Raw genomic sequence first — 144,179 nt, forward strand, 5'->3', positions numbered from 1 at the left:
AATTTATTTTGCCCAATGCAATTTTAAAGAAATTATGTATAATTTAGTACAATTCAAATATGGGACCCATTTTAAACAATTTTTTAAGGGCATTCTGTACTGTACTATCTAATAGAGTAGCCACTGTCCACATGTGGCTACTTACATTCGAATTGGTTAAAATAAGATAAAATTTGAAAATAAAAAAAGCCTTAAAAATTAGTAAGATAAAATTTGCAATTTAGTTCCTCTATCTAATTAGCCAAGTGTTGAAAAGCCACATGAAAAGACTACCATATGGGGCAATATACGAAACATCACCATCATAATGGAGAGTTCTATTGGACAGGGTTGTTCTGATACCTTATATAAGCAACTACCATTATAAAGTTAACCATATAAATCTTGGGGAAAAATGTGTAAATAAAGTTTTTGATTTTGCAACTTTGCTTCTAATATGAGAAATATTTCAGATGCCACAAAATACAAGTCAAATTTGAAATCTGCATATACAATTTGAAATTTAATCTTGCCTAGGATACAGTTTTACTTTTCCAAATTAGTTCTATTACCAGTAGTTTGTACAATGTGTGAAATTTAATGGTAAAGCCAAAGATTATCTTAGATGAATTCCTCTGGTCAAAACTCTTTTGCCATCTATGAAAGATGTTTTTGGCTTCAATTATCTACTTTTTAAGGCCATTGTAGGTATCACCTAACTATATGAAGATCTATGTAGAAATACTAAAGTTTTATTAAGCTAAAGGCAACTAACAGCAATTTATTTAGAGAACAGACTGAAAAACTAAATCTTATGTCCTATCTTTATAAAACTAATTATACTTTCACCAAAATATTAAAAAAGGTGAATTTAATTTTCAAAATTTGTGTCATATGAAAATATTCTAAAAATTAGTCATATGAAACCATTTTAAATTCTCACAAGTCACAAAAATAATAAGAACTTGTCCACTTTCACACAAATTAATTGTTTGCCTAACCTACTTTGTTGAATTTCCTCTTTGCCTTTAGTTAAGGCCATTTGCTGTGACATAGAGCTGGCCTTGTCTTAGATAACTGATGTTATTTAAACAATAACTTTTTGAATAATAACAAAATTTTATAGCATTTTGAAGGTAATTGAGAACACTTCAATAGGCTAAAAGCTTAAAGACTATGTTATATTATAACTGACAAACTGTTTTCTAAACAAAATTGATCAAATAAAATTATATAGTATTTTCTATATCTGAAATAATCAAGGCTTTCTTTAAAACAAAGTGCTTAAAAATAAAAAAAAATATATTTTCTATAGCTGAAACACTTAAGAACTTTCTTTAAAGCAAAGTACTTAAAAATATATTTTCTATAGCTGAAACATTCAAGAACTTTCTTTAAAACAAAGTGCTTAAAAATAGAATTTAAATTTAAGTGCTTATATTTAAAATAAAATCCAATCCATGAGCAAACTGGAATTATTTTTTAGTTTTCCAATAATCCTGCCTATATCCTTTAAAATTACTTTTTTTCCTAATTGAATTTCAGTATTATTTTCATTAAGCACTGTAAGACTTAAATTAGTATGCATTTCAATAGCAGAACCGGTCAGAAAGACACAGTAAATGTATAAAAATTTTCACCCAAATGTTTCAGAAACAAAAAAAAAAAGTTACCATCTGAATCTAGTCAGATTCTTTTAAATTATAGTGTATTCTTAGTTGAAATACTTGAAGGGACTCAAAAGTCCCCTGGTAAGATCCTTCTATGTTGACTCTTAGCAAACTTCTGTGGTGGAGTATTATCAGGAGGTGATTTAAAGAATGTTATTCTCATCAGGAGTAAGTCAGAAAGACATAGGTCTTATCTCTGAAAAGCTTATGTCAACTAATGTGATTGTCAATCTTATAAACCCTCTACTGATGGATGACAACAGGTGTTGTGGTTATATGTGAACCTCCTTCCCTTCTGAGTCACCAGGGTTTAGGCCTTAGCCCTGCGGGGATAGTTCACTTGACGAATACTAAAAGTCTACTCCCTGATGTGCGCATGCTCAGCAATATGGTTTTCCTTTCAACTATGGTTCTCTACCTACTACCTAGATTGTTTCAGTGCCACTCAGCTTTCATCTATTGCTAAGAGTTAAATGTGCTATTCTCATTCTACACTAAAACAGCTAAGAAAACAACTCTGAATCTTCTACCATTCCTTTAATCAGAAGTTCCTATCAGAATACTACCCACCACCTCGCTAATGAGTAAAACGTTACATGTCTTCCTAATGCAATTCTGCCTCCACTCTGGACAGAAAAGGAACATTGGGTATTTCTTCAAGCATGAATGCAAAACTACACTACAGCAGGCTAATTTTGGAATTATAACGGTTATTTTTGGAATTATAACTTGAGAAACTTACAGGAAAATGTAACAGATACAAAAACAAAAGTTGGATGGCTGGCATTCAGATGCTTCTGTCAGCGGAGTCATCATCTCTTGGCTTGGGCTCTGTTGAAGAGGCCGTTGCTGGAACTGGCTGTGATTTGGACATGGATCTCCTGAAGGCGTATCTCAGGCTACGGAGGCAGCTATTGATAGCAGTCACACACACCTTCCAATCACATCCACCTTCTGAGAGATCGCAAGTTGGATAGACGTCTTGCAGAAATTCTGGTGGGAAAGTTCCAACACATACTAGTTACTTAGAAATCACTCAGAATCATGAATTTATTCACCCGTAGTTCTACTTCGTGTCTATGAAAGGGTCATCAAGACTTCAGCTAATTAAAACACATGGACTATTACTATTATCAAAATAGCTGAATAGACCTTTTAGTCTAAATGGATAATAATATGAAATAGTACCATTCTTAAACACCTTATTTGATTACAAAAATTAATCTTAACATAAGGTAAGAATTGGATTTTGGTTTTTTGCCTCATAGGTTAGCTCATAATGTTCAAACTGCAAATTTTCACCTATCGTTAAGTCACAAAATCAGGACAGCAGCACTTTAAAAATGTAATAGAATAGAAAACATTGAAATGTAAGTTTCATAAAAAGTATTGTTTGTGAAACGTGCTTCAATTGTTAAAAAATTCACATACACATGTACTGAGTCACAATGTAAAGTGTATTTCTTACTGTGGGTTGCAGTAAGAGAGTCTGAAAATAATTGGACTAGATGGTAGCAAATGCTAAGTCCAATTTCCTTAGTCTAGTCTGAAACAGTGAATTCTAGTTTGTGTGATGTGAAGGTAGCAACAAAAAATCAGGCTGGGTCTGAGACCCAAGTCTTTGCTGATACCAGTGACATGAGTAAGAATACTCTTGCTTTCTCCAGATAGAAGATTTCTCAGAATTGCTTTTGGAAGCTTTATTATTTCATTTAAATATGTCACAGATAAAGACTACACTACATGTCCATGTTAACCTGCTGTGTTATTTTTAACAGTTTTGCAAATTGACAAAGCCCTGCAACCTCCACCTAGCTGCTCAGCACGGGAAGGTGTCTGCATTTCCTCAGGCCCGGCAGTCCACACCAGGAGCCGCAGTCAAAAATGCCTTCCCACTATAATAATGCCATTCAAGTCAGAGTAATTAGCCCCGAAAGCCTAAATGCAAACAGCAACAATTCATGAAGCTGCTCCTTGTTATACCCTAATGAGGGAATTAGTAAGCGCTCCATCTCTCTTCCGAGCGCGCGCGCACGCACGCACACACACACACACACACACACACACACACAATGGGTTTTTCTTCCTGCCTTTCTTGAACATGATTTGCTTTTATTTACTCTCACATACTTGATGTATAACAAACCTCGGAGAGCGCTGATCCTGTTGGAGTTAAGGGCACACATGCCATGCTCCAGGTTGCCATAGACGTTACTTTTTATCAGGACATCCTCCGGGAACAGCTTGCGAATAAGGTATCTGGCTGACAGCTCTGGGCGAGATTTCCCTCTCGCAATTTTCAGGACTGAACGTGGCAACTGTATATTTCTAAATCTCCTTCCTAAATAATCTAGAAGAAAAAGAGAAAGATGTCGATTTTTGTGGCAGATGTTAGACTCAGATTTTTAAAAGGCGGTGACAGCAAGGTTGATTTTTCTGAGTTGTTAGGCTCAAGAATTTAAGAGGTTAAAAAAATGAAAGTCTTAAGTTTTTAGTGTATCAGGGAGACAGCCTGAGAAATGAGACAGTAATCACTGCTGATGTGGTTACGCATGCTCTGATTGCCCAAGAGGCCCATTCAGTGTTCTGCTACTCTCAGGATACAATCAGTTTTAGCACTGCATTTCGTAACGAATTCTAAGTAACTTAATGTACTGTTTTCCTACTTCTAAAAAACATTTATTCAAAAAGAAACACTGATTCTTACTGAAACGTTTGTAATTTTTAAAATGTAGGCTCTCTTTTTGGTATTAAAGTTCATTGTTAAAAAATCAAATTCAGGGCCTCCCCGGTGGCGCAGCGGTTGAGCACTGGGTTGCGAAGCTGCCCGCAGCCTCTGCAGCACTGGTTCAATCCCCGGCTGCTCCCCGGCCACCGGAGGAGGGTCCCACATGGCGCGCGGACCTCTCCTGCCGCCCGCTGCTCCCCTCAGCAGTGTACTTCGGTCCTTCTGCCTGCTCTGCTCCCTGCTCTGGCTCTGGTGAATTCTCTCACCTTCGCGCGCTTCTGACTGTACCCAGTGCTTGTATAAATAAATAAACAAACTAATTAATTAATTTTAAAAAAAGCTATTTAAAAAAAATCAAATTCATCTTAGACATCCTATCTTAGATAGCTTTTTGAATTGAAAAATAAATTTTAACCCTATTTGCCTTTCTCAACTCTGCAGCCTCATCATCATCTCTCTCTAAGCCATAATGACTCAAATGAACCACACTTGAAAATAACAATTATTTGCTGAAGAAAATAGATCAGAGAAATACATGATTCTTTTTAGTCAATAAGAGTATTTTTTAGGGCCTCCCCAGTGGCGCAGCGGATTGAGTGCTGCGCTGTGAAGCTGTCCGTAGCCTCTGCAGTGCAGGTTCGATTCCCGGCCAGCCAGGGAGAGCCCCACATGGCACCCCAGACCTCTCCTGTCTTGCCCGCTGCTCCCCTCAGCAGTGTTTTCAGTCCATCTGCCTGTTCTGCTCCCCGCTCTGCCTCTGGTGAATCCTCTCACCCTCCCGCACCTCTGTCCTGTATGCCAGCTCTTATATAAATAAAAAGATCTTTAAAAAAAAGTATATTTTTTATCTCAGAACATCCATCATTTCATTGGTAGCAATATGAATTGCTGAATCCCCCAGGTTAGCTAAGGAGATTAGCTAAGGAGATTAGATTATTTAAAAATTCACTCAATGGGTCCAAAGACTAAACAGGGGAAGATTTAACCTAACAATACTTGCCAAGAGCCAGAAAAAGTTAATACTCTTTAACCTGCTAATTTAAATTCTGAGACTCTAACTTCAGAATGGAAAATATGTAAAAAGCTATAGAGAAGATGGGGTGGGAGTATGATTTATAATCCCTTTCAAAGACCCTCAAACTAAACAAGATACAAAGAGGTAGGTAGCTAAATAAATGAAGGTACACTTATTCAATGGAATAAAACTGTTAAAAACAACGATTATGAAGATTGTGGCTTCTTACAGAAACACACATACATAGTACGCTTCCTTTAAAAAGGAAGAGTCACTTTAGGCACACCATCATGTTTTGAAATGTTCATAAGAAAAAAAAACTAGAAGAAAATTAAAACGTCCGCAATGTTTTTTTTTTTTTTTTGTGATTGATGAAGGAAACTTTTTCTACCTCTTAAGTATTTCCCAATTTATAAAATAAAATAGTATATAAACTATATATACTATAGTATAGTATATATACTATAAATAGTATATATATACACTCAAACTGGAGGCAGGGAGCTGCTGCCTGTCTCACAGTTGGCTTAGTTGCCTTGCCGCCTAGTTTTAGCTGAGTCACTTGTCACCCAAGCTCCCCAAGTCAGATTCGTTCTCCTGAGGATCTCAACAGTGACAAGAGGAAACCAGTCTAAAGATCAGAGAAGCTGCAGGTACAGAGCCCCTGAGGCCTTGATAGCCTCTGATGCTACTCCTGCCTGCAGCTTGGTTTGTCCTTTGCTTCTTTAAAGGTACGAGCTCAGTACCCAGTGCTTTTTGTTGTAGTGGTTTCATCTCGCTAGTCTATTTCTATGGGGTACAGCCTGAAAAAATACAGCAATGATATTTTATATTGGAAAAAATACTATGAAGATATAATTTAATAATCATTTAAACCACTTCATTTGGACAAGTTCACAGGTAACATTCTACTTAGAGTTGACTTAGGGACAGGAGAGAGACAGAAAATAGTTACCTCGAGGGCCACTAAACCCCAGCCACCTGGGGAGGAGGCACGGGAAGCCTGAGTGGCGGGTGGCAGGGGCACCTATGGAACTCACTGTCCCTTTGTTACAGGGCAAACCCCGATACAAAATGGGGTTGCCTGACTGTGGGTCCTCACCCACGCACTAAAAGGGGGCTTATGAATGCTAAATTGCAGACACACAAAAGTTGATAAAAGGTTTATTTACAAGGGAAGGGGGAATGGGGAAATGAATAACTCAGGGAGAGAAAGATAAGCTCATAAATGCATCCTACCCGTTCCACTGACCTGGAATCCCAATGACCCGCCGAGCTGGCGAAAAACCCAGCACGCCACGTGGCCAAGCCCCCCCAACCGCCAGCCACATGGCCAGTTAAATACCCAAACCAAGAGCCTAGTTGCTTAACTCCGCCCTCAGGTCCTCACAACCCTCCCTTTGGGGATCATGGGCATTGTAGTGTCATGGGGGTGGCGTCCACAAAGCCTGTGTGGAGTTTGCTCAGGACAGCCTTTCCCCCTAACAATTCCTCCCTTTCACTTTTTGCCACTATTTTCATGGTGATGAAGATCAAATATATGGATGCTGGGATACAGTCTCAGATGAAAATTTTTCAGGGTTCCAGTGTGAAAGAAAACCAATCTCTCCAGGTATTGTCCATTGTGGAAAGCAAAAGTCCTCCATTCCTGGAAAAAAAGTTCAGCAGTCCAAGCTAAAAAAAAATAAAAACAAAAACAAAAATCTGGAGGCATTAGCCCAAACAAGATAGCAAATATATCAAAATCACAGGGAAAAAAAATCTTAAAATTGGTTGAACTTACGTAAAAAAAAAAAAAAAAAAAAAAATGTTCTCTCAACCTTGATCCCAAGAACCTGCTGCTTTGTTCGTGGGTTCCAAAGATCTTCAAAGAAGGTAAGGAAGCTGCCTCCATTGGCAGGACTGGACAACCCAGAAAACGAAAAGGCCCTGGTACCCTTGAAAAGAGGAAGCCCAGGTGGAGTCTGGTGAGACCAACTTTGTTCTTGAAGCCTATGTGGACCGGATATCAGGAGTTTGCTCTGATCCTATATGGAGTATTCCAACAGAGCCAGCTAAAATTGCTGTTTAGTTATTCCGCCCTGTGACTTTATGCCAAAATGGGTAATATGGTTTGAAAGTAGATTTAGTTTGCAAACTTTTGCTATCCTGTTGAAACAATTTGGGATCAAGGTTGAGAGAACTCATTTTTTACATAAGTTGAACCAATTTTAAGATTTTTTTCCTGTGATTTTGATATATTTGCTGTCTTGTTTTGGCTAATGTCTCCAGATGTTTTTTTTTTTTTCTTTTGGCTTGGATAATGGACTATATTCCAGTAATGGAAAACTGTCATACTGGACATTCATGGACAATGCTGCTGCTAATTGTTGCTTCTCTTACATACATTGTAACCCTGAAAAAAGACTGTCTCCTAAGACTACTCCCTGAGTTCTGTGCCACCATAGATATGGTGGAATAAAAATTAAAAGGGGGGATTATAACAGGGTGGTCCCCAGGAAAGGGAGAGGTTCCAGGTTTCCTGCCCTACCTAAAAGGAAGGTGGAGCTGAGCAGGAAGAGAAGCTACAGAGGAGACTGAGGAAGGAAGGAAGCAGGATGGAGAGCCAGAAGGAGACCTGGAGGAGGCACGTGGAACAGAGAGACATGTGAAGAAACTGCACTTGCCTTTTGGTCATGGACTGGTTGACACAGATGTGGGTGAGACCCGTGGGGAGGTGACGATGGCAGTTTTTGTCTTGCTTTTGATTTTGTTCTTTTCCTCTGAGACTTGTCCAGTTGTTTCTGATCCTTTTCTGTGGGTCCCCACTGGAAGATGCTTTAGACTTGGGCAGGCTTTGGGGCCTTGGTCTGGGCCAATCCTGCTTGGGTGGACTTTTACCCACCAGGGGACGGGTAACTTTGGGTGCTTAATTTAGAAACTATAGTCTTTGCCTTCTTGTATTGTTTACTAATTGTATTAAAATTCCTTCCCATTAAAGTCTCATATGTTTTGTGTCGATGTGGCAGATGGCAGAACCTATTTAAAGCAGGCAGCTTTGGGGGGTCTGGGGTGCCCCTCTCCTGCCCTGTAACACCTTGACACCAGTGAAGCAGAACCCACCTCCATCAGACATAGCAGCGGGGGTAGGGGGTGGTACGATGTTCTGAGCCATGGAATTCATGCAAAACTCTTTAGGGAGCCCCTGCAATGTGTCCTGCATACAGAGAGCAACACTCCTGAATTGCTTCTGGCTCAATGGGTGTTGCTCCCTCCCCTTGACCTGCAGAGTAAGGTGTGTGACCTGAGAGCTCACACCCATCAAAGGAGTGGGCTGAGAGCTGCTTTCCGAGGGGAAATAACAGATTTAACTTAACATTCAGAACCCAGTCTGCGAACTGAGCTACCTTTCATTCACTCATTAATCTAAGAGATGAAGTTGTTTAGATTTCTTATTATGAACATTTTCTTTTTTTTTAAGATTTATTTATTTATACAAGCACTGGGTACAGTCAGAAGCGCCGGAGGGTGAGAGAATTCACCAGAGCCAGAGCAGGGAGCAGAACAGGCAGAAGGGCGGAGGTACACTGCTGAGGGGAGCAGCGGGGGCAGAAGGGGTCTGCGCGCCATGTGGGACCTTCACCCCGTGGCTGGGGATCGAACCGGCGCTGCAGAGGCTGCGGGCAGCTTCGCAACCCAGCGCTCAACCGCTGCGCCACCGGGAGGCCCTATGATCATTTTCAAACATACATCGAGAGACTAGTACGACGAGCCCCATAAATGCAACACCCAGATTCAACATGTGTCATCAACTATAGGGTAGGTAAAAGGTATCAGGCTTTTCTGCCCTCCCCCCATTAGGATAGATGAGGGAACCCTGTGGTCCTGAAGGCATGCCTGATGGCGGGTACCTGAAGTGGGTACACCTGGGTTAAGACTGAGCTTTTATGGGCGGCGTCATGAGGACGCCAGTAGAAGCCGAAAGAGAAGCCGAGAAAGAAGCAGCAGAAGCTGAGAGAGAAGCAGAGAACGCCGGAGAGCCCTGAAAGACTGAAGACCTGCTGGGAGCTGGGAGGCCTGCCAGCCTCCCGGCCCCCCAGTACCCTTGCCTGCTGTGTACCTGGTAATCCCAACAAAAACCTGCTCAGTGGTCCTTCCTGCCCCTTTACATCAACAAAACTTATTTTAAAACTCACCCAGTGGATCAAAATCTTCTTGTGAATTGTCAATGGAAGTTTCCTCAGTTCCTTCAGGGAAAGCACTGCTATGTGGCTGAAAATTCCCATTGTCTCTCATTCCTGAGGCAGCTGACAGTTGAGGACACTGGGAACTGCTTGCCCCATCATCTCTTTTATCATTCAAATCTGAAGACATTGGTTCGGTAGGGCCTTTATTGTCCTCAGCAGTTTTCACCTGAAACACAAAATGGTCTCTCTAAATAAAGTCTCATAGTGAGAAAATACTGGCAGCTCCATCACCCATCAGGCGCCCCCACCCCGGGTTGGTGGGGAAGCAACCGTGTCTAGTGAGGTGGCTGAAGCCCAGGAAGGTGGTGTGCCATGATAGGAAAAAAAGCACAGGTGTGGATTCTCCCTCAAGATGCCGTGACTTGCTGCCTCTTGGGTAGCTGGTAGTTTTATCTAAAATCAACCAAACCATAATTGCTGACACAAAATAAGTGTTTAATAAATAATTCATAAATAAATGAGTATATGCGTTTCTTGAAGATGACAATTTTGGGTTTGTTTTTTATGGTTTGGTTTGTTTTTGCTTTCCCCAGTGGCTTGAAAATCTGACTGCGGATTTGAACATTTGAATTACATTAGGGATCTTTAAAAAAACAAACAAACAAAAAAACCTGTGCTTGGGTTGGCAAATTCAATCAGAACCTGGTGGAGGAAGAGGAGGGGGGTGTTCAGGCATCAATTACATTTTATAACTTGCCTCCCATAATTCTAATACGTACCCAAGGTTAACAACCACTACACGAAGTCGGGGACTCCCAAATTTCAGTGTGCCCACAAATCACCTGGGAGTCTTGCTAAAATGCAAATTCTGCCTCTGTGAGGCAGGAACTGAGGGCTGCGTTTCTCACAAGTTCTGCTGGTCCGCGGACCCACTTTGAGTGGTGAGGACCTATCCTGCTTCTAGTCAAGTACCCAGCAGGCACTTGGCAGATGCTGCCTCTCTTCTTGACGCCTAAGCAAATATGCAAATTACCATTTTCCAGGCTGCATCTTAATTTTACATTCAAATGTTTAGGGTGCAGTTTTTGTAGGATATAAAAGGGAATGTGAAAAATAAGCAGATTTGGTTTCAGACAGATGGTGCTTGAGCTATCACAGAAATCAAGCCGTTCACCAGGAAAACATAAGCTCAGCTACAAATATTCTTGGCAAATAGTTTCCATAAACTTACTCTAGAGACACAGGAGTGACTAGACATAGCGAGAATAAAACGGGGCTTTTAGAGAGGTGGATGGAAATTCGCAATTGTCATTAAGTTAAATGCTTCATCAGAAGGCAATAGACTTGACACTCTTCCCTACTGGCCCATTCCTGTTCAAAAATCTCTGATGTTCTTTGAAAATGGAATGGATGAGACAAAAACCAGATTCCGATTTAGCATGTAACTATACAGAGAATGTAAAATATCTGTTATAGCTTAACCTCATGACATGCATTATTTTAACCAGGTTCTGCCATCACTGAAAGTGAGGTAAGAAATGAAGTGTCTTCATTTTCTCCCGTGCCACGCTAACTACCACTAGAACAGCTAGGCAGCAGTACAGTCAGCTTTTTTGTGTTACTCAGTGGGACACTGAAAAAGATTTGCCAAATATCTTTGTAGATTAAACTTTTTCCTTGGCTTCAAATATACTAATTATAATGGTATATTTGATTTATTTTATCTTTAAGTTGTCTTTATGGAGCATAAACATCAAAGAGTGAACTTAACAGGCAGTATGCTTTTGAGAGAACATACCCTGTCTCTAAATTAAATAAACAAGATGAGCGCAGAGAGCCTGAAGACCCTGCACGGTGCTATCAGTTCTGGAGTTGTATACAGTATGCTCTTACACAGCAGGGGCCATATTCAGATGAAAAGGAACTTACTAGCATTCTTTTGGCGTCAGAACATGAAGAGTGGATCAGAGCATTGATATCAGAAACACAGGCTTTCCAGTCTTTTCCACATTCTCCCAAATCATGTTTGGGAAAAACTGTTGTCAGATATTCTGCAAATAGTAGAAAGTATTCATGAAACTTGGGGGGGGGGGATTAACAAAGACAATGGCAGGAAGATTTTTATGTTTTGCTGAATATCTCATTTCTTCTAGAGTGTGAGTCTCTAAAACCTGACTTATGAAGCTGATAATGAGGCTTTGGTGCTTTCATAAAAAGTACAACAAAAAGTCAAGCATTTTAGGGTGCCAATGGCATTTCCAAACCTATGGATAGGCTAGAACTAAAAATAAAAGGAAACCTGTAAAGAGAAAGTTGCATTACTGCAAATATTATTACATCATGGCCTATCATATATTTGTGCACATTACATGTCTATCTTCCCCGTAAGCTACTTCCTCTACTTTTTTTTAGCTTTTTCTTTTATTTTTTAGTATCACGTTCTAGTCCTGAAGAATTGACTTAGTACTAAATTACTAACCATATGCAATGATAATCAATAAAGCTTGTCTTTTTCTTCTAGTCTATAGACAAGTTTTATTTTTTAAAAGTGGTTACCCATTGCATACAGTGAAATTATAAAACCTAAGTCAACAGGTGTTTGGGTCTAGGGGTGGGCCACCATGGTGATGGCCACTGACTGAGCTGCACATCAGGACTTCCTTGGAGAACAAAACACAAGCCAAATAGCAGGCTGCCAGTTTAGGTCTGGCCTTCCTTTGTGCAATCATCAGATGAGTGTCAAGTATCCTGATATTTATTCTTGGATCTCCAAGATAAACTATAGAAGAACAGGGGAAAAGTACAGTCCTGCTGTTTTTATGCAAGACTATCATGAAATGCCCAAGGAACTAAAATGAATGATATGGAATTCACAAATTTCTCCTTAGGTGAATTTTTTTCTATACTTTTCTTTGCCTAGTCTTGAACTAGTAGAGGTGAAACTTGAACTAATTTGTTCATTGTCGTGAATAAATTTGAATTGTTAGGCCACAAATACATATATAAACATCTTGAACTGAGAACCCACTGCTCCCTTTTAAACTCTAAATGTACACTCAGATCGCTAATACTGAGTGAGTTTATGTTCTCTGAAGACAATTTGAAAAGTATGGGGGGGTATATTTAAGAAAAATATTAAAATAGCTAGCATGAGTATCTACTATACATTGGGGCTATGCTAAATACTTTACTTCTATAAGTTCAGTTTCATCACCCTAGCAACTGTTCCCACCTAGTAGATGAGGAACTGAGGCCCAGAGGAGGTGAGTTATTTGAACAAGGTCCCACTACTCATTATACAGCCAATTTAAAAATCTAAATTTGTTTATAAGCCAAGTGCTCTGAACCATTAATCTGGAAATGTCTTCCATCCTTTTTTCTATTTTTTTTAAACACAAAGCTGAAATCATACTTAACATATACTTTGAATTCTGATTTTTCAGTTAAGATTATATTTTGATCATTTCTTCATTTTCCTTTTTTTTTTCCAACTCTGCATCCCTGTCATCATGATTTTCTGACAGGTGACATTTAATTTGTACTTAAGTCTCGGGCATTGTGTTAAGAACTTTAAATGAGCTATCCCACTTGATCCTGCCAATTCCATGAAGTAGGTACTATCATTTTCACCACTTCAAGGATGAAGAAACTAATATTTAGGTTAGAGAAGCAGCTGAAAGTCATATGTGTAGTAAGACATGGTGTTGAGATTTGAAGCCAGTCTGGCCTAGGAGCCCATGCTCTTAACCACTATGCTTTCCTATATGCTATACCACAGATAGACAAGAAATAACTAATTCCCTATGCTTGATCATTTGGTTCTTTCTAAATTTTCCATGATTCTGTAAAAGCATCCTTGTATCAAAATTTTAATATGAAAATTTTTTAAGTATGGCTTTGGATGTAAGTGAGATTACAAACTCAACTGACATAAAAACCTTGTGGATATTTACACAAATTACCTTTCAGAAAGTTTTCACCTATATATACTTTTAACAACAGTATATCAGAGTGCCAGTTTAGCACAATGAGCACAATTTTTGAAGTTTCTTTTAGTGTGCAGAACAAAATAATTTTAAGGAAAAGTCTTTCCTCGAGGACAAGAATCAAACACTGTAATATACCACATCAACAAAAGGAAAGATAAAAATCACATGGTTACTGTCATTTTCCAATACAGTTGAGTAATTCACTGTTTCAGAATGATTTTCCATGTTGTTTTCTGCATTTACCACTATTTCTAGAGGCAAAAATGCTAAAAGAAAATAATTCTTAAGTCTAAGTACTATATCCAGCAAATTAACCTTCCAATATGAAGAGGAAAAGAAATTCTCAGCTAAAAGAAAATTAAAAGTATTTGTCGCTAGCAGACCTCATCTTAAACAATGGCTAAAAAAAGATCTTCAGACAGAAAGGTCATGATGATAGGAGGAAACTTCAAGCATCAGGAAGGAAGAAAAAAACAATAGAAAGAGCAGAAGTATACATTCAGAGAAACTCAATCATTAATACATTGCTGGGGGAGATGTTAACAGTCACACTGAAAAAGTTTGACAGATTCTTTTAAAACAAAACCTGTAATTACCACATGACACAGCAATCTGACTCTTGGCAATTTATCCCAGAGAAACAGAAGCTCATGATGACACAAAAACCTGTATGTGAATGTTCTTAGCAGGTTTATTCATGATAGCCAAAAACTGTAAACACTCATATGTCCTTCAACAAGTGAATGGTTAAACAACCTGTGGTAAATCCAATATCATAGGATATTATCCAACAATAAAAAACAATCAAGATAAGAATGTCCATTAGCACTACTCTCATTCAACAGCCACTGGAAGTTAAACCATTGCAATAATGCAAGAATGAGGAATCAAAGGCATACAGATTGGCCAGGAAGAAATAAAATGGTCCCTATTTGTAGATGGCATAATATCAAAAAGATGGCAGTGTAGAAAATTCCAAAGAATTTTTTTAAAAAGACTCCTTAAACTAATAAGTGAGTTCAGTAATGTCACAGGACACGGATACAAGAGAAAGATCATTAAGAATGTTGATTAATCTAGGTTAATTAATCCAGGTTACTCTTTACTCTTTAATAAGACTATGTATTATTTCCAACTTACCCAAATTGGGATTGAAGAAGACAGACTGTAAATCAGCATCTTGGTCACTGTTACCTTCCATCACAGTTGTCTCAGAATTCATTTCTGGTCTGGATTCTGTTTAAACAACATTTTAGTAAGTAAAACATTTTCAAGGGCTGAAAAACAAGAAACCTCAACGGTGACCTTTGTATCAGATGAAATTCTCCTTCAGGAATGAAGGAGAATTAAACCATCCTTACACAAGGGAAAACTTAAAAAAAATTGTCACTAGCTAACTCACCCTTAAAAAATGGCTAAAGAAAGATCTTCAGTATGGGGAATATAAAAAATAAAATTTAAATAAAAAAAGAAAGATCTTCAAAGCAAAAAGAAAATGGTGAAGGAAAGAATCTTTGAGCATGAGGAAAGAAGAAAGAAATAAAAAAAGCAGAGAAAATATATCATTCATACATTACTGGTGGGAAGTGTAAAATGGTACATCAACACTGGAAAATAATTTGTCAGCATTTTAAAAAACTCACCTTACCATTACCATAGGCCCAAGTTTCTGTGCTCTTGGGCATTACCCCAGAGCAATGAAAGCTGATGTTCCCACAGAAAACCTGTACACAAATATTCGTAGCAACTGGAATACCATGGAATACACAACCATGGAATAATATACAACAATAAAAAAGAAGGAACAACTGATATACTGATTCCAATGAATCGCCAGGTACTTATGCTGAGGGCAAGGAGAGGCACCCTATGGTGATAGGAATGTTCTATGTCTTGATGATGGTGCTGGACAGCAAACATACTCATGTGATAAAATCAAGAATTAAACACATGCCCACAAATCAATACAAATAAATTGGGAAAATCTCAATAAAATCTATGGGTGGCATTGATATCCATCTCCTGGTTGTGATACTCTATTAAAGTTTTGCAAGATGATTTTGGAAGGAATGGGTAAAGCATAAGTGGAATCTGTGTATAATTTCTTACAACTACATGTATACCTTAACCTACCACAAAATTGAAAGTTTAATTTAAAAAAAGAGCTACCGCTAATTTACCTTAAGGATGTTAATGGATCCAGATCAAACAGTGCTATTTGAAATATGCAGCATTTCAAACTCACCAAAATTGGGAGGAGTGCAGTGAGAATGAGAAGAAGAGGCAGTATCTGGGCCACTGCCATTTACAGACACATTTGGGTAATGCATTGTCTGAGAGTTGTTTTCCAGACTGGTTTCTGCTTTTTCTGGCGTTTCTATAACTAGAACTTTTTCAAGAGCTGAAAGACAAGAATTCTCAACTGTGAATTCTATATTGGGTGAGATTATCTTTCAGGAAAGAAGGGGAAATAAAGACATTCTAAGACAAAGGGGGAAAAACTTTACATTGTCTCTAGCAAAATTACCCTTAAAAAAAGCTAAAGGAGAACCTCCATCAGAAGGAATCTTAATGCACCAGGAAAAAAGAAATAACAATAGAAAGATCAGAAATATGGATGTGGAGAAACTGGATCACCCATATGTTGCTGTGGGGAATGTAAAATGGTACAGCCTCTCTGGAAAATTGTTTTGCAATTTCTCATAAAACTAAACATGTTATTATCATAAGACCCAACAACTGCACTCTCAGCACTCATGATAAAAAATGAACTTATATTTATATGAAAACCAGTACATGAATGTTCATAGCAGCTTTGCTTATAGTATCCAAAAACTTGGAAAGAAAAAAGCAGATGTCCCTCAAGTGATGAATGGTTTCTTAAAAACCATTGCATATCTGTATTGTAGAAAACGCTGATATCGATAGAAAGGAACCATTGAGAAAGTGAAACTAAAATTTATACCAAAATGTGTGTGTATATGAATACTTATAGCTGCTTTATTGCCAATAGTCCAAAACTGGAAAAAATTCAGATGTCCTTCAGTGGGTGACTGGTTAAACAAAATGTAGTACATCCATAGCATGGAATACTGCTCGGCAATACCAGGAATAAAGTATTAATACATGCAACAAATTGGATGCAATTCCAGGGAATGAATGGAAAAAAAACAATCGCAAAGGGTTACGCTGCATATGATTCCACTTATGTATTAGTCTGAAGAGACAAAATTAAAGAATAAGAGCTCAATGGTAGCCAAGTATTGGGGATGGTTCCTGGAGAAGGGAAGGTGTGTGTGGTTGTAAAAGGGCAATACAAGGGATCCTTGAGTGATGGAAATGATGCTGACTTTGACTGTGGATGTGCAAGCCTACTCATATGAAAAGCTGCACGTGCTAAATATACACATGAATACACACACACAGATACAAGTAAAACTGGGGCATCTCAGTAACACTGTGGATTGTATCAGCCAATATTCAGGTTGTGACACTGTGCTATCTTATAGTTTTGCAAGATGTTATCATTGGAGAAGATAAACAAAAAGCATAAACAGAATCCCTTTGTATTATTTCTTACACCTGCATGTGAGTTTGAAATGAAAACAAAATTAAAAGTTAAATTTAAAAAAGAACTGCATCTGGCTTGTATTAAGGATGTTGGTGGGCCTAGATTAAACAGTGATACTTGAAATATGTCTCATTGCAAACTCACCAAAATTGGGTGGAATGGAGAGCGATGAAATGTCAGTATTTGGTCCACTGATATTTCCCAACAAAGCTGGGAAATGCATTGTCTGAGAGTTGTTTTCCACATTTCCCGGTATTTCGATAAGTATTAATTTTTCAACCACTGAAAGAAAAGAATTCTTAACTGTGAATTTTATATAAGGTGAAACTACCCTTCAGGTAATAGGTAAAATCAACATCCTCTACCTCTAAATCACAATGTTGTAAACTAGTATTATCTCAATAAAATAAATAAACATCCTGAAGCAAAGGAAAACTTAAAGAACCTGGCCTAGCAGACTTACCCACATGTTGTAAAAAGGCAAAAAGGAAAATCTTCACACAGAAAGGATATGATCAATGAAGCAAATTTTGGAAGACCAGGAAGGAAGAACAATAAGAAGAGAAACATGGATGTGGAGAAACTGGATTGCCCATTCATTGCTGGGGAGAATATAAAATGGTACAGCCTCTCTGGAAAATTGTTAGGCAGTTTCTTATAAAACAAAACATGCTACTATCCTAAGACCCAACAACTGCACTCCTGGTGTTCATGACAGAAACAAAAACTTGTATTTATACCAAAATCAGTACATGAATGTTCATGGGGAAAGAAAAAACCTAATGTCCTTCATGGGTGGATGGTTGAAAACAATATTACATATCAAAACCAGGGGAAACTACCCATCAATAAAAGGGGAGGCAGGGCGGATACATACAACAACCTCAATGAATTTTTAGGGAATTATGCTAAGTGGGGGGAATAAAAACAAAGCCAAGCCTCAAAGGTTAGGGATCAGAAGGTACCCTTTATATAACACTCTTGAAATCACAAAATTATAGAGAACAGAGTTTGCCAGAGGTGGGGGAACAGGAGGTGGGGAAAGAAAGGGCAACGTGGGAGAGAAGTGTGAGGTTTTGAAAGAACTAGATGAGGTGTGCTGTGGCGGTGACAGAATGTTCTGTATCTTGACTGTGGTGTGGAGATCAAACCTACTCATGTGATAAAATTAGATAAACATAAACACACAAATGACAACACTGGGGTAGCTCAATAAAATCTGTGTTTTGTATCGATGTCAGTACCCTGGCTGTGATATTTTACTATCATTTCGCAAGGTATATCACTCAGAGAAAAAGGTAAAAGGTAAAGGGGCTCTCATATCATACTACTTCCAAATACATGCAAATCTAAAATTATTCCCAAATTAAAAGTTTAATTTCAAATATAAGCTACTACCAGCTTGTATTAAGAATGTTGATGAATTCAGATTAAATAGTGCCACTTGAAATATGTATCATTTAGGGCTTCCCCTGGTGGCACAGTGGTTGAGCGCTGGGCCGATCCCCGGCTACCAGTGAGGGTCCCACATGTTATGCAGACCTCTCCTGCTGCCCGCCTCTCCCCTCAGCAGTGTACTGCCTGTTCTGTTCCCCGCTCTGGCTCTGGTGAATTCTCTCACACTCCCGCGCTTATGACTGTACCAGCTGCTTGTATAAATAAATAAATAAATCTTTAAAAAAAAAAAAAAAGAAATATGTATCATTTAAAACTCACCAAAATTGGGTGGAAGGCAGACAGGTGAAGAAGAGGCATGTTGGTCACTCTCGTTTCCTGGTACATTTGGATAAATCATTATCCTGGGGTTGTCTTCTAGGTTGCTTTCTGCTGCTCCTGGCACATGTACAGGAAGAACATTTTTTATATGCTTAAGAAAAGAACTCTTGACCATTAATTCTATACACAGTGAAACTAGCCTTCATTCATGTACGGAAAATAGGCTTTTTCATAAAGGAAAACTAAATGAACATGTCCCTCATAGACTCACCCTTCAAGAAAGGCTAAAGGAAACATCAAGGTTATGATGGAAGAAACAGTCTTTGATTATCAGGAAAGATGAAAGAACGATGGGAAGAGAAGAAATATGCAAGCAGGAAAACTATCACTTATATACTCCTGGTGGAAGGTACAATGGCATGGCCCCTCTCAAAAAATTGTTAGCACTTTCTTATAAAAGGAACGTGGAATTAGCACATGACTTAGAACTGTCCACTCAGGTATTCATCTCAAAGAAACAAAAACTTATGTTTACACAAAAACTAGTACATGACTGTTCATAGAGCTTAAGTTGTAATAGACGAAAATTGGAAATATCCCAGAGATCTTTTAGTGCATAAATAGCTGTGCATCCATACCACGGAACAGTACTCAACAATAAAAGAGGAGCTATTGATACATGCGGTAATCGTACAAATCCCCAGGAAATTAAGTAAGTAAAAAACACCCCAAAGACCATGCCCAGAAGGTCACATAGTATTTTATTACAAAATAACAATATTGCACTGACAAAATTATTGGAATGGAGGTCAGTTCAATGTTTGCTAGGGATGAGGACAGGGCATGATGGGATGCAGGATGACCAAAGTGGGTAGTTGTGGTTATAAAAGGGTTCTTGGAGTGAGGATGGAAGAAGTATTCTGAATCACAACTGTGGTGGCAGACAGATACATTGCTTAAAATGGGGAATAAAATGACATAGATTGAGCACACACACACAGACACACACACACAACATATGTGGACTTAATCAATGTCAGGGTCCTGGTTGTGATATTTTGCCATAGGTTTGCAAGGTATTATGGTTAGGAAAATGGGTGAACATAAATGAAATCTCTGTATAATTAATTAATCTGTATAGTTCCTGTAAATCTAAAATTGCCTCAAAATAAAAAGCTTAATTAGAAGAAGGGTTTCTGCTGACTTGCATTGAAGATATGGAAGAATCTAGATTAAACAGTGATACTTGCAATATTCATCTTTCAAACTCACCAAAATTGGGCAGGAGAAAGACAGGAAAAGAAGCAATGTCTTGACCACAGTTGTTTGCCATCACAGTCGGATAATATATTGCCTTAATGTTGTTTTCAAGGCTGGTTTCTGGATTTCTTGGTGTTTCTATAAATAAAAAATTTTGAAGGTTATAAAATAAGAACTCTCATCTACAAATTCTATGCTGGGCGAACGTATACTTCGGGAAAAAAGGAAAAGTAAACACATTCTCACACCAAGGAAAACTAGGAGAAAACTAGGAGAAACGTGTTCCTGGCGGACATACTCTCAAAGAAAGCTGAAGGAAAATCTTCTGTTGAAAGGATATGATGAAAGAAGGAACTGCAAAGCATCAGAAGGAAGACCCACGGAAAGAGCAGAGAGATGGATATGGAGAAACTGGATCACTCATACATTGCTGGCAGGAACGTAAATGGTATAACTCCAGTAGAAAACAGGTAGTTTCTCATCAAACTGAACATGCAATGAACATATAACCAGAAATTGCACTCTTGGGTATTCATGTCAAAGAAATGAAAACTTCTATTTACACAAACCCCCGTACATGAATATTCATATTCATTTCACTCCTAGCAGTGAAAAACTGGAAAAAGAAAAACAAAATTTTCTTGGACAGATGGCACATTTACACCATGGAGTAGCGCTCAGTAATAAAAGGAAGTAACTAGTGATAAACACAACTCGGTTTCACTTCTAGGGACTTACGCTGAGTGGCAAAAAACCATTATGAAAAGGTTACAGCCTACATGTATCCAACCACATGACAATATTGAACTGACAAAATTCTAGCGATGGAGAATAAATCAATGTGGCCAGAGTTTGGGACAGGGAATGGGGTGGGCAAGTCCAGCAACGTGTGATGGGGATGGTATGAAAAAGCAACACAAGAGATCCTTAGCATGTAGAAATGTTCTACACATTGACTATGGGAGCACACACACAAACCTTCTCACGTGATAAAATTTCATAGAACGAAATTCCCAGACATACAAGTTACACTAGGGACAGCTGAATGAGATCTGTAGATTACATCCACGTCAATATGCAGCCTGTGGGCCTCCCTGGTGGCGCAGCGGTTGAGCGCTGGGTTGTGAAGCTGCCCGCAGCCTCTGCAGCACTGGTTTGATCCCCGGCTGCTCCCGGTCACCGGGCGAGGGTCCCACATGGCGCGCAGACCTCTCCTGCCGCCCGCTGCTCCCCTCAGCAGTGTACTTTGGTCCTTCTGCCTGCTCTGCTCCCCGCTCTGGCTCTGGTGAATTCTCTCACCCTCCCGTGCTTCTGACTGTACCCAGTGCTTGTATAAATAAATAAAAATAAATCTTTAAAAAAAATGCAGCCTGTGAGATTTTCCTGTGGTTTCACAGGATGTCATCACTAGGGGATATGGGAAAGGATATCATTATTTCTTGCAACTACTTGTGACTCTACAATTACCTCCATATAAAACTGAATTTTACAAAATAGCTATCACTTGCTTGCATTAAGGATGCTTTTTAACTGAGATCAAAGGGCGCTATTTATAATATGTGCCATTCAAACTCACCAAAGTTGGAAAGGATGAAGTGAGATGAGGAGCCAGTGTCTGGGTTCATGCTGTTATTTTCCAGGAGTTCTGAGCAATTCATCATTTCAGGGGTGCTTGCCAAGCTGGGTTCTTCTTGCGACGCAAGTGCAGTAGACATGACTACAGAAGCTTGTGCAGACGAGATGGCACTGCTGCTATTTTCAGCACCTTCATTGAAAAAGCAAGGCAGAGAACCCAGACCAGGAAGTGGGTCTGGGAGACACGGCTCTAGGGAATGCGTGGCGACAACCCTGGGAAGTGGTGGGCTCTCCCTGAGCATGGGCTGCTGCAGCTCGGGGGGCGCCAGGGGCTGAAGTGCTCCCATAGGATTGATGCAGTTGTAGGTCTCCTGTCTTTCCACCGGGAGAGGTGGGGTACAAGCTCTCTGTCCAGGGGAAGAGAACAGAATGGGTTAGGGTTTTTTCCTTGGGTCCTGATCTTTCATTTCTGCATGAGGTATACAGTCAAAACTTTTTTATGTAAATCCAGGTGATTTGTAAAATGCCACAAACCCAGCATAAATCAACTGTGTTAGAATAAGAATTACAAAGTTGGTAGAAATCCCCGGCCAGGGAGCAACCCATATGGCGCAGCAGACCTCTCCTGAGTCACCCGCTGCTCCCCTCAGCAGTGTATTTCATCAGTCTGCCTGTTCTGTTCCCAGCTCTGTCTCTGGTGAATCCTCTCAGCGCCCCCCCCCACCCCACACCTCTGGCTTGTACCCCAGCTTTTGCTATGCATAAATAAATCTTAAAAAAATAATAAAATAATAAAAAAACAAAGTTGGTAGAAGCGTTGATAGCTATGTTCATTGCCACATCACTTTCTACATTTAAGGATGAAATGAATTTTCAGTATATGGTTCTGCTCTTTAACCCACGTTGTGACTGCATCTCAGACATTGTGGTCACAAACATTTTTATGTATAGCCATTATTGTAATTTTTCAAACCTAAACTTTATAGCACTCATCCAATGGTTTTAGACAGCCTTGCTAATCTCACACATTACTAGTTTTCTCTCATTTCTAACTGACTGGTCTCTTTAGGAACAAGAGGGTTATCAAAGTAATAAAAATGTTTTTCCAACACTTACACGATTCAGTGACAATGTTCTCTCATTCCAGCAACGTTGCATATTTGAAATAATTCCACAAAGGTGGTTAATCTGCCAACTCATGTTTTTAATAAGTTCTTGCAAACCCTATTATAATAAATATTTAAATATTAAATAATAATAATAAATACATTTAGCATTTCCTATTTCAAAAGAAAATTAACAAATAAGAAAATATTAAGCTAAATGTTTACTGCTAGAAACAAAGAAAGTTCTCAAGAAATTGCTTGTTTCCCACATAATGCCTGGTTCATGGTGACAGAGAACAGCGGCTCAGAAGAGGAGCCCCAAGCTCCTACTTGGCCGCTCCATGTCACACAGCATCTGAGAAGCCCTCGTCTTGGAGAGCAGACACGCCACAGTTTCCTGAGCTCTCCTGCTTATGCAGTCACTTTACATCAAGGAAGGTGCTATTTTAGGAAAGAAATTTTCAAATCTGCTAAAAGGTCAGAGTCTGTTTCCATAGAATGACGGTGTGAACTAATAGGCAGTGAGTGTTTCACTCTGCAGAGTTTAAAGATACTTAATGAGGTAAAGAAAATTTTAACCCAATGCTTTAGAACTCTACATTTAAGAGACAGAACTTTGATGGAGTGGTGTTCCATAAGTTGGTTTTGATGATTTTATCATAGAAAATTTCAAATACATTACTCTCCGATTAATATTATAAAAGTAATACAATATACTTAATACAACTAGGAGTCAAATTAAGTACTAGAAAAATAAGTCTATATATTTATCTTTCTTTTTCACCTATGTTTCAAAAGAATTACAGTCTTCTAACATAAAGCAGAGTCAAAGTAAAATAAATTCTGCATTTATATGAGAATGAGAAAGAGCTGATTTTAAAAGGGAGTAAGGAAAGAAGTTAGAAGAGCCCAGCCTTAAGCAAGGCTACTGAATATCAGTATGAACAAAGTCTATAGTGGATATATATAGACAGATGTGGAAATTTACAGATGTATGTGTATGCATGGACTAGAATACTTACATTTATTTCCTAGTCCTGTCTATTGAGAGGACCTAAGATATGACCCAAGAGCAGCACTGTATACACCTGGGGTCCGGATTTTGGTTTCCAAATACCATCTACAATAAATGTAGCCAGGGTTCCTTGGAGAAAGGAGAATTTCAGAGCTGGGGCAGGGAAAGTACAAATAAGCCTTGGGGGCCTCCTTGGTGGTGCAAGGGGTTAAGTACAGCACTATGAAGCAGTCTACAGCCACTGCAACACGAGTTAGATCCCTGGCCAGGGAGCTGACCCACATGGCGCAGCAGATCCCTCCTGTCTCACCTGCTGCTCCCCTCAGCAGTGTATTTCAGTCAGTCTACCTGTTCTGTTCCCCCCTCTGTCTCTGGTGAATCCTCTCACACCCCCCCCACACCTCTGGCCTGTACCCCAGCTCTTGTATGTATAAATAAATAAATCTTTAAAAAAAAATGAAATGAGCCTTGAACATCTTGTGATGTCATAAAATAAGAAAGTATTTCCCCCACAAGTGGGGTATGTCAAAAGGCCACAGGAACCAACTGGAAGGTGCGCCCAATAGCCAAAACTGGAGCATATGATCAATGAAATAAATAATGATAACACTGGATTGTAATTTATATAATACAATAAATGTCCATGAGCCCATATTAGTAATAATATATATAACTGAATAAATGAGTGGGGGAGGGAGAACAGGTCATCCTTACAAATGAATTCCAATGAATTAATACAAAAAAGTCAGGGAAACAGTCACCATTAGGCAAACACCATAGTGGTAGCCGCTGCAGGTAAAACCCATGTATTAACTCAGTGGGCAAACACTGAGGAGAAACAGGACTTAGTATAGTCTCCAAGTACCCCACCCCCTCAAGATATTAATTACTAAAGGAAAAACAGTACATTACAGTGGAGAAATGCAGAAAACAACATGTTCACCAAGTGATCAAACGATGCCGAGATCACCAGTAAAATGATACATGGGTATGGCGTACTCCAGGTATGACTGAACCAAGAGAGAATAGTGTGTGTGGTGTTCTTGTCAAAAGGCATAACCTCGACCTACTCAAGAGATAATATCAGACATATCCACACTGAGACATTTTACAAAATAACTGATTAGCACTCATCAAAAATGTCAAAGCCATGAAAGGCAAGGGAAAGAATGAAGAACTGTCCCAAATTGGGAAGAAGCAAAGAGACACAGCTAAGTTCAATGTGGGATACTGGATTGGATCCTGGAACAGAAAAGGACATGGGGGAGGAGCCATGGTGAAATTCAAGCGAGACTGCAGCTCAGTTAGCAGTACTGTGCCATTGTTAATATCCTGGTTTTGAAAACTGTACTGTGGTTATACAATGAGCATAATTTTAAGTTAGATGGTAAGTTAACATTAAGGGAAACTGTGTGAGGTATATACATGAGAACACTTGGTAATATTTTTGAAACGTTTTCTATAATACTAAAATTATTGCAAAAATTACAAAAGCTACTGAGATGGAGTACAAAACTGCTGTGGATTTCCTGTTAGGTAAGGAAAAGAGGGAAACAAAATAGTGACAAATCCATGAGAAATATTTTCTTGAGCATGAGCTAAGGAGGAACTCCACGGTACATGAAGGCTGGAAAAGAATTGAAATCATTTCCTTTATAAGAGTGTGAACCTATCTGGCAACTAGCAATTAATATTACATAAATATTCAGTGAGATCCACATTCACTAATGACACGACTGCCTTCTTCACAATCAAGTATTCATATTCTCGCCTATGGAAGATTTATTAACAGACCAAAAAGAAATAGGAAAGAAAGAACTATAGGAGAAATTCAGCACGTCCATTTTGCTTTCAAGGAGTGCCAAAAGCCTAAAGGATTCTGCCCAGTGCCAGACTACAATAACATGAAAAGATGTGTTCGCAGACCCGCTTTCTTATTAACCCAGTTACACTTAAGACACCATTCCCTATCAGGCTGAAGTCCTTCATACTTCAGGGTAGAAAGACTAATCTTCTGGTAATCTAGCACCAGAACTGCTTTAAAGGAAAATATTTCTAACCACAAACAAAGAACCAAAAGCTAGAGAGGGCTTTTGATTTTCAAATAATTCAACAGTGACACTCTGTGGACAAAAAAGGAAATACTGAAGTACCTATTTTTCCCAGTAAATGAATCTCTAAGTTTCCTTTTGGAGTCAAAGATGGCATAAATAAGCAATTAGAAAATAACAAGCATTACATTTAGCTATAAAGACTATTCTAATGAGGTAGTATGGACTAGAAGAATAATTCTAATGAAAACATACCAAGTAGTGATCAATGTTTTTGTTTTAAAAATTATCTGCGTTAGCCCTGCATTACAAATTTATTAGACAGCAAAAATTATATGGAATTGTAACATGAATTAGTGATTATCTGAACTATATATTGCCAGCTTGACGCTTTTCAAAGTACTTTCACATAGTTATATCAGAAACCGTGATTCTTGGGAGGCAATTAACATTATCCCCAGAGATGAAAATACTGGGACTGATAGAAATTAAAGAGAACTGTTTATACTAATTAGGAGGTATGACTATCCTCATCCTTATGCAAATTTAAAAATCATTTTGCTAAACTAAATTATATATAATTTAATAATCTATTTTATTCAGCTTCAGCAATCAAGAAACACAGCTGAAGATGACAGAAATGTAATACAGTGCAACCACTTCAGAAAACTGGTGGTTTCTTATAAACTTTTATCTACTCTGTGACTCAGCATTTCTACTCAAGTATTATCAATTAAACATTAACATATGTTCACAAAGAGATTCCATAATAATGTTCATAGCCACTTCACTCATAATTGCCAACAACTGGAAACAATTCAAAATGCTCACCAAAAGGAGAACATATTTAAAAATTGTACATATTCATAGAATAAAATATTTCTCAATAATAAACAAGAATTAAATCTTGCTACAACCTGATGAATCTCCAAAGCATTATTCTAAGAAAAGAGTGCTTACTGAATGACACCATTTACATGACGCTTTAGAACAGGCAAAACTAATCTATGGTGGAAAAAACATCAGAATGGTATTTCCCCAAGGTTAGGGACTTACTAGGAAGAGACACAAGGCAACTTTCTGGGACAATGGATATGTTCTTTATCTTAATGGGTATACATATTTGTCAAAATTCATCAAACTGCACCTTTAAGAACTGTGCATTTCTTAAATTATAAGACCAACTAGTGGTTACTAAAAGGGAAGGGGAAGGGGAGATAAATTGAGTAAAAGGGGAAAATTGTACAGTGAAGGACAGAATTGGGCTTTTAGTGGTGTACTTGATGTATTACATACACATGTTGATTTTTAGCAACGTACACATCAAACTGATATAGTGTTGGAATGCAATGTTACTTCAATAAAAGAAGAAAAAGAATTACATTTTATTGCATGAAATTAAGCTCAGTTTTTGGAAAAAAATAAAGTAGAATGAAAAGAACAAAGAAAAATTTTCGCTTTAATATACAAACCATATAATTCTCCCTGGGACTAGATGATCGTCCTCTTTTGTAAGATGGGGCAAAATCCACTTCCCCTGAGATGGGGCTGAATCTTTTTAAATTTTCTAGATGGTTCATCTGTTTATCCAGCACGGATAAACCTGCAGCTCCTGAAAAAAAACACAAAAAGCATTACTTCACATACTCACTACCTCATAAAGTTAACACGGATATGTTTTTAGAATGCCAACTCCAATGGAATTGGAGTCTTGACGGGAGGTTAGAGAATGACAAAACAAGAAATTTTCTGCCAGTCATTTAGAATAGACCCTTAAAAATCGAAGGGCCACATCACCCATGCCCAGGAACAAGAATCAAGATCAAACTCAACCCCAAATTGTCAAGTGAATGCTTCACAGCTGAGAGGCTGCAGAGTAAGCGCTGGAGACAAAAAAAAAAAAACAAGAGAACATTCCTAACTGCTTTTGTCAAGGCGCCCCAAAGGGCTTTTTACTTAGGGGACAGCAGGTCACCAAATGCGAGCTGGGAGTCCACAGCAGTTTGCCTCCCCGCCACCCATGCGTGCACTGGACAGACCACTGAAGACACAGCCTCCTCACCTGCCAGGTGAGACCGGTTGGGATGATCGCTACGGTCACTTCAGCTCTAAGATCATGACTGCCCTGATTTATACTAAACCCAAACAAATGTATGTGACCTATAAGGCAAAGCATCTAGAATTATGTAAGCTCGGTTATACTTCTGAGTCATTTAACTCTGACACAAGCTGTTTTTCCTTGTAAGTTCAGTTTTTGCTTTGTCACCAAGTAGTTATATTTATAGTCACCATGTTTAAATAATTTTTCAGAGACAGAAAATAAATTCTCCCCAGGAAACATTCTCCCCAATGCTTTCTGAGACTACCTTCCTCACTCCCCAGAGAATGAAAAGGGGAAAGAAGACATGACAAAGCTTAAAGGAAGGGAAAATGCAAGCACAAACTGTAATATTACCATGAAGTTTGGCCTTCTGATAATGAGCAATTAATTCAAAAGTTATAGGAATATTTAAGCAATTTAGTAGAAATGGGAATAAGGAAGCAAAATTTCACACAGGATGTTTAACACAATTACCATATATTTGTGTTGATCGAGCACAGTCATCATATTCACCTTGAAAATCTGGTTCTATGGCCAGTATGTCATCATTGGAAGTCTCGTCCTCATCCCCGTCCTCGTCCCCGTCCTCATCCTCGTCCTCGTCGTCATAGTCCTCTTCTTCCTCAGAATCTTCTATTATATCGTCATCATCATCATCACCCTCCTCCTCCTCATTGTCACTGTCTTCAATAGTTACAATAATATAATCTAAGAATGAGCAAAGAGAAAGATTAGATCGGACACCACATTAAACAGCATCTAGAAGAAACCACCTTATACAGTGTGGAATATTTAAAAAATATATTATATTATATTATATTATATTATATTATATATTATATTATATTATAATATTATATTATAGGTGGAAAAATTAAATACTTTCATATCTCTAAACATTGCAAGTTAGGTAAGAAATCACTTGTTTAGTATGAAGTTCTGAGACATATATTTGTATGTATGTATATGCAAATAGTATTATTTCTAGTACAGCCAATTTTACAGAGCAATAAATTTCTTCTCACTTAAGAAAGGTGACCACCTGGCCCATGCTACCATGTATTCACTGATATGCTTTTAACATTTAAAATGATGCAACTGATAATGGATAGCCACACTTTATGGTGACCATGAATTTCTAAACTTGTTCTCTAAATATTAATATTAATCCTTATAACAATAAACACAGAAAAAAGAACAAAAGTAAATCTTGTTATTAAAACAAATTAAATTCAAATTGAATGTCACAAAATGTGAAATAGATATTCACATAGAATCTAGATGTGAAATATGAGCCTCAGTAAAGCATCTTAATGAATATGTAAGATAGCACATCACACAAATGTATGCTCTATAAATGGGCTTTCTTAATTCTTAAAATTGACCTGAAAAATAAGAACATGTTTAAGCTTTAAATGCTAATTTGCAGATCTTGCTTGCATTGCATCAGAAACTCAAATTCCATACATTTATTTGAAGTAGCATTTAAATAAAATTAGCTATTATGAGTGGGTAGGGTGGTGTGAAAATGGTTCTCAGTTAGAGATTGTGTGATGTAGGCTCCAATTCAAGCTCTGTAGTTATCCAGAGGTATGATCTTTGGGCCAGATACATCTACTCTTTTACCTCTGTATTCTCATCCATACACATGGAATTGAGTTTGGAGAGTCCATCTGAATTCTACTTAATAGATGCCCATGGGGAAAAGTAACAGAAAATTAGAAACTACCTAGTTATCCCAAGAAAAGGGAATTGGTTAAGTAAATTATGGCACGTGCATATGACAGAATGGTGTATATAGTCAATGAGATGGAAATTCTCAAAGAATTTCCAAACTTATTGATATCAATCAATAAGTAGAACACTTATTGATATTAGAAATGCTGGTGGAAAAAAAAGAAAAGGATTCAAAAAAAAAAACATATAATTCTAACTTTGAGAGCAGAAGGAAATAGCGATCATTATATTTAAGTCACTCTCTCTGGGTGACAAGATTATCTTCATTAGACTTCTCTAAGATTCTCTACATTAAACTTTAGACTTCATAATCAGAAAGAAATAACAAGGGTAACTGAAATATTACTTTACATATCAACAGATTTTTCAAACTGGAACTGGGAAAACTAATGACAGCTCCACTAAAATCACTCAGTGATTTTGTAAACTTCCAATTAATTCTTTTAGGTATATTCATAACCTCCGTAAGCAATTTTTAAAACATGTAACATTTAGAAGTGTCACTTTTTTTTGAAGATTATGCTTTCAAAGTGCTAGGAACTCAGTTGCCATGACTTATCAGATAAGATACAGTTCACAATGGTGAAACCGCCCTCTCACATGATGACTAGTGGAGGAAATATCCAGCAAAATGGGGCAGATTTACAATGGCTACGAGACCCTGACTCTCAAAGCAAAACATCAAACCTTTTCTTTAAAAAAAACTGTGTCAATGCATTTAACAATCATTTTCTAAATCTGTAAGGAATCTCAAAAACAGTTCTTCCACGGTCCTTAGCCAACTTTAGAGGCTACACAGTCTGCCAACTTTGGGACAATACCTCCCAGTTTATCCCATGGCCCAGCACTGGCAGCAGGCAAGCTTGCAACTGAATCGAGCCCAGGGCCAGCTTTATAAAAGGTTGCTTGCAAAATCACAATTCATAAACACTAATCCCCTTTACCACTTCATTTTATAAAATTCTAAGAGTCCAAATTGGGCAAAGCCAGGATGACAATGGAGGGCGGCGATCCCACAAATTTAGAGCTGTTCTATCAAAGGACAGTACTCAACCTTACTGCAGGTGGGATGCACCCTCGTGCAAAGGGCGCTCCTTCTTTAGAGGGGTCCTCACATTTGCAGCATTCTTAAGTCCTGCATCTGCCTTCTAGAAACGAAGAACAGGTTCTACAAAGGGCCTACATCTTAATTTTCTTTTTCGTGGTTTACACACTTAATAAAACAGCAAAGCTGGGCCTCCCCTGGTGGCGCAGCGATTGAGCACTGGGCTGCGAAGCTGCCCACAGCCTCTGCAGCGCCAGTTCGATCCCTGGCTGCTCCCCGGCCACCAGAGGAGGGTCCCACATAGCGCACAGACCTCTCCTGCCGCCCGCTGCTCCCCTCAGCAGTGTACTTCGGTCCTTCTGCCTGCTCTGCTCCCCGCTCTGGCTCTGGCGAATTCTCTCACCCTCCCACGCTTCTGATTGTACCCAGGGCTTGTATAAATAAATGTTTTTTAAAAATTTTTAAAAATTAAAAAAATAAATAAAACAGCAAAGCTGCAGTGCTTGTTTCCGGGCAAACGCGGTTACCACCAAATGCTCAAAATTAACATCTCACTCTCAAAAGATGTTATGATGGATCCGCTAGCTCATTTGTCAGTTCTTTAAACTCAAAATTCTATATAGTCTGAGAGTCTTGGTCCTTCTGTGACCGCTACCTCCCCCAAAGAGAAAGAATAAAGGTTCTACTTGTCCCAGAAAGTCAGCTCCAGGTATTCAATAAATAGCCAAATCTCAAACGCTCACAAGCTTGCATGCCAGGAGAGGCTGTGGGAAGCACCCCATCCACCCTACTGCAGCGTTGCTGAAATGTGAGGCTGCAAAGTTCAGACTTAATCTTCCAGCAAGTTCTCTCCTCCCAGGAATGCCCTGGCAGCTAACCTCAATCGTTTTTCTGCAGCCTTAAGGCACCCTACTCAGTAACGGCTTGAGGCGCTTGCACAAGAGGCAAAAAAAAAAATGTTCAAGGAAAAGGCGCGCCTTTCGCACTGAGCTTGCGTCTCCACCCTCAGGCAGGCAGGAAGAAACTTGCTGCGGGGCGAAACCTGCGAGGAGCAGCTTCCCCTAGAGGCAACAGCCCGGATGGGTTTACTGCCGCTAGAGGGAGGGCCTGGAAAGAGCGGCCGGCCCTCAAACCAGGCACAGCCTCTCCGCATGGTGGCGCACTGATCCGCAGTGTCCTCGCGAGAGCCAGGAATGCCAAGAACTTCTGGGCGCCCAGCGAGTCCCAGGAGCGCAGCAGGCCCTGGGAACATCATGAGCTGGTGGGCAGGAAGGCACCAAGAGCCCCACTATCACCTTGAGCTGCTGGAATACCAGGAGCCCTGGGGGACCCCACAACCTCCATAATCACCTTCGCGAAAAGCCATAAGCCCCAGGATTACTTTGAGCCCCGAACACCACGAGCCTGGGGGGTGAGGGGGGCAGCACAAGCTTCACTACCCCCTTGAGCCCCTGCAATATCACAAGCCCTGGGGGGAAGGGGGGCATGATCACTTCCTGCAAAGCCATGAGGCTTAGCAGCACTACTAACTCCAGGATCATATGAAGCCCTGGAACACCACAGGTGTGCGAGTGGGGGTGAGGCATCATGCACCTCGAGCTCCTGGAACAGCATGCGCTCCAGGGGGCACCACAAGCCCCATAAATCACCTCAAGCCCCTGCAACACCGGGAGCTGAAGCGGGGGAGGGGATGCCGCTAACCCCAAGTTCACATCCAGCTCCTGGAACACCATGAACCAGGGGGAGGGGAGACCACTAATCCCAAGACCACCGCCAGCTCCTGGAACACCATGAGCCCTTGGGGGCACCATAAGCCCCTGGATCACCTCAGGCCCCTGGACACCATGTGCTTGGAGGGCGCCACTAACTCCAGGGTCACACAGAGCCCACGGAACACCATGACCTTTGGGGGGATGTAACGAACCCCCGGATTACCTCAAGCGCCTAGACAGCATGAGCCTCAGGGGGGCGCCACTAACTCCAGGATCATCTCAAGTGCCTGTAATACCACAAGCCCCCCCGGGGCAGCGCCACTAAGTCCGCAGGCGCCTCAGCCCTAGAACACCATGAGCCCGTGGGGGCGGCGCCACGAGCCCAACGATCACCTCAAGCTTCTGGAACGCCATGAGCCAGAGATGCCGGCAGTCTCACAATCACCTTGAGCCCCTAAGACACAACAAACCCCGGGACTCCAGGAGTCCCCAAATTGCCTCAAGCCCTAGGTCACCATGAACCCTGGAGACACGGGGAGCCCCATGATCATCTCAAGACTGGGACACTATGAGCCCTTCAGACACCACAAACCCGGTGACTCCCAGAGTCCCATCACCTCAGCCTTGGGACACCATGAAAAACCCGGGGACGCCATAAGCCCCGTGATTACCTCAAGCCCCTAAGACACCAGAAACTCAGGGACTCCCAGAGTCCCACAATCACCTCAAGCCCTGGCACGTCATGAAACCCGAAAACATCGAAAGCTCCACCATCACCTCAAATCCTTGGATACCATGAAGCCTAGAGACAGCACAAGCCTCTGGAACTGCTAGAGCCCTTCAGGAGCCATGAACCCCAGGACACCGCAAGTCCCACAATCACCTCAAGCCTCTGGGATAAAATGGACCCCGTGGATGGTTTAAGCTCCAAAGACGGCCAGGCCCTGCGCCAGACGCAGTGCGTGATGCCCAGGTTCCTATGCCCGCTGGTGAATCGTGGGCAGTGACCAATGCCCAGGAGCCACCACCACACCCACCTTGGCTGACACCCAGCCAATCCCACCATCCTCCCGCTCAACCCCTTAAGTGGGCTGGATACGAATTCTGTCAAGAATCTCGCTCTGCGGTGGGGACAGAAAAGAAGCATAAGTAGTGGGGCAGCTGCAGGGAGGGCACCTTACCCTGCTCCTCAGACATCTCAGACATCGTGAGGCTACGAGCTCGACTCAGAGCTCGGCTCTGAGCACCTCAGTCTTGGCGTCTGCTCTGAGGCACTGCGATCGCGACTGTGCACACGAGGCGCCTGCGGTACACTGCGGCACCAAACGGAAAGCAAGTGAAACTCACTACTGGGGGTGGTTTCTGCGGCTGCGCACTAGTGCCTGGCGTGCGCACTCCACTAGCGGGACTGGAAGGGGGCGCGAGGGTGACGCCAAGATTATGCATGCATAAAGTACGCTTTAAAAATTATGTGTGCGGGGCCTCCCTAGTGGCGCAAGGGGTTAAATACTTCACTATGAAACAATCCGCAGACTCTGTAACACCAGTTCGATCCCCTGCAGGCCACGGAGCAACCCATATGGCACGGCAGACCTCTCCTGTCTCCCCGCTGCTCCCCTCAGCAGTGTATTTCAGTCAGTCTGCCTCTTCTGCTCCCCACTCTGTCTCTGGTGAATCCTCTCACCCCACCACCACCACATCTCTGGCCTGTACCCCAATTCCTGTATGTATAAATAAATGTTTAAAAAATATATAAAATAAAAATTATGTGTGTATACATATATAATTTTAAGTATACTTTGAAAACAATGCAAAAGTAGCCACCAGTGTAATTCTGCCCTTCTCCAAATGCTCTTTACACATATCATAAGGATATAAGCATACTAGCAAATGTTGTGAGGAAATATTACAGAATGTAAGAAATTTGGGTTCAGACTTGAAAGTTTTTCTGGGTTGTGTTCTCATGTCTACTACTTGCTATGGGAAAAAAATCTGAAAATAATACAAATTTTAAAATGTGCCCCCTAACATTACCCACTAAATCCCTCCATGCCACCCTTTCCTTCCCTTTAATTGTCATTTTCCAAACAGCCATGGGCTTCATTCCATAAAGTAATAATAACTACAACTGGCCTTTTTACTAGTGTTCATCACAAGCCAGCCATTTAATATGTGCAACTTTATCTGGGCCTCATCACAGTAAGTAATTGGTTTTATTCTCCTACTTTAAGCTTAATTAACTTGTGCAAAGCTACAAAGCTAGTGCCAGAGTTATGATCTGAATATGGGGATCACTCCTGCATAGTGCATGCTCATAACTCCTATGTTATTTTATCTCTGGCTCAACTGCTTCTAGAAATTTTTCTAATCTTTCAAAGCCTGTTCCAGTAGGACATCTGTTCTAATACATGCACCAAGACACTTTCCTGACGCCCCCTGATAAGACTGAGTCACTCCTGTAGGATTCCACAGTAAGTCACTTTCACCTCCTTTCAGCACTTAAATCACTCTTTCTGAAATTAGAAATATTTGTCAATATGCTTCTTTCCTTCTAAGTTCCTGGAGATCAACACCAAGTCTTATTTATATTTAAATAGCACTACCCTCACAAGGTTCTAAAAGGCTATTCACTGGTGAATTCTACCAAACATGCAAAGAAGAACTAATACTAATCCTTCTCAAACTCTTCCAAATATATAGAAAGAAGGTGCACTTTTAAATACATTTTACAAAGCCAACATTATCCTGATACTAAAACCAGACAGGCAGACCAGAAAAAAAAATTATAGGCCACTATCCCTAATGAATGTAGATGCAAAAATCCTAGCAAACCAAATTCAACAATACATTAAAAGGACCATGCATCATGATCAAGTGGGATTTACTCCAGAGATGAAAGGATAGTTCGACATCTCCAAAACAAACAACATGATACACAACAAAATGAAGGATAAAAATCATATATGATCATCTGAATAGATGCAGAGAAAGTGTTTGCAAAATTCAACATCCATTATGATTTTCAAAAAGCTCTCAACAAAATAGGAAGAGGAAATGTATTTCAACATCATAAAGACCACAAATGACAAACTTAAAACTAACATCATAATCAATGGTGAAAAGCTTTCCTTCTAAGATCAGGAACAAGACAAAATATCCATTCTTGCTGCTTTTATTCGCTATAGTAATGGAAATCCTTGCCACCGCAATTAAGCAAGAAAAAGAAATAAAATTCACCACCCAAGCTGGAAATGAAGAAGTAAATCCATCACTATTTGCAGATGACATGATACTGTATAGAAAACCTTAAAGACTCAAAAACTCTGTTAGAACTTATCAATGATATCAGTTAAATTGCAGGATATAAAATCAATATACAAAAATCTGTTGCATTTCTATACATTAATAACAGAAAGAAGAATTAAGAAAACAATACTGTTTATAATTACATCAAAAGGAATAAAACAGGCGGCGGAGCAACATGGCGGCGAGGAGACGCTGCGAGTAAGATCTCCCATTAAAAAAAAGTTAATAGGGAAGAAAAGCGGCAGGTCCCAGTGAGAACTGGGACATGGAAGATAAACGGACGACTCCAGCAAACTACCCGAAGAAGAAAGTGGCCATAAAAGAGGACTAGAAGGGAAGAAAGCGCAGAACCCTGCTCCCCTCCCCCGCCCACAGAGTCAGCACTCTCTGACCAGCAGAGAGGAGGAAAACAACAAACTAAAATGACCAACAAGAACAAACTACGCAGCAAGCGGGACTGGGAGTGGAAAGGAACTATTGCAGCCACCACACCCCGTGAACAGGAGCTGTGGAGAACCCTGCAGGATTCGCCGCAGCGGTGAGCGAACGGCTCCCGGCGCCATTAGAGAACAAAGAGACTCTGGAGGAGACCTGCACTCAGCCCCGGGCCAGCCGGTAAGCTTGTGCGGGAAAGCGGCACGCTTGGCGCACTTGAAAAGCAAACGCGGATCGGGATCGCGGCTGCCCAGGTCCCCGCGCCGGCGACCTAGGCTTGCGGGGAGTCGCGCGGAGGCCCTCACTGAGGTGAAAGTCCCTCACTGAGTAAGCAGGAACCAGGCGCCCAGGCACGGGAGCGGGGTGCAAAAGGCGCCCTTCCCGCGCCACTGAACTGGACCTGAGGGCTTTGGAACTGAGGGCTTTGGAACTGACCTGAGGGCTTTGGAACTGAGACCCGGGGCACGAAGTTCGGGGTGTGGGTTCTCCACGACAGTGGGGCACAAGGCAGACACAGCACCCCAAAGCCGTTGAGGTTTACCCTACCATTCCCGCTCTGTTCCCTGTCCCACGGGGTGGGGGGGGCGAAAAACAGCCCCCCAAGGACAATAGGAGAGCTCTCTGGCGCCACCTAGCGACCAGAAAAAAAAGTCACTAACACCCCATAGAACAGGGAAATTTCTTAAGACTGCTTGAAAAGGGCAGAAGGCTCCTGGAGGAGACAGTGGCCAGCTGGGAAGTTAGCCCACGCCAGGCCCCTTCCGACCAGCAGTCTGAGCCCACAGAGGGAACAGGCACCCACGGCCGGGGCAGACCGGGTGCGCAGAAGAGTGTGCCTGAGACCGGATGCTCAGGGACTGAGTCCCGCGTTGCCATTTTAGAACAGGGACATCTCTTCAGTAAAGACTTCCTGAAACCAGCAGAAAGCTCCCTCAGAAGCCAGAGATGGCTCCTGGAGGAGCCAGAGGGGAGCGGAGAAGTTCACCCAAGATGCCGGCCAGTCCGAGCAACACAGTGTCCCAATGCATATGACAAATTAGAAAACAGACAGTAGGGAGTAGAAGAACCACACGCAACCTAACAACTCCTCAGGAAAAAAGCACACCACAAAAAGAAAACCACCCCCCAGATTGCAACGACAGTAACTTGGAAGAACTTCTGAGCCTTCCAGAAAGAGAATTTAAAATTGCCGTGATTAAAAAAATGACAGAACTCATAAAGGAAAACAATGATCAGAAGAAGGAAATTGAGTCCCTAAAGAGGGAAGCAAAAGAAACACAGGAGATCAAAGAATTAATGGAGGAACTAAAGAACTCTGGGAAAAGCAATGAAAGCAGAATAGATGAAATGGAAGAACAAATAAGTACTCTTGAAGACACAGAAATAAAAAGAACCAAAACAGAAAAGGAAAGAGAAGTACGAAGGAAAAAGAACGAAGAAAGACTTCGGGAACTATCTGACTCCATGAGGAAAGGAAATATAAGAGTTATAGGAATTCCAGAAGGAGAGGAGAGAGATGTAGGAACAGAGAAAATATTCCAGGAGATAATTGAAGAGAACTTCCCAAACGTGAAGAAGGAGCTGAAAATTGATATACAAGAAGCAAGAAGAACACCAAACTTCCACGATGAAAGGAAAAATACAGCAAGACACATAATAGTAAAGCTCCCAAGAATCCAGGACAAGGAAAAAATAATGAAGCTGACAAGAGGAAAGAAACAGATAACATTCAAAGGAAAACCAATCAGGCTGACATCAGACTTCTCTGAAGAAACACTACGGGCAAGGAGAGAGTGGAGGGACATAGTCAACAGACTCCAAGAAAACAGATGCCAACCAAGAATACTCTATCCCGCAAAGCTCTCCTTCCTCTATGAAGAAAGAATAAGGACCTTCCCAGACAAAGAGAAACTCTGGAATTTCATTACGACTAAACCCCCACTCCAAAAAATACTACAAGGAATCCTAAAGCCAGAACCTCAGAGGGACAAATAACAACGAAAGAAGGCCAAAAAAAAAAAAGTTATTAAAAGAATAAATAAATAAAATCAAAGGAAAGACAAACACAATGGCAAATACAAATGCTAACATATCAATATTAACTCTAAATGTAAATGGACTAAACTCTTAAATAAAAAGACGCAGAGTTGCAGCCTGGATTAAGAAACAAAACCCAACCTTTTGCTGTCTCCAGGAAACACATTTAGCTACAAAAGATAAAAATAGGCTCAAAGTTAAAGGATGGAAAACAATCCTACAAGCAAATGGACCAAAAAAGAAAGCAGGAACAGCTATACTTATATCAGATAAAACAGACTTCAAACTCAAAAAAATAAAAAGAGACCCCAATGGTCACTACATTATGATCAAGGGGACAATACTTCAAGAAGAAATAACACTCATTAACATATACTCACCTAACGAAGGAGCACCAAAATATATCAGACAACTGTTGTCCTCTCTGAAAACAGACATCAGAGAAAACACATACGTAGTGGGAGACTTCAACACACCACTATCAACAATGGATAGATTAAAAGACAAAAAATAAGTAAAGAAACTAAAGCTCTAAATAAGGACCTAGAGCATTTGGGCTTAACAGACATCTATAGAACACTAAACCCCAAAAAAACAGAGTACACATTTTTCTCAAGCTCACACGGATCATTCTCCAGGATCGATCACATACTGGGGCACAAGACAAACATCAACAGATACACCAAGATTGAAATCATATCAACCATCTTTTCTGACCATGAAGGCATCAAACTAGAAATAAACCATAAAAAGAAGGCAAGGAACTTTCCTACCTCATGGAGATTAAAAACCACACTACTGGAAGACCACTGGACTAATGAGATCAAAGAAGATATTAAAAAATTCTTTGAATTGAACGACAAGGAGGACACCAATATCCTAAATGTATGGGATGCAGCAAAAGCAGTAATAAGAGGAAAATATATAGCAATAGAAGCTCACATCAAGAAACAAGAAAGAACTCAAAGAAACAACCTAATCTCGAAGCTCAAAGATCTAGAAAAAGAACAACAAAAAAAACCCAAAACTAGTAGAAGAAAAGAAATAATAAAAACCAAAGCAGAAATAAATGAAACTGAAACTAAAAAAACAATCCAAAAGATCAATGAAACCAAGAGCTGGTTCTTTGAAAAAATAAATAAAATAGACAAACCCCTAGCCAGGCTCACAAAGGAAAAAAGGGAGAAAGCACAAATAAACAGGATCACAAATGAAAGAGGAGAAATCACAACAGACACAGCAGAAATCAAAAGAATAATCAGTAACTACTATAAACAGTTGGATGGAAACAAGTTCAACAATCTAGAGGAGATGGACAAATTCCTACAACTCTACAATCACCCAAAGCTAGATAAATAAGAAATAGAACACCTAAACAGACCAATTACAATTAGCGAAATTGAAATGGTAATCAAAAACCTCCCCAAAAACAAAAGCCCAGGACCTGATGGATTTCCAAATGAATTCTACCAAACATTCAGAGATGAATTAGTGCCTATCCTTCAGAAACTCTTTCAAAAAATTGAGAAGGAAGGGACAATACCAAACACGTTCTATGAAGCCAACATTACACTAATACCAAAACCGAACAAGGACAATGCAAAAAAGGAAAACTACAGGCCAATCTCCCTAATGAACACTGATGCAAAAATCCTCAATAAAATTTTAGCTATCAGAATCCAACAATGTATCCATAAGATAATTCACCACGACCAAGTAGGATTCATTCCAGGGACACAAGGATGGTTCAACATCCGAAAATCAATCAACGTTATCCAACACATCAACAAAACGCAATATAAAAACCATATGATAATATCAGTAGATGCTGAGAAAGCTTTCGACAAAGTGCAACACGCATTCATGATAAAAGCCCTTGAAATTCTTGGGATACAAGGAACATACCTCAACATCATAAAGGCCATCTATGACAAGCCAACAGCCAGTATCATTCTCAATGGTGAAAAGCTGAAAGCAATTCCATTACGATCTGGAACAAGACAAGGATGTCCACTCTCACCACTGCTCTTCAATTTAATACTGGAAGTCCTAGCCAGAGCAATAAGACAAGAGAAAGACATCCAAGGAATCCAAATAGGAAAAGAAGAAGTCAAACTATCACTATTTGCAGATGATATGATAATATACATAGAGAACCCCAAAAACTCCACAGAAAAACTAATTCAACTCATCAATCAGTTCAGTAAAGTAGCAGGGTACAAAATCAACACGCAAAAGTCAGTAGCCTTCCTATACACAAACAATAAATCTGAAGAAGAAGAAATCAAAAAAACCATCCCTTTTATTATTGAAACAAAAAAAATCAAATATTTGGGAATAAATCTAACAAAAGAGGTAAAGGACCTATACAAAGAAAACTATAAAACACTGTTAAAAGAAATAGAAGAAGACACAAAGAAATGGAAAGACATCCCTTGCTCATGGATTGGAAGAATAAACATTATTAAAATGGCCATCATACCAAAAGCATTATACAGATTCAATGCTATTCTAATCAAAATTTCAATGTCATTCTTCAAAGAAATAGAACAATTATTGATGAAATTCATATGGAATCACAAAAAACCCCGAATAGCCAAAGCTCTCCTGAAAAAAAGAGAAGGGAATGGAGGCATCACACTCCCAGACTTCAAACTCTACTACAAAGCCATAATCATCAAAACTGCATGGTACTGGAACAAGAACAGACATACAGACCAATGGAATCGAATAGAAAATCCAGAAATAAACCCACAGATTTATGGTCAACTAATCTTTGACAAAGGAGCAAAGACTATGCATTGGAGCAAAGAAAGTTTGTTCAATAAATGGTGCTGGGAAAACTGGGTTGCTACATGCAAAAGAATGAAGCTTGACCACTACCTCACACCATACACAAAAATCAACTCAAAATGGATTAAAGAACTAGACATAAGACCTGAAACCATAAAATATATAGAAGGAAATATAGGCGAAACACTACGTGATTTGCACATCGAAGACATCTTTACAGACACATCACCCAAAGCAGTGACAGTGAAGGCAAAGATAAACAGCTGGGACTACATCAAATTAAAGAGCTTTTGCACAGCAAAAGAGACAATAACAAAAACAAAGAGAAACCCCACCAACTGGGAGAACATTTTTGCACCCAACACTAATGATAAAGGACTGATCACAAAAATCTGCAAAGAGCTGATGAGACTCAGCAACAACAAAAAAAATAACCCAGTCAAAAAATGGGCAGAAGAGCTAAAAAGAAACTTCTCTGAAGAGGAAATGCAAATGGCCAACAGGCATATGAAAAAATGTTCAACATCACTTGTCATCAGGGAAATGCAAATCAAAACTACCATGAGATACCATCTCACACCAGTGAGAATGGCACATATTAAAAAAACTAGCAACAACAAATGTTGGCGAGGGTGTGGAGAAAAAGGAACACTTCTGCACTGCTGGTGGGAGTGCAAACTGGTCCAACCACTATGGAGAGCTGTGTGGAGATTTCTGGACCTACTAAACATAGAGCTTCCATATGATCCAGCAATTCCACTCCTAGGTCTTTACCCAAAGGACACAGAAACATCAATTCCAAAGAACACCTGCACCCCTATGTTTATAGCAGCACTATTTACAATAGCTAAGCTTTGGAAACAGCCCAAATGCCCAAAAATAGATGACTGGATCAAGAAGATGTGGTCCATATATACCATGGAATATTACTCAGCATTCAAAAAAGATAAACACATGCAATTTGCAGCAACATGGATGGCGCTGGAAGGGATCATGCTCAGCGAAATAAGCCAAAAAGAAAAAGAAAAATACCGGATGGTCTCACTCATAGCAGGAATCTAGAAAACTTAAATAAGGGACCAGGAAAATGAATAACTATAAGAAAATGAAAATCAAAATCAACAAAAAACTATGAACCAGAGACACTTTTTGGGGGGTGAGGGGCGGGAGGGGAGGGATTGGGGTCAGAATGGGGGGGCTGCAATTGTATGGGGAATATAAAAATAAAATTTATTATTTAAAAAAAAAGGAATAAAACACCTATGAACAAATTTACCAAGGGAGTGAAAAACCTTTATGAAAGCTATTTAAAAATTGATGGAAAAAATCAAAGAATACAGAGAAATAGGTATTCAATGCTCATGGTTGAAGAATGAACGTTATTAAAATGGCCATACTACCCAAAACAACCTACAGGTTCAATATTACCCTGTTAGAATTCCAATGGCATTTTTCACAGAAATAAAATAAACAATCCTAAAATTTATATGTCACCACAAACAACTTAAATAGCACAGCAATCTTAAGAAAGCAAAGCTGTAATTATCACACTATGATTTCAAACTACATTACAGAATTATAATAATCAAAGTAGTATAGAATTGGTATAAATAAAGCCATAAATCAATGGGGCAGAATAGTGAGCTCAAAAATAAACCCACACATGCATGGTCAATTAATTTATGACAAAAGAGCCAAGAATATACAATAGTGAATGGACAGTTTCTTCAATAAATGCTGTTGGGAAAAGTGGAGAGTCATATGTAAAAGAAACTGGATCACTATCTTACACCATACACAAAAATTAAAATAAAATGAAGAAGAGACTTGCATGTAAGACCTGAAACCTTAAAACTCCTAGAAGAAAACACAAATGAGAAGTTCCTTAACAATGGGGGGTGGGAGTTGGGCAAAATGGGCTAAGGATGGCACAAATTTCCAGTTACATAATAAGTCATGGGGATATAATGTACAGCAGGGTGACTAGACTTAATAGTATTAAATATTGTAATGCATATTTAAAAGTTACTAAGAGAGTAGATCTTAAAAGTCTGCATGACAAGAAAAAATTGTAATTTTATATGGGGTTGGATGTTATCCAGATTTCTGTGATCACTTCACAATATATACAAATACTGTACATAACCTCTAAGTGATATATAGCTATATATCAATTAGACCTCAATAAAAAATAAATGAGAAATCAAACACAATTTTCCAGAAAGGCAGAGATGAGAGTATTTGTGGAGGAAAAAAGTGATAGAGAATGAACCAACAGTTAACCACATGGATTGAAGCTCAGTCTCTATTATCCTGGAAGTTAGCACTACTAGGTATCTGGCTTAAGCAAACAAAAATTCTGTCTGGTGATGATCACATGAAGCTATTTCTACCAGCAATATTTATATAGAATATCCAACAGGGAGACAATTATAGCAGGGTATAGGAGATAAGACAGCTGTGAAGCAGCAATGGAAACTTCGGGAGTGGGGGGGCGGGGGCAAGCTGTCTGCTGCTCCCTCCTTCCCCGCCCCCCCCCCCCGCCCCAAATCAGGATGGTCATTTAGCTATCGACCTTGGTCCACTGCAGGAAGCTGGCCTGTGGGCCCCTTAGGACATCCCTGGGAAGGCTCCAGACAGAACATCCTGAGGGCCTCCTCCCCCTCGGGAATGGCAAACTGCCCCGGCCAGGCCTGGGAGAGGCTGGCTCTGCCCGGCCTTTCCCGCTCCCTTGGCAGCAGAAGGGGAGGGGGCGGCGGCTGCAAAGTGTAAGGAGCTGAACGCAGGAGCTGAACCTTTGTGCGGACAGAAAAAGGCGAGCCGGGGAGGGCGCTGAGGGGTGGGACTGCCCGGGAGGCAGTGCGGGGCCGGAGAAGGAGGGCGGCGGGCTGGGGACGCGAGGCCCAGACGCAGGACACTGGCCCGCCGGGGCTCAGCTGCGGAAGCGCGGCCCCGCCTCGCTCTGCCGATGCCTGTCCTTGCCCTGCCCGTGCCTGGCAACCCCAGGGGAGCTGGAGACCCCCAGCGCGCGAGCCTGCCCCCAGAGCTTCCCAGGGGTCGGGCGGGGGGTGCCGCGCAGTGGGGGGGAAAAGCGCAGGGGGATGCCCCTGGGTGTCAGGCGGAGGTGGGGTCCGGAGCCCACGCGGCGTGGGTCGCAGGCTTGCCCCTCCCGTCCTCGCCTCCCCCGCAGGTGGGGGCCACAGCCTGGCATCTGAGCAGGCGGCCAGAAGCCCCGCGGGGGCAGGGAGAAAGGGGCGCCTCCCGCTGCCGCAGCTACCCCTGCCCGCCAGACTCCAACTGCGGGGGCGTGACGTGCCCTGGGGGCCCTCTAGGGGTGCTGTGCACCCTCTTCATTTACATTCTACTCCATTCAGCTCCTGCAGGGGATGGCCCTCAGGGTCGCTGGCCACGTGGCAAAGGCCACAGAGTCCAGGCAGGGGGGTGAACCCCACACTTGGCTGAGCCCGGTACCCGCTGCCCACCCTGAAGTGCCCCCCAAGTGGTCTTGGTGGCTTTAAGTGTCTTAATAATCCTCTCAGGCCGGGGAGGGTTGGGGGAAAGAGGAGGGGAGGGGAGGGGACAGAGAGACAGAAAGAACCTTGGGCAGAGAGGGAATAAGCTCACACCTCCACATTGTGTGACACACAAACAGCTGGGGGGGGGCAGGAAAGGCTGAGTGACAGGAGGTCATTCTGAGTCTGGCAGAGACCCCTGATGGGAGGCTCCAGGAGCAGCATGGTGACCTGAGTGCCCCATCGCTGATGCCACCCCCCCCAGCTGAGCAGCCCCTCTAACTTCACCCCCTGCTGACCCCCATCTCACTGACCTCCCCCCAGAGGGCACCCCTGGCTGACCCCTCCCCAGCTGAGCACACCCCTACACGGTTGACACCCCTCCACCCTTGATATCTCATTTTGTGGGTGCGGCGACCACCAGACTCAGAACTCCGGAGCCCAGTCACTTGTCTTTTGCAAGGAGGGGCAGGGAGGAGGAACTTGAGTCCCCATGGTCCCTGGCTCCTTCGCCTCTTTGGGGGCCACTGATTTGGAAGGAGCCCTCCATATCCGCTCACCTGCTCCCAGGCCTTGATGGTGGTGCCACGCCTCTACACGCCCAGAACATTCTGCTGCTTAGCACTGAGAGCCATGTGACTGGGGTGTGCAGCCGCCACTCCAGATCGCCAGTCTCCAGGCTTCTGCAGGGTGCCTGCATTCTTCCCGGACCTTTCAGTGCTGAGAGGGCCCATGAGAGAGATGACACAAACCTCAGCCCAGAAAGTTCCAGGAAGACCTGACAAAGGCTGGGAGCTCTGTTATTTGAAAGGAGGCTGTGCGGGGGACTGTTAGCAACCAGAATGAACGCAACAGAAAGGGGCAACCCCCCCACCAAGCCATCCCTCCTCTGAGAAGAGCCCGGAAGTAGTAGAGTGAAATAGTTGGGATCCCAAGGAAGTACCTGGATGGAAGGACATGGAGGGCACCATGCACTGGCCACCGTTCTGCTGGCTGAGTTCTCCTTTCTACCCTCCACACTGCCAGAATGATCTGTCCAGAAAGTCTGGATGTGTGACTCCCTCCCCATTTATAATTCTTTGGTTGCTTCCCACAGTCCTTGGGACCCCATCCAAAGCTGACCCGAGGGCCTCCTGTCGCAGACTTTGCTCAGCTCTCCAAGTTCACAATGACTCCCCGAGACCACTCTGTGTTTCAGTCACTTCAGAGTGAGCCTGACAGCGACCTGGAATGCAGGGAATCCGTTGTCCTTTGAATGTGGCCCAAGTGCTCCAGGGGCCAGCTGAGCCTGGGGTGGTGCCACGATGAAGCATTTGAACCTGAACCCAGGTGGACTGAGAATGCTCACAGGCAGAAGCAAGAATCTTCTTAAAAACTGGGGTTGGCTCTACCACACAAAGACCCCAAGATCAAGGGCCAAAGTCAAGATCTTAGGCCTTCAGCACATAGGTTTAGGCCTGCAAGCACATTTTGTTTAGCCTGTTTTCACATACTTAAGCTCACATTAAAATTTAGAGACTTCACATTAAAACCTGCATTTCTGCTTACTTTTGAAAAATTGTAAGATCTGTAACACAAGCCTCAAAATCTTGCATGGCAGCAACTGCAAGGAAACTGCCTTCCTTCGGAGAACAGGGGGCCTCCTGTCAGATACAGTGCCCCCAGTCCAGGCACCTGTGCACACCTATCCACCAGGCCCAGCCAGCTTCTCAGTTAGGCCACGGGCCTGGCCAGCCCCCAAGCACATCTGCAATCCCTTAAGCCTGAACAAATGTTCAAAACCTTGTGGTAGAAACAAGCCTATGTGTCAGCAGATCTCTCCTGTTCTCGTCCACTTCTGGGAAAAGCACTCTTCCCAGCACTCTTGCACCTACATGGGGTCTCACCACCTGTCCCACCAGTGGGCTCTGAGCGAAAGTGCTGCGAGTCACCTCTGGGTTGAGGAAACAAGACACTTGGAAGCCACATGTTACATGCTACCGGAAAGGAAAAGGCCAGGGTGAGGAAGTTTCCAGAGACCCAGGGGTATAAGGACTGGAGAGACGCTCCCTGGTTTCAGCATCCTGCTTGACTAAGTGGGTGAATCTCAGCATGACATTCAGACTGCTAGCCAAACCCACATCTGCCATCTGCTCATGCCCAAAGGCCGTCCCGAGAAGGCACCAGAGAACAATTGCTTATCCTCACCATCCTCCTTCCAAGATCACCAGAGTGCCTCTCATGCTAGAATTTACCCCATCCTATCGGGCAGGGAGTGTGGGAAATGCCTCTTCTAGGCTCTATGCTTCAAAGCACAGAGAACTTAGAAGTGTAGGTAGGTGGGAGCGACTGTCAACACCACCCAGCACTTCAGAACGCTACACATTAGTCAAGCCCAACGACAGATGTAAAAGCGTGGTGTTGCTCTCATCTTATAGAAATCTAGAAGGAACATGTGATAGACTTGTCCTGATCCTGATGGATTGACTTCTGTGCCTTGTGGAGTACGTGCCCCCCACCCCTGGCAACGAGGACTGAGCAGCCCAGGCCAGCCAAAGGCAGGTAGAGCCATGAGGGCAAAGGGGAGCAGGGCTTGTGGAGACCATGACCCTCCCTTGGCTGTCCCCTTGCCCTTGGGGATCTGAATCCTTCATTCAATGCTCTGGTTGGCTTGCTCGGGTATTACCGCAGCACTCCCAGCTGCTGGGAGCTAACTCCCAACTGGCTCATGAGAGGGGCTAGAGCCTCTCCTTTCCTTGAGTGTGGGTCACCTCCATCATGTTCTAGGCAACTCAAGGAGAGGAATTAGGCCCCTGATTTCCCAAGTACCCCAAAAGTCAGAGGTGATCCCCTAACCCCAGAGTTGCTCTAGCAGAGCAGGGAGAATGGGCAAGCTCGACCTGAGTCTGCGCTCACGAGAGAGCTGCTTTCCAGGCCGTGTCCTCAACCTGCTGGACAAGATGGGGGAAGCGTGGGGAGCTAGGGGAGGCCAGCTCCGCCATGTGTTCCAAAGGCAGGCCCTGGTTTGCACCCCTACTCCACAGTCCCTGGATCAGCCTCTGTGGACTTAGAAATACAGGCAAGTCCTAGCACCCCACTGAAGAAACAGCCCCAGAAATTCAGACTTTCTTCACTCACTCAGCTGGAAGTAAAAGCCCTCTGTGGCTTGAACAAGCAGCCCTGCTCCTGCCAATTACACTGCCGCTAGTCACGACGTTGAATTTTTCACTTCTAGTGTTACAGAAAGGCCTGGCTCTTCCACATGTATCGAGGGGCCCGAGTTTTAAACTCTGGGAAATCCTACTTTGGAACTCGTGCTGGAAGACTTTCCAAAGACTGCAAGTCACAGAGAGGAAAGTAAATGCTCCCTGTGCCCAGAGCGCTTCAGTGCTCGAGTCGGAGGATTCTGCTGGCCATGGAAGGCCAAGGATGGACTGAGAGGCAACACTGGAGGAAGAGCCGTTGAAAACCCTGAGCGCTCACAGGGGGCTAACCCGGCATGACTATTCTCTAAAAGTTTACAGAGCAGACAGTGGAAAACAAGTGGTGCTGAATCGCCGAAGCCTTAGCAGGTCGACACCCCATCCCAGCCGGTTACGACTCATCCCCAAACCTCGGCCAGGGCCTCGTCTCCAGTGTTGCTGCGAAGCAACAGCGGGAAGTTCCTGACTCCAAAGCACTGAGCAGAAGCTCCTGGGGCCCTGGTGGGGTGAGAGGTCTGAGCATGAAGGCCATTCAGCTACACCCAAGCCTTGCCGGGCGGTCCCCCCTGTAAGTTAGGGAGCTGACAGCAGAGAGGCACCATGGCTTCCGGCTCCCGACGTAAGAGCAGCCAGGCTACCAAGCAGCTTGACATATGAACTCGAGGGGGTGAGACAGCTGGGGGCCCTGGCATTTTCTAGCACACCGGCATCATCAGTAACATTGTGAATTCTGAAGTTCTGAGCAGATCAAGATCAATGGTTTAACTTCTTACTGCACCCCTGGAGCCTCATTTAAAATCCCTACAAGCAATCAACCTTTTGCTCCCAGGAATCTACCTGCAGATAGAGGTAGAGGTCAAGTGCTCAATCAAGCATTTGGACATATAAAACCACAAACTTACTAGACACTGCTTCCTTTTCAACTATAACAAAACTCACATTAATGCAATGCAGTGAAAGCAAGTAAAATCAAATCTGAGGCTTGACATTAACTGTTGTAGTTATTTAACTTTATTATATTTTAAAATCTGAAAACTGTAGAACAATATTAATACAAACACCTGAGGACTGTTCAGCTGGGCACAGCATCTTCATACAAACAATTTGAAGGAAGGCCAAGTTTAAATTAGAATTTTGTCTTATAACACAAAAGGAACAACATAGATGAAATTACTCTTTAAATAGTTGCATTATTGTATAAAGTACATTTGGTTTCCTAAAAGAGAAAATGTACATTCTTGCCCCTGGTGTATATTTTACGGGCATTTACAACAAATGGCTATTACTTTTTAGCAGATTCTCATAGCTTATAAACATTACACCAAAAGTTATACAAAGTAATAATAAACATATAGCACCATTTCCCCTTAAAAGTTCTAACTTTAAATATAAAGCCCAAAATGGTTAAGTCAGAACTAATACATCTTTCAAAATTTAGCAGAATAACTGGCTCAGAACTAAGCAAACTAACAACATTGCATAGGACAGAGAACTTCCCTGTATGGAAACCAATCTACAGACTGTTTCTTAACCCCTGAAGACTGAGCTGAGAGGTATTAGTGATAGCAAATGATACACGTTTTTCAGAGAATATAACATCTAACTATATACACAGTTTATCATCACCTCTGTGGCAGTGCAAAGTGCCATATTAAATTCAAAAAAAAAATACAGATTTGTAGAATAACATATAAATATGGTATAGTTTCATATGAGGAATAAACCACAAACAATAAAATATATATATTTTTAAAATTTGGGCACAGGTGTATATTCATATATATGTGAGAAATGAATGTTTAGTTAAATGTCTTATCATAGTGAAAATACGTAAAGTTTTAAAAGAATAGATATATTATTGAAAAAATGTATTCGGACTTCTCCAAATACCCCCCTTGTAGTAGGTCTCTTGCATAAAACAACTATTGTATTTATCCTATAATTGTTCAAAATGTATCAAAAACTGGTAAGAACACTTTATGAAAGTTTATAACCTTGCTTTTTTTCTTTAAATATGAACAGATAAAACATACAGAGAAACAATAATGAAAGGAAAATAATTTATATGGCTATTTCCTTTCTAGACACTGGTAGAGCACAAGGTAGCAGTAACAGACATCAAACATCTGAGAAAGAGATGATATGTATAGTGCATCCTTACATTCTTTCCTAAGGAAAATTTCTCATGAATTCCAATAGAAAACTTGTCAGTTACTGGTACATTCCCCCTTTGGGATTTAGCTGTTTTGGTTCTCTATATAAATATTGACCAAAATCGAAGGTGTTTGTTTCCTGCATGAAGTACATTTGTAAATAAAAATAATAAAAAGACATAAAAAAACTAATGTCCAATTTGAATATTCTAATATACTAATACTAACATGTTAAATGGTTTCTAAAGACGTAGATTGGACCGTAACGTAGTTCTGCGATTCTGGATATATTTTTAGAGGAACCGGCTACTTAACAAAAACTAAGAGAATAAAATACCCTTTAAATTAAGAAGTTATCCATATCACTGAGAATTATGTCCAATCTAAACTTACACATTTTTTTTCAATTGTATTTTCCTTCTTTAAGTTTTTCAATGTAGTAACATAACTTTAGTGCTGGCCCCAGCTTCAGTCCCATATACTTCATCATCATGTCACTCTTGAGTAGTAGCAAAGCCTTTCCATCAATCTCCTACAGAGAGAAAATATAATAATGAATAATGCTTTCCATATTTTATCACAAACAGTTATATATAAGAACATGTAAAACAGAGCAGCCGTATGTTGATATACATTCTCTGAATATGATTTATTTCTTGAAAACTATTAAAAATATAATTTATACAGTGAAGCATTTCATAAATCACTTCAAATTTTAAGAAAAAGCTAATTTAACCCAGTATTTTTTGAAAAAAGACCAAAGCACCAAAATATCTAATTTTAAATAATAGTGTGTTGAATAAAATACAACTAAATACCAATGGCAAAAGGCACAAACTGAACTGTAGAAAGGAAATTCAGGCGGTCATTAATTTTCTTAGGAAGGCTGGAAATAGAGTATGTTAGCATCAATGCAAACTGTAAATGTACTATACAGAGTTGTCCTTAAGTTGAAAACCTACCCAGTTGTCTCAAGTTAATTAGATGCTAACAGTAATTACTGATTTTCTTACAATATTGAAAATGTATATCAAATATTTGGTCACCCATCCTGATTTGACAGAAAAAGACTACGAACGTAGTTTTAAGACACAAGGCATCCTCCTAAAATTCTTTATTTTCTTAAAATTAACAAATATATGACATGGAAGCATGTTATTTTGTATTCATAAGTTCCTATTTAAAATAAAGCTGCACTTAATCTCATACAGCTGCTGGATTCATGAGGCATCACAACAAGGAGGATACCCTGTCATGGCTCTGATAACTCCCTCCTACTCATGGTCCTGGAGCTGAGCAGGGAGCAGGTGGGAGGAGGATCCTTGCAGCTATCCTTACAAAGGAGAAGACACATGAGAGTGGCCTTGCTGAATCATCTTCTCTTGAGAACTTGAAGACTTGTAGTATTTTAGGTACGTGGGTACCCATTTAAAGCACAGATCCAGCCTTAACCATTTGAGGATCTAACTTTGGGCAACACAACCTTTCTCACATATGGAAAATCAGTTGATAGGGTTCCCCCACCATCCACACTAATCAGTATCCAACTGAAGGGTCTGCACAGAGGTCATTCAAAGGCATTACGGCAGGAAAACCAGATCAAAAGATACATTACATGTTGCCTGAAGAGGTCGGCGAGGGGGCCTGATATTTGAGCATCTTTATGTTTCATAAACTGTATCACTTCATCCACAGACCAGGTTGAAGGGTCCTTAGAGAAGCCTTGTTTCAGGACACTGGGGTCAGGTACAGCTATATAACTTGGAGCTTCAATGGGGGAAAAAAAAAACAAATCATACTTGACCTGATGATTATCCTGAAAGAAGAGATGTTAGGTAGGGAATAATGGTCTCATTCCTGGAACCTTCTGCTAAGTACCCCAGCAAGGACCCAGGACTCCAAGTATAAAATCCAACGAAAGCCTAAATAAAATGATTTGAGGATGGCTACACAAGAGAGTCCCATCTGACCTCCCCTCCAAAACAATAAAAGCAACTTCAGAAGTTACCTTATAGTTGCAAAGATCATTAAAACAGACTGAGCAACCCAAGGCCTCTTTGGCCACAGGAAAATACAGCAGAAGATCTGTTACCAGGGTGAAATCAGGTTAGTCTAAGTTAATCTATTACTATTTAAGTATTTCAATGAATTTCTCTCAACCTCTCTCCTCTTGCTCTGTCTACCTTGTTTATTTTACTAGCTGATACAATGGAAATTCCCCCAAATTTTAGTTGTACAATTGCCTAAATTTATTCAATGAATTTCAATAACCCTCATTATCTTGGAGAACCAAAATACTTGTTTTATCAAATCTCCCCCATGTACTTAATCAATATGTATATTTTTAGCACTGCCTTACTACTTAAATTTCTATTTTTAAGCGTGAATGCTTTTCTCAATTTTGAAGAAAACAGACTGTTTTCTGTTTAGCTGGGTCAGAAGTTAACTAACATTATATTGAATACCTCTTTCAAGGTTAATGGCATGGAAATATTTTGTCTGAAGAGCTGTCTGTTTAAAGAAGAAATAACTGAGACATGAAATAAAGTGTTCATACCTCAACTTTAGCTGTGCTGTTCACTAACTTGTGCTGAAATGTCTTTACATCCAAACAAGTACTCATTTATTATACTACCAGAAAGCTTAGTATGTGATAACAGAAGTATAGGTTTTGTAATTTGCTAGGAAGATTTGTTTTTTTAACCAAGGACCACCAATACAAATTTGTTCTTTTTGGGTGTTAATTAGCCAAAGGATACCTTTTCTTTCCTACCATCTAGGCACTGGCTTCTTTTTTTCTTTTAGATTTTTGTTTATTTATGCATACAAGAACTAGGGTATAGGTCAGAGGTATGGAGGGGGGGGTGAGAGGAATCACCAGAGACAGAGTGGGGAACAGAACAGGTGGATCTACTGAAATACACTGCTGAGGGGAGCATTGGGAGAGACAGGAGAGGTCTGCTGTGCCACGTGGGTCAGCTCCCTGGCCAAGGATTGAACTCATGCCTCAGTGGTTGGCAATTGCTTGATAGCACTGAGACTTGAACCCTGCACACCAGGGGGGCCCCTAGGCACTGGCTTCTTTAGAAGCATTCTGAATATCTACCCAAGGAAAGGGCAAAGAAAAACAGAAGAAAAAAGAATACACAATGGTCAACTTTTGTGTGTAGCTGAAAATTTTATTTATTTTTTTCAATACTGAAACTTTGATGTAAAATATATTCTTCTTTCCACTTGTCAGGAAAGTGGATAAAAATGTTGGTGGATATAAAAATGTTGGTCTTATCTACCAAGAAATACTGTTAGGCTATATCAACCCAAGTAAAAATGGTGATGGTGTACATACGCTATACCTTAAGGCATTCTAACAATTTAGACAGAAAAGTCATGTTTAACTCAAGAGAGACTCAATTCATTTAAAAAAAATTAGTGTTATTGACAACACTAATCATACTTCTAAACTGATTTATGCCTTTGAGGGATGATTCTGTCTTCAGAATCTGGTATAGTTATGTTTTGAAAAACATTTAACAAGTTTTACAGATCACTACAGATAAAATACATGTAAAGATATTTTGGTTTCATGTTAAAATAAAGCTATAAGATCATCTATTTTTAATCTATTATGGAAAAATAATTTGATCAGACCCATACCTTTAAAACAATCAGAGAAGGTTGCAAACATTATACACAGCTTTGTCTTATATACACTAGTGTTATTAGTAAATATTTGTGAAATTAGTAAAATGAAAATGATTTGATTTTATCCCAAACTATGTTTTTGATTTCTTTCCTATAGTAAAAACCAACAAATTCTTTCATTCAAATAATGGGGCAGAGCAGGAGTTTTGTGTGACCATCACCAGCAAACAGGGGTACACTCAGTTTTAAGGAACAGATCCAATACCATAACAAAAATAATAGTACCATCACCTCTAGATAGTTTCCAAGTGAAAACCTCTTCTCTAGAAATTCCTTTTTTTAGAAATGTGGGCAACACAGCAGTTAAGAGCACAGTCCTGGAGACAGAATACCTGGGGTTCAAGGACTGGCCCAACCTCATTCTAGTTGGGGCACCTTAGAAAAAACTTGTCAGATTTCTCACCTGATGCTTACCAGCACCTATATCTCAAGGAAATGTAAAGATGAAATGCATAACGCTACATAAAATATTATGTGCCTGGCAAGTACTGTCAGATATTAATGAAGAGAATGAAGATTTCTATTACTATTAGGTAAATAACTAGTAGGCAATGTTATTAATATAAGTCTTTCTGCTCCTCGGAAACCCACGAGCTAGCTTTCTCAAGCCCAATACAGGCTACTTTGGCATGGCAGTGTTAGGCACGTGGAAGTGAGATGTTCAACATTAGAGATAACTTTTTAGATCCTTTTACTGAGAAAGCCTGCCTTCAAAAGCTCATGTTTTGTGAAAATACTAAAAATTCAGGATAGACTATGCTTTCATGGAATAGACATCCTTCTTCAGACTCCGCAAATAACATAACCCTAAAAGCAGAGACACTCTTCACAGGGACTAGGAGATGGGAGTGACGTGCATGTGCACTCCAGCATGTACACAGTACAGCTGCCCATAGGTAGCACCCATTATAAAAGGCAAGGGAGGTAACTTGCTTCCTGTTTCCTTTACTCCCCAACCTTGCCTAGATGCCTATCTGAAAAAAAGCTATTCCTACCCTTACCTGCCACTCACCCATAAATCTTTAAAAGGGGACAAAGGTAGTAGCTATATTTGCACATGGAACGCTTCTCTGGCTCCTCTAAATGGCAACAGGACTGTCCTGTTTACATATTTCATGTCTTTCTGGTAGGTCGGAAAGAAAGACTAAGGGTATGGAGAATGAGGCAATGGATGCAGGAGTGGGGTACTAGAGCCCAGGTCTGGGAGCCACACATAGGTTGGGGCCAGGAAAGTCTCAAGAGAGATGAGAGAGCATACGTCAGAAAGGAGAGGGAGTGTATCTTCCCAGGTCTCAGAGTCATGGAATACTTTGAATCCAGACAACACCCAAGGAAATGATTAATTCCAAGTGATCAACAACCACTGATCTGAGACATCTCTCTCTCTCTCATGGTTCGTGATCCAGATTCCCCAAGAAATCAGTGATGCCATGAAGACTGGCATATCCAGTGGCTTGTCCCTGACAGTGATGTGAAGGGAAGGACTTGACCTCTTTAATTCTGGTACTTTCTCCAATGTGATACACTCTCAGGGGATGTTATTTGTATTGAAACCTTAAGGGGAAAGACAAACACACTGATTGAGAATCACTATTTTTAAATATACCTTCACTTTTCCTCTGCACTTGGAATTTAACTTCATGGTAACTACTCTTGGTGGATGATGTGGTCCCCAATAGTGCTGAACTTGAGGTGCCTGGCATACTTAGAGAAAAATTCTTCGAGACTGCAGTAGGTATGCTTATAGGATTTCTGCACACAGGATTCAAACTTGTTGGATTTAGTGGTGGATTCTTGGAATCGTCAGAAAGCTTCTCCTCTTTGGGCATGCTACTGCCCTCAGAAGACAATGGTTCCTCTACAAGAAAAAAGATAAATGTGGTTATCTTTAACAGAATGACAGCTCAAATACTAATAAAAGATAAAACATCTCCTAATCTCCAACAGTTCACTTAAGCAGTGCTATAGAGGAACCACAAACACCTAAAACAAAGTACATGGTCATTCCCTTCTTGGTGTTTATAGTAATGAACAATGCTCTACACCAAATCAATTCCATGATATCTCCTATATTTCTCATGGCAACAGGCCCTTGCCAGCCTTGCCACCAAGGCTGTGAACATCTTAGTAAAGCATTGATTTTGAGGAAAGCAGATCCTTACAACTATTTGTTATAATGTGATCACATATCTGATTTATAACATTTGCTAACAACTTCAGTACTTAAAACTTTCACTGGAGAGAGGCACTAAGTTTTTCTATTCTTCTTTTTATCAGCTTTTAACAATACAAAGCTGAATAGAAAATGTTGCTAGAATTCATTTTTTTAAATCTAAGGATAAATGACAACTGAGCAGTTCTGAAGAAAATGAAGGGCTTGACAAAACTGCCAAAGCAGCAGCCTAATTTCCAAACTGATATGGGCAAATGCACTCCCAACAAGACCACCTATGAGTATACTTAAGTGGTACAAGGGAAACTTTTCTTCCCAATCCTAATGTGAAAATACTATTTACCTTTAGTGGCTTGCACTGCTGTTTTGGGCAGCTTAGGAGAGAGCGGAACAACATAAGGTAGAGGTTGCTCAGAAGGTCGTTTGATGCCTTTGTTTTCTATGTCTTCTTTTACTGTTTTCAAAACAAAGGTGTCTGTTACAACTAAATAAACTAAAGCATTTTCATATCAGCATGAAACACTTCTTTCTAAACCCTCTGCCTATTATAACTTCATCAACTATTAATTATGTTTATAAACAACAAGTTCATTTCATCTGATTAAATACTACAACGACATCATATTCAAGAATTAATAGAATTTCTAGAGGGGTACATATAGGTTTCATTTATTCTGGAGTTATCACTTTTCTCTAAATATCTCAAGAAGCAATGAGGCAACCAGTTATAAAATGTCTAAAAAGGCCTAGGAAAATTGTTCCCAGAGCAAGAAAAACTAAGAATTTCAGAGAAGACCTATAAAACAACACCCCATTTTATAAAAAACAATCCTGGTCTAAGGCTATACCCTTACAACAATTCTAGTGTTTATTTATTTAAACAAATGCATTTCCACCTAAAGGACCACTCTTTAAGGCATGATCCTACAAGTAAAGACATCTCAAATTATCAATTACTCCTTAAATCAGCCAGTATCTTGGTTAAACCTCCAACTAAAAGGAAGGCTAAAGCATAATAGAAATCTAAAATGTCTGATAACAGATTTCTAGGAAAAAGATTGCAATGAAAAAATACCAAAGTCAAACTTCATCTGGCTCAAAGTGACTAGGGAGCAGGCATGCATCTCAAAACCATCTGATTTGCAACTGCTAGCCATCCAGTTACTGACTGAAGACTAATGAGTCTAAGAGAGCTCTTACCACTTCATTTTATTTTTAATCATGGACTACAAAATCAAATGGCAAAAAAATTTAAGCAAATAACTATTTCTATAATTATGACATTTAAATTCCAAGGAAAGAAATCATTTTTTCATCCTTATTTAATGATACAGAAAATTCAAATACTAAATCATAATTTTCTATAGGTTACTTACTCAGAATCTTAGCAAGTTCAGAAAAAGCCTTATCTTTTACTTGTTCTATTCTAGTGCTTTTATTAAAAGTTTATAAACCTGGTGTACTATCTGGGAATAACACGAACATAAAACTGGTTCTTGACTTCTGCGTATGGGTATTATAGTAAATTAGATATGAAACTGTTTCTGCAGAGATAACTAGAAAATGCCAGATAATTTACAAAGTATTTTAAAAGTCATCACAGAGAAGTATTTCCAGGATAACTGAAAAAGAGACCTCTGATAATCTACTCCTTCATAAAGATAATAAAAACACTGGTAAAATTAACTTAATCAAAACTCTGGGCATTTAGTTAAAGGCTTACAACAATCAAAGTATTTATTACAAAAAATGGCAGAATCTCAGAACAGCAAATTTGCAGCATGTTAGCTTCTCTAATCCTTTTCACCACAGTTTTGAAGCAGTCTTGCAAACCAGCAGCTTTACTACTTCAGTAGCTATGAAAACTAGCATCCCAGAAATCACCGGAGCAGGCACACTGGGTTTAGAGGTCTCCATAAGCCCCATCCCTACAGAACAGCCACTATTTGACCAAGCTCTTAAAATATCCAATCTCAGATCTTGTTTTATTTGACCTAAGTCACAGCCCACTCTGCATGAAGACCTATCTCCAAGGTACTGGAGATACTATCTGAAGTAGCATTACCTGTTAGGGTTGGCAAAATGCTTACCAAAAAGCTTAAAAGAAAAGATGGATGAAGATCAAGAGATATAAGTTTGCCAGTCATGGGTATGCAATATACAGCATGGAGTCTGTAGGCATTAATACTGTATTATAATTTTGAAAATTGGTAAGAGAATAGATGAGAAATAGATTGAGAGTGATGGTCATTTCACAATGTATTCAAATGTGGAATCATTATGCTGTACACCTGAAGCTAATATAGTGTTGTAAGTCAAGTATACCTCAATAAAAAATAAATAAATGGAAGCTATCTTAGAGAGAAAAGTGAACTTGCTACATTTAAAAAAAAAAAAAAAAAGACATGTCCACTATGGGCCTTTGAAAGCACTGAGATACTTCTGGGAATAAAGAAGGTAACATTCATGTGAAGGGTTGGATATAGGCTCTGGAAAGACCTGAGAAGGCCCTAATCTTTCATTTCTTGCTGACACTGAGCCTCTGCACAAAGCAGACTTCTAAAATGCCTACTGGAGTGTTCAAAACAACCACTAAGTTAACTCAGCAAACTTCGGTACACACATTGACAAAAATTAGTCCGGGAAAAGTCATTCAAACACACAAACAGCACAACCAACAACAACAAACTCTAGCAAAGGAAAGGGAATTTGATTTTCAGAGTTGCTGCATTATACTATTTTTTAAAGATTTATTTATTTATGCATACAAGAGATGAGGTACAGGCCAGAGGTGTGGGGGGTGAGAGGATTTACCAGAGACAAAGTACAGAACAGGCAGATTGACAAAAGTACACTGCTGAGGGGAGCAGTGGGCGAGTCAGGAGAGGTGTGCTGCGCCATGTGGGTTGCTCCCTGGCTGACCGGGAATCGAATTTGTACTGCAGCGGCTGCAGATAACTTCATAGGTTGCATCTTAACCCTTGCGCAACCAGGGAGGCCCCAGCATTATACTATTTTAAAGTGTCCAGTTTTAAATTAAGAAATTAGGAGACAGGCCAAAAAACAGATGAGTCTGGCCCATACACAGAAAAAAAAAATCAGTCTATAGGAACTGCCTTTAGGACACCCAAACACTGGACTTACTACAGAAAGACTTTAAATTACCTATTATACATTTGTTTAAAGAACTTTTTAAAAAGTTACATCTAAAGAACTACAGTATGAGAACAATGTCTTACCAAATACAGACTATCAAGAGAGAGAAAATTTCTAAGAAAGATCCAATAGAAATTCAGGACTTGACAATAAATGCAATGAAAAATTCACCAGAGGGGTTCAACAGCAGATTTGAACTAGCAGAAGTAAAAACCAGAAAATTTAAAGAAAAGTCAACTGAGATTACACAGTCTGAGGGACAGGAAAAAATGAGGGAAAATGAACAGACCCCAGAGCCTATAGGACATCTTCAAATATACCAAAATGTACATAAATGGGAGTTTCAGATGCAAAGAGAAAAGAGAAAGGGGGAGGGAGAGAAAGGGAGAAAGGGAGAGAGGGAGAAAAGGAGAGAAAGAGAGAGAGAGTGAGATAGGGAGGGAGGGGAGAGAGGAAAAGGGATAAAAAGAATATTTGATGAAATAATGGCTAAAGTTTCCTAATATTGATTGATTCCTAATAATTGAGCTTTCCAAAAAGTTCAACTATCTCCAAGTAGGATAAACTCAAAGATATTTACACCAAAGAAAAAAAATAGTTAAGCTCCCAAAGCAAAAGAAAATTTTGAAATCAGCAAGAGAAAAGCAAATCATCACATAGAAGAGATCCTCAACAATGTTAGCAACTGACTTATCAGAAACTAGAGACGAGAAAAGTATGGTTATCACACTCAAAATGCTGAAACAAAAATACTGTCAATAAAGAATTAGATATTTTAAAAGAATTCTTTACTAGCAGAGCTATCCTACAAAAAATACTAACAGGACTCCTTCAAGTTGAAATGAAAGGACACTAGACAATAAATCCAATCCACAAAAAAAAAGTGTACCAGTAAATATATGTGTTCATCACCCTTTTCTTCATCTTTCTCCTTTAAAAGACAACTACATAAAGCAGAAACTTATAAAACTGTATCCTGGAGCTTATAATGTGTAAAGTATAAACTATATAATCACTATACAAAGAAGGGTATAGGGAACAGAGCTATAGTGGGAACAAAGTTCTTACATAATATTAAGTTGGCACTACCAAACTAGATTGTTTTAAATTTAATTGTTAATTGTAATCCCTAAGAAAATAACACAAAAAATAGAGTAAAAGAAATTAGGTAATTAAATGGTATATTAGAAAACATCTATTTAACATGAAAGAAGGTAGTAATGAAGGAAACAAAATGATAGATGTAAACCATACCTTATCAGTAAATATATTAAATATACATGAAATAAATGTTTACACCAGTAAAATATCAGGTGGGCAGAATGGATTTTTTTTAATGTTCCAGCTGATTACAAGAAACAAACTATAAATACACAAATAGGTTGGAAATAAAGGTTAGAAAAAAATATAACACACAAACAGTACTTAAAAGAGAACTGTACTGGCTATGCTAATAACAGATAAAATAGACTTTAAGAAAATCTTAAGGAATTCAGAGACATACAACCCCCCCCAACACAAACAACTTCAGCAAAATTATGAAATGCAAGATTAATATACAAAACTCAATTATATTTCTAGATATTTAAAATGATAATCCAAAAATTAAATTAAGAAAACAATCCCATTTACAATAGCATGAAAAAGAATAAAATGCTTAGGTTCAATTTATCAAAAGAAGTGCCAGGGGCCTCCCCGGTGTCGCAGCGGTTGAACGCTGGGTTGCGAAGCTGCCCACAGCCTCTGCAGCGCTGGTTCGATCCCCGGCTACTCCCTGGCCACCGGAGGAGGGTCCCACATGGCGCGCAGACCTCTCCTGCCACCCGCTGCTCCCCTCAGCAGTGTCCTTCGGTCCTTCTGCCTGCTCCGCTCCCTGTTCTGACTCTGGTGAATTTCACCCTCCCACGCTTCTGACTGCACCCAGTGCTTGTATAAATAAATAAATCTTTAAAAAAAAAAAAAAAAGAAGTGCCAGGTATGCACTCTGAAAGATATTGCTGAACTAAATTAAAGTAGATCTAAGCAAGTGGAAAGATATCCCATGTTCATGGACTGGTGGACTCAATATTGTTAAGAAACCCCATATTGATAGATTCAACACAATCCCAATTGAAATCCCAGCTGGCAGAAATTAACAAGCTGATCCTAAAATTCATACAAATGTAGGGCACCCAGAATAGCCAAAACAAATCTTAAAAAAAAGGAAGACAAAGTTGGAAAACTCAAATTCAATTTCAAAACTTACCACAAAAAGCTACAGTAATCAAGATAGCATGGTACTGCCACAAGGAAAGACATATATATATAGTTCAATGAAACAGAATCAAAGTCCAGAAATAACCCTATATATTTACAGTCAAGTGACTTCTGACAAAGTTGCCAAGTCAACAAAGTGGCCTTTTCAATAAATGGTATTGAAACAACAGCATATTCACACATGAAAGAATGAAATTAGACCCCTATCTCACAACATAAAGAAAAATTAATTCAATCAAAATAGATCAATGATCTAAATATAAGAGCTGAAACTACAAAATTCTTAGGAGAAAACACAGGAATCATTGTGAATTTATATTAAGCAATGTTTTCTAAGAAATGACACCAAAAGTACAAGAAACAAAAAAAATAGACAAAGTGGACTTAAAAACTTTCATTTTCAAAGGATACCATCAAGAAAGTAAAAAAGACAACCTACAGAATGGGAAAAACTTTACATGAAGTATATATCTGATATGAAACTTGTATCCAGAATATATAAAGAACTCTATATATAATTTAAGATTTATTTATTTATATAAGAACTGGGGTACAGTCAGAGGCATGGGAGGGTGAGAGAACCCACCAGAGACAGAGCAGGGAACAGAACAGGCAGACAGACAGAGAATCGAACCCGCACTGCAGAGGCTGTGGACAGCCTCACAGCACGGCACTCAACTCGTTACACCACCAGGGAGGCCCAAGAATGCTATAAATTATAGATATATAACAAATATAAATATCTTATAATAGATTATGTATAAATACAAATATATATAACTAAAATATGTAATTTTTCTATATAATAAAAAGACAAAGTACAATTAAAAATGGACAAAGGATTTAAACAGACATGTCTCCAAAGATGATACACAGTCCCCAACTAACAATGGATGACCTGACTTACAATTTTTCAACTTGACAATTTTGTAAAAACCATATGCATTCAGTAGAAACTGGACTTAGAACTTTGAGTTTTGATCAATTCCTGGGCTAGTGATATGCAGTATGAGCCTCCCAATGCTGGGCAGCAGCAGTGAGCAGCAACTGCCAGCCAGCCACAAGATCATGAGGATAAACAATGCAATCATGGGTTATGCTGTTTAGTAGGTTAGGTGTATTAAATGCAGCTTTGGCTTATGGAGGGTTTATCAGGACACAGCCCCATTCTAAGTTAAGGAAGATCTGTACAAATAGCCAATAAGCTACATGAAAAGATGCTCAATAACATCAGCCACTACGGAAATGAAAATCAAACCACAATGAGATACCTTTCCAGTTTTCATTCTAAAATTCATTATAAATACAAGAAATTAATTTCCCACCTTTTTTTAAAAGATTATTCATACAAGAACTAGGGTACAGGTCAGAGGTGTGGATGGTGAGAGGATTCACCAGAGACAGAGTAAGGAGCAGAATGGGCAGAATGAGTGAAATACACTGCTGAGGGGAGCAGCAGGTGAGCCAGGAGAGGTCTGCTGTGCCATGTGGGTTGTTCCCTGGCCGGGGATCAAACTCGTGCTCCAGTGGCTGCAGATAGCTTCATAGGTTGCGTCTTAAACCCTTGTGTCACCAGGGAGGCCCAATTTCCCACTTTGAATGAACAAAACAATTATGTATGAGTCTAACTAGTCCACTGTGGCTAAAATGCTTACTTTGAGGAGGACAACGGAATAAGAAAACCCGAAATGCACGAGATTTTCAAGTTAATTATAAAAGGTTCATCTTAATTTAGCACAGTATAAAAAATATTTTCTCATACCTGATTTATTTTTATCATGTTCTCCAGGGCTATGGGTATTACCTCTGTAAGAGCTAAAAGGCTGGCTACTCAAAAGATTATCACACTGCAGGTTGTGGCACAAGGTCTCAAGAAAACGAAGCGCAAATGACGCACTATTCACTGGAGGGAGCTGGATGGAACGAGTTTCCCCATCAAAGGTGGCTATTAGGCAGCATAGGGAGAAGGATGTCAGAATTATATTACAGAAAGATGAAAACTACAACATCAACCAAAAAACCATCAATTTATGAAATATATTTAAGTTTGATTTGTCATTTTTGTAATTTATGAAGAAATAATCTTAAATTATAAAAGCTCCTCTCATTCAAACACAATAGCCTGTATTAGTAACAGCATTCTCACTTAAAAAATTTCACAAAGTAAACAACAGAAATCCACTGATGTATAACATTTCCTGCTATTACAAACATTTATGGGTACAAATGTAGTATCTCATCACACAAACATGAAAATTAGTTGTATGTTATCTCTCAATTACTTCTGAGTACATCTTTATCTAGAGCCTTTTGCAGATCAGTCTGCTTTTTAAATTAATCATAAAATATTATCAAGATAGGTACTTTGCCTATAGTGAGAGTAACAAAGTAACAATCTATACATATCTTTACTTCAATTTATAGTACATCTCTGACATTGTCAAAATATTTTTAAACTTTCCAAACAAGAGTTAAAAGCCTATAAAGATGTAATTAGTATGACTATTCTACTATATCAATATAATAAATATTTCAGTATTATAGTTAAGAGAATACAAATATTATAAAAAAATATAAATACTGTAAAATCCCTGCCTTCTCAAAACCTAAAATCAAATTTGGGAAAAAAGCTGAATAAAAGATTAGATGAACATACCAGTTATCACTTCTCCTCCACGATGATCTGGCTTAAGGAATCCAAAAACAGTCTTACTTTGAAAGGCACAATCCACACAGGCCTGCACGGTCCGCCGAAGAACCACATTAACCGGGCCCGGGCCAAAGTGGTCAGGCAGTTGCTGGATTTTCTTCTGATCCAAGTGAGGGCCACAGTCTCCATTTTTATTTATATAGACACAGACTTGAGGAAAAATGTGTATACAGATACAACAAGCAATGAATTGGTTAAAAAGGAACATAAACATTATATAATTACTATATCCCACTACCCATACTTCACTCAAAGAGAAGCTACTTATAGATGGTTTCTGCTACCTAAAAATATGTATGTAAATATATTTTTCACATTTTGTAAAGATATTAACATGAAAAGAAATGATCCTGTTCATTCCATTTTCTAGAATTTTGCCCAAATTGGTAATAAAAACTATAGAAATTTTAGTGGCATCATTAAACAATTCTTCACATATTCCCCACATTACACAAAATGGTAAAAAAAAAATTAAGCTATTATTTTTTACCGTCTAACTGTATACACAGTATAAGAATTTTCTTTTAAAACTGGTCATGTCAGTAAACTGTTTGGACTAAATTTATTTTAAATCACCAATATGGCACCTTCATTATATTCTCTAAAGTAGCCAAATAATTTAAGATATATGCTATCGAAAGCTTTAATGACCGAAAGAAATTGTTCTCATTAATTTTAATATATATATTTTATATACATGCAGAGGTTCACTCAAGAAAATTTAAGAATAAATGTTCTTCTTAGAATAAAAAAAAGCATATTAGGAAGCAGGAGAACCATCTAGGAAAGGAAAGGAAGCAAGAGAACATGCTTTAAAATATAGGAAAGGAATAAGGAAATGTGCAGAAGATGATAAATAAAAGACATTGACAGGCAAGGGTCTGCTAGGATCTTAAGAGGCATTTAAAAGATTGGGGGTAGGGGGCTTTAAAAATACTGTAAGTCAAAAGACAGCTTATGAAATAAGATAAAGGGAAATAAGAATAGAACTGACAATGATGTAGAAATTTTACAGATCTTACTAAGATGGAAAAAATTAAGGATACTGAATCTTCAAGTGAGTTGAATATTTAAGCACACTGTTTTTACTTAATAGCAAATGCACAACTAGCATTTCATAAAACATTAATATGAAACATGCTAAAAGAAATATTTATTATATTTTTCCCTCTTCTTTATTTCCAGGACTTCAAAGACATTAAGAATAACATGGAATGTAAGCTTAGTAATTTTATACTCTTTCAAAAATACCATCTTACCTGTGGACATCACTATTTTAGACATCCCAGAATAGACATTCTTATCATATGAAAAGCCACGTTCTCTGGCTAGTACACTTATAGAAGCTGAAGAGGTGGAACAAAAAGCAGGAAAAAGCCTTTCCTATTAAAAACAAACAAAAAAGAGCAGAAATATATAAATTACCCTTTAAATTCCTAGAAAAGCTGGTCTGAAAATTTCTGGCATCACTGACTCATGATCAGAGCAGAGTTTTTATTTAGAAAGCAGTCATTCATCTGGTAAAGATCAGGTGTATATAACCTGCATTTCTCCATATTACATATCATAACTGTCACAAAATTACAAGTGGCTTTCTAGAATCCAACACAAAATTATGCCTATTGCATGTAAGAACCAAATGACTTCTGGGTATTGTCAAACATCACCAGTGTTTTAGATCAACTCTTGGGGTTTTCTTGGAGTAACCTTTTATGGCTTTCCAATGTCAGAGAAATGGCTCTTGCGCCTAGAAAAGGTAAAAGAAAATATTTAAAAAGCAGGGACAAAGGAGGAAAAATAGGATTAACATTCAGTTTTGCTGGGTTTTTCTTTATGCATTTAAATTGACTGTACAAAAACTTTAGAAACATCATTGCGGATTCATCTCCAAGCAAGGAAAACAAAGGGGAATATAAACAACTGGGACTACATCAAACTGAAAAGCTGCTATACAGTGAAAGAGACAGTAGCCAAAGTGAAGACACACTACCGAATGGAAGAAAATATTTGCATACCATCCATCTGACAAGACTGATTAGTCTGAATTGATACTGAAGATCTGCTTATGGGTCCACAGACAGGATTGAGATCTTCATATCCGGTTTGAGAGGCACAGACAGCCCAGGATCCTAGCTAGGCAGCCTTGTTCCCTGATTGTGGTTGGTCGACCGCAGGAAGCTAAATTAATGTACTCATGTTTTCTAATACCTATTACCTAATAAGACTAAGTTATAATCCTCAATTTATAAAAATCATCTATATTTCTTTCTATCATCTATCTATCTATCTATCTATCTATCTATCTATCTATCTATCTATCTATCTATCTATCATCTATCTGGCATCTAATTTGGCTTTTTTAAGGGAACAGAAACTATGTGCCAAGCTAAGCACAAGAATTGATTGCTCTAAAGAATGGAACATAGAGAAACCGAACAAAGGGTAAGACAAAGACAAACTTTGAAACAAACCCTTGAAAGCTGACCATGAATCTGAGGCATCCAGGAGGGGAGAAGGAAGGTTGAAAATGGGTCAGAAAACACAATGGACAATAGTGGAGGACTATGGGAGTGCTTTGGTGGTGGGAGAGCTATAGTGGCCACACCTGAGGGGAGAAATCCTATACTGTGAACAAATCAATGAGGATGTAACATAATGGTACTTCATTTAAAAAAAAAAAAAAAGAATCCTAGTTAAGGAAGGCTATTAAAGTTCTAAAAAATCCTCTTTTCAAAATTGTTAGCATAACTGTTGAATAATTCCATGTCACAGAATTGTGAGGATTAAAAATAGATGTTGGCTCTAATTTTTATTAATTTTTTTTCTAGTTGGGTAAAAAATCAATTAATTAATGACTGTCATTTGGGTTCACAGTATTCTAGTAAATCATGTTTTTTTAAGTATTGAATTACAATTGTTGTGTTGGTATATTATGGTTCTTTCAATATTTTACTACTCTAAAATCCAAATCCTTTCATTTAAGATTTAACAAGATAACAATAGTATATTTGCATTAATACGACAAAGTGAATAAAGGTAGATTTATTTGGAAAATGTGCTGCTATACCTGTAGTATCCTTCAGGTGGAGAAGTGAGTGTTGACAAAGGAAAGGCTGTATTGCAAAATGAATCCTTCCACTAGCTAGTTCAAAGACTTTCTAAATAACCAAACCGTGAACGTGGCAGTACTGAAACAGGAATGTGGGGAACTGCATGAGAATCTTCATCTTTTTATGATGAAATAACGAAGCTAGAGAAAGAGAACTGAAATGCTACCTTTGAAACAAATAGTTTATACCAAGAAAGTATAGTTATCTGCCCCCTCTCCCACCACCATATAAACATATTCAAAAAGGCCTCTTCAGAACTGTGAAACTAGCATTGAAATTATTTGAAAATAATAGAGTTAAAACAAACTATCTGGGATTATATCTTCATCACTATATCAACTAATCACAAAGACTTTCAGCAGCTAGAAAATATGCATTAAAATATGCATTAATGATCTTGATATATTTTAATTTATAAATGGATTTAAAATATTATTTCCCTTTAAATTTCATTAACTCTTCATATTGTTTAATTAATTTATTTTTTTGAGATTTATTTATTTATGCATGCAAGAACTGGGGTACAGGCCAGAGGTGTGAGGGGTGAGAGGATTCACCAGAGACAGAGTGAGGAGCAGAACAGGCAGACTGACTGAAATACACTGCTGAGGGGAGCAGTGGGCGAGTCAGAAGTCTGCTGCACCATGTGGGTAGCTCCCTGGCCAGGGACTGAACTCGTGCTTCAGTGGCTGTGGACAGCTTCATAGGTTGAAGTCTTAACCCCTTGCACCACCACGGAGGCCCTGTTTAATTTAGCTTTAATTGAAAAAATTTCATTTGCTAATGATTTACATTAGCACAGTCTGTTTATTTGATTTTTTCACTTTATGATTTTATATTTGAAATATATTCAGTTCTATCAACTTATGATTTGTATTTTATAAATTCTGAATGCTTTCTGAAATAAAAATACTAGTATTAATAAGTGTTTTAAGATTAGAATGATATTCATTTTGTTCCACACTGCAAACATTAGTTGAATCAAAGCAGAACTGTTATATACACTGACATCAGATGGCTGAACTCAGAAATATTTAAGGTAATACTGTTAAAGGAATTCAGTTCTAATAGATCTAGGAAGATTCCATACCTTTATTTATACGTTGAATGTATCTCTAGACAGTGTACATTTAAATCTTCTTAAAAATCCATATCTGTCTTCCAACTGGATAGTTTAGTTCACTGATTTTTAAAGTAATTATTAATATATTTGGGTCTGGGTCATTATTTTTTCTATTTATCTTCTGTGTTTTATTCCTGTTTCTCCTTTCTGGTATTTTTTTTTTCTTGATTACTTGAATAGTCCTTAGAATTTAATTTTAATTTCCCTATTGGCTTTTTAGCTGTACTTTTTGCATTCCTGTTTTTATAACATGTCCTGGGGATTACAACATACAATATATATAAAATTAATACTGTACCACTTTACATAAAATGCTGAAGCCTTCAATGTTACAGATCTTTATTTTCTACCAAGCCGTTATACTATGATGATTTTATGTACTACATCTCTATAAATCCCACAAGACTACATTATAATTATTGTTTTAAATAGTCACATTATAAAGAAATTAAGAAGAAAAAACAAAAATGAAAATTTGTCACTTACCCAGATAGACTTCCTTTATCATTTCTTATAGGGCTTGTCTTGGCAGTGAGTGAAGAATTCTCTTAGTATGCTTATATCTAAAAATGTCTTTAGTTCACCTTCATTCCTGGGGAGTACTTTTGCCAAATACAGATTTCTGTATAATACTCCTCCTGTATGTAACCCCTCCCCACACCAGATTCTCTCTGCTTCCATTCATTCTCCAGTCTCTTCAAGTAACGGCCTTTTCTATTATTTCCAGGCTTTAAGAGTTCTTTTATTTGGGAGAATCAGTTAGGTAGAACGTGACCCTAGTTTCACTGAATTTATCACACTGATTCCTCCCTTCCCTGTCCTGGATTATTGAGGTATAAATCACGTAAAGTTTATTTCACATAGTTTTTAACACATACTGAGTTTAAAACAAACTGTCTGAACATTAAGTACATGTACATAAGTACTTTGCATGTGATTTTAAAGAAGGTGGATACACTATTCAAAGTTTTGTCAACCCAATAACAGAAATACCAAATCTCAATGGCTATATGCCATAAAGAGACTATAATCTTAACATGTTTCTAAAGGGCCTCACCACACTCTTACTAGTAAATTCCCATATGTTACAATTCATAAGGCACTACAGAGATCAATAATAAAAATTAATAGGAGATACACTCACCTTTCTTCCTGAGGTTGTACCTTTTTTCCTTGGTATGGGATTTTTAACAGAAGTTCTCTTCTTGGGGATTGATGGTTTAGCCCGACCTGATTTCTTGATCTGCTGTGTTGGTAATATTATAGCAGTTTTCTGTGAAGTCTGCATTGAACGCTGGGTTGGTTTGGCTATATTCTTGGTAATGGAAACTGAGGGGAAAAAACACACAAAAATAAAATTAAAGTAAATTATATAATTAAAGTACTATCTTCCTATGACTCGAAAGAAGTTTAAATCATCCCTAAAAATCCATCCTTAAAAATATGCCCAGAGGTTATTCACTAAAAGTACCATTTAAAATGAGTTTAAGGTATGGAAGATTTCAGATTACTACAGAACAATCAAATTCTCCAGAAAAAATAAAGATATTTATTTATATTGAATTAGTAACTGTAAACATAGCACAGTGAACTTTTCTTTTTTCAGCTTCTCATATTTTTAGTCCTTAGCATAGCATAGAAATCTTTTCTTCAGATAATACTAATTGTGCTATATGTAGGAATCATTTTGCCCATCAATATAGAAAACATAACAAGCAGCTACCAATCCCTCCTACTTCATCTTTCAGAGGCTAGGGGACGTCCCTGCATTTGATTTTTTTAATGGCTAAAGTACATATACATCTAATAAAAAAGCTTCAATATAGAGTTTACATTAATGTTGTCATAAAAGAACTACTATCAGCCAAATTATTGGTATCTACTGGTTACTTGGTAACCAAATACAGTTTTAATATTTCAAATGAAAGTTACCTGCCAAATTATTTTTGTCTTTGTTCATGGTTAAGTAAAAGGATATTTTTTAGTATTCACCCCTTAATAATTTTATTATTTCAAAAATGCATTTTTACATAGTAACAAGTACTAATATAAAAAAATCTTTAGAGGAAGAAATTTCTACATCTATACAAAAATCAACTACTTTTATTTTGAGGGCTTCATCTTACATTTGAAGCCCATCTACCACTTTGATTCTACCATCTTCAAATATTATGTGTAAATCTGACCTTTCATAGAGCAGCCTTTTTATCTACCTTCTATCACTTACAAGCCATAAGAGAAAAGGGGAAGCAGAGTCAGGTGTAAACCCCCTAAGTGTATTTCATATACTCCTGTTGCCATGCCACACTACAGCACTGGCTTCTTTAACTGATATTTTTAGACACTGGCCCATTTCTTCTTTCCCCTCCTCCTGACCTGTATCAGAGGAACCACCCATCCCACCCCAGAAGCCTAACTTGCTTTAGAAATTAAATGATTCTAACAGCCAGAGTCTGGCTTTTCTCTGAAATCAGCCTTTTATATACCCGAGTACTGTTACTGTCGCATAAAAGTGACTTTATCTTTCCATAAAGGTCACATAAAAGTGACTTTACCTTTTTAATTGAGGTAACACTGGTTTACACCATTGTTTTGTGTAAAAGAAATACAGAACCTCCCCCTTAGGTTTGTTATTTCCTTATCTTCTTCACCAATGAAAAAATATTTTTAGGTTTTTAGAAAACCTCATATAAGCTAAGGAAAACTCCTGAAGGAAACTACAAGGGGTAATTACTAGAAACCTTGTAGGATAGGGAAATAACCAAGTATGTTCCTATGCTTACCACCAGCAGACAATTGGAAGCCAGAAGTCGGCTGAGGATTTTTATTTTTCTTGGAAGATACAAAGATCAGATGAACATAGGACTGCTACCAACTATTCCTTACATCTATTCCCAACCCTGCTTCTTCTTCTCTAACCCAAGGATACTGGCTCCAGATTAATAAGGTTCAAATTCAGCTTTGTCTCATAAAGGCTATGAGACCTTGAGCAAATTATTTAAAGTCTGCATTGTGGCACAAGGTATATACTCAATTAACATTGGCTGTTACAGCATAACCACCATCACCAGCCCTGTCTCTATTCACACCCTCCCTTCCCAGGTCCTGAGGGTGATCCTTGGTCTCTGTGAAACAACCGATTGACTATTGGGGTAACCTTGATGTCAATGCCTAACAAATGGAAGAAAAAGATGTCCTTCAAAGAAGGAACTCCTACTTATCTACATTCTCTCCTTCCTTTTTATGACCAAACTTCTTGAAAGACCAGCTCATGTTCACTGTCATTATTTTCTCATTTTCAACCCTAGATGCAAAGGTGCTGAAATTATTTGACTTCCAGCACTAAACACTTCTGATGATGTCTCTTTTTAAAAAATTCTTTCCTGGGTTTCACACTATTCTCCCTCCTGGTTTTCCTCCTACCTCTGTCACTTTTCCCATGGTGGCCCCCAGGATTAGCCACTTTCTCCCTACTCCTACATCTCAATTGTGAATGCTTTGGTCCACTCCCATGATTTCTGCTACTGCCCACATGTAATGATTTCTAAATTGAGCTCATGTTTTCTTACTAGGTCAAGCATTCAAGTGCCCACTCACCCCCATAAAGGACTGTCTCAAGTTCCAGAGCTGTTTTCAATAGCCAACTAGTTAATCTAAATAGGCATCTCAAACTCAACAGGTTCAAAAGCAGAATTCATTGTGTTTATCCTATATGCTTTTTTTTTTTTTTTTTTTTTTTGTGGGACCCTCGGCGGCAGCTGGGGAATGAACCGGCGCTGCACAGGCTGCAGGCAGCTTCGCAGCCCAGCGCTCAACCGCTGCGCCACCAGGAGAGGCCCCCTATATGCTTTCTTGATGAATGACATTAACCTTTTTTACCCATTAGAAGCCTGAAATCCTGAAGTCATCTTTGTACTCTTCCTCCCTCTACATGTCTAACAAAGCCTATCCTCGAAGTATTTCCCAGTTGTGTTCTTTGTGCCTGTCAATAACTTGGTTTAAGACCTTGTGACTTACATAAGCTACAACTCTATTCTTTTTTCTTCTCCTATCTCTTCATCATTTTTTTTCCTATTTGTATAGGAACAGACCTTTATTTTTCTTTATACATTTTTTACATCCCTTTTCATTTTTGCACAACGTATGCATTTTCATCTTATAGTCCCCATACAATTCCTATCCCCCTTGTTTTTTTTTCACCTTTTTTTGGTCCAGTACAAAATTTTATTTTTTTAAAATAAATTTTATTTTTATATTCCCCATACAATTGCAACCCCCCCATTCTGACCCAATCCCTCCCCTTCTGCCCCCCACCCCCCAAAAAGTGTCTCTGGTTCAGTTTTTTGTTGATTTTGATTTTCACTTTCTTATCCTCCTTCCTGTAGTGTCTCTAGTTTATAGTTGTTTTTTTTTTGTTTGTTTGTTTTTGTTTTTTGTGGGACCCTCACCGGCGGCCAGGGAACGAACCGGCGCTGCAGAGGCTGCAGGCAGCCTCGCAGCCCAGCGCTCAACCGCTGCGCCACCAGGGGAGGCCCCTATAGTTGCTTGTTGATTTTGATTTTTACTGTACTATAATTAGGTTTTTTCCTGGTCCCTTATTTAGGTTTTCTAAATTCCTGCTATGAGTGAGACCATCCGGTATTTTTCTTTTTCTTTCTGGCTTATTTCGCTGAGCATGATCCCTTCCAGCTCCATCCATGTTGCTGCGAATTGCATGAGTTTATCTTTTTATTGCTGAGTAACATTCCATGGTGTATATGTGCCACATCTTCTTGATCCAGTCATCTATTTTTGGGCATTTGGGTTGTTTCCATAGCTTAGCTATTGTAAACAGTGCTGCTATAAACATAGGGATGCAGGTGCCTTTCTGAATTAATGATTCTGTGTCCTTTGGGTAAATACCTAGGAGTGGAATTGTTGGATCATATGGAAGCTCCATCTTTAGCAGACTGAGGAATCTCCACACAGCCTTCGATAGTGGTTGGACCAGTCTGTACTCCCACCAGCAGTGCAGGAGACTTCCTTTTCCTCCACATCCTCGCCAATATTTGTACAAGTCTATCCTCTTAATTGGCATTCCTGGATGCTCTTTCCAATCCGTACTCCATAGCATTTAAGTATTATCGTTATAAAATACAAGTTGTTTGTCACTTGTCTACTTAAGAATACTCAATGTCACATTACCCATATGCTAAAATCTGAATTCCTTGGTGTGGTGTCAAAGACCCTCTACATATATCTTTACCGCCTCAACTTCTCTCTTCCCTAGCTGTCATTATGGATTATCAGCCATAATCATCGCTTCAGGTCTTCAAAATTCTGACTCTTACTGTCTTTGTAGAGTTTTATCCAGCAAAGGTCTTCCCTCCCTTGTCAATGGTTAAACTAGCTGGGGATAGAGGGGATCTAATGGAACATGGAGGAGGATTACTAGGGCTTTGGGGGTGGGAATGATGTAAAACCATGTAATTGTAGAGTTTGAACCTTTAATCCCTAAAACAAATACATAGTGTTGTGAACCAACATTGCGTCAATAAACTTAATTGGAAAATAAATCTGTTTTAAAAGTTGCGGGAGAAAATGACTGAATTACCACATATTATTTGAAACTTGGTTCAACTACCAGCTCTGTAAAGTTCCAGCACTAAGCTTCCACACAAACTATAGGACCTTAATGCTCATACACCACATGTACTGTTTTTATCTCTACTAGCACAGATCTTGCAGCATCTTTTCTTCACTTATGTATCTACCTACCCTACCACAATATGAGTTACTGTAGGCAAAGGAACTATTTAAGTTCCACTATTTGTCTAGGGTCTGCCATATATCAGGCCCCCAATGTATGTTTGTAAAATGAATAAATGTTTAATATTCGTGTTTTGTCTCTGACCTTCTATTTCCACAGAAAGAATTCAGGTAGCTTAGGCATTAAATAGATTACCAGGGCTTGATTACAACATTTTATGATTTCTTTGAAAAACATGCCTCAAATACTAATCATCCAATTTAAAAATCAGCTTCTAGAATATACTCCATTCAAAAAGGAATGGAATAGCTGCCATTTAAAACCAAAATGAGGTACCACTTCATACCCACTAAGATGCTATAATAAAAAAAGGGGGGCCTCCCCGGTGGCGCAGCGGTTGAGCGCTGGGTTGCGAAGCTGCCTGCAGCCTCTGCAGCACCGGCTCGATCCCCGGCTGCTCCCCGGCCACTGGAGGAGGGTCCCACATGGCGCGCAGACCTCTCCTGCCACCCGCTGCTCCCCTCAGCAGTGTACCTAGGTCCTTCTGCCTGCTCTGCTCCCCGCTCTGGCTCTGGTGAATTCTCTCACCCTCCCATGCTTCTGACTGTACCCACTGCTTGTATAAATAAATAAAAATAAATCTAATAAATAAATCTTTAAAAAAAAAAGTATACCTTCTATTTAAAAAAAAATTTAAAAAAAAATAAAAAGGGGGGAAATAATGAGCATTGGCAAAGATGTGAAAAAATTATAATGCTCACTCGTTATTGGTGGGAAAGTAAAGTGGTGCAGCTGCTGTGCAAAAGTTCGCCAGTTCCTGGAAAAGTTCAACAAAAAATTAACGTATGAACTGACAATTCCACTCTTAAGTATATACCCCAAAGAAATGAAAACACGGACTCAAGCAAGTACTTGCATGAACATGTTCACAGCAGCACTATGAACAAGAGCCAAAATGTGGAAACAGTTTAAATGTCCATTAATGGATAAACAGATGGTTACTATATATGCAATGAAATATTATTCAGCCATCAAAAAGAATAAAATACTGATATATGCTACACATGGATACACATTGAAGACACCATGACAAGTAAAAGAATCAAACACAAAAATCACATATTGGGCCTCCCCAGTGGCGCAGTGGTTGAGCTCTGGGTTGCGAAGCTGCCCGCAGCCTCTGCAGCACCGGTTCTATCCCCGGCCACGGGGCAAGGGTCCCACATGGTGCGCAGATCTCTCCTTCCGCCCGCTGCTCCCCTCAGCAGTGTACTTCGTCAGTCTGCCTGCTCTGCCTTCCCCTCTGGCTCTGGTGAATTCTCTCACCCTCCCACGCTTCTGACTGTACCCAGTGCTTATATAAACAAATAAATAAATAAATCTTTAAAAAAAAAAAATCACATATTACAGGATTCCATTTACATGAGCTACGCAGAACAGGTAAACCCACAGAAGCAGAACGCAGACTGGTAGTCGCCTGGGGCAAGGGGGAGAAGGGAAGGGTGACTCCCTGGTTCATGGACATGGGCTTCCCTTTAGCGTGATGGCATATTTTGGAACTAGATAGAAATGTTAGTTGCAAAATACTGTGATGTACTAAGTACCCATGAATTGTGCATTTTAAAATAGTTCATTTTATTACATCACTTTCACCTCAAAAAAAAAAAAATGAGAAAAGAAGGAACCCTATATACATCAACTGTGCCAAAGACTTTGCATATATTATTAAATTTGCCCTCAAAGTTTTGTAAAGCTAGAACATTCATTATAATTATATTATCAAACAGAGACTCAGTGTGATATGCAATATGCATCCCAGTATCACATATCTAGCCCAGTAGTAGTAGAACTGGGATTCAAATTCAGGATACCTATCAACCTTTGCTTAAACTGGGTACTCTTTTTAATTAGTGAGGAAAAATATTAAAAGACTTGACTTTCTAATTAAAGTATTTTCTTCTATAAACTTAACAAACAAAATACAGAATTAAATAGTTTGCTTAAACATTTTATCAGGTTCAAATTTGAGGGAGCTTACATATAACCCACAAAGAAAAGCATTTAAAGTAACACTGAAAACCAACTGTCAACATGCCTTTAATAATCCAGAAGGCAATTTCATTTTATCCATTCTCTTGGCTAAATATATCCCCAGGGGGGAAAAAAAAAGAATTGCATCCAATATTGGAGTAACTTGTGATAGTCATGCTTTACTCTTTAAATTTTCTTAGAGATTTTCTCCAATTTGAGCATTTAAAATCGGAACACATATCTATTAATTACTAGAATAGCAGAATAAGAATACTTAAGGGGATGGGACCAAACCAGTACAACTCTGTGTACACAGAACAAAACACAACATAATCAGTTGGTCTCAATAACTATTGGCAATTAACATTTCTTATTTTTTAATTAAAATATCTTAAGGTTTATATACCAAAATATTTGCAATGATTATATCCGGATGAGAGGAATACAAGCACATTTTAGATTTCCTCTTACCATTTATCCTTGTTTTCTAAATGTTCTACAATACCAATTTTGTCATAAAATATAAAATTCCCCAATAAACAATCTAATCACTATTGTGAAAAACAAGAGAAACAGTCATTCTAACTATTTAGATTTCTCTAAAGAAAACAATGATTCCAAATAAATATTGTAATATTCTATTTTGGTTAAAAAGTCATACAACTCACAGTGACATACATGAATCCATTAAAAATAACATTAGAAATACCCATGTAGGCTACTGCATACTGGCAGTCACCTTTTGAGTCCACACAAATAAAACACAATAATCAGTCTCCAGCAATTTCAGAATTAAAGAGTATACTGTCAGTACCATGCAAAAATATCTCTACCACCCAATTAACAATCAGAGAAACATGGTGTCCACTTCCATCCACAGCAGTAGTGGCACTCTCTGTCCTGCCTGCCTCAATCTTGCCTCCCATAGGTCTCTGCTTCTCACTGTTCCTTTCATCATCACCTAAAAATTTCTCTATGACACAGCCTTTTTACTCTCTCACTTTCCTAATGTGCCCCAAAAAAGCATAAAAGTCCTTTCTAAGTTCCCCACCACCCCTCTCATTTCAGAAGCTTTATTTGTTCTACAGCTAATCACAAAAAGAAAAAAGAAGAGCAAACAATAGAGAAGTTACAAAGAAAATCAAGTTCTCTAATTTTAATGGCAGCTACCCTGTTTTGTTTTGTTTTTTATAGAAATGAGAGTTGTTTTACACATGTTAACCTTTGTTGGACCTTGCACCAAGTTCTAACCTGAGCACTCTGCCCATTTCCCTGCTCATTTACCAAGCAGAGCTATTTTGGTTGGCATGGCTGGAGTCAACAGTGTGAACAAGTCCAGCCCTGCTGCCTTAGATCCTCAATCCTTGCTTAGTTTCCTTCATAACCCATCATCGGTTTCCCTGTCAACACCAAGAATCAGTTTTAAAGTATTAACAATACCTTAAACACATAATAAAAGGTAACTTCACACAAAAAGAAATCATTCACTCAGAAAAGTAAAGATTTTTGTCTTAAAAAAACTTGCTTTTGGGGTCTAACAGATTATCCCCACTTGGATAGTGCTTGCTATGTCTTTCCTAGAAGCTTTTAAAAATTACGCCTGGGGCCTCCCTTGGTGGTGCAGCAGTTGGCGCACAGACCTCTCCTGTCGCGCCCACTGCTCCCCTCAGCAGTGTATTTCGTCAGTCTGCCTGTTCTGTTCCCCACTCTGGCTCTGGTGAACTCTCTTGCCCTCCTACGCTTCTGACTGTACCCAGTGCTTGTATAAATAAATAAATAAATCTTTTTAAAAATTTAAAAAAAAATTATGCCTGGACAACTAGAACAAAACCAGATATAATGAAAGGACCTGTAGCTTTGATTTGCTCTCCTGTCCCCCATTTCAAAACAGGGTATGGAGATCTAAGATAAACAGATTAAAGAAGAGAGAAAAAACTCTAAATACACCATATAAAACATACCCTTTGCACAGTATAGTCTATCTTAGGTTATTGGAAACTAGAAAAATGTTACTGGGAAAAATTTCCCAAATACAACTGAAAGGTTAAATCACAGCTCTCTAAAGTAAATAAATAATGAATGAATAAATACATAACAAAATAAAAGATAGCTCTCTAACTTAAACAAAATATGAAGGTCCAGTTAAAGTTGCTTATCTCCGTAACTAAATGACAGAACTTTTTTTCATGGCATACATGCTAAATTAAAATAAGAAAACACAACTAGTAAAATTTACATGTTTTCTTACCCTGTTATATATAATTAAAGCTCATAAGTATTCAGTCTAGACTGGAAATCATTAAAATGCAATAACAAGTTAAAAATCACAATTAAAATTCATTAAGGTTTTATCAATTATACTACAATTAAAAAAATAATTTAGAAGGGCTTTAAGAGTCCTGATTTAAAAATACATTTGTTTTCTACTTACATATCACAGATGCTTTGTAAACTACTCCTTTCAGCGTCATGGGGGGTACTTCCCATGAAGACTTTTATTTCAAAATCTATATTCATATCTGCTCATTTCTAAAGAACATAAGATTTCTGTGACAATTACATTATTAAAGAAGATAATTTCCATAGCCTATAATATTTTCAGAAAATGTCACATGAAAAAAAGCAACTTCAGTTGTTTTAGGTCAACCCATAATTCATCTAACAATACTGAGCTTTTAAAAGCCACTCAATTTTTAAACCATAGCATCCCTTTTCTTATTGACTGCCTTCTAAAAAAATGACTTCCATTACGCTGTTCAAAAAAAGTTGCAATCGCGGATACAATTTCCCCAAAACACATTAAATGTACTGATACAATATTTAATTATTAAAATATTATCCACATTTCTGCATCATAAAAATACTTTCAGTAAGTTTCACATAATACCAATAAAAAAATCACATCATTTTCAAAACGATACAAAAAAATTTTGCAACTTTTCATTACAAATTGGAGATTTAAATAGGGTTATTCCTCTTTTATTTTAAGCCACTTCTATGGTAGAAATAACCAAAGATTGACTTTTCTTTGCACCATAAAACAATTATTAGAACTGACTAATCAAATAACAGTGCCAACAATTTCAGTAAGTAATATCTATAACAAAATAAAGAATTTTTTGAGATAACGAATTGCTGGGATATTCAGTATAAGAAAGCTAACAAAGCAGACAATGAATTTCTGTTTAACCACACTCCAACTACAACATCAAGAAACTTTTGGGGTAAATCCTACCTTTAGGAATATTCCAGAGAGACAGTACTTGATGTATTTACTATTAAGGAGATTTAGTCTTTCTCCTTTACCAGAAATAAAACTGCTTTTCTGCAGAAAGCGAGTCAACAACAAAGCCCATGTTGCTGGAGCAAGTCTGAATTTCTAGCAAATGGGGATGAAGCTATTTGCATTTGTTGGTTTAAGGGGGGAGAAGGGGGAGAAGAGGATGAGTGGGAGGAGGGGACGAAGAGGACTGCTAAAGTAATTCGCATATTGTCTGTGTCCCGCATAGACAGTGATCATCAGTCACCTGCTCAAACTTCCTTCACTCCTGCCTTTAGAGAAGAACCAAAGGTTACCCTGGGTCAGAGAATCTGGAAAGAAATGAGAAGACAGGCAAAATCTAACTGCCAGTCCATTATGTCTGTAGACAAACTTATCCCCACTGGACCACATGTCCTAAAAACCAAGGCATTTCAATAGTCTCCAGAGAACTTGTTAAAATATATCACAGAAACAGAAACAAGAAAGAACCTCCAGGTTCTGCTTACAATTATTGCACTTATTTAGCTGAAATACTTAAAACAGAGAAAGGATATTTGTTTGTTTGCTTTTCAAGATAATTCTTTGCATCATAATTCATCTCATTTGCAAAAGCAAAACATTTGTTCCAAGCTGCTCATATGAAAAAGAAAATATCAGCTATTTTAAATTTCATGGCTTTTGAGAAAGTAATATGCTTGACAGCATTTCCAACTATTTCATTTATACCATAACAAAAGTACTAAAAAAGCAAGTGGGGGAGGGGAAAGAACAGGGAGGGAGGGAGGGAGGCATAATGGTTACTGGTGGCAGAGTATGGGTGAGTTGGTGGTAGATGCACTATGGTGGTAATACCTGATGGGGCTACCCCATTGTTACTTCAGTTGTAGGTAGGTAGGTAGGTAGGTAGGTCGGTAAGACAGACAGATAAAAAAAAAAGTACCTTACTCCATATTTTATTAATAGCTAACATTAAGGACAAAAATCTAAACAAATACTTGAGTGTTTATTCAGAAGATCTCTGATGGGACAACACATCTTGAACTTTTAACATTCTTAATTATGTGACCCTATGTTACTTTTGATCCACAACAATAAAGAGAAAGGAAAAGTGCAGCTTTCTGTAATTTTTACTAAATATACACAGCTGCATAAAATGAGGAGTAAGTTGGTAAAGATATGTCCTAAAAACTGTAAAATTTTAATTTTAAAATTAAGAGAGGTGAGGCACAAGTTACAGAAACCACATAATCCTCTGCGCATCTCTGAAGAAAGAGCAAAAGCAGCCATAATTTCTGGTTCTGGTTTTTTTGTTGTTGTTTTTTTAATGAGAATGGGTGGGGGCGGGGAGTATTTCTTGTTAGCTCAATGGAAGCTTTGGAATACTTTTCACAAGACTAACTTTCACACAGTTCAAAAGGAAAATATTACATAGGAAGGGCTTTACAAAGCCTTTATATAAGACTAATATATAACAGCCATATATAATACATAATGGCCAGTTACATTTTTAAAAAAGATCAAAAGTTTAGATATTAAAACCTACTTCTTTAAAATTTTAATATAGAAAAATTAAAACACACATGCGCCACATACATGAACTCACATTTATAAAACAAACCAGCATTCAAAATGCAAGATAATTGCATTTAAAATCTATTTGAATTTTTAAATTTTATTTTTAAGCAGACATAAAATTTAGGTCTGAATTAGCAACAAAGAAAACCTAATATGCCAGTTTTATCAAATATTCATTATCAGAAATGTTTTACAATGTTGTGAAGGATGTGCATATTACCACTGAATTATACTTGGAAATTAAAGCAGTTTCCATGAGAGTATGTGGGAGGCGCAGGGGTTGGTGATACACAACTGAAGGATTTTATCAAGGAAAGAGAAGAGATGATGGCCACGAGACAGTAAAGCTTGGCTAGACACCTTCCTGATTCTAGGTTTTCACCGCCTCCACAGTTCCCTTTGGACCAAAGGAATTCCGTTATACCCTTGGGATTCTGCAACTTTATACTCAAAGCATCTGGAAGTTTGCTACCCTCCTTTCCGGTCTGTATGATCACAAATGCTTAAAGAATTAGGCTACAAGACGAAAGTCTGCATCAATGTGGATTATTAATTACAACTGATGCATAAAACTGAAGCTAAGTTAAAACTAACTCATTAATGATTTAGAAATTACCTAAGTTCAAAATATAATTTCTCGACTAAAAATTTACATTTATTGTATTCATAAATAAAACTACAGACATAAAATAGTAACCTATTATGTACAAACTTTCCCAATACAATACAGGAAAAAGGAAAAGATTTCTAAGAAATATTAAAAATAACAGTAGTTCCCATTCTGATTCTAAATTGCTGGATTCTAAGTCTTCAATTAATAAATATTTGGATTTTAATGAAATGACTAGGTACAAATTTCTGTGACTGTATATGCCAGAGCAAATGAAGGACAATATGAGAAGAAACCAATAGTTTACAGAGCATTCCTAAATTTCTCTCCCTCTCTCTGTTATCTCTCTTTAAAAAAAAAATATATATGATTCAAAGGAGGGGGAAAGCATGGTGAAACAGAAAACAGCAAGATTAAATAGATTCTTTAAGAAGAGTATCTACAATGGACCTTGTTTTAGTTTACTTTAGTCAGCCTTCTTTAAACTGCCAAGGAAACAGCAGAACACGTAACTTTTTTCCTCTGTCTCTAGACATTCTGCACAGGTCTCCAGAATAAATCTAATGAGTATGACAGCACCAATCAGAAGCAAAGAGCTTTGAAAGACTGTAGGGTCATAATAAGAACCAAAAAAGGGAAAATTTAAATAAACAAAAGAGAGGAAAAAACACATAGCTTACTTCATTTTACATCCAAGATATGTTTCTCAGTGGATTTTTCTACTCCTAAGCCTGGTAAGAACTTGACTGTTTCTGATTATAGACGTGTTAACAGAGGAAAAAATTGTCAGAAGTTGTTTTAAAGTCAACAGAATTTTATTACTATTCTTGAAAAGAAATTCAGTAAAGCTTATTAAATAACCAGTTTTTTAATTCAAAGTCAAGCAGCATTCATGGATGCCTCAAAAAATACATGTCTCGGGGCCTCCCTGGTGGCACAAGGGGTTGAGCACCACACTATGAAGCAATCAGCAGCCTCTGCAGCACAAGTTTGATCCCTGGCTGGCCAGGGAGCTACCCACATGGCGCAGCAGACCTCTCCTGGCTTGCTGCTGCTCTCCTCAGCAGTGTACTTTGGTCAATCTGCCTGTTCTGTTCCCCACTCTGTCTCTGGTGAATCCTCTCACCCCCTCCCCCATGCCTCTGGCCTGTATCCCTGCTCTTGTATGCATAAATAAATAAATCTTTAAAAAAAAAAAAGGAAAGAAAATCTTCACCCACCTCTGAGGGGAGTGGAAATGTATTTTTCTGAAAGACCATTTGACAGGCTTAGAAACATAACCCTTGACCCAGCAAATTTATCTTATGAAAACAGAGGAATACAAAAGTATATTCACCATATCATCTACCTTTGTTAAGTAAATTATGGCATAATCATGATACAATCAACATAGAAATAAATATTTCATTTGTAGGGATACATGGGAACACATACATTATTAAAAAAAATACTTAAGGAATATGCAAGATAATCCCTTTTCAAATGAAAATTGCTAATTATATCAAAGTAAAGATTTTCCTTAACTTACCAGTGGGGTTACATGCCCTAAGCTTACCATAAATGAAATATATATGCTGAAAACACATTAATATAACTAGTGGCTGAGCCTCACCTACCTTCAACATGCTCAGAACAGTCATATTAATTTAGAGTTGGGCAAAATCATCTAATACAAACTCTATTTTATAATGCATTGAGTAGCTCATGTAATCTATTGAATTACAGGGCATGGCTGGCTAGGAACTGCTGCTAATTACTGCTAGTCATTATCAGTACTGCCTATCACCAGCCTGGGAAGATCAAAATTCAGAATTTGAAGTACAGTTTCTACTAAATGTATATTGCTTTTATACCATCAGAAAGTCCAAAAATTGCAAGTTGAACTACTGTAAGTTGGGGGCCATATGTACATATGCAGGTTTTTATAAGCCACAGATAAAAAGCAAAAGTTCCCATTACCACCTAATACCTCTTCCCAGAAATAACCACTGTTACAGATTTGACATATAGTCTTTCAGATCATTCCTATGTATTTATAGGAATACACCTATAGTTACATATAGAAATATATTTGTTTTGATTTCAAGGTGTTATATATTTTGAAGAATTGCTTTAAAGAAAAAGATTTATTTTATTTATTTATGCATACAAGAACTGGGGTCTAGGCCAGAGGTGTGGAGCGTGAGAGGATTCACCAGAGACAGAGGGAGGAGAACAGGCGGGTATACTGAAATACACTGCTGAGGGGAACAGTGGGCAAGACAGGAGAGGTGTGCTGTACCATACGTGGGTTAGCTCCCTGGCCAGGGATGAAACTCATGCCGCAGTGACTGGCAATAGCTTGCTAGCACTGAGACTTTAATCCCTGCACCACCAGGGAGGCTCTGTAGAATTGCTTTTAATATAGCATTGAGGACTTTCTTAGTAAATAAGGAACATTTTCATTCTTCTAAATTGTTCTATATTATTAACTATACCAAGATTTATTTTAACAATCCTCTACTGATTTGAGTATGTATGTTTAAGACAAAAAGAAAAAAGGCAATAGGAAGTCAAATACAGATCAGACTACTTACCATGGTTATCTCTGTATGTTCTCAATTTTTTGTTTTGAGCATTTATCACTTTTTCTATTAGAGAAAAATTGTTATATTAAAAATAACAAAAAGTAATTTAAATAATTTTCTTTCAAGAATATATCTAAAAAATTATACTTTTGTATTATAGCTGCCATTTAATGTATTGACTAAAGTTTTCTCCCTCAAAAAGAACATTTCACCTAGTGTAAGTACAGTATTAATTCTATCTAAGCAAAGCTTGAAAAAAATAAAAAATTAATTATATATGCAATGCCTTTTGATGAATATCTACTAATAATATTTAGCCATACTTTCCCCAGAGTTCTAAAGTTCTTCTGGGGACTTCTGTGAATCTTTATAAGACAGAATGTGGCACCAATGGGCACATCTTTATTTCTACTTGATTGCTTCCAAATTCTACTTCAACATGACTAGGGTTATTTATATTCAAAAATCAGTCACTGAAAGTGCTTCACAATACCAAATTACTTGCATGATTTGAAATCCCTACTAATGATAAAACAGTTAAACTTTCACATCAAACATTTCAAGTTTTTTCCAATGAACACACCACTTATTCTTGTATATGTGTGGTTTTTTAAAGACATCAAGATTAAATGAAATCCATGTCTAGAAGTATCAGACTGAAACTGTAAAACACCAAAGATGATGTGAAAATATTACGGTAGACAGAGAAAAAAAAGATTGATTATAGTCAAAAGAAAAATATAGAACAACAAGGGCCTCCCTGGTGGTGCAGCAGTTGAGCTCTGGGCTGCGAAGCTGCCCGCAGCCCCTGCAGTGCTGATTAGATCCCCGGCTGCCAGGCGAGGGTCCCACATGGCGTGCAGACCTCTCCTGCCACCCGCTGCTCCCCTCAGCAGTGTATTTCGTCAGTCTGCCTGTTCTGCTCCCCGCTCTGGCTCTAGTGAATTCTCTCACCCTCCCGCGCTTCTGACTGTACCCAGTGCTTGTATAAATAAAGAAATAAATCTTTAAAAAAAATATAGAGAACAACAGTTCAATTCTCAATAGCAGTAACAGAAACCAAAGGCAAAAGGCAAAAGAATGGTATCGTCAATGGGCTGAAAGAAAATAGCTGTCAACTTAGAATTCTACACTCAGAGAAAATGTCTTCCAGGATGAAGTTGAAATAATGACATATTCAGATAAACATAAACTGATAGTGTGTGCCACTATAGCAAACTAGTCTCACCAAAGTAAATTATGAAGGATCTACCTCAGGCAGAAGAAAATTAATCCCAGATGTAAGGTTTGAGATGCTTAGAAGGAATAAAAAAGAACATGTTAAATATATTGGTGAAGCTCAACAATTATTGACTATATAAACATTAATAATGGCTTATAAGATCACAAAAAGATATAATTAAAATATACAACCATAATAACATGAATTTGAAGGTGATAAATGGGTAGAGTATTCTATGTTCCCTTTATTGTCTTAGGACAGAAGAGTAAAGATATTAATTTTAGACTTCCATTAAAGTTAAGAAAGCACAGTCTATAACCCCTAAAATAAGTAAAATGATGTAAACCAACTTTATCACAATAAAATAAAGCATGTTTACTAGAGTTTTAAAAGAATAGAAAATATAGTGTAAAACTTTCAAACAAGGGGGTGAAATTAAATGAGAAAAAAATAATCCAAATAGAGCACAAGAGGAAAATAAATCACAGAAAAGGTAGGACAATTATATCTGCAATTATAATAAATATAAACAGATTAGGGCCTCCCTGGTGGTGCAAGGGGTTAAGACTCAACCCATGAAGCAATGCGCAGTCACTGCAGCACAAGTTCGATCCCCGGCCAGCGAGATACCCACATGGAGCAGCAGACCTCTCCTGACTCGCCTGCTGCTCCCCTCAGCAGTGTGTTTCAGTCAACCTAGAATTCTATATCTAGCAACTATCCTTGAAGAATGAAGGGCTCCTGAAAAGAAAAATAGTGAGAAGAAGGGCTGTTCCACCATTAACAAGGTAGTAGCCAGAGAATACACCAACTTTCACAAGCACATGGCAATAGCAGTTAGATCAAACTTCAATAAAATAAAAGAACATGTGATTACTTATTGGCTTACCATTAGTTCCTGGTGGTTGTAGTACATCTCCTGTCAGGCGACACCACCCAACTGGGAAAATATCTCGACAATCATACTTGCACCAGTAATCAAATGCTCCACTCCAGCCATCGAATGTGATATTAACTTCATCTCCTTTAACATCTCCAATCGTTGCAGGGCAGATGAGATACGGATTTTTTCTATCTATAGCTTCCAGTTTCATTCCCACTTTAAAATTATTTAGAGGTGGCTTTGGTGGTTCCTACCAAAACATAAAAAGTTTTCACTGTTAAGATGTATTAAGAAGTATTTGCTGAACTGTATTCTTACAACCTTAGCAAATAAAAATAAGTTCCATGTTTATAAATTAAATACAGGAAGAAAACAGTTTTCATAGATATCTCTGAAACTCTGCTCCACAACAACTCAATTACTCTGGAGCAAAATCAAGAATCTGGAAAGAAAGAAAACAAGTCTGACAGTCATTCATTCATTCAGGAAATATGTATTATATACTGTGCACCAGGAATTCAGGACTGATGAACAAAAACATGAAAGATCACTGCTCTGATGGAGCTTGCATTCTAGTGGTAGTGGTGGTTGAAGGAGGCTAAGTGGGGGAAGAGTATAAAATGCAGACACAAAACACTAAAGTCATATAGTCCTGGTCATTTATGATATCCAGTTCAGAAACCAGTATTTAAAAGTATTCCTTAGTTACAGAAAGCTAAAGCATTCAAATGCTAAAAGGATTCTTAGAAAGTGCTATATTAAAAGCAACATCTTTTCTTTCAAGTTGTTTTTTATCCTAGTAAATGACTAGGATAAAACCCAGTCATCCAAGCCAGAAGCCTGGATATAGTCCTATGTTAGTAGCTCTCATCCCCACTGAACTTCAGAGTCACCTGGGAGCACATCACTAGTGATGTTGATTAAATCAGTCTAGGGCGGGGCCTGGCATTAACACATTTGAATTCCCTGGGTAACTCTAATGTGCACCCAAGACTAAGAACCACTGCTCTAGTTGAATCCTTTTAACACATTCAATAAAACTCATAGCCTACCGATTCTACACCCTATATCTCTAGAATAACACTAAAACTTAAAGCTCCAATTGTTTACCATATGCCAGGCACTGTTTTAAATGTCTTCTGTATATTCATTTAATCCTCACAACCCTACAAAATCAGTGCAGTTATTATCCCCATTTTACAGGCGAGAAAACAAATGCACAATTGCCTAAGAATACACTATAAATATCAGAATTACCTTTAAACCTAGGTAGCCTGTCTAGGAGCCAACTCCTTGGAACGCCCTACACCATCACCTGCCTGGCAAGCTGCAACTCACCTGCTTCAAAGACCAGCATTTCTGGCCTCTTTAAGGCTTTCCTGATCAACTCCTGTCCATTCCTAAGACCACCTCAAAGTCATCCTTGCCTTAAATTGTGAAACCACTATTGAAATGTGTTCACTATTCTAAAGACTAAAAGTGTACACTACATTTTATCCACATTTTTCCAGCATAGTACCCAATGGCATTTATTTTTAATTAAAATTTTTTAAATTTATTTTCTTACATCACTGCTTATTTTTTTTGTAATTTTTCATTTTATTTTTTAATATTTTATTTTACATAATTCTTACATCATTTTTCATTTTTGCACAATGTATGCATTTTCATTTTGGATATATACCCCATACAATTGCACCCCACCTTATTTTGACCCTAATCCTTCCTCTCCCCGCCCCCCCCCACGCCATAGTATATCTCTGGTTTATAGTTGCTTGTTGATTTTGATTTTTACTTTGTATTATTTAGACGTTTTCCTGGTCCCTTATTTATGTTTTCTAGATTCCTGCTATGAGTGAGACCATCCGGTATTTTTCTTTTTCTTTCTGACTTATTTCGCTGAGCATGACCCTTTCTAGCTCCATCCATGTTACTGCAAATTGCATGAGTTTATCTTTTTTGATGCTGAGTAATATTCCATGGTGTATATGTACCACATCTTCTTGATCCAGTCATTTATTTTTGGGCATTTGGGTTGTTTCCAAAGCTTAGCTATTGTAAACAGTGCTGCTATAAACATAGGGATGCAGGTGCCCTTTGGAATTAATGTTTCCGTGTCATTTGGGTAAATACCTAGGAGTAGAACTGCTGGATCATATGGAAGCTCTATGTTTAGTAGGTCCAGAAATCTCCACACAGCTCTCCATAGTGGTTGGACCAGTTTGCACTCCCACCAACAGCACAGGAGAGTTCGTTTTTCTCCACAACCTCGCCAACATTTGTTGTTGCTAGTTTTTTTAATATGAGATCACTGCTTATTATTGTGCAATATTTGATTTCTCCTTTCAGGTGCAATCCTTGTAGTTCTCCCACCACCATAGCATCCCTGACCCATCACCACAGACCCTTGTGCCCTTCTCTGAACCTTCTCCCTCCCCCTCCACTGCTGTATGGGTGAAATCTATGGTCAGCTTGCAAGTTTTATCTTTTTCCTGACCCTTAGTTCGGTTTTCTTATCTTCTACCTATTAGTGAAAGCATTTGATGTTTTTCTTTTTCCCTTCTGAACTTATTTCACTTAGCATAATCCCTTCCATGACCAATATTTAAAAAAAAAAATGAATGAACTAAGAAATCACCTGAAGAACAATAAAGAAGCCCCCAACTAATTCTCTCATCAAGACAAAATTTAAGAAACATATTTGTTGAGTTGATTCATTTTTAAAATGCCCCTTTTAATCCCATCTCATCATCCCAAACTATCTCACTGTTACCTTTCATACCCTTGAAATCTGGAAGTTCCCCCTATTAGGCTTCAAAGTCCTTTTAATTATTTTAAATATTTTAAATTTGATTCTTAAAAACCACCCTATAAGTCAAATGAGCAAAAGTTAGCATGATCAACGATCAAAGTATTAAGGAGTTAAAGGCCTAGTGTCAGCTACTACATATGGGAAGGTAAAAAAGGAGGGGTGGATTTAACAAAGGAAAACCTTGGCAACTGAAAAATTGGTGCTATACAGAAAACACAGAAAACATTCAAGGTAAAATAAGGACCCCTGGAACTTACACTGTAATATATCAGTAATAATTAGACTCTCTCTAGCAAAGCAAACTAAATTCAAATAGCAAAATATATTTTCTGCTATAAAACAGAATTAAGAATGAGCGGGAAAAAACAGGATTTTAAGATTCAAATATATAATCTAAAAAGATATACCAATGTGACAGTATATTATTAATGCCACTATTCACCTGGCAAGTAACAAAAAAAAACCCAGAAAATTATATAGACAAATGCAATATTCTCTGAAGATTTTTGTACTATTTAATTCTTCTAAATTTCATGAATATTCTATCAAATTTACTTACACCAGTATAGCCATACAAATAAATATTAGCAGAACTATGTAAGAAAACAAAATTTTATTTTTTAAAAATCAAAGGAGCTGCTTTTATCATAACATAGTAAATGAAAGGGCTTTAATCACTAAATAAGCTGCCTCCAGATTTAGCTAACTGGCAAAATGGTTCCCTCTGCTGTCCACTAAAAGTAGTGAGTTGTTTTTAAAGATGCTTTCAAAGAATAACATTTATCATTATCATCAGTTTTTTAATGACTTTCTAAAACACAAACATGTAACTTGCAAAAACAATAGTTAAAATAAACAATGGATCATTCTCTTTTACTGTGAGAAAAAAAAAGATTCCATTCTAGAAGGTGGGTAGTAAAGATTATTAACCACCCTCTTTGTTTATCTACAATATAGTTCTCCTTACAAGTTATTTCTTCACATATCCTGACTCTGAGGCCAGTCTCAGCATGTAATAATAACTATATTATCCCTCTGGCTGGAATATTCTTACTCTGTAGCCTTCAGATCTTCACTCAAATGGCACCTTCATAGCAAGACCTTCCTGGCCAAACCTATCTAAAATGTCAATCTCCCTGTCCTTAGTAGAACCAACTGTCAAACAAAAATATATGCTTTATTTAGCATGGTTTATTGTGTATTTTCCCAGCTAGAAGGTAAACTCCTTAAGAACAGGAGTTTTTACTGCTTTGCTTACAGCTGTATTCCCAGGGTCTATCTCTAATCACAAACTCCTATAGTTCTACTTCTTTACTTTCAATCAGCTATTTCTTTGACCTCATTAAGAATTCTAGTCCTGGGCCTCCCTGGTGGCCTAGGGATTAAGTCTCAGTGCTATCATCACAACAGCCCACCAGGATTGGCCTAAGTTTGATCCCCAGCCAGGGAGCTAACCCATATATGGCACAGCAGACTTCTGTCTCACCCACTGTTCCCCTTAGCAGTGTATTTCAGTAAATCCACCTGCTCTGCTCCCCACTCTGCCTCTGGTGAATCCTCCCCCCACCCCTGCACCTCTGGCCTACACCCCAGTTCTTCTGTACAAGAGTAAATAAAATCTTTTTTAAAAAAAGAAGTCTAGTCCTTTAACCTTTATTAATTTACAAATATTTACTGAATGCCTACTACACACACTGGACACTACTGAAGATTCTTGATGCACACACAGTCTTATATATATTAACTAATAACACAGACAAAAATCCCACCCTCAGGGCATGCTAGTAAGATGAGAAACATAATAAAGCAAGTAAAACATATTCTATGTTAGAAATGATAAGTATTATGCAAGAGAGAGAGAGTAAAGCAGAGTAAGGGAGATCCAGAGAAGCAAAGTGTGGGGAGGGGATATGCAATTTTACATAAGGTAATTAGGACAAGCCTCATATGGAAAGTGACAAATGAGCAGAAACCTGAAGGTGATTATTAACCATGTCCAGAGTAAGCGTGTTCTAGAGGAACAGTGAACAGGCAGGGCCAAAGGCCCTGAAGTAAAAATACATCCAAAAAGTTCAAGGAATAACATGAAGCAAGTATGGCTAAAATGTAGTTTGCAAGCAGAAGGGCAGTAGGAAATAAGAACAGAGAGATAAGGAGGGGTCATATCGGGTAGGGCCTTGGAGGGCCACTGTAATGATTCTGGCTTTAACTTTGAGTAAACTGAGGAGCACCGGGGAAGTGTTGAGCAAAGGAGTTGTACAATCTCACTTACATTTTAAAAAGAACACTCTGGTTGCTGTGTTGACTACAAAATATAAGGTGATTAAGTAACAAGGTTACTGTAGTAATTTGGATGAGAGCTAAAGACAGCTTGTTCCAATCTGATAGTTACAGGGATAGCAAGAAGTGGTTGGATTTTGGAGGTATTCTGAAGGCAGAGCCAGTAGGATTTCCTCATGGACTGAATGTAGGGTGTGAAAGAAATAATAATCAAGATTTTTGGCCAGAGCAACTGGAAAGATGGTGGCCACTCCGAGATGAGAAGGGTTGCAGGTGGAGCAATGTCTGTTAGTCATCCAAATGGTGATATGGAGTAGGTAGCTGATATACACATCAGAGTTGGAAGCAAGAGGTCTAGTCTAGAAATACAAGTTTGAAAGTCATCTACAAATATACTATATCTAAAGCCACAAATTAGATGAGATCACTTAAGGAATCAATACAGATCTATTTCTCAACCTTGGCATTATTGCTATTTGGGGACAAAGCGTTCTTTTGGGGGGTATAATGTGCACTGTAGGATGTTTAACAACATCCCTAGCCTCTACACACTAGATGTAAATAGCATCACACACACAGAATTGTGACAGCCAAAAAATGTCCCCAGATAATGCCAAATGTCCCCAAGGGGGGACAAACCAATCCCCTTCCCAACTGAGAACCCCTGATCTAGACAAAGAAGAGGACCACACACTAACATTCCATCACACCTTTACATATTCAGGCCACTTAATGTCATGTCACCACTTTCTTCTCAAAACCCAAACACAACTTATGCCCATCTCCTTGTTCTGTCATTTCAAATCTTAGTTCATTATCACCATTCATTTTACCTATTTATACTTAGATGCTGAGCACGGCTGGAGAAAAACCCCACTTGTATATTAAATATATACCACATAAATTTAGTTTTCATCATTAGCTGAGGCCTCAAAATACAGTCACGAGTCCCCAGGCTGTTCTTACATTCCTAAGGCAGTTATTCCAACCTTACCATTTGCCTTGAGACTAAAAATGTACCCTCATTATATGATTATTTCATTTGTTAACAGACATTCTCCTCAACCAGAGGGAAAGTTCTCTACCCCAGTGTTGGAACACAGTAGACATTCAATTTATGTATGACTTCTTCCCTCCAGCCTTTGTCAGTTTCCTATTTCACAGAGTAAAATGAGGCCATCAAGAATGAATTCTATTAAAATTCTGTCCCCACAATTACAAATTTAACCCTCAGGACACTTTTTACCTGCTCTTTAGTTCTTGCTAATGTCACTGATAAACTTCCTTTCCACCAAGTAGTGGAAAGGAAGCTTTCTTCTTAACTGACCTCTAGTAAGTAACTGATATGGCGACATATATTTTAAAGGTTAGTGAGTATTTCTCAAGGTTCTAACCTTGATACTCCATTCTTCTCCTTCTATATATTCTCTCTGGTCTAGCTCACTCATGCCCAAGGCTTCCATCACTACTACTCAAGCTGAAAATTCCCAAATCCATACATGCAAGTCAAACCTTGTTTCTAAGTTCTGAACATTTTACTTTCAACAGCCCAGAGGCACCTTCACATTTCCAAAACTATTTCCATCTTTTCTCCTTTTATATGTATTCATCTTTCTGTGTTCCTCATCCTCTCTTCATTCTTTTAACAACCAGTATGTACCAGGAACTATGATAGGCACTGATATTACAAAGACATATTAACTACTCAAAAGGAACTCAGTCTAGGAAGCAAGAGACAGTGAAAATAGTAATGCAACCCAATACATACACCATCAAGATATGCACAAAGTGTTACAAAAGTATAAGAATGGAAAGGCAGAATTAGGGAAGGTATCTTGGAGGATTTAATGCCTGGTTTGAATCGTAAATGAAAAGTAGGAGTTAGCCAGAGATAACCAGCTCTAAAAAGGAACATAGTATCAACAGGCTATTACAAGCAATTTAGAACATAAAAATCCAAAGCAAGGAGTGGCAGCTGTAAACCAGATCATAAAGCACCTAAAGGCCACATTAACAAACTTATACTTTATCCTGAGTGCAACTGGGAACTTCAAAAGAGTTTTAAGCAGGGAAATGATGTGATAAGGCTTCTATGCCAATATTTCTAGCAGTTGAATGGAAGAGTGAAGATTAAAGGCACTTACAAGGCTAGCTGAACAGTCCTGGTAAGAGGAAAGCCTGCATAAGAGGCAGTGGTTAAGATTTGAAAGGAGACACAACAAAGAAATAATTAAGAAGCTAAGTGGGTGGGCCTTCCTAATTAATTGGCTATCCAGAGGCCAGGGTCAAGGAATGAAGATTTAAGATGGCTTCTGGCCAAGTTTCAAGCTTGGGTGAAAAGAGTACCCACAAATCAATAAAGAGTAAGAGAAGAAATCCAAGAGAAAAAAAATGGGCAAAAGCTACAATCAGTCAATTCACAGAAAAATTAAAGGCCATTAATTCATTTTAAAATCTGTTTGACTGGTAATCAGTTCAATGAAAATAAGAATGGATACCATTCCCATCCAACTCCCCAAAAATGATTTATAAAGTTGAAAAAAATTGATTATATCCAGTATTAGTGAAGGTGTGAGGAACACACTAATATACTACTCCTATATCTACACATTAATATTGGATAATAGCTTGAAACACCCTTTTGGGATGTAATTTAACAGTATATATCAACACTTAAAACATACATTCCCTATGAACCAACAATTCCACTTCTAAGAATCTAACTATTCATACTCATAGAAAAAGCTCTTGGGGCCTCCCTCGTGGTGCAGGCACTTGAGCGCAGCGCTGTGAAGCTGTCCGCAGCCTCTGCAGCACCGGTTCGATCCCCGCTGGCCTCGGAGCAACCCACATGGCGATCAGACCTCTCCTGTCTTGCCCACTGCTCCCCTCAGCAACGTATTTCATCGGTCTGCCTGTTCTGTTCCCCACTCTATCGCTAGTGAATCCTCTTACCCTCCCGTGCATCTGGCCTGTGCCCCAGTTCTTGTATAAATAAAATAAATCTTTAAAAAAAAAAGAAAAAGCTCTCTATAAGAATACTCACTATGGATAATATAAACAAAAATATGGAGACAACCTAAACATCCATACTTAGGTTAAATCAATTCTGGTAATCCATAACACAAAAGAGTAGAACACACCTGAAATAGATATGAAATGTAATAAAAATATTTCTAAAGTATACATATTTTGAGGGAAAAACTAAATCACTGAACAATATATACAATACATTATGTTTAAGAAAATAAAAGCCATAAGCCAAGAATCCCTCACCACTCTGGGGCAGGCATTCCTCACAACCCACAACATGGTAGTATAGAGAGGTTAGAATCAGCTTCTTCCCTTAAAACAACTATTAAGAAAATAATATTTGCTTAAAGGAAGACCCAGGACCTTCCCACAGAGATCCCAAACTAAGATAGGTGACTTGTGAGGGAAGGCGCGGGAAGAAGGGAAGAGAAGCGTGACTGAGAGAGTAGATAGCACAGCCTGCAGAAGGGGCTGCGGGTCAGTGGTCTGTCCGGGGGAAAGGATATCCTGAATAAACTCCAGAAATAGGTTTTATAGACCCCACCCCCACTCCAGACCAAAGATATCCAAGACACCAAGAACTACAAATCCCGTAATGTCATCACCACCGAAATGGTTGCAGCCCCACAGAATTGGCAGGTATAGGGTGGTGATGGCCATTGTTGACCATAGTGACAGCAGTGCAAGCCACAGGCACTGAGCTGCCTGCCAAGCCCAACTGAGTCTGGGAGCATGAGCCTTGCAGTCCAGACCTAGGTCTTCCCACCAGGAGACTCAATCTTTACAGATTAAGACCTATAGCAGAAAGGAACAGCAGGGAGGCAGGGTGAGGAGTTAAGACAACTAAAACACTGAACACAGTTTGCCGTGGAGAGAAAGTTTGCTGTGGATCAAACTGGGATTGAGTACTTAAGCCCCAGTCTCCCCTCCTGCCACCACCTCACACCAAGGTAAACAAAGAAGAGAAACAAAACTAACTCCCAGAGCCCCAAAGCCCCAAAAGGCAAGCAAGGCAATATACATCCCTAGGAAGCAAGGAACAACTGAACACAAGATGGAAAAATAAAATGAGAAAAACAGAAATTCTGGGACAAATATAAAAGGATACAGAAATAGAGGCCCTATCAGACAAAGACTTCAAAGCAACAATATTAAAACTGCTCACTGAGATTCTGGAAGGTCAATCAAAGGCAGACAGAGAGGTACAAAATCTTAGAAAGGAGATCTAGGAATAAAGGGAATTCTTCACCAAAGAGACTAAAGATATTAAAAGATCACAAAAATACTGAATGAAATGCAAATTTAGAAAGTGCTTTAACATAATTAAAATGGCAGAAGAATTTCAGAAATAGAAGACTCAAATGAACCACCCAATTAGAAACAAGACAAAGGGAAAATGAGGAAGCTATGAGAACTATCAGACTTGATTAATAGAAGAAATTTAGCAATGGGATCCCAGAAGATAAACAAGTAAAAGGGAAGCTGAAACCCTATTCAAAAAAATAATAACCAAGAATTTCCCAAACCTAAGGAACAAATTAAACATGAACATTCAGGAAACAGAGAGAACACCCAAATTTTTAAATACAAAAAGACCTACAACAAGATACATCATTGTTAAATTATCCAAAATCAAAGACAAAGAAAAGAAGGTTATAGGAAACAATAAACAATATCTTACAAAGGCACCCAAATTAGACTTTCCTTGGATTTCACCCCAGACACACTCTAGGTAAGAAGAGAGTGGAAGTATCCTGCAAAATATCATTCAAAATATAGAGGGGAAATAAAGGCTTTCCCAGAAAAACAGAAGTTAACAGAGTTTATCACCACCAGACCTGCTCTACAAGAAATGCTGAAAGGTGTGTTATAAGAAAAATGAATCACAAAATTTGAGCAAAATGGAAACCGGAACACAAAACCATCAGTAAGAACAGTATGCGTCAACAACAAAATTCTAAAGGGGAGGAAGAAAGAGACAGAATTTGTAGAGTTAAATCTTGGAGACTGGACACCAGCACATAAAGGATTTAAGACAGTAATTTAAGCAAAACCCCTATGGTAACCACTAACCAAAAGTCCAGAATAAAGAACCACAGATGAAGAAACAAAAAAATTGACAGAAGCACTAGGGAAAGCAATCCAGGAAGAGCAGAGCAAAACAAATGGAAAAAAAAAATTAGAAAATCAAAACCAAAATGACTGGTATTAAGCAGTTTATATCAATAATCACCCTAAATATGAATGGACTGAATTCACCAATTAAAAGACTAACAACATGGGTGAAAAGGTTTCAGCCATCTATACTTTATTTACAAGAGACCCATTTAAAATCAAAAGACAAAAACAAACTAAAAGTGAAAGATTGGAGCAAAGCTATACATAACATTCAGAGAAAAGAAGGAACTCCTAGTCCCTTATCAGATAAACTTGGATTTCAACTAAAAATGGTAATCAGGGACAAAGATGGACACTACATAATGATCAAGGGAACAATTCAGCAAAAAGATACAACTGTTAATAATATCTAGGCACCTTACACCAGAGCAACTATATATGCAAACAACTATTAACAGACCTAAAAATTCTTATCGGCAAAAATACAATTGTTGACAGAGACAATTGAACCCACCACTGACACAAAGGAACAGATCATCCAGATAGAAATTAACAAAGAATTAAAGGACCTAAATGAAGTGTTAGACCAGATGGATTTACTGGACATTTATAGAACTTTCCATTCCACAAAAAATGAATGTACTTTTTTCTCAAGTACACATGGAACATTCTCAGGAATAGATCGTATACTGGGACATAAAACATATCTCAGACAATTTATGAAAATAGAAATTATACCAAGCATCTTCAAAGATCACATGGTATAAAGGTAGAAATTAACCACAAAAAGGAATCTGGAATATACCAAAACATGTAGAGACTCAACAAAATGCTTCTGAACAACTCGTCAGTCAAAGAGGAAATCAAAGAAGAGATCAAAAAGTATCTGAGACCTGGGGGCCTCCCTGGTGGTGCAAGGGGTTATGCACCGCACTATGAAGCAATCTGCAGCCTCTACAGCACGAGTTTGATCCCCGGCTGGCCAGGGAGCAACCCACATGGCGCAGCAGACCTCTCCTGACTAGCCCGCTGCTCCCCTCCCTCAGCAGTGTATTTCAGTCAGCCTGCCTGTTCTGTTCCCCACTCTGTCTCTGGTGAATCCTGTCACCCTCTGCATATCTGACCTGTACCCCAGCTCTTGTATGCATAAATAAATGAATCTTTAAAAAAAATAGTATCTGAGACTAAACCTTAAGGGATGCTCTAAAAGCAGTACCATGTGTAAAGTTCATAGGCCCACATTAAAAAAAAAATAAAGCTAATAATCTAACTATGCAGCTGAGGGCACTAGAGAAAAAAAGTATGACAAAACCAGTAAGAGAAAGAAATAATTAAAATTCAAGTGAAATAAATTATAAGACAAAAAGATAGTCCAAAAGATGAGTGAAAGCAAGAGTTGATTCTTTGAAAAAATAAACAAGATTGACATGACCTTAGCTAAGCTTTAGCCTGGAAAAAAAAAAAAAAAAGAAGAAGAAGAGGGAAAATAGGGAAAATACTAATAAATAGACTCACAAATGAAAGAAGCAAAATTATAACAGATACTACAGAAATACATAGGATCATAAGATCCTATTACAAATATCTTTATGCAAACAAACTGAACAACCTAGAAGAAATGGACAAATTTTTAGACTCAACCTCCCAAGACTGAATCAAGATGAAATAGACAAGCAATCCTATCACAAGTGCTGAAATTGAAAGAGTAATAGTCTCCCTACCAACAAAGCCCAAAACCAGATGGCTTTTCCATTGAATTGAAGATCTACCTACTCAAGTGCTTCAAAAAAATCAGAGAGGGAGGACAATTCCCCAATACAGTCTATGAGGCCAACATTACCCTGATCTCAAAACCAAATACAGATAATACAAAAACAGAAACTTATAAACCAGTATCTCTGATGAATATAGATGCAAAAATCCTCAACAAAAATCCTAGCAAAGAGAATAAACCACCATTATCAAGTAAGCTTCATCTCAGGAATGCAAAGCTGATTCAACATATGCAAATTAATCAGTCATTCACCAGATGACAAAAGGATAAAAAAAAAATCACATGATCATCTCAGTAAATGCTGAAAAGCATTCAACAAGATTCAACATCCATTTATGATAAAAACATTAAACAAAATAGGAAAAATGGAACTCATCTAAACATCATAAAAGCTACAGATGACAAACCTACAGCCGACATCATAATCAATGGTGAAAAGCTAAAAGCATTTTCTCTAAGATCAGGAATAAGTGAGGGATATCCACTGTCACCACTATTGTTCAGCATAGTAATGGAAATCCCAGTTGAAGCAATCAGGCAACAAAGACATAAAAGAAATCCAAATTGGAAAAGAAGTTAAACTGTCACTATTTACAGATGACATGTTAATATACTTAGAGAATCCAAAAGACTCAACCTAACAAAAATAATAGAAATAAAAAATGAATACAGTAAAGTGGCAGAATACAAAATCAAAACACAAAAATCAGTTGTATTTCTATATGCAAACAACATATCAGAAGAAACAGAAACAAGGAACAGAGGCATAGGACCTAAATGGGAAGATTCTGTGCTCATGTTGGAAAGAATAGCCATCATTAAAAAGGCCATATTTCCTAAAGCAATCTATAGAGTCAATGCAATACCTATCAAAATTCCAATGACCTTTTTCAAAGAAATTGAACAATTACGAAATTATAGGGAGCCACAAAAGGCCCTGAATAGCTAAAGCAATCCTGGAAGAAAAGAAGAAAAATGGAGGTTATCACACTCCCAAACTTGAAACTTATTTACACAGCAACAATAATCAAATAGTATGGTACTGGGAGGAAAAAACAAAAACAAAACAGAAACTCAAACCAATTGAACAAAGCAGGAAATTCAGAGACAAACTCATCCAAATATGGACAGTTAATCTTTTACAAAGAAATTATGGCCATAAAATGGAGAAAAGACAGCCTCTTTAATAAATGGTGCTGGGAAACATGGGAAGCCACATGCAAAAAAAATGAAACTAGGTCCATATATAGCTCCATATACAAAAATTAACTCAAAACAGATTAAAGATCTGGACATAAGAATGAAAACCATAAATTTCTTGAAAGAAAACATGCTACAGGACATCCACCACAAAGATGTAATAAAAGAACTGAACGTAAGACCTGAAATCACAAAATATATAGAAGAAAATATAGGTCAAACACTACACGACACACATCTCAGTAACATCTTTCAAGTCTAATCCCCCAAAGCAAAGAAAGTAAAGGAAAAGATGAACAGCTGGGATTATATCAAACTAAAAAGCTTCTGTACAGCAAAACAGACATTAGCCAAAACAAAGAGATGCCCTACTGATTGGGAGAACGTTTTTGCACACCACACAACTGATAAGGGACTGATCAGAAAGATCTACAAAGAACTCAAGTGACTCTACAAAAACAAACAATCCAGTCAAAAAATGGGCAGAAGAGCGAAAAAGATACTTCTCCAAAGAGGAAATGCAAATGTCCAAGAGGTACATGAAAAAATGTTCAACATCCCTTATAATCAGGGGCCTCCCTGGTGGCGCAAGTGGTTAAGACACAACCTATGAAGCTATCTGCAGCCAGTGCAGCAGGAGTTTGATCCCCAGCCAGGGAGCTACCCACATGGTGCAGCAGACTTCTCCTGTCTCTCCCGCTGCTCCCCTCAGCAGTGTATTTCAGTCAATCTGCCTGTTCTGTTCCCCACTCTGTCTCTGGTGAATCCTCTCACCCCCGCCCCACACACACCTCTGGCCTATACCCCAGCTCTTGTATGCATAAATAAATAAATATTTAAAAAAGAAATCCCTTATAATAAGGGAAATCAAATCAAAACCACAACGAGATACCACCTTACACCAGTGAGAATGGCACATATTAATAAAACTAGCAACAACAAATGTTGGCGAGGATGTGGAGAAAAAGGAACTCTCCTACACTGCTGGTGGGAATGCAAACTATTCCAACCACTACAGAAAGCTGTGTGGAGGTTCCTCAAACTACTAAAAATGAAGCTACCATACGACCCAGCAATTCCACTCTTAGGAATTTACCCAAAGGAAACAAAAACATTCATTCAAAAGGATACCTGCACCCCTATGTTTATTGCAGCACTATTTACAACAGGTAAGATATGGAAACAACCCAAATGCCCAAAAATACATGACTGGATCAAGAAGATTTGGTGTATACACACACACACACACACACACACACACAATGGAATACTATTCGGCAATCAAAAAAGGTAAATCCATGCCATATGCAGCAACATGGATGGAGCTAGAAGGGGTTATGCTCAGTAAAATAAGTCAGAAAGAAAAAAATCAGATGGTTTACTTATAGAAGAATATGGGGAAACCAAATAAGGGATCGGGGGGAACAAATAACAACAACAAAAAAACAAAATTAACAGGCAACTATAAATCAGAGACATTCTGCAGGGGAGGGGGAGCAGGAGGGAGAGGGATCAAAACAGGAGGCAAGAGCACAGGGAATATGGCAATGATGCACAGGTGAATTGGTGGTGGGAATTCTATGGGGACTACACCTGAGAGAAAGCAAATATTGTACAAAAATGAACAATGATGTGAAATATATATAAATATAAAAATAGAACAAAAAATACTTTTGTACCTCAAAATAAACCATCATAAAAACAAAAAGGCAACCTACAGAATGGGAAAAATATTTGCATGTCACACATCTGACAAAGGGTTACTTTTCAAAATTTACAAAATTCTTATACAACCCAACAACAACCAAAAAACCAATAAAAAACCCAACAACAACCAAAAAACCCAATCAAAAATAGGCAAGACCTAAACATATACTTTTCTAAAGAAGACAATTCAGATGGCCTACAGGCATTATGAAAAAATTTTCAACATCACTTATTATAAGGGATATGTAAATCAGAACTTCAATGGGTTATCACCTCACCTCACCCCTGTGCTAGAATGGCCTATATAAAAAAGAATGAAATCAACAAATATTTGGAGAGGCTGCAGTGAAAAAGGAACTCTCATTCACTGTTGGTAGTAATGCAAGTTGGTGTAGTCTCTTTGGAAAAAAATATGGGGATTTCTTAAGAAAATAAAAATGAAAGGTCTGTATGATGCAGCAATACCTCTATTAAGGATTTATCTTAAAAATATGAAAACTCTAATATGAAAAGAGTTATGTACACTATGTTCATAGCAGCACTGTTTATAATTGCCAAGTCATGGAGTGCCCCTTATAGACAAATAGATGCCCCTTGTAGGCAATAAATAAAGAAATTGTGGAATATATATACCCAACGGAATACTACATAGCTGTGAAAAAGATGTGGTTGGCATTGGGGATAAACTGGATAAACCTGGAGGTAATTAAGTGAAATAAGTGAAATTAAGTGAAATATGTCAGAAAGTAAAAGTTATCAGATGGTCTCATACATCTGTGGAATATAAATAGCCAAAAACACACTGGCAAAACACAGTAGGAACAAATCTTGGACTTAGTGAAAGAACTAAATGGTTAACAGAGGCCACGGGGGAAGAGAGAAGGGAATGGGAAAGGGAGTGAGGTGGGGGTACTAACAGGTGATAGGACATGTACACATATGGAAACATAAAATTTTAAATTTTAAAAAATTTTTTAAATAAAAAAACACTGCCTACTCAGTCCTCTTACCCAAATGCATTTTCAGTGTCTATGATAAATGTGTTTGCCTTAAATAAACAAATAAATAAATAAATGAACAAATAAATAAATAAATAAGAAAAGCCCATATATATTTTTGAACACACAGAAAAAGGTCTGGGAGAACACAAAACTTCAGCTTCAAGAGACTGGAACAGAGTAACAAACAAGATAATGGGAAACTCATTTTATCACTCTAGTTAAGTGGCTTGACACCCAACAATTACTTCTATAATTTAAAAAATGAAACATAATATGTGTAACTTGTGATGTGCAGCTAGCTGATAAAGCAATTTGATAAGTAAAACAGATCCAATGGCTTTTCTAAAGCCACAATCCAAGTTAATAGATGTTTAATAAAGACTACTGCTAAACATTTCTTGTTATCAGCTATGCTCACATATCTTTAATATTGTCCAAGGGGCTTGCATCTACCTATGTCCTTTTGCTGGTAGGTGGGGTTCACTTCCAGCATTCATGCTGCTCACAGTCAAGATTTTTTTTTTCCAATGCAGGAGTCAAATTAATTGATGCCTCACATCCTTTTCCCTTTAAGCTTCTTCAAATGGGGCCTCCCTGGTGGCGCAGCAGTTGAGCGCTGGGTTGCGAGGCTGCCCGCAGCCTCTGTGGTGCCAGCTCGATCCCCGGCCCCTGGAGGAGGGTCCCGCCTGGTGCGCAGACCTCTCCTGCCGCCCGCTGCTCCCCTCAGCAGTGTACTTTGGTCCTTCTGCCTGCTCTGCTCCCCTCTCTGGCTCTGGTGAATTCTCTCACCCTCCTGCACTTCTGACTGTGCCCAGTGCTTGTATAAATAAATGGATAAATCTTAAAAAAAAAAAGAGCTTCTTCTAATGTTTTTAATAACTATAATTAATGTTTACCATTCCTAATGTAAATAGCTAAAATAAAATTTAAGTGACCAAGAAAACAATCAAGACAGAGGGTTAGAAAGAATTATTTTGACCCACCATTTAACCAAAACTTGGCTTTGGCTTTTATTCATTGTATTTTAACATAGTGTACCCTTTACAACATTGTTTTAAAGAGCATAAATTATTCTTGGAATTTTCCCTGTGTTATTATAACAAGTATCTTCTTATAACAAATTCTTCCTGGTGAGTTTTTAACATTATTCTACTCCTGAAATCAAATCTCACTAAATAACTTTCAAGTGGTTTTTTGGCCCATCATAATTTCATATCAAAGAGATAACTAATATAAGAAAATTTAAAAAGGCTGTATTTCTGAAGGTAAATAAAGAATAGCACAAACATTTGCTTCCCATAGAGCACCCCTTTCATATCTAAAGAAAGAAGGTACTAATTCATTTTGACTAGTGAGTGATTGCAAATGAACCTTTTTATGACTTGCTATTATGAGCTGAATTGTGTATCCCCAAAACTCATGTTGAAGTCCTAACCCCCAGTACCTTAGAATGCAATTGTATCTGGAGGAGCCTTAAAGAGGTAATTTGCTTAAAATAAGGTCATTAGGGAGGGCCCTAATCCAATATCACCAGTGTCCTTATAGGACACAGACATAGATCATGTGAAGACACAGAAGATAGCCATCTCCAAGCCAAAGAGAAAGGACTCAAAAAAAAAAAACAAAAAAAAAAAAAAACCCCGAAGCAGAAGCAGAACCACAAGAGAACAGAGCAGCAGAGATCACCAGAGAGCCCAGACAGAGTGAAGACTTGCCGGGGGCTGGGGGGCCAGCCTCTCAGCCCCCCAGCACCCCTGCCTGCTGTATACTTGATAAATCCCAATAAAAGCCTGAAAAGCCACGGAGGGCTTCAGGACTCTGACTCCTCCCTTACCCTGTCTGCTCGGGTCATAGAAAACCTGCCCTGTGCCCATTCCTGCCCTTATATCAAGTCTGTCAATATCTTGATCTCAATCTTTTAGCCTCCAAAGTTGTAAGAAAATAAATTTCTATTGTTGAAGTCACTGTTGTGGACTGATCTGTGTACCCCAAAATTCATAAACTAATGCCCTAACCCACAATGTGATTGTATTTAGAGAAATGGCCTTTAAAGAGGTAATAAAAGTCATATGAAGGGCCCTCCTAATCCAATAGGACTGGTATCCTTATGAGAGGAGGAAGAGAGGGCCTGCCCTGGTGGTGCAAGTGGCTGAGCGCAGCGCTGTGAAGCTGCCCGCAGCCTCTGCAAGTGCTGGTTCTATCCCGGCCAGCTGGCTAAGGTCCCACATGGCGCGGCAGACCTCTCCTGTAGCACCCGCTGCTCCCCTCAGCAGTGTGCTTCAGTTAGTCTGCCTGTTCTGTTCCCTGCTGTCTCTGGTGAATCCTCTCACCCTCCAGTGCATCTGGCCTATACCCCGGTTCTTGTATAAATAAATAAATAAATAAATCTTTAAAAAAAAAAAAGAGGAAGAGAAATCAGAGATCCTTCTCCTTCTGCACATAAAAAGATAAGAGGCCATGTGAGGATACAGTAAAAAGGCAGCCATCAGCTGAGAAAAGAGGCCATGCCAAAAACCAACCCCCGTGGTACTTTGATCTTGGACTTCTAGCCTCCAGAACTATGAAAAAATAAATTTCTATTGTTTAAACCACCCAATTTGTGCTACTTTGTTATGGCAGCCCTAGGATACTAATACATTTGCCAAGCCAGTAATTTAAAAATCAGTTTTGCTTTCTCATGTCAGAGAAGACAAAGCATTTAAGCATACTGATTAAAACAATAAAACCACAGCTCAAGTGATTAAAAAAAAATTGTTAGGACATCTTTCTTACCTTCTTAAAGAATGTCGCAGGTGCCATTTCAGATCCATTCAATGTTCGCAAAAGGAACATCGGCCAAGATGACGCATTCATCTGGTACCCTATGTTATAAAATAAATCAGATATCATGAAAAAGCCTCTCTGTGATACTACAGCAAGTTGGTATAAGAAACAGGTTTATTCACCAATTTTTCTTCAGAGAATGACTTTCCTATCAAAGAAATGAGGAAACAGGCAGGAAGAAAAGAGAGTGCTATATCCCACTGTACTAAAGTGGGGGTAAAACTCATTTGGGAAAAGCCACTAGCAAGGATTCACCAACATGCAAGTATATGTTGGGAATAGGCCATAACACTAGGGGTGCTATCCAAGCTAGAATGCATGAAAGCTTCCATTCCATTCCCTTCCAACAGCCACAGAAGCAGAGCAAAGGTTGCAAATGATTTCCAGTCCCGCTTTTTCCTGAGTCCCTGACTTATTTCCTTCCAAAAAGACAGTTTTCTGTCAAACTCAGCAAATGTGCATGTACGGCGGTACATTTCACTATTTTATCTCAAAAGAAAAAAAACTATAAACACTGAACTCTAGTTAACGATATGCATGCTAAAGTATTTAAGGAAAATGTAATGACATAAATAACATACTCTGAAATACATTTATTTCAGAGTTGCATCAGAGATTGATGTATCGATAGGACAGATGGACAGGTAAGTGATAAAGCAAATATAGTAAAATGATAATGGTAAAATCTAGGTAGTGGGTCTGTGGGTGTTCAATGTAAAATTCTCTCACCTTTTCTGTATGGTTGAAATTTTAAATAAAATGTTATAAAAAATCTAATTTCAGCAGTCTTTACACTCATTAAACAGGGTTTTCTCTTATAATGTGTATCGAATGCTATCAAAACAGACTCCACAGGTGCTTTTCTCTAGAAATCTATCAGTTAATGGGAATATCACAGCATCTGGCACATGCAGCAGGGAGCGGAGGTCTGCTACTTTTATTGCTTTCTTGAGGCAATGTTTCATTCAAAATTTGCTTGCCTTGATGCCAGAACTGGATAGAACCTGGCATGCATCCCTGATGGATATATGCACTAGTGAGGCACATGAATCACTGATATCAATAGGATATAACAAAAAAGTTCAGATAGAAAGTCATTCTATAATAATCCTGTACAATAATCCTGTATGAATCCTTAATCGGACTAAGAAAATAATTATTGCTAGGAAAGACTGCTACATGTTCCCTTATAATAAATCAAAATTATTAATGATATCTAATAGTTATCCACAGCATGGATTTTCCACACTGTGATTAGAATATTGCATTAAGAATCATTCTCTGGTCCTTAAGCCCTTTCTTCTAATCCCCATCTTACCCAGGACATCATGCACCATGATTTTTCTTAATATAATTAATTCTATCTTAAGTCAAACATAGATTAAAAGTCAAAAAATAGAACAAAGTGCATATAAAAAATTCAAAAACAGATAAAACTAATCTATGATGTTAGAAATTCTGGACAGCTGTTACCTCTAGGAAGGGGGAAGTTATGACTGGGGATCAGCAGGAGTGGAGTCCTCTGCAGAGCTAATGTTCTATTCCTTGATTTTGATGATAGTTATATAGGTGTATTTTTAAGTGGTATATTTATGATTTGTACACTTTTCTATTTGAATGTTAGAACTTTAAAAAATCTTTTGAATAACCTTTATAGCTTAAATAAACCCTTTAAAAAAGAAAACTAAATAAATGATGTTATACTAAAATGAAAATTAAACTATGCAAAAGCACCTAAAGCGCAAACTGGCCAAAATTGTGTATTTTTTTTATGTAGTATCCAACTATATACTAATTAGCATGTATTGTGAAATATTTTAAATTTTAATTAATAAACTATAAAAGTTGAAAGAGTGATCACAACTCTGGCTATGTGTTTGAAATGCTAACAATCACAACACCTGCGCATCCTTTAAACAAAATACAAAAGCATATCCCACTGTAAACAGGGAAGGCTAAGCCTTGGGCTTACACTTGTACCTCTAAAAGAATTCTGTATGACTTAAAGAAATACTGAGCACAGGGGACTGAGGTGATGGTGCGCGGTGCACTGGTGAAAGAAACTCTATGGAGACTACACCTGAGGGGGTGGGGGAAGCAAATATTGTTTAAAAATGAGCAATGATGTAAAAAATAAAAATTTTTAAAAATTTACAAAAGAAATATTATAAAAATAAACAAAAAAGAATGATATGAAGAGATATGAAGAGGAAAAAAGGAAAAAACAGCAAAGATACATACCCTAAACTATCTTTTGGAATAACATATCTGACTAGTTTTTTTTTAAAAATTTAGAAAACATATTAGGAATAATTAACAAATAATTAACAGAGTAGGACTGCATAAATACATGTTGCTAAAAGAATGGTTAGTATTCATACTTTAAATTTTGGGTTCTCACTTGTAAGAGACAAAAAGAAATTCCATTCTCTCATTGTGCGTTACAATAGAGAATTTTCATCTTTGGCACTGTAAATAAGGAGGGGGGACGCACCATTCATTCGGAATGTGGAAGTGATAAACTAAGTTGCTTATTTTTCTACAGAATATCCTCATATCCCTAAGAATTAAAGCAGAAAAATTTTGCACCAAATTAAGAGTCATACACATTTTTTAAAAACCTGGTCAATACTTAAAAACCTTAATACTTAAAAACCTTTGCTAGAAAAAGTTCAGAAAGAACTTTTTTCACTACAGTTGTAATGAAATTCCCAAGTTTGAAACTGGAGTCTAGATATGGAATCATACCCTTTTCCTTTGCTAGCACTCTAGCCAAAATGCCGAATGGCTCAGTGGGCAATATTGAGGGAGGAAGCAATTCATACCAAATACAACAAACTTCTCCCCCAGAAGGGTTTCTGAATCTGCATGTGTAATCCAGTAATGCTGTTTTTGACTTTTCAAGTTTGAAAAAGCATGAGTCTTGCCCTAGAGTTGGAAAGCTTCAGCACATAGATGCCTAATGTGTATTTAAGTGAAACTACAATATACAGTACTAAGTTCCTCTCTCATACATTCTCTACAGTAACCACCTGACCATCTATTTGCAAGAATGCCTAGGAGAACAGATTTTTTTAAAGGCCACGTAAAACTATTTCTACTGAAAATTGTTATTAGTAAGAATATGTCATTTTAAAAACTGCTTATCCTTACCCAGTGGAGGCTGAAGTAAGTCCCCCTCCTTCTCACATGTCCCAACAGGCTGAATGTCAGGAGAATCGACAAGCCTCCAAAAATCATTTCTATTATCACTGCCATCCAATCTTAAACGAAGCCTGGCACCAGTAGTGCCGACGACTGTTGCAATACATATCGAAGTAGTATTTCGAGGATCATGGGCTTCCAGTTTCATACCAACCTTGAAGTCATTGGCTGGTGGAATCTGAGACTATACACATACACACAAATAAAATTTTGTTAAAGTGCATTACTGTAAGAAAAACAAATGGTCTGTTATGTTACCAGAATACCCAAGGAATGTTTTTAGTAATAGCCACAGCCGATGGTGAGCTGTAAGGGTCAAGATAAAGATCTCCAAATCCTCTCCTTGCCTTGACATGCAGAATAAAACCATTGCCTACTGCTGGTCTTACTCATCTGCCCACTTGCAACCCAAATACAGCCACTAAAATGTATCCTGAGTGGCTTTGTAAAATAAGAATTTGATTAGGCCATTCCCCTTGAAATATACCAACTGGCAGCTCACCACCGCCTAGATAAAGTCTAAGTTCTCAGTACAGTTTCAAAGTCCCCACATCTTTAACCTCATTCCCACACTAGCAGCTCTACCCACTGTGTTCCAGCTACCCCATACCATCCTGTGTCAGATTATTTTATACCGATATGCTTTTGCCTCAAATGTTCTCTCTGAAATACCCCCCCATTCCAACCGCCTCAAATATCGTCTCTTTGAGCCTCCCCAGTAGTTATCACACTTCTCATAATTAATTATTTACGTCTGTCTTTCCCTCCAGATGCGCAGTCATAAAGGCTCAGTATACCTAACATAGAATAAATTCTTAATGAATGAATGCAAAGAAACCATCTGGCTCTCAAGTGGTACTACCACAATCCCACTATCTCCTCATACTACCAGAACCTAACAGTCACAAAGATACCCTTCAAGTTAACAGTTTACACTAATATACACAATATCTACAGAATTTTGGCATACCTGTCTAAAACACTCTGAAGGAGCACTTAAAGAACCAGTCTCTTTCAAGTAATTCTCCCACTGAAAATCATCTGGCAAAAGAAATTACAAAATAGTTTAGTATATTCAAAATGTACACTAAATTTCTGGGATAAAATATACTTAGCCACATCTCTTTTTAAAAATATTTCCTAAAGAACAGATTAAAAATTCCTGATCTACATTTGATTACCAGCATGGAAATAAAAATAAAACAACTTCCTGACAGTAACAGCTCTGACACAAATTACAATCTCTTGTTAGATCCTTTCCATGTGATTAGGACTACAGCACTGTGATTCTGAAAATGTGGACTCTATAAACTGAAGGAATTTTTCTAGAGTAATAATAGCAAATTCTATTCATCTATCACTAATATAAATTTATTCAAGGTATGTTTTCATCATTTCATCCCACTATATGAAAGTGCCTCTTTGCTTTTCATGGGGAGCTAAAAAGTGCTAGTTTAACAAAATTTTACCTTTGCAATACTTTATGGAAAGAAAAAAATCTGGGGACCTCCCTGGTGGCATAAGAGGTTAAGTTTCAGCACTATGAAGCAATCCGCAGCCACTGCAGCACGAGTTCGATCCCTGGCCAGGGATCTAACCCACATGGCACAGCAGATTTCATCTGTCTTGCCTGCTGCTCCCCTCAGCAGTGTATTTCAGTGTATCCACCTGTTCTGTTCCCCACTCTGTCTCTGGTGAGTCCTCCCATTCTCCTGCACCTCTGGCCTACATCTCAGCTCTTGTATGCACAAATAAATACATCTTTAAAAAAAAATCTAGGGCCTCCCCGGTGGCACAGCGGTTGAGCACTGGGTTGCAAAGCTGCCTGCAGCCTCTGCAGCACTGGTTCAATCCCCAGCCGCCAGGCGAGAGTCCCACATGGCACACAGACCTCTCCTACCGCCCACTGCTCCCCGCAGCAATGTACTTAGTCAGTCTGCCTGTTCTGCTCTCCGCTCTGGCTCTGGTGAATTCTCTCACCCTCCCGCACTTCTTACTGTACCCAGTGCTTGTATAAATAAATAAAAGAAAAATCTAAAAAAATTTAAAAAAATCTGAGACCTAGTGTTGTTTCTTAACTGACTATTAGATCTCCATTATGGTGTCAAGCATATGGTGGCAGAACAAAGCACTTTCACTTTGGGTTTAGTTAATGATAATCTACATTTTCTACAAACTCATGCTACCCCTTTCTCTCATTTAGTCTTCATGATATATTATAATGCTAGAGGAGTGACTGACTGCAAAGTGCCAAGGTTGAAGTCACTAACCACCAAGTTGGGAAAAGATGTGCACAAATGGATCTCCCAAGATGGTATGTCATTTCTAGCATACAACTGTTATGGGAGCTTATGCATTTATGTGTGTATATACACAATTTGTACATGGCATTAAGATTGTCATCCATAACACTGTATACTCATTTAACTTAACACATCTAAGGATAAAAATATTGGGTTTAATTTCACTTCCAGATGATGTGAAGCAAATACTACCACAGAACTGAAAAGCATGCAGAAAAATGTCAAGAATATGATGGGCTTTGGAGTCAAACCTCCCTTCTTCCCGTCTAGCTATGCCTCTTATTAGCTATGTGACCCTAAGCAAGTCATGTCACTGTCTCAGTTCCTTCATCTATAAAATGAAGAAAGTAAAAGATATGGTACAAGGTATTTTCAAAATTAAATGAAACATTAATCACATATGAACCACTTAATAAATGGTATGTATTATAATAAAACTAAATACCATAGTTGTGTCTAAATTTATGAATACGGAATACCTTTGTCAAAAGTGAAAACAGATCCCTTGCTCCAAAATTCAACTGGCCAGGATATTTCACTGGTAACCAGGATACTCGAGGTCCTAACTGAAATTCTACCACCATATGACCTTGGAAAACATTTTCAAAAAGATGAACAAAACAAAACACAAATGAGGGGGAAAATATGGTTGGGATATTATTAAGGAGCTGACACCCCAGAAAAAAGAATGTAAACTGAAAATAATAACTAAGAAATTAAAACCATTTCACAATTATATTTCAAAAAACTAAGACTCTTCCAAAAACCAGTTACATTTGTAAATTGTTTCAATGACACTGGAAAATACTTAACCCATCTCTCTAACAAATTTTTAATATTCTATCACCATTTGTTACTGAATGGACTACACTATGAGCTGGCAAATTCTTTATACTAGTGATATTTAATATGATCACTTCTCTGTCACACTGCTAGCTAATGACCATATGCAGCATTAAACCATTGGCATCATGAATTTTTTCTTTATTCATAAGGCAAAACATTTAGTCTGCAAAGTTATTCATCCTGGCTACCCATGTGCTAAGATTCTCCCAATAACAACAGGGGGAAACATACATTGCTCCAGGACTTTACTAATTTAAATTTTACATGTCTACAACAATACCACAGCTGGAATTCCTGACCAGGTGCCAGAAGAGTCTGAATGTCTCAACCAAGCCTGAGGTCCCAGATTACCATTGCATCTTATTGCCACTGACAAATAAGGTGGGGGGCACTTTTTCTCTCAGAAGTCTGGGAACTGATAGGTCTGTTTATGAGACAAGTGTATGTACATACCCTTGTGATCTGGTATTTGCACATGCCTCTAGTCCCTTCCTGTTTGCCATGTGACATCTATTCTTATCCATACATTAGCCCCAAAACCTTTGGCAAACTGAACATAATCTATATGAACACCCCTGGTCTTCTTCAGAGTAAATCAGAATCATGTCTTCTCTAGTGATAGGGTGGGCTGAGAGGCTCTATAAAGAAGACAGGCAAGGTATCTAGAGCTGGAAGTTTTTCAGCTTAATGATCAGCATTTACTACTTTAAAGCATTTATCACAACCATAATGGAGCACTTAACGTCTATCTAACCCCAAGCTCAAGAGGGTAGGAATCATGTTTGTCTTTTTCTCTATTGGATTCCCACAGCACCAGTTATGTCAGGCTCTGTCCCAGGTACTGCAAATGCAGCAATAAAATAGACAAAAATTCTGGCTCTCTCGAAGCTTATCTTCCAAATGATTTCTAAGACGAGATGTTAAGGTGGGAGTCCTGAGAAATAGCTGCAGGTATTTATCAATTTGATTAAGTAATCTCATTTTTTAATCAAAAGTCTGAGGTTCTTTAAAAGCTCCTACTTTCAACATTTAAGAATATATTTTTAAACTTATTTTTATGAATTTCCAGAATAGGTGAATCTACAGAAACAGAAAATAAATGGTTGTCCAGAGCAAGGGGAGATGAGTATTGAAGGAAAATGGTTAGGACTGATAATTGGGTATAGGGTTTCTTTTTAGGGTGATAAAAATGTTCTAAAATTGATTGTGGTAATGGTTGCACAACTCCATGAACATGTCAGGAACCACTGACTTGTCTGTACTTTAAATGCATGAATTGTATGGTATGTGAATTATTTCTTAACAAAGCTGTTATATAAAAAAAAAAAAAGAGGGAGAGGAATTTGAAGGTTTGAGGAAGAACATTCTACGCTAATGGCCTCCATGTCCTTGGAGGGTTTGGGGTGTAGAGAGATGAGTCGAAGAACAAATAAAGTCAATGGGAAAGAGAGCTAAGGAAGCATTGAGAACCCACGTAGAGTGGGAGAATGATTGCACAGGGACTACCTCTACAGGCAATCTTCCTGTAGGTACAGAGAATTATGGATGAACTACTCCAAGAGTGACACTGGCAGGGCAGATACACAAAGACAAGGGGCAAGACATTTGATAGAAGATAGAAATCTCTGGCAAACAAAATAAGTTTGCTAGAATATTTTTTCATTCAGCCTTTCATATGCATAAGTCTCTTCTCATTTTCCTTAAGAGTAGGTGGATTTGATCAGTTTCTGTCTCCCAAGTCTCTGATTCACTGCTCATACAAATGCTGTTCACAATAAGGAACTTAAAACACGAATAACTCAGAGTTAACATTTACTGACCTTTTCCTATGTCTAGGGCATTATATGCTAATTATCTTTATTTAACTTCAATAGTTCCAGCATGATAGTAGTATTCCTGTGCCACCAAGTAGAAAAAAAGAGAATAAAAATGTTAAGTAATTTGCCCAAGATCACAAGACCAATAAGGAGTGAGGCCAGGGTTCTAGAACAGCTCTGTCAGGGTCCCCGTGCCCAAACAATTAACCACAAATTGTCTTTTGAACACCATGTACTCTAATGTTGAAAGAAAGCTTTTTATGAATAATCATGTTACTTAAAGTTGGTAATACATGGTAATTAGTAACTAGATACCTATAATTTGGCTAAATTAGCATTGAAATGAAATTATTTTATTTCATCTTATACCAATTTATCTCTGTTAAACCGAGTAAAAATTTTAAATTACTATTTTGTAACCTTTCCTACTGCTTAGATTTTATATTTATAGGAGTTTTACATAGACTACGTCAAATGCAGTAAGAAGAGTCAATTTTAACACTGAGTGAAGAAGGAAAATATGCTGTCTGGAAGTATTTTAAAGCCTACCATTTTGGGGCCTCCCTGGTGGTGCAGCGGGTTGAGCGCAGCGCTGTGAAGCTGTCCCCAGCCTCTGCAGCGGGGGTTCAATTCCATGCCAGCCAGGGAGATTCCCACATGGTGCGGCAGACCTCTCCTGTCTCGCCCGCTGCTCCCCTCAGCAGTGTCTTCCATCCGTCTGCCTGTTCTGCTCCCAGCTGTCTCTGATGAATCCTCTCACCCTACCGTGCCTCTGGCCTGTACCCCAGCTCTTGTATAAATAAACAAAACTTTAAAAAAAAAAAAAAACAACCTACCATTTTGCACAGATGTGCTTGATTGAGGAGCTTTCTCTTGATTCTCCTTCTTGGCATCCATTGACTCTTAAAAAGAGAGAGAAAATAGCAATATTGGATAGAAGATCACAGTAACAGTCTGAAAGAGTGCTTAGAAAAGCCATAAATGAAAATTATAGGCATCAGTTTTAATTTTATAATTAATATCCTCTCTTTCTGCATAGGACTTCATTTTCCAATATACTATGTACCTTATAATTTGCTTATTTTTATTATGTCTTACTCCACTCAAATGTAAGCTACAAAAGAGCAGGGATTTATTTTATTTTCTCTATTTTGTTCACTGTTGTACCCTCAATGCCTAGAACAGGGCTTAGCATGCAAAACACCCTCAGGCATTTGTTAGATGAATGAATCAACAAACCAAAAACAGCTGAGTTGACCCTTACACTGTTCAAATAAATGTACCATAGAAATAAAGTGGATGCCTCAAGAGTTGAAAAGTTAATAGGAAAGTTAGAATACAATGTAATTCGACAAACTAGGCCCTTCTTTTAGGTGTCAAGTTGAGAAACTCAAACAGTATCAGACCTTATGATTTCACCAAATCTAAGATATTATTTCATCCATATATATTATAGTATGTATTTTGAAAATGACTCATTATTTAAAAATTAATCATAATACTATTATTATGGTGGCAGAAAAACCATAATTCCTCAATATTGTCAAATAAGTACTGTTTATATTTTGTCAATTGTCTTAATTATTTTCAGTGTGTCTGTTTGAATCAGGACCCAAACAAGTTCATGTACAGCAACGGTTAATATGTTTCTTAAGTCTCTTTTTATCTCTACGCTCCTTTTTTCTTTTTTTTTTCCCCTTCCCCTTTCCCTAGCAATTTTTTTTGCTGATGATACCAGTTCAGTGTTGCAGTATAGATTTTGCTGATTGCCTCCTTGTAGAGTGGATTCTTCTGCTCTTTACATTTTCTCTAACTTGGTATTGGTATTTAGATCCAAAAGAGCTTAATTAGACTCAGATTTGGCTTGAGAGGGCAGCACTTAAACTGGGGTTTGAAGGAACAACAGGATGTCGGACAGCATAAGGTGTCAAGAATGTATTACGGGAAAGAAAATACAACACAGAACAGAGAGTGCACCTATGTTTGCTGCAGCACTATTTACAATAGGTAAGCTATGGAAACAATCTAAATGCCCAAAAATAGAAGACTGGATCAAGAAGATGTGGAATTCTATTCAGCAATCAAAAAAAGATAAACTCATGCCATTTGCAGCAACATGGATGGAGCTGGAAGGGATTATGTTCAGTAAAATAAGTCAGCAGGAAAAAGAAAAATATTGGATGGTTTCCCTTATAGCAGTAATACAGGGGAACCAAACAAGGGATGGGGGGGAACACTAGCAGGCAAACTATAAATCTAAGACATTCAGCAAGGGAGGGGAGAGAGAGGGCTCAAAAGAGGGGAGGGAAGAGCACAAGAGACTATGGTGAAGGTTCACAGGTGTGTTGGTGGTGGTAATTTTATGGGGATTACACCTGTGAGGAGAAATCAAATTTGTACAAAAATGAACATCAATATGAAAATATATAAATAAATTTTTAAAAAAAGTGCGAATGAGTGCAGCATATTCACTGGGAAGGTGAGCAGACGTCTCCCTAGTGAAAGCAAGGAGTAAGCATCTTCTAATCACTGAAATTAGAGTTAGACGATTTGGATTAGGGATTTTGATTATCACAGATTGTTGTATGACCCATTCTCGTAACTTCCCTGAGTAGCAGTTTTCTCATTTATAAAACTAGTAAATGAAGATAAGATTACCTTTAATGGCTAGTCAGTTCTGAAATTCCAATTCTAAGCACCTAACATCTCCTGTAACTATTGTTTAATGGTTTTATTTCTAGCATACCAGGAGATACTCATTCCAAATAAGTAATACAAAATATTATCTTCAGACAAGTAAGCCTTACCTTCCTTCACTGTTTGCCCCATGGTATACTCTTCTGGCTTTCTTTCCTATGAGAAGAAAAATTAATTAATGCCTCCTTTTAGCAAAATACATTTCTGGACAATTGTATTATTAGAAATCAGTTCTCTAGCTAGACTATTTTAGTCTCTTTCCTTGAATAAAAACAGTTAACTTCAGTAGATTAGTTGCCAAGGACTGGGGAACAAGGGGCTAAGAAATGACAACAAATGGGTATGGGATTTCTTTTCTGAGGTGATGAAAATGTTCTGGAATTAAACAGTGGTGATAGTTGCACAACCTAGTGAATACACTACAAAAAAAAAAAAACACTGAATTATATGGTTTTTTTAAAGGTAGTTTTATGGTCAAATAAAAAAAAAAAGCAGATAGTAAGTTGGTAGATTTGGGATTCAAATTGACGCCGATCCTGCAAGCCCACTTTTAAGTCCATGTTGACAGGAGTTCATGGAAGACCCATGTGTGTGGTGAAACCTGTAGAAATTTTAAGTCAAATTTTCCAACAAGACCATTACTTGTTAGAAGGCCTTTTGAGCCACTAATTCATTCTTTATTTTAAACTGTTCCTCCATATCTTCAATATGCTAGGCACTCTGTACAACAAAGATAAATAATGCACTGCCCTTACCCTCTGAGAAAAGATCTGTATCCAGAATATATAAAGAGCTCTTGCAGCTCAATTTTAAAAAGACAAACAGATAAATAAAAACATAATTGGAGAAAAAGATTTAAACAATCATGTCACTAAAGAAGATAGTCAACAAGCATGTGAAAAGATGTTCAATATCATTAACATCCAAAGAAGCACCAATTAAAACCACAATGAAACATCACTTCATATATGGCTAACAAGACTGACAATACCAGCCAAAGGTTGGTAGAATATGGAACGACTGCAGCTCTGATACAATGCCGGTGGGAATATAAAGTAACTATTTCTACAGGAACAGAACTTCTTAGAGTTAAACACAAAGCAAATATTCTCAACTTCGAAACTAATGCTTTGGAATCCAAATCATTTAACTTAGAGGTAGAATGACTAGCCCAAGAATAAAATACTTATCCATAAAGACAGGAACAATTTCAGATCCCTTTAGTTTTAGATTAGCCATATTAGGTATTATCAATTCTTTCAGAGTTTGGAAACTTTTCAATGATCATAGTCATTTAGTACCACTGAGAAGACATATTCTCTTGTAAGTCCAAAGTGATGCCAAATATAAGACTTCAATATAGAAAAGGAACAGAAACTGTTTAGGAACTGAGTAGGTGATTCAGTAAGTCTTCCTTTTCAGTCATCATGGCATTACATGTAAAAACTGCTTGAAGGTACCATCAAAAGTGAACCTGTGCCTGCTGTGATAATTTAAGGATTCTCTCAGTCGAAATAAAATCAGAATCATTTTTTTACTTTACACTTCTTTCACTAAATACTTCTTTAGACAGCCTTTACTGTTTTCCCTCTTGAACCATGTAGCTTCCATGTTTCGCTACACCTCTCATTTCAATGTTAAATAAAATGATTTTCCTTTAGGAGACCATGATCCTGGCCCTGTTTTATTTCTTTCATATATTCTTTATATTTTTTATTTCCTTATATATCCCACCACACTGAGAACCATGCTAAGTACAAGGCAGATTCAAACTGAACACTTGAGTGACTATTCACCAAAAGTTAACACAACATATTTTTTTTTTCAAATAATACTCTTTAGGTTCAGACATTTCATTGGAGATTTTTGTTCTCTCCTGTTTCTCCGCAATATTACTAGACAGGTTTTGTGTTTGCCATACGCAAATGTTTAAATTCTCAATCTAGGCACCAGATATAAGATCATATTGAATGCTTAAACTTATTTAATAAATATATCCTGTGTAATACAATCCTATTTGTATAAAATTGTACATAAATTTGCATAAAGTAATGCAAAAGTATTCTGGTGATTTTTTTGCATTTTATTCCTTATATTTTTATGTATAATTTGTATTGTTTACAATGGTATGTATTAAATTACCAGAGAAAGCTATTTTTATGGTGGGGGGGGTAAGATTTACCCTGATAGTTTTTTTTTAATAATCTTTGAATGTTGTTATATTATTAGTAAGTTCTATGATTGAAATGCTGGTCTATCACATAAATTTTAAAAATTATATACTCTTAAAGGAATCATTTATACAGTGATGGTTCCAGGTAGCCATATCAATTAAATAAAAATATTATTTCAAGTGCTTAAAGCCATTATAAGTTACTCGCATCTCACTGAGCCTTGGTTTTCTTATGTGTAAATTAAGGCTGATCCCACCTGTATTTCATAGTGTAGTCTTGAAAATTCAAATGAGATAGTATAGGGAGAGCACCTAGCATAGTGTCATTAACAAGTGCTAGCTCAAAGATGGTTTCCTATCCCATTTTATCTGTCCTAATTAAAACTCCCTGAGATGAGGTTCAACATTAACACTTAACATTAATTATGCTGTGAAATGAAATTATGCTCCTACTTTGGCTCCTGGGCATTACTTATTCTCTTCCAAATTATAGACCAAAGAGGTATACTTTAAAGAAACAGAAATGCTAAGTCTATCACTCTTAAATTAAGCACTAATAAATACATTTGTAATGCCCAGATATAATTACCAATGAAAGGAATCACCATTACTAACCAGCATTATCAGAAAAATGTATATATTCTAGCTAACATCAAAAGAAACGATGTCACCCAGCATTGGATAACTCTGAGGATTAACTTTACATGAATATATTATTTCTTCAATTATCATTGGTCAATACCAAAGATAGCCTTTGGCCCTTTGTAAACCAAAATGGATGGCCCTTTAGGAATTCTTAGAAGTCAGAATGGTTTTGTCTTCTTAACACACTCATCACCCGGGCCTCCTTGGTGACACAGGAGTTAAAAACAGCGCCATCAAGCTATCGCCAGCTACTACAGCACGAGTTCGATTCCTGGCCAGCCAAGGAGCAACCCACATAGTGCAGCAGACCTCTCCTGCCTTGCCCACTGCTCTCCTCACCAGTGTATTTCAGTAGATCCGCCTGTTCTGCTCCCTGCTTTCTCTGGTGAATCCTCTTACCCCCTGCACCTCTGGCTTACACCCCAGTTCTTAAATGCATAAATAAATAAATCTTTCTAAAAAACATACTCATCACCCTCCAAAAAAGTAGAATACAGAAAAGCAAAAGGGGGAAAATCACTTAAAATCCCACATCAAACAATATATAAGCTGCTAAACATTTGGTGTATATTCTTTCAGTGTTTAAAAACCTGTATGTAAGTCCATATACAATACACATTTGAACCACCTTCAATTGGACATTCTCCAAATTCCATACATCAATAATCTTCAAATAAAACTCTGCCCATATATAAATTCACAAAGCCAATTCTTTTAGATAATCATTCATGCCTTAAAGAAAAACTCCACTATCCTCAAGATTAATATTCAAAACAGGACAAAAATTATTGCTTATTTGGGAATCTAAAACATGATAAACACCAAGGCAGATGAAAATCCATTTACTAGGATTTTGAAGGGGTAACTTTTTTTTAACTTATTTATTGATACATACAAGAGCTGGGGTATAGGCAAGAAGTGCAGAGGGGTGAGAGGATTCACCAGAGACAGTGGGGAGCAGAACAGGTGGATTGACGGAAATACAGTGATAAGTAGAGCAGCAAGTTAGACAAGGAGAGGTCTGCAGCACCATGTGGGTGTCCTGCAGTGACTTCCCATAGCTTCATAGTGTTGAAACTTAACCCCTTGTGCCACCAGGGAGGCCCTTGGGAGGTAACTTTTAAACTTATGACTATATGAAATATTTTTATAAAATTTGATAAGCAAAACTTTTCATCATTTTAAAAATAACTGTCTTATACAATGCTATTTTTAAAAAGATTAGCAGTTCCAATATTAGAACACATGTAAAACAAAGCAAAGCTTTTAATTAAAAGGAGCAAATGATAGAGATTTTTGATGTTAAAGCAACAGACCATGACTTGTTGGTAATGCTGGATAGCATCAACTCATAGTTGATCCTCAGAATTCCTCGAATAAAGGTACGCTGTAGAGTTAGGAATATATCTATATGACTTGCATACCAGATATGCACACAGCACAGGTATCTTTCTTTTTTAAAAGTGAAGATTTTTTTTTAAAAGATTTATTTATTTATTTATATGGGAACAGAATAGGCAGAAGGACCGAAATACACTGCTGAGGGGAGCAGTGGGCGGCAGGAGAGGTCTGTGCGCCATGTGGGACCCTCGCCGGTGGCCGGGGATCAAACCGGCGCTGCAGAGGCTGCAGGCAGCTTTGCAGCCCAGCGCTCAACCGCTGTGCCACCGGGGAGGCCCCCAGCACAGGTATCTTTATGAGAAAAATTTGAAGCCTCACATTCTTTTAGAAACAAAGACACACCTCCCTTCCACAGAAATAGTCTGCAAGAGGGCCTCCCTTGTAGCACAAGGTTTAAAGTCAGCACTATCAGGCTATGGGCAGCCACTGCAGCCTGAGTTCAATCCCTGGCCAGGGAGCTAACCCACATGGCGCAGCAGACCTCTCCTGTCTGGCCTGCTGCTCCCCTCAGAAGTATGCTGCTCCCCTCAGCAGTGTCCTTTGGTCAATCTGCCTGTTTTGTTCCCTGCTCTGTCTCTGGTGAATCCTCTCACTCCCCCACCTCTGGCCTGAACCCCAGTTGTTGTATGCATAAATAAATAAATCTTTAAAAAAAAGTTTCAAGACTAAGAAAGGTTCACATATATTTGTTCATAGATTTAAAGAAAATGTGGAAACAAGTGATGCTTGAAGTTATACAGACACATAATTCAACAGAGATTATTAATGAATATAGCACAAGTAGAATTTTTTTCATTTTCTAATCTACCTTGTTACAAAAACACTGTTATCAAGCTTAAACAAACAAAAAAGGTCTTTATTGCCTAGTCAATATGCAAAAGTATGACAGGGAAGCTCCGAGTTAAATGAATAAAACAGCACCTTTTAGTTTTTCATTTTGACTTGAATAGTAACTCATTACTTTGGTTTCAAGAAGTACTTCACATTTACACCTAAATACAAAAACATATTGATTTACTCCAAATATATTACAGCTATGTAGTTTCCTTTGACAAAGAGCAACTGACTCTTTTAACAAAAATTTTGTTTCTGGTAATGGTGATTATCCTAACAGTAAATAGAAAAAGTATGTATCTCCACTGTATAGCCATAGATAACTTGTTGAATTAGACATGATACATCACCTTATTAAACATGATTCATCACTTTCAGAAATACCTACTCAATTTACATAAGTACATAATTATCTAATATTATCAATATAACTGATATAATTATAATCAGATTTCCCATTTTCTGATTTATCTATAAATGTAATCATGGAAAATAACCCTAAGTTTTAATGCAATTACCTTTAAAACTAAAATTCCATCTCTAAATTGTGATTAATCAATATTAAGAATGAACTTTTTAAAATCAAATCAAGGCTTCTAGAGGAAATTAAGGTTTATAAATTTTAACTATCCTTTATTACAGCCTACCCCATCAGATAAACTTTTTTGTGTCGAAACAAACCCAAGCAGAAAACAATTTTCAAGAATTGTTAAGTTATCTAAAAAGTTACAGCAAACATGTTAAAATAATTAATCACTTGCAACTTAAAAATAATTTATGTGAAAGTTATATTTAGTTAAGAACTATGTTATGTCAGAAAACAGATAAATGAAAGACAAATCAGGGGTTGCCAAAATCCCAGTTTATAGTTGTAAATTCCTAAGGTTTTAAAGCACAGCCACAGGCTAATTGCCCAAAGACCTGCTGCCCACAGACATTTTCGGAGGACCGGAGTTAATAGCAGGGCATGTCAATTTACTACAGGCAGCTCTTGGTGCGACGTTTTGACAAAAGAATTGGGTCAGGTTACAGCCTGTTCCTATTATCACAGCAGTCTAGATTTATGGTTTCTAACACAGGCCCTACAAGAAATAATGGAAATGATGACAACAACAATCCCTGCTGGACAACAGACTACAGAGAAGAGTGCAATAAACCACAATCTCATGTGACCAGAAAACTAAACATCTTGACAATACTTCAAACATGAGGCGGGTGTCAGTAAATTACCTATTTAAATATTCCTACAACCTCTCAAAATCTCACAAGAAAAAATCTCAAATCAGAGTTTCTAATCTAAAACCTAGCAATATATAAATGTTCTTGTCACTGAGTAGTATAATTATTTTAACAACCAAAGACAATGTTTCATGTGAACAGATTTAAGATATTCTGCTAAATTAGTAAAAAATTAATAGTGATCATTACTTTTCAAATAACTTTAAAGTGTACTGAAAGATACTCCAAATACATTAAATCTTTCAAAAGAAAACTGTTTTACAACAAAGGGTACAGGTTTACAACTCTATTCAGAGAGGCAAGAGAACGGAAGAGAAAACAAACACATTTGATTCACTGCTTAATTCAAAACTAAATATGGAAAATCTTAAAGCAGCTAGAAAGGAGGACAGGTGGGCAAAGGACCAAATGTTAAATACAAAAAATAAGAACTTTGTCAATATATGTGCTTTAAAAACTATAATAAAAGAAAAAGAAAAATACTGGATGGTCTCACTCATAGCAGGAATCTAGAAAACTTAAATAAGGGACCAGGAAAATGAATAACTATAAGAAAGTGAAAATCAAAATCAACAAACAACTACGAACCAGAGACACTCTATGGGGGTGGGGGGCGGGGAGGGGAGGGATTGGTGTCAAAATAAGGGGGTTGCAATTGTATGGGGAATATAAAAATAAAATTTATTTTAAAAAATTTAAAAATTAAAAAAATAAAAATAAAAACTATAATAAGGCTATCGAGGTAAATACCAAGCAAATGGAACTGTTGACGTCTGGAATTCAGTACCAATCAATCCTCATGAGAAACAGAAGTCAAGAAAAAATCAAATAGGGAGTCTAAACACAAGAAGCTAAGAGTCCTAGCAACCTTTCCCTGAGAAAATAAAGCATCCTTAAGGTATGCTCTGGAATTGCAATATATCTGTCCCTTCTGAAGTTTACAATGGCCCCTGACCACAAAAGGTGGGCACTCTCTTTCCGCTCTTACAACAATTTGCTCCTATAAACTTAGGAAGGGGCAGAGCCACAGCCATAAACACAGGTCACAAGTAATAGGTAGTCAAATGCTCTCTATCTTCAAATGTTTCCCAGGTCTTTACTCATACAGTGTTGTTTTGTTGTTGTTGCTGTTGTTGTTTTAACACCTTGGTTAAATAAGGACTTCATCTAGCCTAGGTCAGATGAATATGAGATTGATTAAGTTCAACAGCACCATCATATAAACTGCTACAGGTCTCAAATTTTTCACTTTTCACACACTCTTTCACTTTTGACACAATCAATAGGATATCCTCATTTTTTTAAAATGAAAACCTTTCAATCACTTACCCAAAAGTGAAAGAGAAAAGTTTAGTAGCAATTGCTTAGCATAAAAACCACCAGTATTATTTTTTAAATGGCCAAGGTTTACTTAAAATAGACAACATAAAGACAAAATAAGCAGAAATGCCTTACTCATGGAAACCAAAGAACATATACACACTTCAAATATTACATGGTTTCTGAAATTTTCTTGTTATCTTGCTCTAACAACCACCACCTCTATCTTTTTAAAAATTGTTACTAATACAATAAAGGCATTTTTTTTTTCCAAATCAGAATTACCATACGAATAAAGGCATTTCTAAGCTTAGAGTAACCAAAGCCTAAGTAAATTACATCTACCCATTTTAATCTAAGATAAACAGTGTGGTTTCTTTTATCTATTTCCCTAAGACAAAAGAATCATAAATATTAAGACCCAAGCCAAGAAGGATAAAGTTTTTCTTTCAAATCACCATTTGCCACTTTCAAAATTTTCAGGTGTTTGGTTCCTAAAAAGTCACTTCAAATTCTACCTCTTCAAATTCTTAGATATTATATAATAACTTTTATACAGTAATAAATGTTTCTAAAATTCTTAGGGATGCTTAATTTGCTCACTCCAAACTACAAAGCATCTCCTGGCAATGTCACAATGTCGAACAAGTATTTGCACCAAAGCCTCTTATCTCTAGTTTATCAACATTGTCAGAGAATACTTTGTTCATATCTTGTATATCCTAAGACCCAGGAATATGACTATGAGGAGACAATGAGACTCCCAGGTAGGGGAGCTATAGAGAAGATGACCTCAAGATTTCCACTCACAACTGGAAGGAGAATAGAGTTGGCAGAAGAAGGTGAGGGGGGAAGTAGCAGACAAGGTAACCTGGCCAAAAAAAAAAAAAAAAGGTCTAGAGGTGACTATCTGTAGTTAAAAAAATAGCAGAGGATCCCTTGTATCCAGCCTTCCAGTTACTAAAGTTACAACTAAAGTTACTAAAGTTAACCCAAAGAAAGGGGTAATAAAATACTCAAGTGAAATTATCCTCACTCCCCAAGAATTCAAACAAAAATTTGGATTTGTATCTTCCTTAAATGGAACAAGAGGCTATGACATTTTCTTTCAAAAGACTTAGTATTTACTCAGTCTTTTCAAGGCACTTTGCCATCATCAACTATTTCTCAGTGAGGCAGCGCAGGATTACCCTGAACACTGATGCGGAAACAGACACCAACAGCAAGGGGAACGGGCAGGAAGAGGGGCGATAGGAAGCATCTGGGAGGAACAGGCAGGCAACTAAAAAGGAACAAACCCAAGAGAAAATGAGAGTCACATCTGGCTTATAGCTGACCATCATAACCCTTATTTTTGAGTTCAGAGCAATTTCTGAAAGAAATATTATGAAAAAAGAAAGTGCTCTAAATAATCAGTCAGATACTAATAACCTAGTTACAACCTAAACTACTTGGTCATAGAAGTGAAGTTATTTAGCATTAAAAAAATTTCCACATACTGATTTCAGTTTATACCAGTAATCCATTTTCCCCCTCAAGGCTAACCAAAATGTTACCTGTCTGACCCAGAAAATAATCTCTCATAAAAATGTATAACTTTATATAATTATTACAAAAAAGGCACAAAGTTAATATCACACAAGTCAGGAATCATTCAATTAGTCAGAATTTTGTTTAGAGAATTACAACCAAAATACTGACTCCTTGAATTAGCCCTTGCAATAAGAGAAAAACTTTTTCTACATTCTCACTGATATTCTTAGCTATAACCTTGAGATTTTCAGGAATAAACTACTGATGGGAACCAGAAACTAGCACACACAGCAGCCTCCAAAGAAATGTACCACAGACATCACGGGCACTTAATGTGTTGATTGAAGCATAAATCTAATGGACTAACCAATTTCCTCATGAGAAAAACATAGTATATCTTTAAGGCTGATTTCAATGTTTTTCTGTACATATCACTAAGTCATTAGCTTTAAAGCATCCCCACATTAACCTTTTTGTCCAAACTATCAATTCCAAAACAAATCAGGTTCCTTGGGAGAAACAGGTATACACCCTTAAGCAGATTATAATGCTGCATAATATATACAAAATTTAAAAATTTCAAAGCCATTTTAAATGGTGTTTAAGTTTTTAAGACTGCTTTGAAGACTACAAATAAAGCTATAGCCAAACAAATACAAGGTATCAGGTGAGGGCTCATAACTCACATCTTTCCCAAAATCCCAACTGGACTCATCTCCAAAAGCTTATTTTCACATTCCTCACACTGAATACACAAAGTCACACACAGACTGAAAGAACACTCATCCTTGAAAATACACTATTTAATGAGTAAGAAAAACGGCAAGAAAGGCAAAATTTTCATTATTGAAGGACACTCCCAAGCAGTAACTGAGGAAAAAAAAAAAAATCCATCTATGAACTATTGCTTGTCAAAGCAGTTGTACTCCATAAATGTTATACATCTGATAACTCTCCCCCCCCCCGCCGCCCCCAAGCAGAAATATGAATAATTAATTCTAGGTTGAGGAAAGCAGCTGCAGTTGTTTTGGAAAAGAAAACTATCTAAAATAATTTTGTAATCACATGACCATAAGGAAGTTCTCATCTTCCCTGCCTGGTTTTCTCCCTATTTTCTAGACATGTCCTAAAGTCACCCCTACAGGTTAAGTCATAACTGCCAATCTTTCAGTCCATGCAAGAAGAGGCTAATTTCAAATTGTAGTCACATTTGTAAGGAACGACAAATATCTTACGACCTTTTTTTAAAAAAAAAAATCAATCTTAACTGGGAACGTGTAACTAAATACCTGTGCTACCCAAACGCGGAGGAGGGGGGGAGCCAAATTACAGTTCTTCCCTCGAAGCTCAGTATAACCTCATTGCACACAACAGACTAAATTCGCCGACCCGCTCTCCATCCGCGGATCCACACTCGGCTGTAGCACAACCATTTAATCCAGGTGGAAAAAGCAAGATCGCTGTGTCGACGTCAAGGCAGCCACGGTCCCCAGATCCAATCGCGCCGCGAGGGCACCGCAGCCGCCCCGCCAGAGTATCAAAGCCCCCCTTGCTGCCCCCCAGCCCCGCGCGTCCCGGCCCGAGCCCGCGGCGCACCCCCCCCCTTCACCTCCCCGAGCCCCGAACGCGAGTCCGACCGGCACCTGGCCCCGTCACCCGAGCCCGCGCCCCGCCGCGGGAGCATCCTTCCCGGCTGACGTTTCCCTCTCAAACTCCAAAAGTAATCTCAGACGTCCCCCAAAAGACGCCGCCAAGTCACCCCGGGGACGCAGCCGCACGCCCCCCGGAGTCACAGGCAGACCCCAGCCGGGGCGGGAGGATGCGCTTCGAACCCGGGAGCGGCTGGAGGAAAGCGGCCGGAGTCGGAACGCCCAAGCGCCGCGGGCGGGATGGGCCGGGAGCCGCGCGAGGGCCCGGGGGCGTGTGTGAGCCTCGCAGCAGAGCTGAGGGGCGTCGCGGGGAAGGCGACGGGAGACAGAGGACCCCAGCCCTCGAGGGGTGAAGCTGACCAGGGTGGGCTCCGGGGCTGCGGGGCCGAGCTGCGGCCCGACCCCCGAGTGACCGTTGAGGGGGCGTTCCTCGCGCGGGACGCGCCGCCGAGGGCTACCCGCCACCCGCCCGTCCGCGGACAACCACCCAGAAAGCCCGGAGGCCACGGCTCCGTCTCTCGGTTCCTCGCGGGGCCCGAAGGCGACACGTACCTCGGGTCTCGCCCACGAAAGGAGCGAAATTCTGTCACACCGACCCCGCGAACCGGCACCGGACTTCACACCGCCGCCGCCGCCGCCATGTTTGAGAAGCCGCGCGCCTCGCCGCGCATGCCCCGCAACCGCCGCCGACGCCCCGCCCCCCCCGCGGGCCCGCGTGCCGGGAGGTGGCCGCTGCTCGCCCTCTGACCGCGCGCGTGCGGGCCCGAGCGGGGGGCCCGGCCGGAAGCCCGCGCGGGCGCTGACAGCCCGCCGCCCAGAGCCCGGGCCGGCCCGGGGCGGTTTCCTCTCCGCCGCCCCACACCGCCACCTCCCGCTCCCCTCCCGCCAAAAAAAATGAAAAGCCAGTCGCAGCCCACGCAGAGTGGGACCCCGCCGTCCGCGGCGAGTCCCATCCCGGGCGCGGTCTTCGACTCTCAGCCGCCACCCACCCCGGCCACGCACCGAAAAGACCGCCGCTTCCCTCCCGACTCCAGCAAGTTCAAGGAGCCGGGAAAAGCCACCCCTTAGGGCAGCTGGAGCGAAGCCACCCCTTCGCGGGCGGCCTGCAACTTATCCCCTGGAACAGTTTTTAGTATTTTTTCAATTCCCACGGGTCTCGCCAGGCACCCCCCCCCACCCCCTCCGGCTCCACTTTCTGCATTTAGCGGTTCCTCCGACCCAGGCTCCAGCTAACGGAGCGAGATCACCGCCCGGGGGAAAGTGACTTGCTTACAGGCTGCAAAGTGCTCGGGAACATCCTCGAGGGTGCGTGTCGCGCCGCCGCAGCCCGCTCCCGGCCGCCCGAGCAGAGCGCGCGCACAGGTGGAAGTCCCGGCGACGGGGCGTGGTCGCGCGCACGAACCCGACCCCTCGGCGCGGGGTGTACGGCGAGGAGAGACGTCCCATCCCTCCTTAGGAGGGTGAGTATCTGCAGATTTCCAACTTCTGTTTGAACAATAATAAGATGTGCTGTGCTAGCCAAAAGTGAACTCTTGGCAGGCTGGCTTTCCCCACAGCTCTTTCCAAAAGCTGGATGTAGGTTTTGCACCCACGATCGCCTTCGCTTAGTATATTGTGCTCGATGCATTGTCAAAATCATAATTCAGACACCGGAGCCTCCCTCCCCCCACACACACCCCCAGAAAAAAGAAAGGAAAACCAACTTGCAGAATAGATCCATTTTCTACCATGTAAAACTTTTCATACGCAGCTTTCACAATCTTAAACAAAGGCCTAATTAAAATGTTTTTATTGTAACTAAACATTGGCGAATGGCATAAAATTAAATTGCTCTGATTGTGAATCCTTTAAAAATGAGTAAATGGGGCCTCCGTGGTGGTGCAGGGGTTAAAGTCTCAGCACTATCAGGCTATCCCCAGCCACTGCAGCATGAGTTCGATCCCAGGCTGGCCAGGGAGCGAACCCACCTGGCGCAGCAGACCTCTCCTGCCTCACCCGTTGCTCTCCTCAGCAGTGTATTTCGGTCAGTTTGCCAGTTCTGCTCTTCACTCTGTCTCTGGTGAATCCTCTCACTCCCTGCACCTCTGGCCTGCACCCCAGTTCTTGTATGCATAAATGAATAAATCTTTTTTTAAAATGAGTAAATAAGTGTTAGTGCAGACGTCAAGAAAACTTTATGGTGGAAAATAGAAAAATAAGGTCATTCATAAGCAACTATCAAAGAGATTTGGTCATATTAGTTGCATAATATATATCACATACAACGGGATGTTAAAATGGTCTAAGATGAGGGTTTAAACGTGTTTTTAAAAGCCAGAAAGTTACTTCACCACAAAGAAATTAAACAGAGGTTTAATCGAGGCAAGCCCTATTGTGGGCTACAGCAGACCCAGGGGGCCACTAACTTTCTAATCCTGATGCAGTGGAAATATTTGAAATTAATCTCTACATTCTTTATATGAAAGATTTGGGTTATCGTTCACACCACTTTTACATATATTAAATGGTAGGAATTCTATTCTGATGATTAAACTGACTCTCACCTATGTTTCATCTACTTTCCATTTCTGTTTTTAACATGAAATTACCAAAGCCCTTACTCTAGAAGTATAACTCGCATGATCTCAGTGACTATGTTCACCAAGGATTTGTGGAAGGCTGACTCCTGTTATATTACATATGAGTTATTGACAATGATAACATCTATTGAGCACCTTCTATGTGCTGAGAATCATGTTAGTCTCTTCAGATGCATAATTTCCAATATCCACAATGTTCTCTCATAAAGTTCTTATCAGCTAGGTACCCTTATTCCCATTTTCTAAATGAGAAAATTGAATATTACATACAAATAAGTGGCAGAATCATCTTCTAAACATCAAACCCTTCCTAACTATCCCTTCCACCCTTATTATCAGTCATACACTTTTAGCATATAAACATTCAATAATAATTCTTTCATTTACTTATACCCTGCTTTGTCTCTTTTGCCAAAACTTGAAACTACTTTTTAGTGATTTTCACATAGGTTGGAACATCATTTCTTTTACAATATATGGAAGTCTTTTGCACACTGTAAGAATTTGGTAAATGTTTGGTGAATGGATGAATACCTACTATTATAATATTCAATTAATTTTGCCTAGAAATCATGAAAATAATCAGATACTGTGAACCAAAAGAAGAAGAATTAAGGCTAGCAAAATCCAAATTTTCATGATTTAGTTTTCAAATATTTCTATATAGGAGTCGATTTGCTCCTATAGTTCTCCTGTCAGCCCAAAACATAATCTTCACCCACCCCAAATTCAATGCCAAATGTTCCTGTATCTGAAGTACATTTGATCACTTCCTCTTGTGCCTTTCTTTAAAATTTAATATTAGACTATCAGAATAAAAAGATGGTCTTCTTTCCTAGATAAGCCAGTTTAATATAAATTTCTATCAGCACATATGCTTATATTGAAACAACACTATTTGCATTGGTATTCCACCTCCACAGTCCATTGTGCTCCTCCCCACTGTGTTTTCATCCTCCCTTTCCCCCTCTGGATGCCTCAGTTTTATAGTCAGCTTTCAGAGGTTAGTTTTTAAGCTTGTCTTTATCTGACCCTTTGTTTGGTTTCTCTATATTCCACATATAAGTGACACCATCAGATATTTGTCTTTCTCCTTCTGACATGAGTTTATCTGTTATGAGTTTCTCTCTTTTGATTGCTGAGTAATACTCCATTGTGTATATATATATAGCACATCTTCTTGATCCACATCTGCTGTTTTGGGGTGCTGAGGTCGTTTCCATAGTTTGGCTGTTGTGAATGGTGCTGCAATAAACATGGGAGTACAGGTTTCCTTTCAAATTAATGTTTTTGTGTTCTTCAGATAGATGCCTAGAGGAATTACTGGGTCATATGGCAGGTACATTTTGAATTTTTTGAGAAACCTCCATGCTGTTTTTCATAGGGGAAGCTTCTAGTTTTCTTGCTCCAGGTACTCCTTTCTCCCTAAAACACAGAACCCTAAAATAGCCGGGGAGAGACTAATAATCTAAGGTGTTCCTGGTAAACTCACCATTTATATTTTCACCTTAGCAAAAAAAGATCATATTGGGTATTAATGAATTAATAAATACAATGGCAACTGACTTTACAAACATCTATAGATCCTTGTTTTTAACAAATTGTCCTTTTGTTCCTCATTGAACCAAGAGCACATATCTGTAAGATAGGAGTTGATTTTAGTATTGTCATTATGAGTTACAATAAACCTCTTTTCCTCACTAAAAAATGGTAACTTCCTTGGAAAAATATCAAGAGGTGAAGACTGATGTGAAGAGAGGACTCTAACAAGAAGGCTAAATCGTGCGGTAAATGGACACAACTGCCGTAGGGGTCTGAGCTTTTGTCTTGAATCCAGAGTCTATTAACCACTAACTAGATTTGTTTAGGATCTTTACATGCCACAACTTTCATCATTAAGGAAAAAATGGGATAATCAAATTTGGCACACTTGCTTCACAGATAAGAAAGTGCTACTCAAATCTAACAAAAAACCCACATGGTCTTTCTTTAATATTTTTTTAGAAAACATAAATTAGTCTTTTACCAACAAATATATAAGATCTAAGCTGACTTTGGCCAAGTATTTTATATGGTGTGAAAATTCACCTAACTTCAGTGAACATTTTACAACACACTTGGCCACTGTTACATTCACTCGGTCCTTCAGGCAAACACCAAACATTTGTTAAATGTTTGTTGTATGCAACTCTAGTAGATGTGGAGATACTGAGATGAACAACACAAATTGAGCACTTCTGGAGTTTACTCCCAGTGCAAAGAGGGGAGAAAAGGGTAAATAGAAGGGAGGGAGGGAGATTTTAAAATCTTCAAAAGAACTAGGATCTCACCCCCCCTTCATCATATCATTTTTACATGTACTCATAATCTGGATAGCTAGAAGGATGCACTTGCACTTGCCCCGCTGACATAAGTCCTTTGGACATGTAATTAAAACATAAGTTTTGATTGTACGCGTTTTTGTGCTGGCTCTTCATGTGAGCCATCTCCCCACTCCAGCACTCTAGCTCTTTTGGCAACCTGTGTAGCCAGTGGAGGAGGCAGGGAGAGGGAGGAAGGAGGAGAGAGAGATTTCTTCCCCACTCTCTTCCTGTGTAGGGCTGCAGCGGTTCTGCAAATGACTGTGGCCCCACAATGACAGCCTCTGTGACGGTCTCCTCTTTCACGGACTGGTTGTTACTGGGTCTTCAGGAGTGGGGAGGAGCAGGTACAGCTTCCAGCTTCCGGTTCCTAGTCCCCGGGCAACTTCAGCATCCCTTGTGAGTCCCTTAAACCCTACCTATACCTCTGTAAAAAACTCATTCGATTCTCTTCAAAATCACATATGACTGTACTTTCTATTCCTGCTGCAGTCATTATAGGAATGGTTTTTCCTTTCATGTTTCAAGTCAACTAGTTGAGGGGGTGGGGTTGGAGTTTGAAATATTTCTGTAAGCCCTTTGAGAACTTGCAGCCCCGAGCACTGTGTCTGTGGCCCCGAATCACCGGTTATGTGCAACAAGTCACTATCATCTGAGAGCTAAGAGTGAATACCATCAACATGAAGGAAAGTTAAAGAAGACAGTGTGTGAAAAGCACCGAAATGCTGTCTGGTGATAATAAACACAATTATTAGTCCTTCAGGCACCTATTTCTTAAGAGGGTTAAGAGGTGACTTTTGAACAGAGGGAGGAATGCCATTTGCCAGTCAGACGTGAAGGTTTATAAGGAGCAGTATGTGTGCGAGCTCATGAAAAGTCACCACATGGTCTTTGAACAGTGAAAGGTTCATTGAGCCAAAGAAAATAAGAAGGGGTCCATTTCGAGAGGATTCCGAGTGCCCTGCTAAGGCACTTGAACCTTATTCGGTGGATGTCAGGGAGCCATCAAAGGTTATAAAGCAGACAAGTTGTAGATCCTGCAACTTCTCTCGTTGCTGCTCCAGCCCTGACGGTGCTGCCCATGTCTCCTCTTGGAAACCTGGCCTCTGTGAGAGCAGCCTGGAGTGGGGGAGCGCAGACATCAGAGTATAGACATTTCCAGGACTGCTTCAGATCTCCTCCAACGCGGGACCTCCCCTTCCACCCCAAGTAGCTCTTATTCTGACATCTCTCACTAAAGATTCATTTTGTCTGTTCTTGGATGACTTATCAATGGACTCATGCAGGCATCCTCTTCTGTGCCTGGCCTCTTTCACTTTAACATTGTGGCCTACGATTCATTCCTGTCGTCAAAGCATCAGTCTCATTCTTAGCAAGTGTTGCAGACAACTTTGCTGGCCTGCCTTTCCCCTAAGCTGTTCATTTTGATAAAAGCTATTGTAATTTCTTTTCCAATTATTGTCACTTCATATGGTGACTTCTTTTTAATTAAGGATATTAATTAAGTTTGGCCTCCAATGGCATTAAACCTTAGTTATCTTGATAATGAAAGCTTTGCTTTATTCAGAGTCAAGGGCAGGTTTTATTTCCTACCTGTGTAGGCTACTGTGCAGGTAAACTGTTGGCCCTTCTGCCCCTTTAGGTTCCCTGTCTACATACGGAGCTATAAACCAACATGGTGGTTGGGGAGACAAATATTTAGAGGCCCTTGGCGTTCTATGTATCCCATAGATTTGACCATTTGAAACTTTTGTTGTTGTTTTCCTCTGCCTTGGCAAAAACAAACAAGCAAAATGAAGCAAACAGCCAAGAGAGACTGATTAGAAAAGTAGAAAGGAAAACTAACATAGGCAATAATGAAAGAAGGAGGCAATTTATCTGACCACAGGAAGGGTATAATTGAGGGAGTGTGGGTTCATGACAACTGGGGAAGGAGGGAAAATGAAGCACAATGGTGAGTAGCATCAGTGACCTTCTTACCCTTGAAGACCAAGGTGACTGGGAGCCTAAGAGACCGCAGAGAGCACTTTTTGCCCTGAAACATGGAATGTTCTTTATTTTATGAATGGCTCAATTCACCGTCTCTCTGTTCCTTTATGCATGTTGATGTCTTTGCTGGTTTACATCTTTAGTGCCAAGGATCTCAAAGTAGGTGCCTGAGAAAAGAAGATGGAAAGTCATGGTCTCATGGGATGCTTTATGTAAACCCACAGTGTGCAAACTTTTTTTTATTCTATACCATCAGCCAGGAAAGAAGAAAAAAATATACCAAGGCTAAGTCTACAAACTTCCAAAGCATGACACAACACATTAAAACTTTAGTGTCACAATCAGGTTTCTGTCAGCTACCCATTTGCTAGCACAGTCTCCACAAATAACAGGCAAGCTCTAACTTTTTAAATTTAATTTTATTTTATATATTTTACATCATTTTTCATTCTTGTACAATGTATGCATTTTCATGTTGGTTATAGTCCCTGTAAAATTCCCACCCCCCTTGTTTTGATCCTACTCCCTTCTCCCCCGCCCCCCTGCAGTGTGTCTCTAGTATATAGTTGCCTGTTGATTTTGAATTATAATAAAGTAAATATCAAACTCTAACTTTTTATAAAACATTTTGGCAACACAGGATGGGTCAGCTCTCTGGCTGTCTCTCTAAGGAAATGACTACAAGTGTTTTTTGGTGTGAACAACTTTTTAAATATTTTAAAGCCTTGGTAGATAGAGTTGCCAACAGTCCAAAGTATGTTACTATTTCTGAATTGGATATCCAGGATTATTCCAGGAGGAATTTCTTCAACAACAAAGTATTTCAATAAGTGAATCCTAATTCCCTTTCTTAAATGTTGATGACTTTGGAAAACTTTATAAATGAGGAAAAAAATTTAGAAGTCAAATTGCAGAGGCTGAGATAAAATAAAAATTTCCTAGAAAGTATACTATAAAGACAATATGAGTCTACTGAGGTTTCCAGGAATAACACCCACCCACAGTTTTTGCTATATGAGGATGCAAATATCTAAATCAAATGTTTGAGAAAACAGCCTAATTTATCAACCTGAAATTTCGATATTCTATAAGCTTCCAAGATAGTAGCCACTAGCCACATGTAGCTATTTGAATTTAAATTTAAAGTAATTGAAATGAAATAAAATTGAAAATTCTGTCCTTCAGTCATACTAGCCTCATTTCAAATGCTGTACAGCTCCATATGACTAGTGGCTGTCATATTAGAAAGAAAGTTCTATTGAACAGAATTGTAAATCACTACGCAGAGGGTGGAACAGCAGCTCAGTAGCTCCGGGAGTTTGTTAAAAAGAGAAAATCTTATGCCCCACACCACACCAAACCCACTGAATCAGAAACGTATTCTTAACAAAATGTGTGCATATTAAGATTGAGAAGCACTGGTCTAAATCAGTGTTTCCTAGACTGGCTTGATCATAAGAAGTACTTAGAGCATTCATTAATCATTTTGAGTCCTTGATGTAGACCTATTTAATTTCACTCTTCAGAGCAGTTGCTTGGGAATCCGTATATTTAGCAAGCACTCTAGATGTTTTTTATTGCTCTGGAATTGAACATTGGTATCGTTTTTTAGCTCCCCAGGATTCTAATGAGCAACGATGGCAAAGAACCACCTCTATAAATGATTTGATTTGATTTCAAAACCACTTCTGGTTTTAAAATTGGGTATTGGATTTTTAAACAAAGGTAAAATGAAATGACATTAAAAATAAATCTAGGACCTCCCTGGTGGCGCAAGGGGTTAAGCACAGCACTGTGAAGCTATCCTCAGCCTCTGCAGCACCAGTTCGATCCTCTGCCAGCCAAGGAGCTACCCACATGGCACAGCAGATCTTTTCTGCCTTGTCTGCTGCTCCCCTCAGCCGTGTATTTCAGTCAGTCCACCTGTTCTGCTCCCCACTCTGTCTCTGGTGAATCCTCTCACTCCCGCACACCCCTGGCCTGTATTCCAGTTCATCTATTCATAAATAAATAAATCTTTTAAAAAATAAAAATAAGTCTAATGGTCTATGCACCTTAGAAGCACAACGAAAGATCTCCTTATTCTGTATTCCATGAGCTAATACAAGAAGTATTAGTGTAAGGTTTTGCCTGAGTATTTTTCCAATTTCTTTTTTTTGAGGATCTATTTCATTTATGCATACAAGAGCTGGGGTACAAGCCAGAGGTGCGGGCGGCAGGTGGGTGGGGTGAGAGGATTCACCAGACACAGAGTGGGGAGCAGAACAGGTGGATTGACTGAAATACACTGCTGAGGGGAGCAGTGGGCAAGACAGGAGAGGTCTGCTGCACCATGTGGGTTAGCTCCCTGACCTGCCAGCCAGATCAAACTCATGCTGCAGTGGCTGCCAATAGCTTTATAGTGCTGAGACTTACCCCCTTGTGCCACGAAGGAGGCCCTATTTGTCCAATTTTTATCTTATACAATCACTTGGGGGGCGTCAAAAGTTATACATAGATCAACTACACCAAGACCTAACCCCTGAGTCATTCAAGGATCAGTTATATTGCTGTTAGAAACACAGACTGATATAAACATCTTAGAAAATAGTTCTAAAATATCAAGTTGAACAGTCACATACTCTATGATCCAGTAATTCTACTCCTAAATATATCTCAAAGAAACGCCTACCCATGTATCCTAGGAGACATGTACATATATGGCCATAGTAACATTGTTCACAATAGCAAAAATCTGAAAATAACCCATATAGCCATTGATAGAAGAGTGGATTGGCCAACTGTAGCATATTATACAATAAAATACCCAATCAAAATGAATAAGCTATTAACAACACATACCAACAGGGATGTATCTTAACAATTAAATGTTAAATGAATTAAATATTAAATGAAAAGAGTATGGAATATTACATATTCCACACAACTTGATACCTTTTTTCTTTTGTTTCTTGATATCCCTTGTAAAAGTTAAAAACAAAATTAAAAATGAACTTTTAGGTATGAATACAGATGAGATCAAGGAAAGTAAGAATGATTAACACAGGATTCAGATGGTCATTTCAGCTGGGGAGAATCAAGGAGATGAAATGGCTAAGGAGCCCACACAGCTGGATGTATGTTGTTGGACAAGTCCTGGCTTTCATGTGAGATGGCTGGTGCTTGCTGATTTGTAAATTCAGTTAGATAGATGGAGGGCAAGAAAGATAGATGACTGATAGATAGATAGATAGATAGATAGATAGATAGATAGATAGATAGATAGATAGACAAACCATAGTTCGACAGGGTAGCGAATGGCCCAATAATGAGAGTAGTCCTAGTTCAAGGATTATAATTAATCCAAATTTGTAAAACTAAGGTCCATTAAAAACATGTTACATAGCAAATATTACATAATTTAATAGAAAATACCACACTCTCTTGAATTTATAAATTTATTTCTGAAAAACTCTATAAAATATTTTTTTTGCCAGTAAATGGGATCAATTTACAAATGTCTTACTAGACCTTTTCTTTTTTGTTTTAATTGCAATCCTATAACAAATAAACACAGGGCTATGCATATAATTATCTCCTAATTTATGTATTCATAATTAATTTCCACTTTCAGCCACTCTGTGGCCTCCCTCACTGTCTCTCTGTCTCTCCAACTCTCTCGAGCTGGCCAGGCAACCCCACAAGTCTCCTTATATCAGATTTTGCCACGGTAGGGTTTCTAGGCCCTCACACTGGCTCACCCTACTCCTGCCTATGCTCTCTCTCATGCTTCCTTGGCCCTGGCTTCTCATTTCATCTCAGTGCCTGTGCAAAACAGTGCTCTCTGAATCCACAGCTCCTCTTCACTCCCAACAACTCCATTTCCCATTTCTTCACTCCAGAGATCCAGACCTCACTCAACAAATAGTTATTAACCACATTCGCTATGTGCAATGCATTGAGTTAGGTGTAATGGGAGATGATAAGGGGAACCAGAGGAAGCCCTGGCCTCAGGAACTTGCAGACCAGTGGTGACATATATACAGCAGAAATAATTATAAAGGAGAAAGGAATGTGTCAGGTCTTGCCCACACCTATAAAATCAACACTGATCCAAATGCTAGATGAACCTGACCTAAGACAAGAATCATTTAACAGACTCAACCCCTAGCATCTGGGCATAAGTATTTAGCTGCCCTTCCTCCTCATTTCTCATTTGGGGCCTTAATTCTTTTTTTTTTTAAAGATTTTTTTATTTATTTATGCATATAAGAAATGGGGTGTAGGACAGAGGTGCGGGGAGGTGAGAGTGCCCACCAGAACAGTTCAAAGAACTCAAGGAAACAGTTCACTTACCGGATGACTGGTTTATTACAGAAGTATGTCATTCAGGAACACTCGATGGAAAAGATGCACAGGGCAGGGCATGGGGAAAGGACGCGGAGCTCGGAAGCCCTCTATGAGCGCTTCACTCTCCCCAGTCACCACAGGGGACCAACCCAGAAGCCTTCTGAACCCAATCCTTTGGGGGTTTTATGGAGGTCTCATTACAGTCTTGTTGATTTAATCATTGGCCTTTCGTGACTGACTCAACCTCCAGTCCCTCTTCCCTCCCAGGAGATGGGGTGGGGGGAATACTGAAAGTTCAAAGCCTCTAACAGTGTGATTGGTTCTCCTGGCAACCAGCCCCCCCCCCGTCCCCCCCCCAATCCAAAATCCACCTCATTATCATAACAAGAGACACTGTCATTGCTCAACATTTAGGAAATGTCTGTGCCAGGAACAGGTGGAAGAGCAAATATATATTTCTTATTATAAATCTATAAATTTCTTAGTATAAAAGAGGAGATGGTGCAAGAAAATCTGAGCCAGTGAACAAGTGATCACGCTAAGCTAGACTCTGAGAGGAAGGTACAGATGGAGATAGAAATGGGAAAGGCATGGATTTGGGGGAGACTTATCAGGGATACAAAAAGAGGAAGAAGAAAATCAGAATCGGTCCAGTCGTGAAATAAGAACCACACCAGCACTTTGAAAACTGAATATAAGAAATTGGCAACTAGGCAAAGGGTGGCTAACTACCGAAATATAGTTAAAAGAACTCAAAGGTGCAACAGAAATAGCTATGGCAGGAAGAGGCTTCCCCTTTCAGGGTTCAGGGGAAAAGGAACAAAGAGGGAACTTAGAAAATTCGAAGCATTCTTTCACTCCCAAAGAGCTGAGATTCAGACCTCTGAGGATGTGGTGAGGCTGCTGCAGGAACACATCACTCACTACCAGGGTAAGGACGAAACCCACCAGGCATCCTGGCAGAACTGAGAACAGCCCATCTCACAAAGCACGCCTGGAGGACCAACTGCATTCCCTACCAAATCAAGCCAATCTCAGCAATGGGAGAGGAAACAAATGGAAGTAGAAAAGTCCTCCAGCGCCCCCTATTGGAGGAGCCTAAGTTCGAACCTGCTTCCAAAGAAAATGTGGTTTGCAGTGACCTGCTCCAGTATTACAAAGTAGGGGGGAGCAGGATGGGTTTGGAGTCAAGTTAGTAAGTTAATAACTGGATCACTGATTTCATCTAAACTTAGAGGATGCGAAAAAAGGACGCTAGACAAGAAACAGAATAAACTTGGAATTGCAAGCAGGAAGTGTTGATCACCAAAGTCTGAGAAAAATCCACTATATTTAGGTAATTACGAGAATATGGCAGATAATCTGGCTTTCTCTTCTTTTTAACATGTTTTTAAGTAAAACTAATCTATAGTTCCAGCAGCCAGAATACTAGTTACCCTTGAAGGATGAGATACTGACTGGGGCACCAGAGGAACTTCTGAGCCTGGAAAAGTTCTAGATTTTGATCTATCTAGTGGTAGGCATGACCACAGGTATGAACATAGGTAAAAAAAAAAAAAAAAACCACGCTGTGCATTTAAGATATGTACTCTTTCTGTATATATATTTATCTCAAAATTTGTATTTTTTAAAATAAATTTGCTTCTAAATTTACAAGATATTTTTTGACCTCCTCTGAGTAAATATGGAAAGTAAAAACAAAAAGAGAAGACTTTTAGTTTCTGATGTCGTAGGCCATGCTATTCGGGACAGTTCTCCTTATTAAAACAACTACAAGTTCTAGATAAAATATTGCTGCTTTTAAACTTTCATGAAAGCATAAAAAAAATGACAAGATTGTAAGTATAAAGTGAATATGTATGAGAACTAAGGAAACTAGGAAGGTAAGCAGGGTACTTTTTATAGCTAAGAGCAATCTGAAAATTACAAAACTAAGTTGCAAAAATAGTCTTTGCTTTTTAAAAGCCAAGCATGAGGAGTCTAATAGGAGACTTCAGCCACATTAAACTGAGACAAGAGAGAACCAGAAATAAATCTACCACTGTTCTACCTCAGGAACCTACAGTAATGCTTGTCTGGAATCAGAAAGAATGGAGTTGGGGTTGAAGTGGAGAAGAAAACTTGTTAAAGTTTCATCTACAGGTTGACCCATGTGGGGAGAGGCAGCCCAGTTCACCTCACTGTCCACAAAAACTCCCAAGTCATGCATATAGTTTAGTGCTATCAGATGATAGACTTTTCATGCCTTTTAGCCCCAGGCAGAATATTTTCAATGTGCTGAAGTAAAATAACTGCCAACTTAAAATTCGATACCCATTGAAAATATTCTTTAAGAATAAATACAAACAAAAGCTGAAAGAATGAGTTTCTTGAGGAACAGCTCTGCAAGGGCCTCCCTGGTGGCACAAGGGGTTAAGACACAGCACAATGAAGCTATCTGCAGCCACTGCAGCACAAGTGCGAACCCCAGCCAGGGAAGTGACCCACATAGCACAGCAGACCTCTCCTATCTTGCCTAATGCCCCCCTCAGCAGTGTATTTCAGTAGATCTGCCTGTTCTGCTCCCCACTCTGTCTCTGGCAGAGCTCCTCCTCTTCTTGTAGGACACTAATCTCATCGTAGGGTTTCCAGCCATCACGTCACATTGAGAGTTAGTGCTTCAATATTTGAATTTTGTTTTGTTTTTGTTTTTTTAAAGATTTATTTATACATACAAGAACTGGGGTACAGGCCAGAGGTGCGGGGGGGTGAGAGGATTCACCAGAGACAGATGAGGAACAGAACAGGCAGACTGACTAAAATACACTGCTGAGGGGAGCAGCAGGTGAGACAGGAGAGGTCTGCTGCACCATGTCGGTAGCTTCCTGGCCAGCCCGGGATCGAACTGGTGCTGCAGAGGCTGCAGATAGCTTCACAGTGCTATGCTTAACTCCTTGCGCCACCAGAGAGGCCCTCAATATGTGAACTTTGGAAGGACACATTCATTGTGTGTGTATGTATCTGTGTGTGTGTGTGCATGTGTGTAGACAGAGAATAAAAATATGCAAAATAACATAACACTGTGCACAGTTTTGAGAATAAAAGGGGGGAAATATAGAGATGACAGGCATAAATCAGAACTTCACTGGGAAAACTGGAGTATATAACCACCTGAATACAAATTGGAAGGTGATAACTGTCCTGAGGTCTATGCAATTCCAGGCAAAGGAAAAAAAAAAGTCATATTTTTGTTGATGTTGTAAATGGCATATTTACTTACACTTCAATTTCTGTTTTGTTTTTAAATATAAATATATTAAATAGTCATTAGCCTCATTAGCAATCAGAAAAATACAAATTAAAGCCACAGTGGGGGTACCACAATATCAGGTTTTGATAATAATGTGCAACAAAGGAATGCTCTCACTTTATTCAGATTTCTTTTGTTTTTATCCAGTGCCTTTTTTCTGTCCCAGGATCCCATCCAGGATTCCCCATGACATTTAATTGTCATGTTACCTTGGGCTCCTCTTGCTGACACTTTCTCTGACCTTCCATATTTTTTTTTTTTTTAAAGATTTATTTATTTATTTATACAAGCACTGGGTACAGTCAGAAGCGCGGGAGGGTGAGAGAATTCACCAGAGCCAGAGCAGGGAGCAGAGCAGGCAGAAGGACCGAAGTACACTGCTGAGGGGAGCAGCGGGCGGCAGGAGAGGGCTGCGCGCCATGTGGGACCCTCCTTTGGTGGCCGGGGAGCAGCCGGGGATCGAACCCGCGCTGCAGAGGCTGCAGGCAGCTTCGCAACCCAGCGCTCAACTGCTGCGCCACCGGGGAGGCCCCTGACCTTCCATATTTTTAATAACCTTGACAGTTTTGAGGAGGGCTAATCAGATATTTTATACCAAGTCCTCCATTTGGAATTTGCTTTGTGCTTTTCTTAAGCTTTTGTGTGAAGACCAGAGAGATAAAGTCCCATTTTCATCACATCATATCAAGGATATATACTGTCAACATGACTTATTACTGGTGAGGTTGACCTTGATTGCCTGGCTGAGATAATGTTTGCCAGATTTCTCCATTGCAACGTTTTAGTCTTCTCACTCCTGGTCCCCCACATTTTGACAGCCTACTCTGAAAAGAAGTCACTAAGTGCCTAAGTGCTACCCACACTCAAGAGGGTGAGGGTGTGTGTGTGTGTGTGTGTGTGTGTGTGTGTGTGTGTGTGTGTGAAGATCCACCTCTTTGAGGGCAGGTAATCCACATAAGTTATTTGGAATTTTTTCTGCATGGAAGATTTGTCTCTTTTCCAGGGGAGGTTTTTAAGCAAGGAAATGAGACTAACAGATTTGGTTTGGGGAGGGAAACTTTGACAGCAGCGTGGGGAATGGGCTAAAGTAGGGGAAGACAGATGACCAAAAGATTAGGTAAGATGCTCTTGGGATTAACTAAGACAGAGATAAAGAGCTGAACAAGGTAGGAGCCCTGGGAATAGGGAAGAGAGTTCTCCAGATTTGTGGAGGGTCTGAGTGGGAGAGGGGAGACAGAATGCCAAGTATTCGGGAAATAATGAGCATGTTCAGTTTTGCTGAGACCTCAGGGCAGCAGTATCAAGTAGCCTGAGAGAAGGTTTAGTGAAGAGCTTTGATCATGACTAAGTTGTGATGTTAACAGTTGTAAAGTGGCGCCTAGAAAGTAAAGTCATAGGAGGAGCTAGGATCATCCAAGAAAAACACACAGTTGAAACAAAAAAAAGAGGAACAAGGAAAGAAACTCTGAGAACATCAATTGTGTGGAGGAATCTATGCCAAGTTCCAAATCAATAGATGAAGAAGTTTGGAACATTCATGCATTTGCAGGCACTAGTTCAAGAAATGGCTAATAATCAAGAACATATTTTGGTACTGCTTTCTCTCTTTATGTAATTTAGAAAACTCTTTATGTGGATGTTACAAAGAGACATAGTTCATTCAAAAATTTAGGAAGCATGCCAGGGTAATTTTTGTATGTACTTTAGCGTTCCACTAAAAAAAAGAAATCAAGATTTTTTTTCAGATTAAAACAAATGCTATTATTTAGAGTAGAAATTAAGGAAAATACAAATATGAAAGATTAAGAGTAGACTTTACTTTCCAAGCTATCCTTTTCATAAATTTTAAATTGTGTAATATTTAAAATATTCAAGAATGACAAAAGTGCTAAAAAAAAAAAAAAAGGTCATTTTAGTCTTTTTTCCCCTATTCAGAGAAAAGTTGTCAAAGTTTCACATTAAGATGCTATTTGCTTTAAAATTGTTTTTGTAGTTTAACTCCACCAAATCTCTGGAGCATAGAAGATAGTGTAGAAAAGTGTCCTTTCATAGAGAAAACATTATACTAATTGTCAGAAAACACAGGATCATTTCTGGTTCTCTTACTAGTTGGGCGAACTATGGCACTTAGCACTTCAAGGTCTCTGTGTCCTAGTTGATAAAAATGGATGTGGGAGGGGACTTACCTGCCCATCAAAAGATAATTGGAGGGCTTAAAAGAAATAGGTGAATTAAACTACTTCAGAAAAATGCAAAATACTATGAAAAACAAGATCGTAGTATTATTGAAAAAATCTGAGCTTATTAAGGAAAAGAATAAGAAGAGAAAGATAAGAAAATCTCAACTTTTAATATTCCTTCATTTGCTCAATTTATTGAGGACAGTCATTGTCAGTAATTGTTCAGTGATGAGGAACTCGGAGTTTTGAAAGGAAGGTAAGCAAGTAAACTGATTACATGGAGAGGAAAGGACATTCTACCATGAGAAATGTAACTAATTCTACCTGGGAAAATAAAAGTAGGCTTCTCAGAAGTGGTGACATTTGAACTGGATCTTGATAGAAGAATTGGAGTTTGCATGCAAGAGACCAGAAACGTCACCATAGCACTGAAGAATTTAGGACTGAGGGAAAAAGTACAAATATATCTTGGAGTTTTGTAAGCAGGACAAGGTGAGTTTGGGGATTTCTGAGGCATCCAGTGAACATGCAAATGACTTGTCTCAGTAGTATGTAAATAAGTGCTTTTTTAAAAGCTGCTTTTGGAAAAGGACTCAAGACTAATTGGTTTCAAAATTCTGTACATGTGGCAGACTCCAGGCTTAAAGTTCTGACAAAGCCTATTTTTATAACTAATTTCTGTTTTATTTTTTCATGTGAAATATTCACATTTTTTAAAATCCTTATAATATTTTAAATGATAAGAATTTTTGATGAATGGTGAAAACTAAATAATAACATCTTGACCAGATTGATCTGGTCATCAAAACATCTTGATCATGTTTTTTTTTTCCAACTGAAAGATGTTGTATTTCATTGTTCGAGTTTTTTTTTTTTTAATACTATTACGAAGTGAATTTATTTATTTATTTATTTATTTATTTATTTTTAAAGATTTATTTATTTATGCATACAAGAGCTGGGGTACAGGCAAAAGATGCAGGGGGTGAGAAGATTCACCAGAGACAAGAGTGGGGAGCAGAACAGGCAGACTGAGTGAAATACACTGCTGAGGGGAGCAG

General features: G+C 38.7%; 2 protein-coding genes across 2 annotated transcripts; both read right to left on the bottom strand.

The window, feature by feature from the left end:
• Positions 1–2,436: 2,436 nt before the first annotated feature.
• BEND2 (BEN domain containing 2) lies at positions 2,437–33,642 on the bottom strand (the record flags this gene model as incomplete). Its single annotated transcript, XM_084258192.1, has 13 exons — positions 2,437–2,642; positions 3,796–3,990; positions 9,568–9,784; positions 11,488–11,637; positions 12,198–12,337; positions 14,688–14,783; positions 15,793–15,948; positions 17,263–17,450; positions 19,106–19,118; positions 21,671–22,076; positions 27,314–27,453; positions 28,417–28,650; positions 33,618–33,642. The coding sequence occupies 13 exons, from the start codon at positions 33,640–33,642 to the stop codon at positions 2,437–2,439; spliced, it is 2,166 nt and encodes a 721-aa protein (XP_084114318.1).
• Positions 33,643–50,257: 16,615 nt separating this feature from the next.
• Positions 50,258–115,730, bottom strand: SCML2 (Scm polycomb group protein like 2; the record flags this gene model as incomplete). Its single annotated transcript, XM_084258042.1, has 14 exons — positions 50,258–50,386; positions 51,470–51,621; positions 55,163–55,414; positions 56,073–56,183; positions 62,904–63,086; positions 63,798–64,001; positions 65,111–65,234; positions 69,229–69,413; positions 85,990–86,233; positions 104,681–104,769; positions 107,885–108,119; positions 108,906–108,976; positions 113,738–113,803; positions 115,709–115,730. The coding sequence occupies 14 exons, from the start codon at positions 115,728–115,730 to the stop codon at positions 50,258–50,260; spliced, it is 2,067 nt and encodes a 688-aa protein (XP_084114168.1).
• Positions 115,731–144,179: the final 28,449 nt, after the last annotated feature.

This window comes from Talpa europaea (genome assembly GCF_964194135.1).
Source record: "Talpa europaea genome assembly, chromosome: X".
In the NCBI taxonomy this organism is placed as follows: Eukaryota; Metazoa; Chordata; class Mammalia; order Eulipotyphla; family Talpidae; genus Talpa; species Talpa europaea.